Below are 142,885 nucleotides of genomic sequence, written 5' to 3'. Positions count from 1 at the left end.
AAGGGCGAAGGCTGGCTTGCAGGGGGTGGGTGGGTGGCATAGCTGTCAACTTTTCCCTTTTCTTGCAAGGAATCCTGTTCGGAATAAGGGAATTTCCCTTTAAAAAAGGGAAACGTTGACAGCTGTGGTGGGTGGGTGTTTGTGTGCATGTGTGTGTGCAGGACTGGCTGTGGGCTCTCCCTGCTTCTCAGAATCTGAGTGAAGGTCACATGCTGGGATGGGACCAGGGCAGAAACATGGAGCCGTAAGGGAAGGCTGTGAAGTGCGTGCCACTCTGTTGACACATGTGTCCTCCTCATACTTGATACGATACAATACGATAATCTTTATTGTCATTGTCCCATACAGAACAACAAAACTGAAAAAATCTACACCAGACATTCAAAAACCAACAAGCCTGCTATCCCAGCTATCCCAGCCTGGTTAACCCCCTAATAACTCTGATACCCCATAAATAAATACAATATACTCCCATAGAGACTACCTTAAATGTAAAGGGACCCCTGACCATGAGGTCCAGTCGTGGCCGACTCTGGGGATGCGGCGCTCATCTCGCTTTATCGGCCAAGGGAGCCGGCGTACAGCTTCCGGGTCATGTGGCCAGCATGACTAAGCCGCTTCTGGCGAACCAGAGCAGCTCACGGAAACGCCGTTTACCTTCCCACCAGAGCGGTACCTATTTATCTACTTGCACTTTGACGTGCTTTCGAACTGCTAGGTTGGCAGGAACCTTATACTGCATTTAAAACCAAAATGGCATTTCGATAGAAACTGTTTCTCAGGCGGCTAGTCCTAGTCTTTATAACCCTGTACCTTCTTCCAGAAGGCAGAAGCTGAAAGAGATCATTTCCGGGGTGCGCACTATCCTGCACTATCTCTGCAGCTTTCTTATGACACCTGGATACTTGATACTTGAGAAGCTCCTGGGAGAAAAGCCCATGAGGAGGAGGTCTGATTGGGATGACAGCAAGGCAGAGCCCCTTGGTAAAGAGCTAGCTTCCCTCAAATGACCAGTCGCTGGAAAAACCATAGCAGGGGAGAGGGCTCTTGCGCAAATCCCGCTTGCTGGTTTCCCAGAAGAGCATCTGGTTGGCCACTTGGGGACTAGGATGCTGGACCAGAAGGGCTTTTTTGGGCCTGATCCTGCAGGGCTCTTCTTAGGTTCTTGTGAGCAGCTTGACCCAACCCTTATGCCTTTCTAGGGGACCTCTGAGGGTTGTCCTATGTTTGAGAAACCACAAATGCGGCCTGCTGTGTGACCTGTCCTTCCAAGCATGCCCCTTGCCTGTCCTGCCGCAGAGAGTTGCACAGGTGAGCAGCGTATGGTTCTCGGCACAAACAGCGCAGCAGGCTGCCTCTGGGAGCTGTGCGGTGGCAGCGCTGGTTGCCTTTTTGCCAGCTGCCATTGCACCCTCCAAAGCAGCAGCGCAGTTTCCCTCCTGCTCCTGTGGCTGCAGCCCACCATGTCAGCCCCGGGGTGTCGCGTCACATTAAGAGTGTCTGCAAGCATGTGAAGACAAGTGTGAACAGCTAGCCTCCCCCCCCCCTTGCACTGCTCTGCTCCTCTCTCCCACTCCCTGCATCCTGCATGCCAGAGAGCGAGTGGTGGAAGTTCAGGTATATATACCTCCTTCCTTGGGGAAAGTGGGAAGGGGCCCCCCGCTGCAATCCTCTCCACTTCACTCCACAAGGGCTCCCGTTGCCACAGGGAAGGATAAGCAATGAAGCGCATGGGCAGCAGGAGAGTTGCGAGAGCGCCCACGGCCCTGGAGCAACGAGCCAACGCAACTGTGCAAGGGGGCCCCCAGACTCACTGCACCGGAAGATGAGTGCAGCTTCTGCCTCTCTGCTTGCCTGCTTGCCAGGGGCAATCAGGAATCCCATGCAGGGGAGGGAGCGGTTAGGGTTGCCATACGCCCAGAATTTCCCAGGCATAGCCAGCAATCGGCCGTCGGAAACTGTCCGGGCAGGAATCGCCGAAACATCTGGGGAAATTTGGACTACCCATGGCAACCCATGTCGGCAGTGTCACGGTTTCCTTTAAAAATAGCTCCGTTTTTAAAAGAGGATGAGATGAATTCACAGGGGAGAGGGCAGTCAATGGCTACAATCTGCCTCCCTGGCAAGAGGCAGCAATGCTTCTGAATACCAGTTGCTCGAAACCCCAGGAGGGGAGAGTTGCTCTTGTGCTCCTGTCCAGCTTGCAGATTTCCTGTAATGGGCATCTGGTCAGCCACTGCAAGAAAAGGATGCTGGACTAGATGGGCTGTTGGGGTGACTCTCCATCCTCCTTGGCCAGAATGGCTGGTTTCTGTGCCATCTTTGGGGTGGGGGGTGAGGTAATCTCTTCCTCCTCCACCAGCACAGACTCACAGCAGGCTGGCAAATGGGCAGGCAGTGCAGGGTGGCAGATCACGCAGCTTGGTAGGAGACAAGTCTCTTTACCAGCCTGCTAAGAGTCACACTAAGGTCATGGAGCAGAGGGGAGCCCCCTCCTTCCTCCAGGCCACTTGCATCTGTGACCCTATCTACAACACACCACCCTCACCACCACCACCACAGCAGTAGTAATAATAGTAATGATTTTCAGAGAACACTTGGAACGCTGCTTGGAACGTAATTATGTCGTTTCGAGTCACCAGCTGTTTTCCCTTTTCTTTTCTCAGCTGTCGAAGAAGTGTCTGCACCTCTTCCCAAAGGGTGTCCCTGCTTGCGGGTTCCAAAACTGGGTTTTTGCCTTAGTCAAATTAGCACCTCGTTGGGAGAGAACAAACTTCCCTGCACTAAGCAAAGGTTTCCATTTATTTGCTGAGCCTTCCTTTTCACCCCATGTGCTCCCTCTCCTTCCAAGGAATTGTCTGAGCACACATTTCGTATTTTAACCCCCCCCCCACAGACTGATTTCAAATCGACTAATCTCATTATTTTATATATTGACTTCCCACCCTCACTCCCCAGTGTTCTTGTGCAAACCCTTTTCTACTGCATTATATATCAGACTCTTACCTGTTACAAAAACCCCTCTGATACAATTACTACTTTATCATTTTTCTCCCGCTGCTCCTATCTTGAATCCTGCCCATGATTTCATCTGACTATGAGACTTTTTCAAATAGTCCCAAAAAAGGCCTCCATTCTTCTATAAACATTCTTAATGTCGTTGCCAGCTTCTGAGCACACAATTCAGAGGCGTCAGGCCAACCCAGCCCAAGGCCTGGAGGGACATAAGAACCCACTAGCAGCTTGCTGGATCAGGCCCACCTAATCCAGCATCCTGTTCTCACAGTGACCAGCCAGGCGCTTCAATGGGAAACCTGCAAGCAGGACTCAAACACAAGAGCCCTCTCCTCTCCTGCTGCTTCCAGCAACTTGCATTCAGAAGCACTGCTGAACAGTGGAGGCAGAGTGTAAGCCAGGGGTCAGCAAACTTTTCCAGCAGGGGGCCAGTCCACTGTCCCTCAGACCTTGGGGGGGGGGGGCAGACTATATTTTGGAGGGGGAAAATGAACGAATTCCTATGCCCCACAAATAAACCAGAGATGCATTTTCAATAAAAGGACACATTCTACTCATGTAAAAACATGCTGATTCCTGGACCATCCGTGGGCCAGATTTAGAAGGTGATTGGGCCGGATCCGGCCCCCGGCCCTTAGTTTGCCTACCCATGGCATAAGCCATTGTAGCCTTCAATAGCCCTCTCCTCCATGAGACGGGAGACAGAAAGTTAAATATCCCCAAGTAAATGATTCCAAATATGCAATTCCAAATATGCAAACGTGCAATGCTTCTTTGCTACACCTTGAGCAGATCCTCAGGCTCCCATTTTGCAGCTGTGGAACCAAGGCTGAAAGAAACAACCAATTTTGTGCACGTGTAAGGGGCAAGCTACAGACGTACATATGATCAGACTCTTTTCTCCTGCTGAGGAATAAATGTGGACATCGGAAGAGGCTAGATGCAGCTGGGTCAGGCCAAAGGGAAGCCATCTAGCTCAGCCTCCTCTTCTCACAGTGAATCATAGCACTGTGGAGTTGCAAGGGGCCACCAGTGTCATCTATTTCAACCCTCTGCCAAGCAGAAATCTCAGCTAAAGCATCCCTGACAGGTGGCCATCCAGCCCCTGCATAAAAAGCTCCAAAGATGGAGAATCCAGCACCTTCCAAAAGAAAGAAAACCTCAGAAAGTTCTTCCAAAGGTTTAGTCAGAATCTCCTCTCTCATCGCTTGAATCTGTCGCTTCGGGTCTTATATTATTAATATTATCATTAATTAAATGTGCACCCCACCCTTCATCAAGAGACCACAGGGCAGTCTTCCCCTCTGGAGCATCTTGAAGACAGCTATCTGTCCTTCGCTGATTTCCCCCGCTGCCTGTCTCCACAAGGCAATGCCCTTTCAAACCAATTACCGCAGCGCCCGGCATCCATCCCTGCCCTCCCCTCGGTGACCCCGTAGCACACTGATCTTGACCTGCTGTGTGTTTTCCAGCCGGCAGACCTGGGCACCGAGCGAGAGGCTCGCAGGAAGGAGGAGGGCAGGACCCTGGCCGCCGGCGCCTCGTGCCACCCTGTGCCCTGCGCAGGAAGCTCCCTCCCTGCACCGAAACACACAGCCCGGGGCCGGAGGAGGGCTGCGATAGCAACTCAGAGCGTTCCTGCAACCTGAGCAGCAGGAGCAGAGAGCGCCAGCAAAGCTCTCTCCACCCACAGCGCGCCAGCAGCTGGCCTGCAGCAGCCGCTGCTATTAATAAAGGCTTCCGTCATGCCCGGGCAGTGCTGGGACTGCCAGTGGCATCAGTGGAGCAAACAAGCTCACAGCAGCCTGGCAGAGGGAGGGAGAGGGAGAGAGGGAGGGGATGTGTTGGGCAGTGCCCCACAGCCTCAGCCCTGCCCCACTGCCCAAACTCGACAGGATGCCGCCGGTGGCCACTTGGGCACCTTTGAGCAGAAGGCGGAAGCGGACAAGGCGTTGGCATGATGTTTGCATATGCACAGGCACAGAGGCAAATGGAGAAATAATTGTTGTCGTTTGGACAGGAATCCAAGGCACCTCGCGGTAGCAAGGAAGGAGACCAGGTGGTCTGCATGCCCCTGCCTGCTCAGCCTGGGTTCCAAGGGCATCTTTGAGTCCTGCTGCTCCCCTGCCTGAGATATTATCTCAAAAATAGTCTTGGTCCATAGTACTGTGCTCTGCACTGTGAAGGAGGCATGGCCGCCCAGGAACTAGAATGAGTCTTAATTGCGATCATGTCTGTTCTGTGTAGTTCCCCAGTCCTAAACCACTAGGCACTACTTTCCCCCAGTGCTGGGGGGTGGGGTGGAATCCAGGCTCCCAGATCCTTGGCTATGATATCAGGGAGTCATCGCCTACCCCCTCTCTTTTATATGCCTGTTCTATGGCCTCAGCTTTGACCACATCAAGTCCTGCATTCAGTGGCGTAGCGTGGGGGTGCGGGGGGGGGGCTGGCCGCACCGGGCGCAACATCTGGGGGGGGCGCTCGCAGCTCGCAGCTCTCTGCCCCTACCGGGTTAGGGGGCGCAAATTACTTGCCTTGCCCCGGGTGCTGACAACCCACGCTACGCCACTGCCTGCACTGCGAGGACTGGACCCTTGTGATCCCTTCAAACTCTACAGTTCTGTGATTCAAAGTCATCTAATCCCCTGAGAAAGATCCAGGAGTCCTGCCTCCAAGAGCCTCCTCCCTCTCTGCCTAGATGCAGGGGGCAAAAACTCAGCTGAAGGATATGGTGGGATTGGAACCCAGCACTCCCAAAGCAGCCATAGTGGGTGGGCCAGAGGACCACAAGCAACCCCCCACCGTCCTGCTCTCTCATCTTCCCACCTTTCTTGCAGCCTGTCTGCTGCACAGCCTCACATTTAAGGAGTGAGGAAACTCAGACTCCTCCTGAGTCGAGTAGAGCATGACAGGTGGACCAGGTAGGGAGCAAGGGGAGGGGGGCTTAGCAAATCTTAAGTGCTTTAAAAATAATAAACCAAAATAAGTGTGTGGGGGGGGTTGTCCCTCTTTTATCTTAGGGCTGTGCACACGCGTACACACACACACAGAGAGAGAGAGAGAGAGGGAGAGAGAGAGATTTTGGCCCAAGACCATCCTGGCAAAATCTGCCCTCTGTCTCCCTGCCCCAGTCAACATATTAGATGGTCCTACAGGACAGGGGCCTATCTCTTAGTTTATGGTGCTCTATAAAGCCCTAGGCCGCCTCTGGCAAGTCGCAACGCATAAATAAGCAACACAAACAGCAGTTCTGTGTTATTATTTATTTACTGCATTTATTTCCATCCATTCCTCCAAAAAGCTTGAGGCAACATACATTATTCTCTACACACACACACACACACACACACACACTTTATCCTCACAACTAGCCTGCGAGGCAGGCCAAGCAGAGATTGTAATTGAACCAAGTGAGCTTTCTGGTTGCATGGGGATTTGAGCCATTTTTCCCACAACAACTCTGTGTAGCAGGTTATGCTGATTGGCTCAAAGGTCACCCAGGGCACATCATGGCTGGGTGGGAATTGGTAGCCATTTTATCCTCAGAAGAACCCTATGAGGTAGGCCAGGTTAAGAGAGAAAGAGAACAACGGGAGAAATGTCACCCAGTGAACTTCATGCCTGAATGGGGATTTGAATCTGAGACACACCATTGTGGTCCAACACATGAACCACGGCAGCCCCCACCCCGGCCCACCTAGAGATAAGACGATGTATTTAGCACTGGAACCAAAGAAAACTAAGCAGCACAGATGCACGCACGCGCACACACTTCATTTTTGACCTTGGAAATCTATTATCATCATGGCACCAGCTCTCCTCCTTGAACTGGAAACATTTTAAAAGGAAACAAAACAGCATCGTGCCCATTTTCCATTCTGGGTACCAGTTCCTGAGGAATAAGGTACTAATTCTGCCCAATTCCCACTGCAATCTTGTGCACGCTTGCCTAAGAAGGAACCTCGTTGAGATCATTAGGACTTACTTATGAGTAGACAACACGTATCACAGAATCAACTCTACAGGTTGGAAGGGACCCAGCCCCCTGCCATGCACCCTGTACAGAAGTGTGTGTGGCTATCGGGAGCAGAACCAGAGCTTGATTTGTGATAGCGGAAGTGCTGGAATCAAATCTCGCTGGGCACTGGGCTCCCCGACTGGCAGACTTTGTCCTCCAGTCATGGGCATGAACAGGACAGGAGGTGGGATTTTGCAATGGTCAGGCAAGAGGGATGATGCACCCCCACTGCACCCAGCATGCTCTGTCTGGGGCTGATGGGAAGTGTGGCCCCAAACATCTGGAGGGCCCCAGCCTGGGGAGAACTGGTGGCCCATGATCTGTAGGCAGGAGAAGTGCAAGGTCATGGATAAAAGCCAGAGAGCCGGTCCTGATATTGGCATGGGGGTGGGGGAGAAAAGAGAGCTCATTGCAACCTTTCTAGTACCTCTTCCTGTGGTTGGGATTAGAAGAAGTTTGCCAAGCTTTGCGCCAGGGTGCCTGGGTTCCTTCCAGGAGGCAGTGTGAACAAGTTGGAGGCTTCAGGCTTTTTAAAAATAATCAAATAATCTGATATTTCCCAGAAATTTAAAACATTTTTTTGTGTTCTCTTTCTCTCACTGTGTGTGTGTGTGTCTCGTTCCCCCGCCCAGCTTCAAAAAGCTGCAATCCAAGGCCGGGTGCAGAAACGGAGGAGGCCGACCCAGCAGCCACGAAGGGGACGTGACCACGATGGAAAGTGCAGAGACAGGAGCAAAAAATAACTCATTAATACAATAAACAAAGTGATTAGGCAGCCGCACAATCGATCGACGTGCTCATTACCGCCACCCTGACAGCTCCTTAAGGGCAGAGCTGAAGGTTAAGCAAAAAGAGGGGGGCGGCAACAGGACTCTGGAGACGGCCAAGGCGGCGGGGGGGGGGCGGAGAAGAAGAGAGGAAGAGAATCCCAGAATTGCAGAGCTGGACCAGGAGCAGGGGGTCCTGAAGGACATCTAGTCCAACCCCAGGGAATCCAGGGCCAGAGTGTGTCCAGCGGGTGGCACACTGCCCCTGCTTCTTGACACCCAACCAGGAGGAGAGTGTGACCCACCTCTCATGGTTTCCATTGTCCTCCTTTGTCTCTTAAACCCATGAGATCTAGTCTTGCCTTCCTAGGTGACAGCAGCAGAATTCAAGCCATAGTTCTCTTCTGCATGAGGAGGAGGGAGAGGAAGAGGAAGGGGAAGTGAGCCCCCTGGGATTTGTTTATTTCTTTGTTTAATTGCATTTATATCCCACTGTTTCTCCTCCAAGGAGCTCAAGGTGGTGTACATGTTTCTACCCCCCCTCGTTTAATCACCACCACAACAACCCTGCGAGGCGGGTTAGCCTAACAGGCAGTGACTGGCCCAAGGTCACCCCAGGAAACCTCTAGGCCAAGTGGGAATTTGAACCCTCACCCGCTGCATCCCACAACCTACAGCACCCCCTCTTTTACATCCAGGGGGTACGGCAGGGTAAGGGCTTGCCATTATTTTGGGGCCCATGGGCACGTTTGCAAATCAGGGGGACTATCGTGGGCACTACTTGTGGGCCACAACCTCCCCCTTCCCAGCTATAACCCCCTTGTTTTCTGCTGTTCCGGAGGGTTTGGACCCGAACCAATTAATTTAAAAGATGAGATTTGGACAAAACCTTAAGAACAACTTCCTGACAGTAAGAGCCGCATGACAGTGGAATAAAGTCCCTCAGAAGGTTTTGGACTTTGTAAAAAGCTGTTAGATGGCCATCTGTCAGGGATTCTTTAGCTGTGACTCCTGCATTGCAGGGGGTTGGACTAGATGGCCCTTGGGGTCCCTTCGAACTCTACAGTTCCATGATTCTATGACCTCTGCGCTTATGAAAAACGGTGGCTGCAATTAGCATTGAGTTCTGGAGCTAAATGTTTGAGGAAAGGGAGCAGGATGGAGGAGCGAAGACCTGCCCTTCTTAAATACAGTTGTGATTACGCTGTCCGTCTACATGGTACGTTTCAAAGAATGAGACAACAGGTCTCTGCCCCAATGAGCCTACAGTCTAGAAATAGACCGAAGGAAGGGGCAAGCAGTGCCGGTGGGGACTGAACCTGGGACATTCTGCGTGCAAAGCAGGGCTAGAATCCCCCACCCTGTGACCCCCCCCCCAGCCCTTGGCTTTGCATCCCCACAAAATGATCGCTATAGCCAGCGTTGCAGCTAAGCCTTCCAAGGATGCTCTGAAGAGCCTTTCTCCACGGAGGCTACAGCCACTCCCACCCCCTTACCCCCTCCTGATCTCCCACTCTTGAGCAAGAAGGTCTGGAGGGAGATTCTGAGCCGTTTGCTGTGTGACCCCAAACCCAAGGGCAGGCAGGAAGGGAAGCAGGTCTAAGCTGGGTACGTTTGCAAAGCCCTTCCACAGATTGAGGACAAGAACCCTTGAAGGGGACTCAGCTCTCATTGTCGTCTATAATGCAGCTTGATTACCATTTATAATACTCGGTTGCATTTTGATTTCTATCGGTATGTGATTGAAGAGATTGGTCTAAAAATGTTAAGGGGTATAGAAATCATCTCAACAAATAAGCACCCGGCTTCCATTCCTGCTGCTCGGCTGAGGCTCCCCTGGAGAGGAAGACAAGAGGAAAAGCCCAATGGGACGACGTCACCTCTGAGAAACCCCCAGAGCCTCCTTCGCCAAATCTGGGGCCCTCCAGGTGTTCTAGGCTAGGCTGGCGATGGAAGTTGTAGACTAATCCAACACATCTGGAGAGGCACAAGGCTGGCAGAGCCTGCCACTTAGGGCATCTCTGTACAGTAAACCAGGAGAACATCACCTGCACAGATGGGAGACCGAGGTTTCAAATGTTGCCTTGAGCAGTCACTCTGTGCCTTTCCTGCAACTACCTTCACCCTTCGTGCAAAGCTCAGGCACATACATGCCTACTTGGAAGTCAGCCTCACTGAGCTCAGTGGATCTGGGGACTGCAGCCTCCATTTTCAATTTTCTTCTTCTTTTTCTTTTCCTTCCTCTTCCTCCTCTTCTATGCACCAGAACCAATGCCTCGGTTGAGCCAAGGCTCGTGCACAGAGCTTGTTTTCCAGTACCGGAGGTGTGTGAAATTACTATGACGATCCAGAGAGTTCATCAAGGGTTCATTCCTCACTCATCTTCCCGGGTGAGATATAAACGCCACCACCTGCTCCGAGCCGGGCCTGACTTCCACTTTCCACGCAGGACAAACAGGCCTGAAGAATGAAGTGGACACCTTTCTGCCACCCAAGACGGTTGAAAAACCAGGGCTGGCGGGGGCGGGGGCAGTTTTCACCCTCCCAAGCCTCTCTGCAACTGACCTTAAGGTACCTACACTCAGGGGGGGGGGGGGAGGGAGAGAAAATCGAAAGTGAGATTGCAGTGTGATATGACTGAACTACAATTTGTCAAGAGTTTCAATTCTATGTTGGGAGGAGGGGTTAATAAGCTGACCCAAGCCAGGATGTTTGTGCTGTCACCAGCACTGTTTGGGTCACTGTTAATAACAAAGTTGTCAACATCCACAGACAGTGCCTTCCTCTCCCATTCCCTGTTTACAACCCCCCTACACACACTTTATTCCACGGACTCAGCTATTCAGCTGCAAACATAACGTTTTAAGTGTGTGTTAAGTGCATTATACAAATGTAACACTAGATGGCACTGCTGAGCTAATGGCAAATTCCATATATATTTTACGTTGGGTTTTTAAAAAGCATTTTCGCAGTGTCTTTTAATATCTGTGTAGATTCAGCCCATGTTTGCATGTATGTGCAAACACTCTGGTGTAGAAGCCTGTTAGCTTACTGTAATACCATCAACCTCTGTGGCGCTTTATATAACTAGAAAACTTTTCATTTTTATGGTTCTGATATATGTATTTTATTAGTATTTTATACCTTGCCCTTTGGGAGCCCTTTTGGGTAATGGGGAGCTTAGAAATGCAATAGATATCTAAATACATAAAATTATGCATAGCATGGTAAAAGTGAGCAGGTGTCATGTCTCTCTCTCTGTGTGTGTCGTAACACCAACTTGGGGACGTCCAATGAAACTGAATATCGGAAGATTCAGAAAGATAGATAAAAGAAAATACTTATTAATGCAGCGCATGGCTAAACTACAGAACTCATTCCCACACAAGGCAGTGATGGCCTTTATTATTTATACCCCACCCATCTGACTGGGTTGCCACAGCTACTCTGGGCAGCTTCCAACATATATAAAAACATAATAAAACATGAAACATTTTTTAAAAAGCTTCTCTACACAGGACTGCCTTCAGATGTCTTCTAATGGTTGTACAGTGGTACCTCGGGTTAAGTACTTAAGTCGTTCCGGAGGTTCATTCTTAACCTGAAACTGTTCTTAACCTGAAGCACCACTTTAGCTAATGGGGCCTTCCTCTGCTGCCATACCACCGGAGCATGATTTCTGTTCTCATCCTGAAGCAAAGTTCTTAACCCGAGGTAATACTTCTGGGTGAGCGGAAGCGTCTGTAACCCGAGGTACCACTGTAGAGTTACTTATCTCTTTGGCTTGGGGCTGGGGGTTTCACAGAACTCCATACCCTCCAACGTTTCTCAGATGAAAATAGGGAGGTCCAAAGGAAAAGCTGGACATTCCGGGATCAAATCAGAAACTGGAACAACTTCTGTAAATCCAGGGCTGCCCCTAGAAAACAGGGGCACAGGAGGGGATTTGTGCTCAAATCTTGCGCACCGATTTCTCATTGGGACATCTGTTTGTCCACTATGAGAACAGGATGCTGGACTTAGATGGGCCATTGGCCTGACCCAGTCGGCTTTTCTTAGGTTCTTACAGCAGCTCAGAGGACCAGCGTGGCATAGTGGTTCAGAGTGTCGGACTTGGGCCTGGGAGACCAGGGTTCAAGTCCCCACTCAGCAATGAAGCCCACTTGACTCTTAGCCTGGCCCATCTCCCCAAGGAAGACAAAATGGGCCAGGGGAAGACCTGTGTGTAGATCACCTTGTGCTCCTCACAGGAAAGGTGGGATATAAATTTAAGAATGATTGCATAACTAAAGCACTTCCTGCCTCTGGGGGAATGGTCTGTGGTCTGCGGAAGCTTCCGCCCTCCTCCATTTGCTCATCTTCAAGGCAGCACAAGGCTCTTTGCCTGTTTTCACTGCAAGAGACAAAGCTGGCTGATGCTGCTCCCCACCGTGGAAGCCGTCCAAATAGTGTGGAGATGTAGGCACGCACACAGAGAGAGAGAGAGACACCCTCTCTCTCAACACACACACATTTTCCCACTCCCCACGCACTGAGTTAGTTTGGGGATGCTCCAGCCCCTCCCTCTGTCATTAATCATCATTTCCCACTCTATGTCAGGCACTGCAGTGCAAAGGAGCTGAGCAGCGGGCAGCAGAGGAAAGAGGGAGGGAAGGAGGGAAAGAAAGCAAGGAGGGAGAGGAGAGGAGGAAATCGGGAAGGGGGGAAGAGAGACACAGACCCCCAGGTTGCATCGCCGATGGAGCAAAGGCCCTGTAGCAGAAAAGCTCCCCGTTTTTGTTTTGCTTTGGGTCTCCTGAAACGCAGCAGCAGATTCCCGCTAGGAAAATTGCTCCAGATTCCTAGGTGTGAAGCGTTGAGACAAAAAAGCCATGCTGTTTGGAAGAAAAGGTTTGATTTGAGCCCGGGGTGTTGCCGCCCAAAGGGGGACTTCAGGGCAGGCATCCAGGCATCCATTCTCTTGGGAGAATGCGGAGGAGGCTCCCTATGACAGCAGGGTGGCTGGCTGTGTTTGAAGGCCAACACAGGCACTGCCTGCCAAGGCCTCCCTGCGCCCTCACTCACCCACTGCAAGAAGGTCTGGACCAGGGGGCAGCAACCATTTTCAGCTGTGGACCGGTCCACCGTCCCTCAGAGCATGATGTGGGCCGGACTATATTTTTTGGGGGAAATGAACGAATTCCTATGCCCCACAAATAACCCAGAGATGCATTTTAAATAAAAGGACACATTCTACTCATGTAAAAACACACTGATTCCATGGGCCAGATTGAGAAGGCGATTGGGCCGCATCCGGCCCACGGGCCTTAGGTTGCCTACCCCTGGTCTGGACCCACTGAAGCACAATTGGGAGGAGAGAATGAGCTGGTGGAGGGGCAGAGACGGAGAGAAAGGGAAGCAGTGGGGGTCAACCGAAGAAGAGGAGGATGAGGATGAAGGCCATCAGACTCTTCTCCCCCTCCATTGGGATGTCATGGGAACCTTATTTATTTATTGCATCTTTATCCCACCTTTCCTCCAAGGAGCTCAAGGTGGTATATACCTAGTTCTCCCCCTCCCCATTTTATCCTCACAACAGGATAAGCAGCTGGGATAGCTTGGCTGGTAGAGCACAAGACTCTTAATCTCAGGGTTCTGGGTTCGAGCCCCACGTTGGGCAAAACGATTCCTGCATTGCAGGGGGTTGGACTAGATGACCGTCGGGGTCCCTTCAAACTCTGCAATTCTGTGATTCTATGATTCCAACAGCCCTGTGAGGTAGATGAGGCTGGGAGGCAGTGGCTGGCCCAAGGTCACCCAGTGAGCTTCGTGGCCAAGTAGAAGGGATTTGAACCCAGGTCTCCCTAGTTGGACACTCTAACCATTACACCACCACTGGCTCTCCAAACCTTATATGGGATGCCCTTCCCAACAGGCCCCCATGGGAGAGGGTGGAGTGGCTGGGGAGCAGCTCTGCAGATCTCCTTCTAGCCACTCATGTGGCTGAAGCACATCCCTCCTCACACGGAGGCATGTTCAGCTGATGATCACATTCTCAGCTGCCTTCATACCCTACCCATTTTAATTTGATAGTAGTGGTAGGGGTGGGGAGTGCCTTGTAAAAGCCCTAAAGCTCCATGCCTTGGTTCTATGTTTTTGTTCCATAGGGTGGGACCAAGCAAGTGCTGAATTTTTACAGTGTAATCCATGAATCTAAGGCACAAGTCTTCATGGGTTTCACAAGGCTTTCCTCACTCCCTACCAAGGCATTCCCCATCAGATTAAAGCTGACATGGTTTGTGCTGTAAGAATGATCACCTGCCCAGCATTTACCAGTGCCCCCACCCAACCGTGGCACAAAAACACGGGTCCTCGGGATTTCTGCAAGGCACAGCCTCCAAACCACTGTCAAATTAGAACTAACATCCGTGTCCAAGGATTACACTGCAAAAGCCACCTCCACAGCACTTAACTTGGACAGACCAACCACAAACATTAAGGAACAGAAGATAAGCATCAACAAAAACACCCGTAAGAAGAGAAAGAAGACTGGAGAAGAGAGGGAGAAGGGCACCAGGCAGAGGAGCTCAACTCTATTATATGTAGGGTGCCTTCTGACCCAACTGGCATGAGTGGCAGGGTTGCAGAGGCAGTGGTGCTCAGTCCTGCCCTGCTGCTGCCTCGCCTGGCCAGGGTTAGGATTGCTTCTGCCTGAAGGAGAGTGGATGGGCCATTCAATAGGGGAAGCCTCCATCCACTGAGAGCCTGCCAATCCATGCATCAGGAGGTCCCAGGGTCTGGTCAGTGCCTAGATGGGAGGTGGCCAATGGGAGCCCTCCCTCGAAAATCACTTTGGGTTCCATGATTGCAGAAAAGTGGCCTATAACACCAGAAGCATAAAATAAGACCAACAGCATGAGCAGAAGCATCAGTGTATTTTGAACTGTGGCAACGTATATATTCAGGCAATCACGATTTTCTAACAAATCTCCTATTGAAAGAACAAACACTGCCTTGGGTTGGAGAGATGGTGGGAGACAGATGATGGCAGAGGACACGGATGCCACGCTCAGCGGGCAAAAGTGGCGCTCTCAGCAATGCCCAAAGAACCCTCTTCTCCACTGGGAGCCTGCCTGTGTGTGAAGATGCAACAATGCAGAATTCTGGAGCCCTTGGGACCAAGACCAAACCCCTGCCATGCACCCCTGAGAAGGTGGGCACCCCTCTGCTGCTTCAATGCCTCCAGGGAGGAATGTGCCCTCCCTCCCAAGGGATTCTGTTCTGCAACTCTCAACCCTTAGAGCTTCTCCTCATGTTCAGCTGATATCTGCTTCTCTGCAGCTCCCACCCATTGGAGCACCAGAGACTGAGTCTGTTCTGTCTACTGTATGACGGACTGTCCTTCAGATATTTGAAGAACACAGCTGTCATAAGGAGAGGCTGCTGGATGAGGCCAACCAGATACCCCCCATGGGAAACTTGCAAGCAGGACCTGAACAGAAGAGCCCCAATAGTGTTCACCAGAGACATGGAGGATGCGGGTAGAAGATGTTCAGCTAGAAGTTCAGCAGAAGAAGCGACCGTTCCTGGACTGGTACATTTATAAACATTTAAAATTTCTTCATAGGAGCCGGTACAGGAATGTGTATGGATACTACGCAAAGATATATTTATTAGATATTATCCTTCCTTCCTCATGTTTTTGAATTCAGCAGAGTGCATCCCTTTGCAGTTTAAAAGCGAAGCTTAGATAGGCAGCTTAGCAGGTCTGCTTCCATGTCCAAAGACAAGAGCTTTGCAGGTCCCTCTGCCCATGGAAGCAACCACACAGCCTCCTCCTGGAATATTCTACAGTTCATATGTGCCTTTGCCCAAGTGTTGCCTGTTCTCACGAACACAAACTCCCCTTCCGTGGCACTGAGCTGCGACTACTTTATGCCCAACTCTTAAGATTGTCATCGTAAATTGACGCTCCAACAGAAAGTGATGTCCAGCTTTTTGCGCATCACAGTGGGCATCCCAGCTTGCGAGGACACCCCAGTCCCACTGGGCACTGGTGTTGGCTGGCCCCCTGGAATAGACTGGCTAGATTTGACCTCCAAGGGGAGAAGGAAAGAAAGGGGCCAAAGCTCAGTGGTGCAGCATCCGCTCTGCATGCAGAAGGTCTCAGGTTCAGCCCCTGTCAACATCTCTGGGTGGGGCTAGGAAGGACCTCATCTGAGACCCCAGAGAGCTGCTGCCACTGGGTTGCTGGTTCCGCTGTTAAATCGTTCTTACCCACAAGAGTTTTCTCCTGCTGTTCAGCTGAAATCTTCCCTCCTGTAACTCAAGCCCGCGAGGCCTCATCCTGCCTTCTGAAACAGCCTTGGCCCTTAGAAGCCCTCCATTGATCAGAAGAGGGCTATCATGTCCTTCCTCAGACTTCTCCAGTTCTTTCAACCTTTCCTTGGATGACTTCTTTTCCAGCCCTCTGAGTACCATCTTTGTGGTGCTCCTCTGAACCCCTTTCCAACCTGGCCTCCCTCGTAGGGAGATAGGATTGGGGAGAGGCTGTTGGGACCCAGGGGATACCAGTCAGCAAGGCAGCAGGACTGCAAACATCTCCCTACTGAACTGGATAGAGGCAGGTTCAGTTCAAGGCACCCAGGAGCAAGGAACATGCTTTAGCAATCTCCTGGAGTTTCCAGCTCTGGCCCTGCAGAGAGACGCTTTGGGGGCTCAAAAGAGGAATCTCTCGCCCCCGCCCCCACTTGGAGGTGGTGTTGTCACAGGGAGCTATTCTTGTCAGGACAAAGCCTCCACTGCGGGTTGGACATTCTCTCTGATAATTTGGTAGAAATGCTTAGGAAAGAGAATCGCGGTGCCCATTTCTTTCCCATGGTGCACTGCTTCCCTTGTTCCTAAGACTTTTAGATATTTCTGCTGCTGCCTGATTAAACTGAAGAGCTTCGCTAAGTGTCAAGGGGGGTGGAGAGATCCAATTTAAACAGACATCTTTAGTTAGACTCAGCTGCAACACTCACCTTTTCCTCTGCTAATAGTTTTCTCTTCCGTCTCTCTCTCTCTCTCTATCTCTCTCTCTCTCTCTCGCCTAAGTTTTTATATTTTAGGCAAACCACTTAGAGGTTTTGATGAGTCAGCGGTGTACAAATTCTGCTAAATAAATGTATTAATTAAATGAGCTGCAGCGGGGAGAGCTGCTGCCTCCCTGTCTGGCTTTGGGGCTTACTGGGGGCTGACTTGTGGGTGGCTGACTCTGGGGGGAAAGGTAGTGGGTTTGGTGGGCCTTTGGTCTGGTCCAGCAGAGCTTTGCTGTGTTCTTTAAAGGGCTACATCCACCCCACAATAGCCTCTGGCGACTGAGTGGGGACCAGAAGAGGGTGTGGGATTGGGACCAGGCTGGAGGGCTCTTGGTCTGAGGTGTGGGGTTCTGCCAGCCAGCTGCCAGGTCTGTCTGCCATCTTCATCTAAGTCAGTGGTTCCCAAACGTTTGGGGGCCACCGCCCCCTTGGTTCCACCAACTCATCCCCAGTGCTCTCTACCCTATAGAAAACATTCTTCATAACAGCAGTTTGCACAACCCACTAAGGAAGATAATAGCACAATAAAATTCAAAACAGTAACAATTAATGGCACATTTCCTCAAAATCCAATTAAAACCCTGTAGTTTAATAAATTAAATGAAACTGAGGCAAAATTGATGTCAGTTTCTCCAAGTCGGATAGTCATTCCCACCTCCAGCACCACCCCTCACCACCCACTTGCCTCTTCTAGGTAATTCCACTGCCCCCCCCCGGGGGGGGGTTGTACCACCCACTTTGGGAACCACTGCTCTAAGCCATTGTGGACTTTTATATTTTATGATATGCTGCTCCTGCTTTCACAGCCATAGAGCAAAAAGAGAAGCTGCACCAGGCTTGCTTCTCACTCCCACCCAGCTATTAAAGAGAAAAGGCACTCTGTGCATGCGCAAGGGAATTCTTCTCCTATATTGCTACTTCAGCTCTTGCTGGCAGTGTTCAAAATTAGCCAGGCACATTTTCCACCTGGCTATTGGCCACTTGCGACCAAGTGAAGATGCCTGGGCGCGAGGATGGTGTCTGACGTCTCCACCTTATGGAGGTGCACGCCTGGGGATCGTTGGATCTGGACTGTTTTCACACACTAATACCACATCCCGTAGAATTCTATCAGTTATACTTTATCTGCACAATCAGAATAATTTCCAGGAACCAAAATGCTTTTTCTGTGCAGCCTGAGCAGGAAGTAGTAGTGGTAGTAGTAGTAGTAATTATTTTATTAATTATACTCCACCCATCTGGCTGGGTTCCCCCCACCACTCTGAGCGGTTTACAGCATACAGTGGTACCTCAGGTTACATACGCTTCAGGTTACAGACTCCGCTAACCCAGAAATAGTGCTTCAGGTTAAGAACTTTGCTTCAGGATGAGAACAGAAATCGTGCTCCGGCGGCGCGGCGGCGCCGTTAGCTAAAGTGGTGCTTCAGGTTAAGAACAGTTTCAGGTTAAGTACGGACCTCCGGAACGAATTAAGTACTTAACCTGAGGTAGCACTGTATATAAAACATAGCAAAACATCAAACATTTAAAACTTCCAATAATAATAATTGTGAAGAATATTTTTACACTATGAACGGTCCATGTCACCATTACGAAAAAGAGGTCAGAATAGGCCAATACTGTCCCTAGATCAAGTGACTTTTATTCTTTAAGTTCTCAAAGCTCTTGACCTGTCATCTGAACTAGCCAGGTGTTTAGCTGATAACCAATCACAGCCCATCAATCCTTTGGAAAAATAAGTCTTTGGAGCCATCTTGCCCCAAAATGGCAGTTAGACGTTCTGTTTTGGTGACTCTAACCTTGGTTTAGGAGCTGTTTGGCACCTGGCTGATATACCTGAGTTTCTAACACTGATTTCAGGGCTGAGATCCCTTTGCAGGGCCTCCCCACAGCCTTTTGGCTCCCTCTTCCAAAATGTGTGGGCCACACAGGCGGGCGCTGGCCCATCTCCCTCCCTCCCTCTTTCCTACGCGAACACCCACCTCTCTTTCCCTTTGCTTTGCTGTGGTCTGTTCTCAATAATTCAAGCAGAAGTCTGTTCCGATTAGATCTGAGCTTGTCCTGACGGGATCGGGGATAAATAAAATATCGCCTGTTATTACCCGCCAACAGAAGCACGAGGGGGGGGGGGGGTTGGAGAGATAATAATAAGGAAAGGGAAGCAGTTTTAATAAAATGCTCCCGAGCTACGTGGGCAGCGGAAGTTGCTCCACACCCAAACAAGATTGCTGCGCTCCAAGGGACTGTCGCCTGCCAGCCTTGGACAGGAACTCTCCTGGGCCCTCCTTTGTTGAATCTGGCAGGGTGATAAGGAAAGCAAGGTGCAGAAGTCACAGCTTTGTCGTTGCACCCCTAATGCTGCCCCAGTCACAGCCAGAGAGAGTGGGGCTGGGGGGGAGGGAATGGTCAGCAGGCTTGGGGGGTTCTTGGGGGCTGCTCCAGAAGGAGGTTACTCCTTTCACCAGAGAGAAATGAAGGAGTCTAACGTGGACAGCCAGTGGTCCAAGAGAAATATGCCAGGGCTCTGCATGTAACCGTTAGGTAAGCCATCTGCACTCCATTTTATTAATTAAATTCATATCACACCCCTCCTCCGAAAGGAGTCCAGGCCAGCAAACAACAAGTGCTAAAGCAATAAATAGCTTGGTCAGAAAAGCATGAGACTCTTTACCTCAGGTTTGTGGGTTCGAGCCCCACGTTAGGCTAAAAGATTCCTGAATTGCAGGGGGTTGGACCAGGTGACGACTCTTCGTCCCTTTCAACTCTAGAATTCTATGATTCTATTCTATGCAAGAAACAAATCCCAGTACAGTGGTACCTTGGTTCTAGAGCGGCTTAGTTGTCGAATAGATCGGCTCCCGAACGCCGCAAACCCGGAAGTAAGTGTTCCAGTTTGTGAACGTTTTTTGGAAGCCAAACATCCAATGTGGCTTCCGCTTGAGTGCAGGAAGCTCCAGCAGCCAATTGGAAGCCGTGCCTTGGTTTTCGAACAGTTTCGGGAGTCAAACGGACTCCTGGAACTGATTGTTCAAGAACCAAGGTGCCATTGTACTGCTGCAGACTGGGACAAAGATTTCCACTCAAAAGGCTCACTGGAAGAGGAAGGTCTCCAGGAGGTGCCAAAAAGACAACAGAGACAGTGCTTGTTTAATATTCTAGGGGGGGGCACTCCAGAGGGCAGAGGGGCTACCACACTAAAGGCCCAATTCCTACATCATATGGAAAGGACGTCCTGATAAATTAATATCTGCAAGAGGGCCTCAGCCGCAGAGCATATAAGGGGTGGGATGATCTTTCAGATCTCCTGGTCCCAAGCTGGGTAGGGCTTCATATACCAGAACCAGAACCTTGACCTGAGCCCGGGTCCTCAACAGCTTCCACCTTTCTACTTATTTTGATTCCTTTATTTAGTTGTTAAATTCATTGTTCACACAATGCCAGAGTGAGGAACAACTTCAGACTATAAGCCATGTCCTAAGGACCGCGTCAGCCAAGGAAGAAACGCCACTTTCACCAAATGCTTCAGGGTGAAGATTCATGCTGGGAGCTGGAATTCTGCCCTCCCTGCTGTGGGTGCTGCTTTCTGCTGCCCCTGCGAGGTGGGAAGGGGGCCCTTTCAGAATTTGCGGGCCACGTGTGCAGGTTGAACCCTGCTGCATTGTTCTCAGAGTAGTCTCACTGACATCAGGGGAGCTATATCAGCCATGCCTACTAACTGCAACAGGTCTATAATAGAGTAGAATTGATGTTGACCAAACCCCCAAGTTTGGTGGATGAGTCAGTACCAAAATCAGCTAACATCCAAGTCGGCATAAAATATCAAAACAAATCAAAACCAGTGCTTTTTTCTATAAAAAAAGGTTTGGGGTACTCTCATTTTGACTCAAGAAAATCACCATTTTATAGCTCCAATCGGGGAAAATAAAAACAGTAAATACAACGAAACTGACCAATCACCGTACTAGATTCCAACTCCTACTTCACACATTAAATGCTCGCTTCCATCTGAGACTCAGGAAGCACCGTGACACGTAATGAGGCTACCATCGGGGGTAGAAATGGAAATGACAATTCACCATGTTAGAGTAGAAACTATTTTTTTAAAAAAATATATTAGTTTCTTCTCCCATTAGATTCACAAAATGTTTAGGGGTATGCGTACCCCTGCATCCCCCCAGAAAAAAAGCACTGATCAAAACTATCCTCACCTAGCAGAGTGGAGGGGTGTGTGGAAATGGACCTCCCACTGGAAAGAGCCACGTAAGTGAGGCACAGCTTCTCATATTCCTGAATTTGCTCGAGCAACATCCCAGAGGTTTCCTACAAGGACTCTGAAGGTCACGAGGCTACTCAACTGCTCCCAGGAAGTCCAGACTTCCCTTCATGCTCCCCGCAGAAAAACCTGCTTCTGCCGCCAACAGAGTTCTAGAGATCAGGGGGGTCTCTCCTTTGATTGACGCGGCTGCCTTTTTATCTGCGCAGGCTCAACAGGAGGGAGACCCTCCCCACCTCTCTCCCTCTTACTGCTGCTGCTGCCTCGGGGTGCAAAAGTGCAGGAAAACTCTCTGTGCCACAGACTGCCCACTTCCTAGGGCAGGGGTCAGCAACCTATGGCCCATGGGCCGGAAGTGGCCCGCAGAGGTCATTTGACTGGCCCACGAGCCGCTCCCAAACCGAGCCACCCACTCACATGCTGAGCTAAAGCAGTGCAGCGTGGCATGGGGACTTGCTTCTGCGGCACCGAAAATCACGTCTGCGCAGACGCCGAATATCACCGGTGCGCATGCGCAGACACTGAAAATTGCGCACACACCCGCAATCTGGCCCACAGAAGTATCTCCACGGGACCGATCCAGCCCAGGCAAGATTAACCTTGTCGACCCCTGTCCTAGGGCATGTTAGCATTTGGTCAGAGGCCATCTGTGGGATACACCCACTGGCAAACACCAGAAGCTCCCAAATCCTGCTTATCAACATTGGGACGCTCATTTTTTGGGGTCCTGCGCTTTTGCGAGAGCAAGCTGACTTCCACCAAAGAGCCAGAAAAAAAGGGCATTCTGGGATCCAGTCAGAGGCCCAAATGGCTTCTGTAATTCTGGGGTGTCCTGCTCAAATCAGGGGTGTGAAATCCGGCAGAGCAATCTTTCCCCCCTGCTGCCACCACCACCCCACTTGGCAGGGTATTATGGGTGGCAAAAAGCAGGGGAGCTGGGAAGCGAGTGCCTTCTCCCAGGCACCCTCCAATTGTCCAGGAAAAGCCAGGCTTGTCTACTCTGTCTGGCAGTTGCTCTCCTTCACCCGACAGAGAAGGCTCTTCCCCATCATCTGATCTCTAAACTGTAGACACCAGGAACTGAAGCCAATATTGTTTGCAAACAAAGCAGGCCCTCTACTAACTAAGCCAGCTGTGGAGAACCTTTGACCTTCTGGATGTGGCTGAACTACAACTTCTGCCATGAGCCCTGGCCATTGGCCACATTGCCGGGGTGCTGGGAGTTGTAGTTCCTCACGCCTGGAACTTCCTCCCTCCGTGCTCTTTCAGTGCTTGCATTGAGGAGGGCATTTTAAACTTTGCTCTTTCTCCTTAGGATCATAGACTTCCTTCTTTAGCCAGTCCTTTGAACATTAATGGCATTCGCTCTCTGCACCACCGTAGAAGCAGAGGCTCCACAGCACCATCCCTTCAGGGAAAGGGGAGCTGCACCCAGAAGGAATCAGGTGACCCAGGGAACCAATAAGGGCACTCCTGGCCTTATACAGTGGTACCTCAGGTTAAGTACTTAATTCGTTCCGGAGGTCTGTACTTAACCTGAAATGGTTCTTAACCTGAAGCACCACTTTAGCTAATGGGGCCTCCTGCTGCTGCCACACCGCCAGAGCATGATTTCTGTTCTCATCCTGAAGCTAAGTTCTTAACCCGAGGTAATATTTCTGGGTTAGCAGCGTCTGTAACCTGAAGCGTATGTAACCCGAGGTACCACTGTATAAGATACACACACTCTCTCTCTCAGGGCTCAGTTCCCTAGCCTGAGCTGCTCTTCTATGAGCAAATATCCTGTCTCGCCCAGCTCCTTTTGGCCTTTGGTTTGCTCCATGGACGTCTCCAGGCCCACGGCTTCCCCACAACTTTCTACCCTTGCCTCCTCTCTCGTAAGGGGAAGCAGCTCATTGAGAATCCGGGCACTGCTACTGCCCTGCACGGCTGCAATTGTGCCTCACTTGGCACTTTTGTCAGCCTCAAATTTATCTGCCATGTTACTGCTCAGCCGTTTCATTTGCTTGCTGAAACCCCCCCCTTCTTTTGGGAGGGTGGGGGCTGGCTCTTTGGCAGACTTTGCTACCTTGGATGGCTTTGCATCCTCGGCACATTTTGTACCCTCAGGCTGCATTCGTACGGAGCATTCTTATTTTTTTTAAGCAAGGAAATGTGGCAATTTTTTGCCATTAACTGTTTTGCTTCCATCTTCTCTGCATGTGTGTGTGTGTGTGTGTGTGTGTGTGTGTGTGGTTAATATAACAAGCTTGGCCAACCTGGTGTCCTCTACATGTGGTGGACCGCAATTCACATCTGCCCTTGCAGGCAGCATGTCCGTACAATGCTGGGTCTGGTGGAGAGAGCACCGCCATGTCAGATTAAGGAAACTTTTAAAAGTGACAAAAAGTTAGGATTCCAGGTGGAGAAATCGAAGTTGGAAACAGAACTGTTAGAACCTAAGACTAAGGTACTTTCAAGAATGTATAACTTGCTGTTGAAATGGAACACACAAGACGAAATGGTTAAGTCGGCTATGATAAAATGGGCACAGGATATTGGGCATAACATTATGTTTGAGGACTGGGAAAGGTTGTGGACCACTGGGTTGAACTTTACTGCATGTAACGCTTTGAAAGAAAATGTAATGAAAATGATATACAGATGGTACATGACCCCAGTTAAACTTGCCAAAATATACCATTCGTCTGATAACAAATGTTGGAAATGTAAAGAAAATGAAGGAACATTCTTCCACCTCTGGTGGACTTGCCCCAGAGTGAAGGCCTTCTGGGAAATGATATATAATGAGCTGAAAAAGGTATTTAAGTATACCTTTACCAAGAAACCAGAGGCCTTTCTTCTGGGCATTGTCGACCAGAAGGTGCTAAAGAAAGATAGAACATTTTTCATGTATGCAACAACAGCAGCAAGGATACTACTCGCTAAGAATTGGAAAACTCAAGATCTACCCACACTGGAAGAATGGCAGATGCAACTGATGGACTATATGCAACTGGCGGAGATGACTGGCAGAATCCGAGATCTGGGAGAAGAAAGGATTGAAGAAGATTGGAAGAAATTTAAGACTTATTTACAGAAATATTGTGATTTAGTGGAATGTTAAGAAGGATGCTTGGTTATAAATAATTGGCCATCACTAAAATAGATCAGGAATTGATGATAAGAGAGATTAAGAGAAACAAATTTGCAGGAGAATTATTTTATTGTATTTAAGTAAGTGGTTATAGACTTGGAAATAAGATGATAATTTGCTTGACAAAAATTTAATAATGATGTAAGTGGGAGCGGGAGACGTGAGGAAGTTCAAGGATATTATGAAATTTTGTTAAAACAAAGTAATAATGTTTATTATTATTGTATTCTTTTTTCTAAAAACTCTAATAAATATTTATATATATATATAAAAAAAGAGAGCACCGCCATGTTGGCTGCAAGGGCTGATGGGAGTTGCATCCCATAACATCTGGAGGGCACCAGGTGGAGGGAAGGAAGGGGGTGTGGCTGCCTGCGTGTGCATTGGGGGGCACATGCACAGTTCAGTACTGGATCTCACCTGCAGGTGTTTGCACCTGTTGTTGCAAGCAGCAAAAGTGTTTGGCTCACATTGGGAAAAGGTTCTTGTTTTCTTTCTCAAGGATCCCCTGCCTCTCCCATTTTGCACACTGCTGCCCCTGCTGCTTCCTGGGTTCCTCTTTGCTTTGCCTCCGGGCCTTCCCAGAAGCCTTTGCAACAGAGGAGGACAAAGGACACGGCTTTCCAGAAGGGTATTTTCTGGGCAACTCTCTGTCCCGGAAGATGGAAGGAGGCGCATCTCAAACTCAGAACCACCCTCACTATCCCAGGGGAGGGAGAGGCAGTGCAAAGCTCCCAGCACTAGTTCAGCACCCAAGCAAATCTAGCCTCAGTTCTGGCAGTGAACCAGTGGCACCTTGGCCTGAGACCAGGGTAGTTTTGTGCTGGCCCCCAAATCTCCTGCCAGATCTTGTGGCCTTGAAATCCCCCCTCTCCATTGCAGGCTTGTTTCAAGTGCAGAGGCTGCAGTGGAGGCTGGCTCCATTTGGACTGAAGACTCCACCTGATCTCCGCCTGCCCTAACCTGCCTGGCTCTGCCTGGCCTTGGCGCTGGCTCCATGGGCTGTTTGGGTTTCCTGCCTTCTGCCCTAGCAGTCCCAATGGGCCCCAGCTGCCCTGGAGGGGCTGGTCTGGGCAGGATTGCCAAGCATGTAAAATCCCCAGTGCTTTCCCCTGGCAGGATGCTAGGCAATTCTAGGCTGCATCAACAAAAGTCTAGTGTCTAGATGAAAGGAAGTCATAGCAACACACTATTCTGCCTCGGTGAGACCCCACCTGGAGTCCTGTGTCCAGTTCCGGACACCACAGTTTAAGAAGGATATTGGCAAGCTGGAAGGTATGCAGAGGAGGGAGACCAAGATGATAAAAGGTCTGGAAACCAAGCCTTACCAAGAACAGTTAAGGGAGTTGGGTATGTTTAACCTAGAGCAGACTGAGAGGTGACACAAAAGCCATCTTAAAATACGTGAAGGGCTGTCACATGAAAGATGGAGCTTGTTTTGTGCTGCCCCAGAGGGGAGGACCCAAACCAATGGATTCAAATTTCAAGAAAGGAGATTCTGACTAAACATAAGGAAGAACTTCCTGGTGGTAAGAGCTGCTCAGTTGTGAAAAAGACTCTCTCAGGAGGTGGCAGACTCTCCTTTGTTGCGGGTTATCAAGCACAGCTTGGACGGCCACCAGTCAGGGACTCTTTTGTTGAGATTCCTGCACTGCAAGGGGTTGGACTAGATGACCCTTGAGGGTCCCTGTCCAACTCTACAGTTCTATGATTCTAGGACTGTGAGGTGTGATTCAAGCACAGGGCCTGTGTGCCACTCACTTGCCTTCAGTTGCTCAGAGGAAACTACAACTAATCCAGAACGCGGCAGCTAGACTGCTGACAGGGAGCGGCCGCCGAGACCACATAACACCGGTCTTGAAAGATCTACATTGGCTCCCAGTACGTTTCCGAGCACAATTCAAAGTGTTGGTGCTGACCTTTAAAGCCCTAAATAGCCTCAGTCCAGTATACCTGAAGGAGTGTTTCCACCCCCATCGTTCTGCCCGGACACTGAGGTCCAGCACCAAGGGTCTTCTGGCGGTTCACTCGCTGCGAGAAGCCAAGTTACAGGGAACTAGGCAGAGGGCCTTCTTGGTAGTGGCACCCGCCCTGTGGAACGCCCTCCCACCAGATGTCAAAGAGAAAAACAACTACCAGACTTTTAGAAGACATCTGAAGGCAGCCCTGTTTAGGGAAGCTTTTAATGTTTAACAGACCACTGTATTTTAATACTTTGTTGGAAGCCGCCGAGGATGGCTGGGGAGACCCAGAAAGATGGGTGGGGTATAAATAATAAATTTATTATTATTATTATTATTATTATTATTATTATTATTATTATTAGCGCATGGCTGTTTTATTTACCTTTGTCCCATAGGCCCATTACCACCACCACCGCACAGTCTTCTGAGTGCCTAGTAATGCTGCTGCAATAAGCCAAACGATAGAAGGGAACATGCAAGGTGTGTAGGGGGAGGATGATGTCCTCACTTCCCCAGTGACTTAATGCCAATGTGCCCTCCTTTGAGGAGGCAGGAAGGCTGCAACCCTTCAGTCCTGCCTGTAGGGGCATGGGGTGGGATAGTGCTTTTCTGTCAAGTGGCCCACATGTCAGGCCCAAAGCAGGGGGCCATAGAGCCCCCCTGCCGTGTGCAGAACTGTGCAGAACAGAACAATTCTAATAACCCACTGAAGCATTAATGAATATTTAAGGGAAGTGCTTCTGAATTGCCTTCGCAAGGGGCCACAAGGCAATCGAAAGGCATCACAAACAGCAACGCCAATTTAGAAAACTCCAAGGAAAACAGAAGAAAACCAGAGAGGAGGATTTTAAAAACTGTCAAAAGCCAAATTGCCATTGTGAAGGCAGTTCCCTGCTCACTTGTGCAGCTTCTTCAAATAAAACATTTGAGACACACACACACACACACACACACACACACAGTGCATTTTTCTAAAAAAAATAAATAAATTTAGTACTCTATTTTTCCTACTCATATTGAAATACTGCCCCTCAATGAGGCCAAACTTAGATTCACAAAATGTTTAGGGGTGTGCATACCCCTGCATCCCCCCCAGAAAAAAAGCACTGTGCATACATATGTTATTATATTGTTATGCCACTTCAAAGAGCTTGGGGCTCACCCCCTTTTGTCTTCACAACACCCCTGTCAGGTAAGCTAGGAGGATTGGTAGCTCAGGCTCATGTCACCCGGGCTCTCCAGCCCTAGTCTGACACCCTCATCTTGATGCCTGGGGCACCTTTGGCCAGGGATGACAGGCCTCTTGGGCCAGGAGCCTCTGTGGAGCACACACACACACACACACACACACACACACACCCCGCCCCGCCACAATCAGTTCTCCAGGCCTGCCCTAGCCTGCTGCCTGCCCTGTCACACAAGCTCTGTGTTTTATCCGCTCACTTCCTATCATCATAAATGGGGCAGAGGAGAATCCACGCCGGCTGGCTGGCCAGGGAGGTGGGGTTGCGGGGCGGCGGCGGGGGGGGGGGCAAAGATTCTGCTGGGCTTCTCTGCAATTTGCGTACGGATCCCGCCCAACCTCGGTGACCAAACTGCTGTTTCATTTTATCAATTTGCTCCCGACGCTGCTCCTCCTGACATTATTTGAGACAGCTCTGCAGATTTATCAGCTGAAATTAATGGCTCGGGGGTGCGGGAGGGGGGCGAGGATGTGCGCGGTTGAAACTTCTCCTGCATGCTGTGCCCTTGAAGAAGCCATTGGACTCTTTTGCAGGTCAACGCACCCCCAAGGTTAGAAGAAGAAGAGGACGAAGACCCCAAGGGCAGAATCCACCCCCCCCGCCTAAAAAAAAACAACAGCCCCCACAGACACCCTCTATGGGGATCAAAACCCTGTAGGAATCAAATTCTCTGCTCACAGATTCAAATTCATGCCGACCTCTGCTGTCGAAATGGACATTTAGGCTGCAGTCAATGGCATGTCTCCCTGGAAGCAAGCCTCATTAAAGGCAGTGGGACTTACTCGTGAGCAAACATATACAGGATCCTTGCAGGGATGGCTTCTGTAAATCCGGGACTGTCCCTGGAAAATAGGGACCACTTGGAGGGTGTCTTGGAGGGGGGTATATTTTTGCACCTTGCTAGGATGCCCAGATGTTCCTTGCCTGAATCCCAGATGATGTTCCACGGAAGGAGGAAGAGGCAGATCAAAACGAAGTGGATTGGTTCGGATTCAACAGCCTTCCAGGCCAAAGGAAAGGGAGGAGGCTGGCCCTTCCTCCTCCATCGGGATGAAGCGATGTCCTTTGCCCTGGCTCTGGTGTGGGCCATTAAGGAGCCATCAAAAGCCAATGTGAAAAAGGGAGTTTAGAAATATCTCACCACCACCACCCAAAAAAAGGGAAGGGGGGTGGAGGTCATTCAAGCGCCTAATGGCCCAGCAATCTGGAGACCCCCTGGGTGGAGAAGCACAAAGCAGAAAGCTTTGCTATAATCTTTCCCGGAGCAAGTAAGTGCCTGAGGAAGCCTTTGAGTGCCTGAAAAGGCAGGGAGAGATTTGTGAAAGCTCTAAAGTTTGGAAGCTGCCGCCGCCGCCGCCTTCACAAGCCAGAGAGGCTCCGCTTTTGTTGCTGTGCTGGAGACACGACTGTCGTGATAACAAGGAGGAGAGCAAGGAAGAGAAGAAGCAGCAGCAGCAGCCGCCCACATCTCTCTGCCGTCTCTCTGCCTCTGCAATATATATTCTTGCTCCCTGTGCCCACCACTCCTGGATTTCTAAAGCTTTGTTTACTCCAGTGCGCGTTTGGAGTTGGCTTGAAAGGCTGGGGCTCTCCCTAAGGAACAGGAAATCAGAAGCCTTGCAGCTCCTTTCGAAACCAGGAAGCGTTTCTGGGGTTCAGGCCTGACTGCAAAGCACCCTCCTCTGGGACCCGGAAGCTGCTAGAAACCCTGATCCGGCTTCAGTCTGATACCCAGTGCTACGGAAATTACGGGGGGCAGCACATCTTTAAAGTTGTTAAATGTTACAAATATTATGCCTGAATGTATCCTTTCGACTTGACTGCTCAGGGAAGTTACCTAGCTTTAAAAATAATATAAAATCAACTCCTTTGCCAGTTTCCTCCATTCCAAAGCTATTTTGCCCTTGAGAAAAGGACTCCAGGAAGTGTCCAGAGGTGACAATTGCTGAGCTGGTTGTTGGCCAAGGAAAGCCTAATCCCGTCACCAGACTTGCCAAGGGGCCCAGACATGCAAAGGAAGTTCTATTGTACTTTGGGTGGTGGGACTTCAGAGGTGTTTGTCTGTGCTAATCTTATACCTGGGTCTTGAGCCCTGACATGTCTGCTTTTATGTTAATCTTGAACCAAGAACTTGTCTGGACATGTTAGTCAAGGTTGAACTAGTGTAACCCCTGTCTACCCCTCCCCTTTTGTGACATGTCGGTGATGTAAAGATGATGTATCAATGATGCTGTGGGAACTGTATCCTGGGATGTGGTGGGAAGTCTTAAAAGTTCTTGTCACTCCATTCTCAGGGTTCAAACTTTCTTCTTTGAACCTGTTGCACAATAAACTTTGGTCTACAGCTATTTGCTCCGGTTGGTGGCTGGACTCCTTCCTTTATTCCGCAGGGACCCGCGGGCGAGCTGGGTGAATGAGCAGCCTCGCACCTAGATTTTTCCGTAACACCAGACAGAGAGAGTGCGAGTGTAGATGGCAAGGGGGAAACGCTCAGCACTTTCTCAGGGACACTGTTATTTGCCTGCATAGCCCGGGACCATTTTTACGTACTGTGGCACTAACAAAAATGGCACATTTTTCTTGTAAACCGCTTTGCAGGTTGGTTGGTTTCTTGTTTTACAATCGAGCAGGCAGCGGCGTGCACGAGCCTGCAGGCGCCCGAGCCATCGCATCACTTCCAGGAGAGATGCATGCTTTTGGCTCCGGCACACTGCAGGCCCTGCAGTAAGTGCTGCCCCCAACAGTGTGGCACCTAGTGTGTCCCCGCCCCCCCTTAGCTACGCCTCTGCAAGCAGGATATAAATTACATGAAATGAATACGAAATAAATAAATACAGCGTGCATACCCTCCAACATTTCTCTGATGAAAATAGGGATGTCCTATTCCACAACAACAATAAAAAAAATTATTACTTATACCCAACCCATCCAGCTGGGTTGTCCCAGCCACTCTGGGTAGCTTCCAACATACATAAGAAACATATGAAAACTATACAGAGCTGCCTTTAGAAGTCTTCCAAAGGTTGTAAGGTTGCTTATCTCCTTGGCTCAGGAGGTCACATAATTCCATACCTTCCAATATTCCGCTGGTGAAAACCGGAATGTCCTAAGGAGCAGTGGCGTAGCGTGGGGGGTGCAGGGGGGCCCGGCCGCACCGGGCGCAACATCTGGGGTTAGGGCAAATCCACAGGTTAGGGGGCGCAAATCCACAGGTTAGGGGGGGCAAATCTACGGGTTAGGGGGCGCAAATTACTTGCCTTGCCCCGGGTGCTGACAACCCACGCTACGCCACTGCTAAGGAGAAGCAGGACATTTCAGCATCAAATCAGAAACTGGGACAGCTGTGAATCCAGGACTATCCCTGCAAAATAGGGACACTTGGGAGGGTCTGCAGTGGCTGCAATCAAAACAAAATGAGGCACCATGGTTCCTCATTGCTTCTCTTGCCAAGATCAAATTCGATGTCAATGTGTGTGGCTTTGGATCAACTGCATCCCTTCTTATTAAAAGCAAAAAAAGGCAGAAAAGTTACTAGTCCACATGACAGCAAACAAGGACTAAAAAAACATGAAGGCTAGTGTCCACTTCTGCAAATTATCCTGTCCTGAAAAGACCCCTCTGCAGAAAATGGGGAGGCTTGCCTAATGATAATTGGATTGATCAAAGCACCATGGAGTTTTACTCAAGATAGCCAAAGTTGTTTAATAAAGGGGGAGGGGAGTCATTACTAAATGTCATTATAAAACAAGCAGCACCCAGTATGAACAACAGTAATAAAACATAAAGCAGACTCAAACTTTCAGGCGCACCAGGAATTTAGATATGCAGAGCTCAGGTGAAATTCGAAGAACATCACATAAATTCCACTCAAGGCACTTTTCAAAGGTGGGGGTGGCAGCTTTGGAGCAATATTTGAGGAAGATAATCCTATCAGGACCAGGAGACTCTCCTCCAAGACAATCCTGCTGTGCCCATTCCCCTCACCTCCCTCTCTCTCCTGCTGGGTTGAGGGTGCTGATGCCTGAAACATGCGCTTAGAGGGACAACCAAAGCAAAGGTGCATCGCACAACCAAAGGGGCACCCTCAGGATCTTTTGCAATTGGGACGGCAGCCCAGACATATTTTAAATAAAGTAAATCAATCAATCAATCAATCAATCAATCAATCAATCTATGACAAGCTTGGGAGTCTTCGGTGAGGTATTGATCAAAACCTTTTTGAAAGTCTGAGTACACAATGTCAACCAGATCCCCTCTTTCTATAGGCTTGTTTACACTCTCAAAAAACTCTACTTGCTCTTGCAGAAGCCATGCTGGTTCTGCTTCAGCAAGGCTTGTTCTTCTACATGCTTGGTTATCTTAACTATGAGAACCCTTCCTGTCAATTTCTCATCAAGCTAATCTCCCCTGGATCCCTTTTTAAAAATTAGTACTATACTGGCTACTTTCCAGTCCTCGAGCACAGACGCTGACCTTAGGGACATTTTTGTTAGAAGATCAGCAAAGAGATCTGTCCTATCCCTTCTGCTGTGGTGCAAAGAGCCCAACCAACTTCTCTGCCATCTCTTCCTCCTCCTTTAGCACACCTTTGACTCCTTTGTCATCCAAAGGTCCAACTACCTCTCTAGCCAGTCTCCTGCTGCTACTACTAACAAATTTAAATAAAAAAGGTAAAGGACCCCTGACTGTTAGGTCCAGTTGCAAACGACTCTGGGTTGCGGAGCTCATCTCGCTTTACTGGCCGAGGGAGCCGGCATACAGTCATGTGGCCAGCATGACTAGGCCACTCAGCACACAAAAATGCCGTTTACCTTCCCACCGGAGCGGTACCTATTTATCTACTTGCACTTCATGCTTTCGAACTGCTGGGTTGGCAGGAGCAGGGACCGAGCAATGGGAGCAAGCCCTAGGCTCTGTGGTTTAACCCACAGCGCCACCCACACATTTAAATAGTTCTCCTCAAATTCTTTTTTAAAGTATCCAAGCCAAATTTGGCCAAGCCAAATACTTCAGAGGAAATAAAAGCCAAACATTGGGAGGTGGCTGGGGCAACCCAGTCAGATAAGCAGGGTACAAATAATAGAAGTGTTGTTGTTGTAATTCCACAAGAAGAACAGCCAGAAGGTCCACACCATACATTTAAAGTGACTCCCGCCCAAGTATCCTGTTGTTTTCCCATCCAATTCCCAGCACCCTTAACAAACTACAGTTCCCAGAATTCTTGGAGGGTGTCAGGCGCTTTGAATGTGTGTTAGGTGTTGATGTGGATGTGCAACTTCCGCTCGCTTCACACCTGTTCTCCACCAGCCTCAATTGCTCATCCACACCGGCTCATTCGCTACATTACTCTGCATTCCGCGCAAACTCAGCCACACTTCCAACCAGCTGATTGTCCCAGCCAGGCGCTGCTTGGCCGCAATTGGAGGGGTCTCTATGGGTGTCCAATAGGGACGCAGGTGGCGCTGTGGGTTAAACCACAGAGCCTAGGACTTGGCGATCAGAAGTTCGGCAGTTCGAATCCCCATGACGGAGTGAGCTCCCGTTGCTCGGTCCCTGCTCCTGCCAACCTAGCAGTTCAAAAGCATGTCAAAGTGCAAGTAGATAAGTAGGTACTGCTCTGGCGGGAAGGTAAACGGCGTTTCCGTGCCCTGTTCTGGTTCGCCAGAAGCGGCTTAGTCCTGCTGGCCACATGACCCGGAAGCTGTACGCCGGCTCCCTTGGCTGATAAAGCGAGATGAGCGCTGCAACCCCAGAGTCAGTCACGACTGGACCTAATGGTCAGGGGCCCCTTTACCTTTTACTATGGGTGTCCAGCTTTGCTCTCAAGCTCTTTGGAAGAGAAGTCCCACTTGCAGGCAAAGGCATCTCACCATCTTTGAATGCAAAGCTCCCGAGCTCTTTCATTGTGGAAGTCCTTTCAGAACACTTGGGGTTTTTACAAGGCTTTTTGGCCATCCAGCACAGTGGCTTTCAAAACTCCCCTGCCCCTGCCCAATGTCCACCGTGGGAGCCTCAGTGGACCACTTGATAAACTTTAAAATGTGCTGCCCCCCCCCCCATAGCACTATATGGATTATTGGTTTGGGGGTTGTGGGTGGGTTTTGTCTTTTCCCACTGCTTGAATTATGCTCTTTTATCTGCAGTCACCTGCTCTGGGACCTTCTGTTGAAAAGAGAGCCAGGAAGACAATAAATCACAATGGCGATAAGTGTACTGTCAAATGAGCATAATATTTTTTCCATACTGCATTAAATGAGAAGAAAAATAAAACAGCCTGCACGTCAAAGCCAGCACCGCATTGAGAAAATCACTTTCTTTAGTCCAGAGAAAAGGCCTTTTAGTGGGTAAGTTTTCAGAGGAGGAATTGTAGATTGTACCAAGGCTGTGTGATACAAAAGCCACAGGCTGAGGGCAGAACCTTCCCAACCTGTTTGATAATCCAACCCTGATGAAAACAGTCTCAGTTTCCATTGTTAGGAAAATAGATCAAACAAACACGAGGCCGAGCACGGATATTATCCAGTCTTCCACTGCCTTCCACCAGACCACATGAATGGAGCTCGGGGGCCACCGGTGGTCCATCATGCTTGGTGTTATAAGAATTTTAAGGTGTATATATATATATGGTATATATGGTCAAGGAAAATGGAAAAGCCTCCCCATTCTCTTTTTGTTAACAAATCCTGTCTTAAGTGTATGTCTGTGTATGAATAGGGTGAGTCTGTGACCTGGCTCAGGAACTAAGTATTTATCATTACAAAAGACTGGCCAGGCTCCCCAGGTAATCAAACCAAGTGACCATTAACAGGTGACCTGCCAGACAGGAGATAAACAATGCACTCAGATTTCTGTTGTAGACCACCTTTTCTATGATATAGGTATAATGTATCTGGGGTGTGGTCTTGGGCTACACCCCTTCTGAGATGTATGTATGATGTTTCTGGGGGTGGTCTTGGACTCCAGGGAGGGCTCTATACGGGCTCTTGGATTCCCCATAAGGGAAGAAGGGCAGATTTTGTTTACAACATTGGTCATAAGAGCAGAAAGAGACTTCTGGATCAGGCCAAAGGGGGCCCATCGAGGCCAGCATCCGATTCTCACAGTAGCCAACTGGATGCTCCAATGGGAAACTCGCATGCAGGATCCAAGCACAAGGGCATTCTCCCCTCCTGTGGCCTCCAGCAACTGGAATTCAGAAGCTGCCTCCAACTGTTTGAAAAATGTCTCTAGTCCACTCTGACTGAGAGCAGCTAGCCAGTGTCCTTCCTAATGGAAGATGACAGGGATCTTCTGCATGCACTCCATGCGCAAGAAGAGCATAGCTGCACTAGCTCTGTACTTAGGAGGCAGACCATAGCTCAGTGATAGAGCATCATACTCTCCAACATTTCTCTGATGCATATAAAGGTAAAGGGACCCCGACCATTAGGTCCAGTCGTGGCCGACTCTGGGGTCGCGGCGCTCATCTCGCTTTACTGGCCGAGGGAGCGGCGTACAGCTTCTGGGTCATGTGGCCAGCATGACTAAGCCGCTTCTGGTGAACCAGAGCAGCGCACGGAAACGCCGTTTACCTTCCCGCCGGAGCGGTACCTATTTATCTACTTGCACTTTGCTGTGCTTTCGAGCTGCTAGGTTGGCAGGAGCAGGGACTGAGCAATGGGAGCTCACCCTGTTGTGGGGATTCGAACCACTGACATTCTGATCGGCAAGTCCTAGGCTCTGTGGATAATAAAACAGTAAGCATTTAAAAACTTCCCTATAAAGGGCTACCTTCAGGTGTCTTCTAAGGGTTGTAGAGTTACTTATCTCCTTGCCTCAGGGGTTGCAAAACTCCACAGCCTCCAATATTTATCCAATGAAAATTCTAAGGAAAAGCAGGACGTTCTGGGATCAAATCAGAAACCAGGATGGTGTCTGTAAATCTGGGACTGTCCCTGGCACACTTGGAGAACCTGGAGCATCAACTCTGCATGCAGAAGGGTCAGTTCTTGGCACCTTCTCCAGGTAGGGCTGGGAGAGACCTCCCCACCTGAGACCCCCAGTCAGTGCAGACAATACTGAGGTCGATGGACCAAGGATTTGACAGCTTCCTATGCGCTGAGATCTGCCTCAGTCTGCTGCCCTGAAATGACATTCAAAATCTGCCCCTGAGGCTGCCACTCGACTTAATCAGGCAGCTGGCGGATTGGGGAGTTGTCTCAATCGAGAGCCTCTTCTTTTACAGTAAGAACTGGCCCCCACCAGTCTGTGCACACAGCAGCCAGTGCCGACAAAACCCAGATCCCTGTCTGTTCCCACACCCCACACACTGTAGAGAAGGACAGCAGAGCCTCTGCTCCTGGCAGGACTACAAGGTGGGTCAAAATTCAACAGGTATGGCCTTTTCAAGTAGGAAAACTCCATGGGGGTGGGAAGAAATGCCTCTTTGAATTTCTGCCTGTTAACATATATCATCTTAGAATCATAGAATTGTAGAGTTGGATGAGGCCACATAGTGTCATCTAGTCCAACCCCCTGCAATGCAGGAATCTTTTGCCCAACAGGAGACTCAAACCCACAATCCTGAGACTTAAGAGTCTCGCGTTCTACCGACTGATGATTTATTTCTCCAATTTGTAGACCACCCTTCACCCCATCAGTGTGATCCCAAGATATTATTGTTTCCAACAATAAGCACATATACAAAATTAATACATCAAATGTAACAGTTATTAATAACAGCCCAATTAATAAAAAAAAGCAATAGAATAACAGCATGAAATCAATAAAGCTGAAGTGGTTGCACATTTCCCCTTTTCAAACGCCTACTCATTGGAATTTGAGTGAGCCACAGAGTTTGAGCCCCACCGGCTCCTGTTTTTCAAAAAAGGAAGCCCTGATTTTGTTGGCTACATTGGCATCAGAGTAAAGCAAGCCAGGGATACGTACTTGGAACAACCTAGCAAGGGAGCTCCGCACCCAACCCTGCTCCATGTGCCAGAGGGGAGCCCCAGCTGAGGCAGCATCTCAGCCCCACTGATGGACACAGCAAGTGAGTTCAGCAGCCGAGTGAGTTCAGCAGCAGGGCCAGGAAGCCAGGACAGACTGCTCTTCCCTTCCCCTCTTTGATCTAACACGTAGGTAAACTAATTTGATGAATTACAGATAATAGATATGCAGGTAGATCGCCAACAGAGGTGGGGAGGGTTTCCAGTGTATTGCACAGAACACGTACAGCTATCTGCCTGCTGGACAGAATTTGTGGCTGGCTGGGTGTGCCCCAAGTTGCAATGAGCTATTGGCCCTTGGGGGATGTGTGTGTTTTTTGGGGGCCAAGGTGGCTGGCCTGGAGCAGCTGGGAGACAAGAGGTTGATGATGGGGACATGATCTATGTTTTCTGCTTCCCAGACGAGAGTGTGCTTGGTCAGGCTGCGGAAGAGGGAACTGCTCCCTTAGAAGGAATACAGTCCTTGGAGAATGAGCAGTTATCCTCCAGGTCACAGGGAAAATCTGGTGGTGGGTGATTCAATCATAGGGAAATAGATAAGACGGGTGTGTTATGGCCACAAGGTGCCTTGCTTGCTTGGTGCAAAAGTTACAGGTGTTGCCTGTCACCTAAGTAACCTGGAAGTTAGCGCTGGGGAGGAGTCAGTGGTTGTGGTGCATGTTGGCATCAGTGACAGGGGGAAATGTAGTTGCAAGGTTCTGGAAGCCAAAGTTAGGTAGGATGCTGAAAGCCAGGACCTCCTAGATGATTTTCTCTGAAATGCTGCCAGTTCCACATGCATGTCCAGGCAGGTAGATGCAGCTCTGTGGTCTCAATGCATGCATGAGGCCATGGTGTCAGGCAGAGGAGTTTGGATTTGTGAGGCACGAGGGAACATTCTGGGAAAAACTAGTCCTGTACAAAAGGGATGGGCTACACTTGAACTGGGATGGAACTAGACTGCTGGAGCTTAATATACAAAGGTGGCAGAGCAGCTTTCAAAACACGGGTAGGCAAACTAAGGCCTGGGGGCTGTATCCGGCCCATCACCTTCTCAATCTGGCCCGTGGATGGTCCAGGAATCAGTGTGTTTTCACATGAGTAGAATGTGTGCTTTTATTTAAAATGCATCTCTAGGATATTTGTGGGGCATAGGAATTCATTCATTATTATTTTTTCAAAATATAATCTGCCCCCCCAAGGTCTGAGGAACAGTGGACCGGCCCCCTGCTGAAAAAGTTTGCTGACCCTTGTTTTAAAATAATTGACAGGGGGAAGCCAACAGGAGATGAGGATGGTCCAGTTGGGAACAAATCTCCCCCGGTCCCTGCCTGGCTGGGAAAAAAATGATGAAAATTTAAGTGGTGAAATTTAAGCCTAGAGCTAGGCGTTGTGAGTGCAGGGGTTCAGAGTGGCAATTTAGAGAAGCCAAAACATTGCAGGCCAAAGCACAAGTGCCACTTGAAGAGAGAGATGGTAGCCAAGTGTTTATATGCTAAGGCTAGAGGCCTCCAGACCAAAGTGGGCGGAGTGCTTGAGGACAGCATCATTACAGTGGGCATGGTGGAAACCTGGTGGAATGGAGAGAACCAGTGGATCACAGCTATCTCTAGATATAAACTCTATATGAAGGACAGCGAGGACATGCCAGAGGTGGTATCACCCTGTACAAGAAAGCTGAGTCCAGCAAACTAGAAGTCCCGAAAGGGGCAGACTTCTCCACAGAATCAATACTGGGCCCCAAGAGTAATTTGGTACTGGGGTTGTTCTATTGTTCTCTGACCACAATGCCCAGTGTGATCTTGAGATGAAGAATGAAGGAAGCATCCAAGAGAGGAAATGTTGTAGTAGAGGGTGAATTCAATCACCCTCACATTGACTGGCTACCTAAGTGTCCCAATCATGACAAAGAGGTGAAATTTCATGATACCCCAAATGACTGTGCCCTAGAATGGCTAGTCATAGGGCAGAGGGGTAGCTGGGGGGTATGGCCCTGGAATTAAATTTAAGTGGCACCCAGAATCTGGTGTGAGATGCAAGTGATTGGGAACAGTGGCCACAGTGCCTAGAAAATGCAAAACATTCACATTTGACTTCAAAAGAGGAAGCTTCTCAAAAATGAAAGGATTGGTTAAAACAATGTTGAAGGGCAAATTCTGGAGGATCAAATGTTTCCACAACGCTTTGGGGGTTGTTCAAAACCACAATAACAGAAGCTCAGCTAGAATGTATAATGCATATCAAGGAAGGTACTGCCAAGGCCAAGAGGGTGTCAGAGGAGCAGAGTCAAAGAAGCTATTAGAGGCAAGAAGGCTCCTTCAGAAAATGGAAGTCTTGTTCAAATGAGGACAACGAAAAGGAACATGAACTTTGGCAAAGAAATGCAAGCAGACAATAAGGGTTGCTTACATCATGAATTTGATGAAAATATTGCTCAAAGCAGAAAGACAAGCAACGGCAAAAGATTAGCAGCAAGAGACTAGTTAGAGAGTCTTTGGACCTTTGGATGACAAGAGAGAACATGGAGTGCTAAAGGAAGACGAGGAGATTACACCTAGAAGCTGAATGAATGCTTTGCATCTGTCTTCCCTGTGGAAGATATAGGGCAAATTTCTGTGCCAGAGCTAACTTCCTAGGGAAGGAAGTTTGAGGGACTGGGGCAAATAATGGTGATGAGAGATGAAACTCTAGGCCTCATTGACAAATTAAAAACTGACAGATTAATCAAGTCTGGATGGCATCAACCTGAGAGTTCTTAACAAACTCAAATGTGGCACTGTTGATTTTTTCAGAAACATATGTAAGTTGTCCCTAGGATCAGCCTCTGTATCTGAGGACTGGAAGGTAGCCAATATAATAACATAAAAAAAAAAAGCCCCAGGAAGGATCCTGGAAATTACAGACTGGTAAGCTTAATGTCTGTTTTGGGGAAATTGATGCAAAGTACTGTTAAAGCTAGAATTACCTAGGTATAAAGAACACGTTTGGTGCAGTATGGCTTCTGCAAGTCTCCCTAACCTAATAAGGGTTCTTTGAGAGTGTTAAAACGTATATAGAGATGATCCAGTTGACATTGTGTACTCAGACTTTCCAAATGCTTTTCACAAAGTACCCCATGAAAGACTCTTGAATAAGAGGTGATGTTGTCTTTATAGAGCAGGAACTGGAAAAGTAACAGGAAGCAGAGAGTAGGAAAATTGGACAGTTCTCCCAAGGGAGGGCTGTAGAAAATGGAGTCCCCCAAATATTAGTATTTGGACCCGTGCTTTTTCACTTGTTCATGAACAACCTAGAGTTAGTGGGGAGTAGTGAGGGAACCAAATCCACTAATGATACCAGGATGGTTGAAACAAAACAAAAAAAGAGGTTCTGAGGAGCTCCAAAATTCTGCTCATTCTCTTCAGACTGCGTGGATGGGTAGTGAGATGGCAAATGCAATTCAATGCAAGCAATTGTAAAGTGATGCACAGTGGAGCAAAAACATTCCTAGCTTCCCATATGCGCTCATGGGGTCTGAGCTGGCAGTGACTGACCAGGAACAAGACCTTGGGGTCATAGTGGATAGCTGGATGGAGCTGTCAACCCAGTGTGCAGCAGCTGTGAAAAATGTGAATATCATCATGCTAGGGTTTAGGAAAAGGGATTGAAAATAAAGCTGCCAAGATCATGAGGTCATTATGCAGATCTATATGGTGCAACCACGTTTGGAATAAAGCATCCAGTTCTGGTTGCCTCACCTCAAAAAGGATATTGCAGAGCTGGGTATAGTTTAGTGAAAAGGTGACTAAGAGGGGACATAATAAGAGGGGCATAAAATTATTGATGGTGTGAAGAAAGTGGATAGAGAAACATTCTCTCTCTCTCTCTCTCTCTCTCTCTCTCTCTCTCTCTCTCTCTCATAATACTAGAACTTGGGAACATCTGATGAAATGGAACATTGAACAGACAAAGTACATTCTTCACACGGTGCATAGTTAAACTATGGAACTCCCTCCCACAAGAAGTTGTGAGGGCCACAAATTTAGATGGCTTTAAAAGAGGATTGGACAAATTTATGGAGGAAAAGGCTATTGGTGGCAACTTGCTATGATGACTATGTCCTACCTCCATTGGTGGAAGCAGTAGGCTCTTGTTATATGAATTCTAAGCTGTCATAAATGAAATGCACATGTGTAAGTGTGCAAGGTAAACAGACATATATATATATATATATATATATATATATATATATATATATGCATAAACCACATGTCTGAAATAGTAGAGAGCAATACAGCATCCATATTTAGCCCCTAGTCAAGCTCAGAGCCCCCCTAAAGTCACTATCAGCAAATTCTTGATAGGTCGCCCCTCTGCAAACCATTTGAGACGTGTACCGTATGTGTCAAATGGCCTAGCTGACCTGTCAAAAGAGCAGATATCTATGCAGGAATGAAAAAGGCCCTTGACAATGAATTCTGGAGTCTAGGTATTCACCATTTCAAAAGGATGCTTTAGACAAGCCAGGAGCAGCCATAATCAGGTGTTGTCAGGCATACAGATTGGCAGGCTCGTAAATAAATATGTTGGAGTAGCATGAACTCTGAGCATGATCTGATTCACATATGCAACCCATTTTGTGGGTTTGGGGGGGGTGTCTTTCCATTACAGAGGTGGCCACAATCTGAGGGTTTAAAAATTGTAACACACTTTTGTTCTCTGCTCCTCACCTCCTTTCAAGGGGAAGAAGGAGACTCTGTTGCAACAGAGGAATAAAGATCAAAAGCATCAGCTTGCCTTACTTCCTTGGAAATCTCTGTTTGCATCTCTGACTGATAGAGGACCTGAGAGACACAACATCTCTTAATGGGGAGTTGGGCTGTAAAAGCCAACCCCAATTTTCTTACACGCTCTGAATACCAGTTGCTTGGAAATGCACAAGGGGAGGGTGTAGCCGCTGTGCGGGTCCTGCTTCCAGGATTCCAACTGCGGCATCTGGTTGGCCACTGTGAGATCAGGATGGGTCCCCTTCATCCTGATTCAGCAGGGCTCTTCTAGTGTCCTTACTCCAAATGCTTTGGAGAATAGAATAGCTTTTAGTTGCCAGTGGAAAACCCATCAGGGTCTCTGCCATCTAAGCCTCTGGAGGAAGGGCATTCCACAGTTGGTGGGGCCACCACAGAGAAGGCCCTCTCACACTTCACCTCACAGCAGGCTAAGTCCACCCAGGGGATGGTGGGAAGGTCACAGCAGACCCAGAGAAAGAAAGAAAGAAATGATGGTGACCCAAGATCCAATTGGTAGGTCAGCAGACACCGGGTTGCACCAGGAATTATGGGGTGCATTGTGTGCCTTCAGGCAAGTAATTCTCTGCCAGCCTCAGTCCTTCTGTATGTGAGATGGGAATAGCTCTAAATGCTAGCAAGAAGATTCCTCAGAGGGATGTTCTGAGAATAGGCAAAGTAAAAGATATCAAGCTTCTCTCACATTAAAAATGCTATATACAAGGAATAAAGAGGATTGCTCTCTTAATAGATTTACAAGGCCCTTTCGCCTGGTGGACACAGAAATATAAATTTAATCTTTGAGGCTGCAGAAAGACCCTCAGCTCTGCTCTTGGCCTCTCTCTCTCTCTGTCTCTCTCTGTCTCTCTCTCTCTCTCCTCTCATGACAAGATCAGCTTTTAAAGCCAGTTTGCAAGATTAGGTTCAAATCCACACCAGCAAAACACACACCCCAACCCTCCTCCAGCACAAATCACATTTCAGGTACCCAGGAAAAAAAATTCAATTATAGCCAGCCGAAGGGCTTGTTTTGTGTATTTTCTTGCTGCAGGGAGAGAAATTATTCATGTAAAATTTATCTGGGCCAACACTTTAAACCATTCGGTAAGAGGACAAAGCAGCCTGAGCCCACAGAATGACATGCCTTGGGGGGGGGGGGTAGGTGGTGGTTGCCCCATCCTGAGGTATCCATTTGTCACACTGGAGGTTTTGTTTTATCATTGGGTGGGTGGGTAGGGAGAGAAGGGGCAAGGCAGGCTGTGAAGGAGGAAAAAGCAACATAGGGTGGGGAGTCCTTTTTTATATAGGAAAAACCAGCATCTGCACACACACACACACACACACACACAAAATCTGGAATGAATTAAAGGAAGTTGAACTCTAATGTGAACATTGCAAGTGGATGATAAGGAACTCCAGCAGAAAGAGGAATTCTCAAGAGCTTTGTGCTGCCGTTTCTTTTTTAAAAAAAAAACAAAAACCCTGAAGTGATAACGCCTTCCTCCAGCGAAATATTCCAAAGGGAAGCTCTGTAAACTATACAGCAGAAAAGTGTGTGTGCATATATATGTGTCTGTGTGTGTTTGGAGAGAGAGTAAGAGCACACAAGAAGGAACCTTTTCAGAGAGATAGCTCCTCTGCCTGAACCCAAATTTTGCAAGTGGAATTGGCACACATTCTCAGGCTGGCTTGGGACATCCTGGTGTGCAGGGACACAACCACCCATTCATTAACACGGGGCCTGATCCGTCACAAACGTCTTCTGCATGCACCTAAGTGAAGCCAAGCATGAACTTGTGGGGCTTCCATTTATTGCTAAGGGGGCTTTGCAAGAGAACTCCTCATGCTTGGTGCCTGTTTGACCACTCTTAAGAGAGCCCAGAACGTGCTGCCTGGCCTTGCCCACACCACAATAATCATTTCAGTCTGTTTCCCTCATTGGTGGGGAGATGAAGGGGCCTGCCTTGTAGTTCTATGCAGTCACCGCAAACAGGTGCTAACACCATTTCTTTAGCAGCTATTTAATGCCCACCATCTGTAATTGGAGGGACGCGGGTGGCGCTGTGGGTAAAAGCCTCAGCGCCTAGGGCTTGCCGATTGAAAGGTCGGCAGTTCGAATCCCCGCAGCGGGGTGCGCTCCTGTCGTTCGGTCCCAGCGCCTGCCAACCTAGCAGTTCGAAAGCACCTCCGGGTGCAAGTAGATAAATAGGGACCGCTTACCAGCGGGAAGGTAAACGGCGTTTCCGTGTGCGGCTCTGGCTCACCAGAGCAGCGATGTCACGCTGGCCACGTGACCCGGAAGTGTCTCCGGACAGCGCTGGCCCCCGGCCTCTTGAGTGAGATGGGCGCACAACCCTAGAGTCTGTCAAGACTGGCCCGTACGGGCAGGGGTACCTTTACCTTTTTATCTGTAATTGGAGTAACATGCAGAGTCCAGCCAGGGCTTTGGGGCAGAGGATCAGGGCTCCACTCAGCAGAAGGAGAATGACACCTCCATTCCATACAGCAGGGATGGCTGACCACATTTTGGAGAACTAACCTCACATTGCTATCTAAAGTGGAGGGATGTCAGGGCATTAAGTCCTGATTCAAAAATTACTTTGCTCGACCATTGCAATGGACTAGATGGGCCATTGGCCTGATCCAGTAGGCTCTTCTTATGTTCTTATGATTTCTGCATTGCAGGGGGAGCGGGTTGGACCAGAGACCCTTGGCGCCTCTTCCAACTCTGCAATTCTATCTCTTTGGAGGCAGGCCACTGACACTCCCTTTTTCCCATGGAAGAAACGAAGCAAACATGCCTAGGAGTTATATGAAAGTTCTTCTGATGGTCCAGGCTTGCGTGGAATAATCTCCTGGTCCAATTTCAGGTTGTCAAGAGCAGGCCCTGAGCAGTGACTCCACATCCCTGGCCAAATTAATGTTGAACTGACTCAGAGCAAGAAGGCCCAATCCTGGCATAAGACATGGGAAGATGCCTTTGGCCAAGTCAGACCAGTGGGCCATTGAGCTCATGAGGAGGCAGGTTTGTTGGACATCAACTCCCATCAGCTCCTGCAGCCAGCATGGCCAAGGGCAAGGGCTGATGGGAACTGTAGTCCAGTGACATCCAGAGGCCCAAGCCTCTGGATCAAGTTTAATACTCTCTACAGTCAGTGGCTGGCATTGACTCTTACGCAGGGGTATTTCCCAGCCCTGCGTGGAGATACCAAGGACTGAGGCTGGTCCCTTCTGCTTGCAGGACATGTGCCCCATCACAGGTCTCCTCACCCCCAGGCAGCTGAGGATACCTTTTCAGTGCACTCCTTGAGAGCAGGTACTGGGCCTGTAAATAACACATAAAGTGGACTGATTTGAGGCATTTGTGTCCTGCTGCCTCTCCGGGTGGAGCTGCAGAGAGAAACATGGTGGGCACCAAACTCCCTTTGGAAGGCAGGCAGGCAGGCAGGCAAGCAGGCAGTCACCATCCCATAGCAGGCTGACATTCAGAAATAGCTCTCCTCTTCCTAGTGCATGACAAATTCCAAGTGGCCCTTGAAGAACGTTGTTGGATGAACCTTCTGGCCACCTACAGAAGATCCCACCAAGCTTAACACCTACCTGATAGCAACTAACAGCGTCAGCTTGGCTGCCTTCTCCCACTCCATAATGCCCGCTGTGTGTCTTTGTGTGCTGCCCACACAAAAGCAGGTGGTATGCAGAGGGATATCTGTGCAAACCTCCAACAGGTTGCTGCCTCTCAGTTCCTCTGTTCCACAAAGTGGGGATAATAATCACTTCCTTCAAAAGCCCAGCAAATTCTAAATAACTGACCAGGAGCCAGTGGCTTGCATGCTTTCTGTAGGGCGGGAATGGGGTATATCAGAGACCTGGGCAGCCTTAAGCAAGTCCTTATCTCTGTCACTGAATAGTAGTGTGAGAAGGGACTCAAAGGGCCATCTAGTCCAACCCCCTCTCTCAGCCACCCTTATGAAGATACAAGAATATGGAGAGCACCCTGTTATGCCGAAAATATTATTTGGGATGTTAAAGGATATTACGGACTGATCTGACTGCTACTGGTGCTTGGCCGGCAGAGGGTCCCTTAGGCATGGTTGGCCCTAACAGGGTGCCCCGATTTCTCACAGCAACAGGAGACCCCCCTAAGCCAGGAGCAGTCCCCTCCCAATGTGAACAAAGCAAGCCTATCATACAGGAGGGAGGGAGCCCATCCTCTCTCTTCTCCAAGCCCAGTGGCATTGCACCCAGCAATGTATCCAAGGCTGTTCTCCCCCCCCCCTGAAAGACTCCTGTCCTGGAGTCCCCCCTCCACTGCTGCCCAGGCACCCCCTCCCCTTCCCGGTGCTTGAGCCTGGCCACCATCCCTGGGGCCAAAGCGCTGAGGCTGCAGCATCAGGTGTGCTCAAAGGAGAGCCCCACACCTGAGCCGCTGTAAGTACCTGCCCTCCGCCCTCCTCCTCCTCCTGGTTGTGTCATTTTTCTTCCTGGTGCTCCTCTGGAAAACATATTTGTCATGCTTCTCTCCTCTCCTCTCTGACTGGAAGCTGGTGCAGCTCAAAGATTTTTCTTGGGCTAACAAATATCCCTTTGGTTTCTTAATAAAAATTAATTAGCACCATTGAATATGATGGCTTTCCCCTTTGGAGGGAGCTGATTTTCCCAGAGAGAGAATCATGTGGCGGTTTTATTTATTTGCAAGGAGGGAGGTGGGGATTTCTGAGCTTCTCCTTCTTCTGTTAATCCTAAAGAAAAGACCCTTGTGAATAAAAGCAAATCGCCAGCAGATTTTTTTAAAAATTGTGTGTGTATGTGTGTGTGTGTGTGTGTGTGTTTATTCAAGGCAACTGTGACACTCTTTGCCAATCTCTCTCTCCCGAAATGTCCTCCCCCTTAAATTCGGACATGATATTGCCATTGATGTTGTGGTAGGATCTGATTGGGGGGCAGCAGCACACAAGAGAGAGGTAATCCACAATACCAAATTAATAATATAAATGTCTGCAACACGCCAAGGGAGAAGGACCAGCCAGACAATCCTCCTTTGGCGGGGGCTAAGGCAGGACCTGTTCTCAAAGCCCCCGCTTCTCTCCCAACCCCAGCCCTTCCCAAAGGAGCCAATGACACCCCCTTCTTTGCAAGCAGCCCCCTTTCCCTCAAAACCCCCCTCGCCATAAGAGAGGGAGGGAGCTTCACGCCGCATGACAAAGGCTTGTGCAGGGGCTGTTTTGCAAGGATCCATTTCTGTGTGTTGGGGGAAAGGATGGTTTCTGCACACAACGCCTCCTTTTAGCTTCCCACCCCACCGCCACGCAAGCCCCCCACCAACATTGCCTCGCACACACCCCGATAGAAGACCACTCCTGCAAAGCACAGATAGAGAGGGTGCCAGACATACGTGGAGGAGCTGGGAATGGGGGTGGAAAGAGGCTTGTAAGCAGAGCAATCTGAGGGTGTTGAGATCCTTCCACACACAACACAACCCAGCGCCTTGAAGCCGGGGGATACTTCGGCAAGCACCACGAGAAGACCATTTTTCATTGATCCTCGGAGCCTTCCCTACCCCCCCACCCGCTAGACAGCACATTACACTCGTTTAGCAAGGCTCCTCTGCACACACACAACACGGTGGTGTCAGAAAGGCAGCCTTGTCGCCCTGCAGGGGAAAAGCGCCCACAAAATGCCTCTCGGCATCCTTTCCAAGGCAAAAGAAACGCCAAGATGCCAGCAGCTCCCTCTGCCCCGGGGCGGGGGGCACAGCTGATTTTCAACACCAAATATTAATACTTGCTAACAAAGGCTCTCCAGGCTGAGACAGGCTCAGCTCACTGGCGGCGAGTAAATAATGAAGCAGAGCTAAACGGGGATTGCAGATTTGCTGCTGCCATCGAATAATGCCGCCGCCGCCGCTGCCCAGATCTCAGAATTCGGAGTTTCGGTGGGAGGAGGAGGAGGAGGCATGCTGACAGTGCCCAAACCAACCTCCAGGCATCCGAGATCTGAGATGATTTTATTTGCACCAACAGGATACAGCACCAGACTTTGGAAGTGGAAAACCCGAATATCTGGGTGGAATTGGGGCGGGGAGGGGGAGAGGAGCGGCTTGCAGAGGAAAGACCGTCCAAAGGGCATTATCACCATCATCATCATCATCACCAAACAACAACAACAACAACAAAAACCCCACCGGGGCATCTCAGATGTCAAGCCCCGCAAACTGGCGGCAGCCGACAGATAACCTCAACCTTGGGAGATAAGGAGGCGGCGTGATGGACAACAAGCACTCTTCCTCCCCACCTCCCAGCCCGCCGCCCTCCCCGGGGTTATCTATGGCGAGAGACGCGCGTCGAGGCGAGGTTTGGGGAAAGGGCGACACTTCACGACCAGCGCCCCCTCCCCGCGGCCGCCCCAATGTCCCCGGCTCGCCTCCTCTGCCCCTCCAACCCTCGTCTTAGCAAGATCACCCCCCGCGCGCGCACACACACGCAGCCCCACACCTCCAGTCCAAAGAGAAAGCTGGGCGAGGACCCCCCCCCCTATTGAGTTGGTACCGCAGCCCCACTCCCTTCCCCCAGACTTGGCACCAACGAGGTGTGTGCGGGGGGTATCCTGGACGCCGCCTTGGCCCCAGCCCACACCCTGTCCAAAGAGGGGGCCCCTCTCCCTTCCCACCCCACAGCGCCATAGGCTGCGAGGGAACCCCACCCCGCTTCTCCCTCCCTCCTCCCCCCACCGCAAGGGCGCAGCCTCGGGGTACCTGCTGGCGGGAGGGAGGGCGGGAGGCGATGCGGCGGCGGCGGCGGCCAAAGACAATGGCCGGGGCTGGTCCTGCCTTCGCCCGCCTCCTCCTGGGGCCGAGGGATGCGCAGGAGGAGATGCCCGAGGAGGATGGAGAAGATGCAGGAGAAGATGCGCGAGGCGGGGATGCAGGAGGGTCCGGGAGCGGCGGCGGCGGCAGCGGCAGCAGCAGCAGCGGAGGCTCCGCCACCTCCTCCCGCCTCCGCCTCCGCCTCCTCCAAGCGCCGCCCCGGCTCGGCCCCTCCCTCGCGCCCTCCCTCTCTGCCAACCAAGCGGGGGACCAGGCCGGGGCCCCGGGTCTCCTGCACCCCACCCGGGAGGGACACCCGCGCAATTCAGCCTCCTCCTCTTCCTCCCCCGCCCACAGGGCTCCGCCTTTCAGATGGGGGGGGGGGCGGGAGGCGAAGGTGAACAATGAATGCAGCAGCCACCAAGGCTGCTGCTCCTTGGAAGCGGGGGGGGGGGGGGGGCGGACGCTGGCTGGCTGGCTGAGAGCGAGACTGTTTTGGCTTCCCTGCCCAAGCTCTAGGGGTTCTCAAGTCCCGGCTGGGGGTCACGACCTTTCCCCCCCTAGAAGCCCCAGTGCGGGCGGGGGGACTCGACAGAAATAGGTCCATTTGTTTACTGAGTAGACTTTCGGACCCCTCCCTTTTCATCAGCCACAAAGCAGGTTCCAACATACCAATGCCATTATCGTCTGAAATTTAAAAGCATAAAGCACCACATCTGCTCAGAGGCATCCTTTGTTCGTTGTCAAAAACTCTCTTATTATTTATTTTGCCAATTTATTTATATACTGGTCACCTTGCTCCAAGGAGCAGCATGGGCAGCATACATGGTTTCTCCCCTCTCCCTGCCACACACGCACATATCGATTCATCTTCCCTAGAAGCCTGCAAGGTAGGCCAGAGATCTGGATTTGAGGAGTCCCTAGCTAGGCAGCGTGTCCTCGGTGGGGTCCCCTCCTCCCCTGGCTTGCTGATTCTGCTCCAAGTGATGCCACCCAGCTGATTCTCGCCTGATTGCCTAGAAGACACTGTAACTCGCCTCCAGTGACTAGGCCAAGCATAGGAAGTTGCTGTCTTTAGAGTCAAGGCATTGTTCTGCCTAGCTCAGTAGGGTGATGAGCAGGGGGCATTTTCTGTCCTTCCTGGAAGTGCCAGCAGGGATTGTACCTGGGGCAAGTGCTCCTCCACTGAGCAAGGGCTCTTCCTTTTTAAAGAGGGACTGGCCCAAGGTCACCCACGGCCACATGAACCTGGATCTCGCTGGTCCCAGCCCAACATGCTGACGAACACACTGCACTGACTTTCTTCCTGCCGTTTCCTTTTGGAACCGATCCCTTGGCACAGATTAAACATTGGCTTCTCCATTTCCAGCCTGACAAGCTTTCTTGCAGTGGGATTTCCACAGAACAGGAGATCTTCACAGGCGCAGCTCATGAATGTTTATTTGGCAGGACCAACCTCAGCCTGCCCTTAGCCATCCCCCACCTGCCTGCCTTCTTTCATACAACCAGCTCAAGGGGTGGGAAACCCAGCTAGCTGCTGCTGCTGCTGCTTCCTCCTCCTCCTCATCATAGAATCATAGAGTTGGAAGGGACTCCAAGGATCATCTAGTCCAACCCCTTGCAATGCAGGAAAATCAATGACACCATACATGACAAATGCTCATCCAACCTCTGCACAGTCTTAGTCTTGTCCTTGCAGAACTCAGCAAGGGAGGAGGAGGAGGACAAAACTATAATGAGCTGGATCTGTCTGTCATTGCCTCTGGCTCCTCCCACAGGAAGGAGCAAAGCATCCTTGGCTAATCCACACGAGTCAAAGCTGCAATGATAAAGCTGCTGATCACCCCAAAAGGGACAGGAGGACACCTCGATCAGGAAAGGAGGAAGCTGCCTTGGACAGATTCATGGAGGACTCCCAGCTATGATGGTTGTGCTCTGCCTGCATGGTTGGAGTCAGCAATGCTTCTGAAGACCACTTTCTGGAAGCCACAGGAGGGGAGAGAGCTCTTGTGCTCTGGTCCTGCCTGGGGGCTTCCCACTGAGACAACTGGTTGGCCACTGGAGAACAAGGAGATGGGCCATTGACCGGATCCATCAGGGCTCTCCTTGTGTCCACATCCTGGTCCCTTTAGTTCATTGCCTACAATGACGGTCTTTTTTTTCCCCAGGCAGGGGACGTTCTCAGCCATTCTTGGAGATTCCAGGGATTGAACCTGGGACCTTCTGCATGAGAAGCAGGTGTTCTGCCTCTGAGCAGCAGCCCCCTTCCCCAGGAATCAGTGCAGAATGTTGAGCTCTAGCTAGCCCCTTCACCAATACACAAGGTGGCCTTTGTCTCTTCTCTGATGGAAACTCAAGGGTGGTGGTGGCAGGGGTGGGGTGGGTTCTTTTCCATTTACACCACCTCTCTTCCTCCTCCTTCCTCCTAGGATAGACATCTCATAACCCCTTTTACTAGCTTCTGCCCCCTCCATTTCCTTACTTTTCCTGGTGCACCGCATAAATGGAGGGTGATTTTGAGCAAGCTTTGACCTGGGGAAACTTTGCCTGGTCCCTTCCAGAACAGAACCCTGGTCCCTGGGAGGATGAAGGAAATTTCGCTCTTATGTAAGTTCCTGCAACTGATTTCAAGTTCTATTTCAAGTGTGGGGATTAGTTAGACAATACCACTTTATCTTTCATTTCAAAGCAAACTCATATTTATCTCCTTCATTTTACTCTTGAGTTATTGAATAAATACCTCAAATTAGAAAGCTGGATTTGAGCACCAAAGCTTTAGCTGCCTGGTGGATCTCACCCATGCCAGCTGTTTAACAAAGCTGCTGGAAGGAGCCTTGGCTTAGGTTTGTCTCTTTCCCTTTTAAAACGTCCTAACTCTGAATGCCCATCATTGAATCATAGAGTTGGAAGGAACCCCAAAGGTCCTCTAGCCCAACCCCAGCAACGCAGGAATCTCAGCTAAAGCATCCCTGACAGATGGCCATCCAGCCTCTCCTTAAAAACCTATAAGGAAGGAGAATTCACTATCTTCCAAGGTCGTCTATTGCATTAAGGTATAAAAAAGTGGGCTGGGGTGTGCCATGGGGTGGGGGTGCATAAATAAAGGACACGTTTAAAAACACATTTAAAAAATACCTCTGGGAGGCAAAAGACAGAGTTTATTTATTCATTATGAGCCAGCATGGTGTACTGGTTAGAGCATGGGTAGGCAAACTAAGGCCTGGGGGCCGGATCCAGCCCAATCACCTTCTAAATCTGGCCCGTGCACGGTCCCAAGAATCAGCGTGTTTTTACATGAGTCAAATGTGTCCTTTTATTTAAAATGCATCTCTGGGTTATTTGTGGGCCATGGGAATTCATTCATTTTTTTCTCTTCAAAATATAGCACAGGCCCCCCACAAGGTCTGAGGGACAGTGGACTGGCCCCCTGCTGGAAAAGTTTGCTGACCCCTGGGTTAGAGTGTCAGACTAAACAAAGGGCCTCTTTTCATCTCCTCCAGTCTTGTGTTCATACCATAAGAAGCACTGTTCCCCAAGGCAAGTTCTTTCTGCCTCTGGCATATAACACACGACCCAAAACCTCAGAACCTAAGATGAGCCCAGATGAATCAGGCCACAGGAGGCCCCGTCTAGTCCAGCATCCTAGATGCATGCTCAACCTGAGCACGAGAGCAACTCTCCCATCTTGTAGCCTCCAACAACTGGGACTCAGAAGCATTGCTGTCTCTGACGGTGAAGGAAGAACCTCAGGAGAGCCTTAAAGCTGGATCAGACCAGTGGCTCATCTAGTCCAGCACCCTGTTCTCACAGGGCCAATCAGATGCCCCAGGGGGAAGCCTACACACAAGCAGGATACGCGCACAAGAGCCCTCTCCCCTGCAGTGGTTTCCAGCAAGTGGTATTCAGAAGCATAGGAGGCAGAGCATGGCCATCATAGCTACTAACCATAGATAGCCCTCTTCTCCACATTGCTCTTGCCTTGCTGCCTTGGTCCCCCCTCCCTAAAATCTCACCACAATCTGCCGCCTGCCTGGACAGGCTGACCAGCTCAGTTGTCATTTGCATGAATGCAGCATGGAGGGCTAATGCAATATTGATCCCTGGGAGCCCAGCCAACAGCTGACAGTGGCAGGAGATGATTGGAAAGGGGGGAGGGGGGAACCGGTACAGGAATGAAAGGGAAAGGACAATGGGAGCTGGAAGAAATTGCTTGTGTGTGCGCGCGTGTGTGTTTAGAAGCTTGCTCTGTGCCAGGCTGATATAGCTGCATCCTTGAAGCAAGGAGCTGTCCCAGACCTGTTAAGTTCTCCCATCCTGCCATGGCAGAATCAAGGTTTGAGTAGCTTCCCCAGGTGGCATATCTTAAAGACTCGCTGAGCCCCTTGTCCAAATGGCAGGGCTGGCCACCTGTCCATCAGCTGCTCATCGCACATCCTCAGCAAACAGGTGAGCCTCAGAATAGGGTCAGCAATATTGCAGGTGGCTCAAGGAAGTGAGCCAAGCCACTTGTTGCCAATGATGGTGTGGTGGGGTGATGGAGGGGTGGCTTTTGAGCTTTGAGTGTTGCGAGCCTGATGGCCAGCTAAACATCCCCACCCAAAAGGAAGCTTTACTGGGTGTCAGTCCACACCAGCAAATTTCCTGTCTCAAGCTGCAAGAACGTCCCATGACACCCCTCCAAATGGGTGAGAAGAAGAGACGTGGGTGTCATCTGGATGTTTTGGATTACAATTATCATCAGCCCGAGCCAGCACTTCCAGAACCTTAATAGAATAGAATAGAATAGAATAGAATAGAATAGAATAGAATGGTACCTCGCAAGACGAATGCCTCGCAAGACAAAAAAACTCGCTAGACGAAAGGGTTTTTTGTTTTTTGAGCTGCTTCGCAAGACGATTTTCCCTATGGGCTTGCTTCTTTCGCAAGGCGGAAACGTCTTGCAAGTTTGTTTCCTTTTTCTTAACACCGTTAATACAGTTGCGACTAGACTTCAAGGAGCAACTCATAGAACGCTGTGTGGTAGCCTTTTTTGAGGTTTTTAAAGACTTTGGTGATTTTTGAAGCTTTTCCAAAGCTTTCCCAACACCGTGCTTCGCAAGACGAAAAAAATCGCAAGACGACAAAACTCGCGGAACGAATTAATTTCGTCTTGCGAGGCACCACTGTAGAATAGAATATAGAATCATAGAGTTGGAAGGGACCCTGAAGTCCAACCCTTTGCAATGCAGAAGTATGCAGCTGTCCCTTATGGGAATTGAACCTGCAACCTTGGCATTCCCAGCACCATGCTCTAACCAACTGAGCTATCCAGCAAAGACTCTGTTGAGACCCTCAGCCACAGGATATCCTGCAACTTCATAGATGTATCCCCAATTCTGCCTTGAAATTGGGGTGAGGGGTCTTTGCTCTGGGCAATGTTTCTCAGAGTACAGCCACTAGTCCTATATCAAATGCTAGAATGGAGTTTTATTTCTTCCTAAGCCTGAACAGGATGGAGAGTGATATATGCGTATTAAAATGAGACTGGCAAAAGCCCAGTTGCTCAGTCATCCCAAGATCGAGAATACTCTCACGTTATCCCAAGAGTTCCTTGCACACCTCCCTGAGGCTGCTCCAATCAAACATGCTTCAGAATTGGGAATCTTAAATATTTAAACATTTCCTGGATTTGTATGATGGTGAGGGTGATGTCACAGTGAACCAACTATATGTCCAAAGCTTTCAGGACTTTCCTGCCAGAAAAATCCACCACATTTTCTGCTCCCCTGTCGCTGCAGGACTAGAAAGATCTCACCTAGAAGATGACATTTCACACCCAGACCAGGCACGAGGCCACCTGCACAATTAGCAATTGCAAAGATGGTGGTTGTTTTAAAAGTAAATGGCAGATTCAGAGCCCTCAATTTGGATCAAGTCCCTGACATGGGGTGAGTGGGGGCTTTAATCTTTGGCTTCTGCTGTTGATTCCTCAGTGTCTGTCATTTGCTTTGAGAGGAGAATTCCTGTTGAGGGCAAAGGAAGATTTCCTTCTAATGCAAGTGAGAAGCATGATGGGAATTCAGATTGGAGCCATAGCAGGAGCCATCTCTGCCACCCTAGCTATGGTCCTGATCCCCTTGCTCCACCTATTTACTTTTTAGAAATCCATTTTCGCTCAGTGGCTAATTGTTTAAGCTACCCCCTGAACTGCACACACCTCAACAGACCATGCAAGCAAACCATCCATTCTCCCCAAGGCAATCTTTATCTAATTAAAATCTTTTATTTTGTTTATTTCCATTTTTTTATCATCTGGTTTTCAGGAGCAGAAAAACAGTTCTCAGAGCAGAAAACAATAAAATGATGATAAAAAACCAAACCACCCTAAACACAATAAACAGGAAGGACACACAATTTATCCTGTAATCCAATCTGGACAGGAGCAGAAATGAGATATGTAATCCAGAGACTCTTCAAATGATTAAAGATCAAAGGCTCGACTAACCCAAAGGTTTGCCCTCCCCCACATCATTGAATCATAGAACTGAAGAGTTGGAAGGGACCACAAGGGTCATTCAATTCAACCCCCTGCGGTGCAGGAATCACAGTTCGAGAATTGCTGACAGATCGCCATCTAACCTCTGCTTTACAACTTTCAATGGAGAAGAGTTCACCACCTTCCGATGGAGTCTGTTCCAGCCTTGAACAACTCTTACCACCAGATGTTTAGTTACAATCCCCTTGCTTGATATTTGAATCTATTGGATCGAGTCCTACCCTCTGGAGCAGAAGAAAACAAGCTTGCTCCATCTTCCATGTGTCAGCCCTTTAGATACTAGAAGATGGCTATCATATCTCCTTTCAGTCTCCTTACCAGGCTGAACATCCCCAACGCCTCAACCATTCCTCATAAGGCTTGGTTTCCAGACCCGTGATCATCTTGGTCACCCCCTTCTGCACACCTCCCAGCTTGTCATTATCCTCCTTAAACTGCTGCACCCAGATCTGGACACAGGACTCCAGGTGGGGTCTGAGCAAGGCAGAATAGAGCAGCGCTGTGACTTCATTTGATCTGGACAGCAGACGTCTCTTGATGCAGTCCAGAATTGCATGAGCTTTTCTTGGACCAAGCTTCCATCCTCTTCCGTTCTCTTTGCCTCCTTCAGGCCCCTTTGGGCGGTTTTCCTGGAGGGGTCGAGCTGGCCAGTTCTGAAAACGGGTGACTGTGGCGCTAGGAGGGCACCGCTGGGTCCAACTCCAGCAAGGCTCTGGTGCTCATAGGACAGTTCCGTGGAGAGCAGAGGGTAGATCCTACTCGGCATGCCCCAGGCAAGGAGTTATCAGGAAAGGCAAGATATAAATATATGTACAACCATAAAGTGGGCTGTTGATATTCAAAACCATGATGGTGGGGGACAGAATAGATCCCTGCAGGGCTCAGCTCCGCAGCACCACCACCGCCAGGGAGGAGCAGCAGGGATCCAGCGGCACCGTCCGTAGCTGTCCAGGGTCCTGACCCGACCGCAAGCCAAGGCACAATGGTGGGTGTCTGAGCGCGGCTGAATCAGTCCGTTGGCAGAAAGACCGCTCAGGCTGGAGTTACAGGACCCTGGAGAGCGCCAGAGGCGACTCGCTCCCAGCAAGGTTTGCAGTGTCTCTCCGGACGGGCTTCCACTGCCGGGGTCCGGGTTCTTTCGAAGAAGGAGGAGCCTGAAATAAAAGAGGTAGACTTTCCGCTCTTGTATTTCAGTTGCTGGTTCTAAATGTAACCTGCATTTTAAATCTTGTTTTTTAACAAGCTCGTTTTTACCTCCTTCGTATTTTATAATGTTGTTTTTAAATGCGGCAAGACGTCTTCAATCCCAAAGGTGGTATATAGTACATCATCATCACCATTATTCTGTGCGGCAATTTGTGCCCAGCAAAAAAAGTGAATAGAAGTTTTTTGTTTTTATCCTGTCTGTTCCCCAAACGGGGAATCAAGGCGGCACACAGAAATGGAAAGAAACATGAATAAAACCCAGAAAGCTAAAAAAAAAAAAAGAACACAAAAGACAATACTTAAAAAGTAAACTATAAAGCAATATTAAAAACAAATCTAGTAAAACGAAGGTAGTAAAAACATTGCAGCAATATTAAGCGCCAGATGGGCCTGGGAGGGTGGCATTCAGGGAGTGAAATTCTAAGAATGTTTGGGAAGGCAAACGAAATCTTACCCACCCCAAAAAATTCACTTCAAGCAGCTGCTTTACCACTTCTGTTCTGTGGGACCAATTCCCAATGAAGAAGTGGGAGCACATTTCTAATTTTGCCTTTCCAGATTCTGCTTTTTTTTTTAATTTGGCACCTTTCCCTGCCACCCAGCAAAGCAGGAAAAAAAGGGGGGTGCCAAGTTTGACAATGGTGCATAATCCAAACTGGCAAGGAAGCACCAGGAGCCCCCTCAGAGTGCTCTGGTGTAGAGTCGAATCACCTGGTGGCAGATGGCTGGCAGGTGGGTGGTCCTACAAACCTGCCAAAGTGAACCTTGGAGGACAGGTCAGTTCTGGACCCCAGCCTGGTCCAGCTGCAAGGCTCTGCCATGAAACGATTGTCTTTTTCTGAAGACAGGGAGGGATAGGCACAGTTTTCCATTGCAAGGGCCACATCCCCTCATCATGCACAATGCTAGGGGCCACAGGTGTGGCAAAAATATGTGTGATCAGGCACACAGACCCCTTCTCCATCCTCCATCCATCACCAAAGTTCAAGGACACATCCTGGTCAGGTAAAACAGCACAGGAGGAGGAGGAAGAAGAAGAACAGGGCCAAGGAACGACCTAGCCCTTGCCAGATTCCACCAGGGTCCAGGGAAAGAGACCTGGAGGGCCACCTGAGGTTCTTCTAAGACCAGCTGCTGTGGGGTGTGCAAAAGTGGCTTTGCTGCTTTTAGCACCGCACCCCAAAATGAGGAGCTCTTCTGGGGGGGGGGTGAGGCTTTCCCCAACCTGCCTACAAGGTGTCCTTTCTTGGCTCAGAGGTGGTGTCTCTTTCTGTCATGAGTGTGTGCCCTGAAGGGTGCTGTCGTTCTCAGGGTTTTCTTTTGGGGTCGCAAAGAGTGCTGTGTGCGTCCCATCTAGATGAAAGTGGGGCTTTTACTTAGACATTTTAGCTGTGTTCATATAGAGTGGCTTGTGTGGAGTTTGGCTGGAGAGTGCAGCCAGGAGGAGCTCAGTTTGTGCTGTGAGACTGCTGTGGGCAAAAGCTGTGTTGTGGCGGGGTCCCTTAACTTGGGCTGCAAAATGGATGGCTCCACGTGGGTGTAATGTGGGCGTGATGGGCACTGGATATTGTTGGCTGACCTCTTGGCATGTTTCATGCTCACTGAAGCTTCTGATGCACTTTCAATGAATTGAGATGGTTGAAATGTCAATAGCAGATTATTGCAGTTCATTATACTTATCCATAATGGCTGCTCTGCTTCAGCTGTCTGTCCTGTGAACCGCTTTGAGCACAGTACTACAAACAATGTAAAGCAACTTACAGTCATAAAATATAAGGTGAGTCCTAAAAAGACACACCTTGTGTCAAAAGCTCAGGTAAAGAGGTATGGCTTCAGAATTTTCTGGATCTTGTATAATGAAGGTGCTAGATGCTATATATATATATACACACACTGTATATATATATATACTGTGTATATATATATATATATATATATATGCAGGTTTTGGTGTCCTCGGGTGTCTTCCCGTGTAAAAGTTTTACTTTTACACGGGAAGACACCCGAGGACACCAAAACCTGCATTCCTGTACCCGTGAAAATCTACGAAAGCAAATATATATATATATATATATATATATATATATATATATATATATACACTGTGTATATATATACTGTGTGTGTGTGTGTGTGTGTGTGTGTGTGTGTGTGTGTGTATATATATATATATATATTTGCTTTCGTAGATTTTCACGGGTACAGGAATGCAGGTTTTGGTGTCCTCGGGTATCTTCCCGTGTAAAAGTTGGGGTGTCTAGGCGACGTTTCGACGAGGTCTCACTCGTCATCTTCAGGCTGGTGCTTTCGGCTTCTTGTTACTGGAACAGTGCAGGATCTCAGTGTTTGAGTTCCTATAAATACTGTTGAGGAGGTTCTGGGCAGAGAGGAAGTTCCCAGGCTAGTGTGCCTTTTCTTCTTTTGTTCCTTAATTGCTTGAGGGATATCTTGAGTGATTTCTTGAGTGATATCCTGAGTACCACTTAGGTGGGTCATTAGGTGTGGATTAGTTGCTAAAGCCTTTGTGTCTTGACCTCTTGAACTTTGTGAAGAGTTTTTCTGAGAAGATGGGTGTACTACATTTAGTTGTGCTCTGGCTTGGCTTCGTGTATAGGGGCGAGCTGTGGTTTTGTGGCCTGTGCCAGCCAGATCTGTGTAGGGATTGCAGGGGGGTGCAGCATCCGGAGGTGCCACCATGGTTTGGCTACTGGATGGTGTCTGTAATTTATCTGTGGAGAGGGTCTGGGTTTGGGTCTGGTGTGGTTGATTGGTGATGGCGTTCTGTGTGCCTCTGGATCTGGTGTCAGTTTTTGTGGGGAGGGCTAATTTCCAGATGTCTGGCAAGCGGGATGTGTCGTCACGCTTGTTCATGTTGTGAGGGTGTTTCTCTATCTCGATGGCTTCCATGATTATTCTCTTGTGGTGATGTTCCATGTTAGAGAGCAATTTGGAATCTGCAAAATTAATTTCGTGTCCTGTTTCTTTCATGTGTTGGAAGAGAGAGGAAGTTTTTTCTTCTTTTTTGACGGCATTCTTGTGTTCTGCGATACGTGCATTTATTCGTCTGTTTGTTTGTCCAATGTACGTGGCTGGGCAGACTTTGCAGGGTATTTCATAGACCCCTTGGTTTTCCAACTGGATTTTATCCTTGGGGTTTCTGAGGATATTGGCTATTTTTTGGTTGGCGCAAAAGGCTGTTTTGATATTGTGTTTATGGAGGATTTTGCTAATTTTATCTGTAGTGCCCTTGATATAAGGAAGGAGGGCCATGCCATTGTTTTCTTCTGTGTCTTGGTTTTTGGGGGGTGTTTCTTTTTGGATTAGCTTCGTAACCCTGTTTTGCTGGTATCCATTGGCAATTAACACATTTGAGAGATTCTGTAACTCAGTTGTCAAGTGGTCTTTGTCAGCCAGGCGTTTGGTTCTGGAGATGAGAGTCTTGGCTACGGAGTTTATTTGTGCAGGGTGGTGGTGTGATTGTGCATGTAAGTAGCGGTTGGTGTGTGTTTTTTTCCGGTAGATAGTGTGTCCTAGGGAGCCATCAGGTTTTTTGTAGATTAGGACGTCAAGAAAGGGAAGTTGGTTGTTGGCTTCTATTTCCATAGTGAATTGTATTTTGGGGTGTAGGCTGTTGAGATGTGTGAGGAAGCTGTCCAGTTTTTCCTTCCCGTGTGGCCAAATTACAAAGGTGTCGTCAACATATCTGAGCCAAAGTTTGGGTTTGTGTTCTGACTTGTCTAAAGCATTGGTTTCAAAGTGTTCCATGTACAGGTTTGCGATGACCGGTGAGAGGGGTGATCCCATAGGTGCTCCTTCTATCTGTTTGTATCTTTGTCCATTGTGGATGAAGTACGTGTTGGTTAGGCAGTGGTTGGTCAGGTCCAAGATGTATTCGGGGGGATTGTATTTGTTTTGAATGGCTGTCAAGGCTTCATTAATGGGCACTTGTGTGAAGAGAGATGCAACATCGAAGCTCACAAGTAGGTCATTGGGATGTAGGTTTTGCTTCTTTATTGTTTCTATGAACTGGAAGGAGTTTGGAACGTGTGAAGAGATGGATTCTGCATAGGGCTGGAGTTGCTTGGCGAGAAATTTAGCGAGATTTTGTAGAGGTGAGCCTATGGAGCTGACTATTGGTCTGAGTGGTGTTCCTTCTTTGTGTATCTTGGGGAGGCCGTAGAGTTTGGGGCATCTGGATGATTTTTCTCTGGGGATGATTCTTAGCTGGATTTCTTCACTAATAGGAGAGGCTTTTATTTTGGATTTGGTGGTTTTTTCCAGGTAGGTGGTGGGATCTGTTTTTATAGGTTGGTAGGTAGGGTCTTGGAGTAGATTTGATAGTTTTGCTTGGTAGTCCGATGTGTTCATCACAACAGTGGCATTACCTTTGTCTGCTGGGAGAATGATTATGTTGTTGTCTTTCCTCAGGTTGGTGAGTGCTTTCTGTTCTTCTTTGTGTAAATTGCTTCTGGGTGGTTTGCTGGAGCAGAGGATGTTGGTGACTTCAAGTCTGATTTTATTGGCTTCATCTGGGTTGATTTTGGTTAGGCTAGCTTCGACTCCGCATATGATGTTTTCCGTGGGGATGCGTCTCGGGGCGACTGCAAAGTTGAAACCTTTGGAGAGTACTTTGGTTTCAGTTGAGGTGAGGATCCTGTCTGATATGTTATGTACTGTTTGTTTCATGGGTTGTTGTGGAGGGTGGCTGGGCTTCTGGCGTTTCTCTAGTTTGTGGAGTTTGTTGGTATGTGTGTCTGTCTTATGTGAGGTCTCCGTTTCAGCTCTCCAGACGGCTAGTTGTTTGCATTTGTCCCAGAGTGCAGGGTGGATTTTGTTACAGAGTTTGAGGTGAAGAGTGAGCAGATCTTTGTTGGTTTGGTTTAGTAGGTATCTTTTCTTGTGTAGTTCGTTTCTGATTAGGGATAGTTCAGTTCGTTTCAGGATCCTTTCGGTAGCTGGGGTTTTAGAGTGGAATTTAAGTTGGAAGCTTGTGGGAATTAAGTTGTTGTCTCGGCAGTTGCGTAGGAACAAGAGATCACATAAGATGGTGGCTCTTCGGATTTCTAGTTTCTCGTAGGTTCTTGTCAGCTGGAAGGTTTCCTCCCCGTAGAGGTGAGATATTTGCTTTCGTAGATTTTCACGGGTACAGGAATGCAGGTTTTGGTGTCCTCGGGTATCTTCCCGTGTAAAAGTTGGGGTGTCTAGGCGACGTTTCGACGAGGTCTCACTCGTCATCTTCAGGCTGGTGCTTTCGGCTTCTTGTTACTGGAACAGAGCAGGATCTCAGTGTTTGAGTTCCTATAAATACTGTTGAGGAGGTTCTGGGCAGAGAGGAAGTTCCCAGGCTAGTGTGCCTTTTCTTCTTTTGTTCCTTAATTGCTTGAGGGATATCTTGAGTGATTTCTTGAGTGATATCCTGAGTACCACTTAGGTGGGTCATTAGGTGTGGATTAGTTGCTAAAGCCTTTGTGTCTTGACCTCTTGAACTTTGTGAAGAGTTTTTCTGAGAAGATGGGTGTACTACATTTAGTTGTGTTCTGGCTTGGCTTCGTGTATAGGGGCGAGCTGTGGTTTTGTGGCCTGTGCCAGCCAGATCTGTGTAGGGATTGCAGGGGGGTGCAGCATCCGGAGGTGCCACCATGGTTTGGCTACTGGATGGTGTCTGTAATTTATCTGTGGAGAGGGTCTGGGTTTGGGTCTGGTGTGGTTGATTGGTGATGGCGTTCTGTGTGCCTCTGGATCTGGTGTCAGTTTTTGTGGGGAGGGCTAATTTCCAGATGTCTGGCAAGCGGGATGTGTCGTCACGCTTGTTCATGTTGTGAGGGTGTTTCTCTATCTCGATGGCTTCCATGATTATTCTCTTGTGGTGATGTTCCATGTTAGAGGAACACACTAGCCTGGGAACTTCCTCTCTGCCCAGAACCTCCTCAACAGTATTTATAGGAACTCAAACACTGAGATCCTGCTCTGTTCCAGTAACAAGAAGCCGAAAGCACCAGCCTGAAGATGACGAGTGAGACCTCGTCGAAACGTCGCCTAGACACCCCAACTTTTACACGGGAAGATACCCGAGGACACCAAAACCTGCATATATATATATATATATATATATATATATATATATATATATATACACTGTATATATATTACACATACATACAACAAACAATTCAAAATCCAAATACTGAGATTACTCTGAATCTTCTGACTTCCCCCATCCCTTCCATGCATCCTAATGAAAATAATTACAACTGCATATCAATATTTATCCAAATATTTATCCTTCTGAATTGTCCATAGTTTCCGTTACATTACAAGTGTGATTAAAATCCTGCCAATGTTTTAACCTGCTTGCAGTGGTCCCGTATATAAATTGTAAACTTTCCCCATTCTTTTCTTCTTGGTTTCTGAGCTTCCCAGTTAATTTTGCCATTTCAGCATAGTCCATCATCTTGATTTGCCATTCTTCTCTGGTTGGGGTTGACTCTTCCTTCCATCTCTGGGCCGTGAGAATCCGTGTGGCTGTTGTCGCTTACATAAATAATCTCAGCACCCAAACCTGTTGGTTCCATCAGGCTGATGCCACAGGTCCTCTTATCTTCTTGGGACAACTGAAGGGGTTGGGAACAGGTGTGCACCCTTTGGCAGGAGTCCCACTGGATGTCTTGACCCTGATCCTGAATTGCCAGGATGTGAGCTTCTGACGTGGAAGGTACAGGAACTGGCGGGATCTGGAGGGCCAACAGTGCAAGCCAGGGAGGTGCTGGACTCAGACCCAGGCCCAGTAACTGAGCTAGACCCAAATTCATTAAGGCAGGTCTCCTTTGTGTTAACTCAGAGACCGCCAAACTAGAGGACCCCAGAGGCAGCATCCCTTGAACCAGCTTTCCCAAGGAACCAACCTATCATATCCTGGGAGGCTCGCACACTCCACACAAAAGTTGCACGCAGACACAGCCTCGGGGAGAAACCCTGGAGAGGAGGAGACATAGGCAGGGGAGGCAGGGACCTTCAATCTCAGCTTCATGGGGGCAAGACCTACCAGAAATGAGCTGCTGTGCTCGCTAGGCCTGACACTCTGCCGAGTCTGTGCAGATTGTGTGTTTGCTAATAAAGGGTTAACGCCAACTTGCACGGTGTGATTTACTGCTGGCTCACTCCTGACATGGTAACACAGAGGTGGGCTTTTTCACTGGCAGGGCCAGTGCTGTGGAATGCCCTCCCTGCTGAAATACCAGCGGCCCCATCAAAGGCATTCTGACACCAGTTCCTGAAGAAACGCTCCTCCAGGCAAGCATTCCTCTGAACTGGTGGTCTTATTGCTTCAGCTGCTTTTGAACTGTTTTAATTGCTGTGCTTTGTAACTGTTTGCTTTCTTGTATATTTTCATTAAGGATGTTTTAACGTTATTGTGTATTTTAATTATGGATTGATGTTATCATTTTAAACCACTTAGCAGCTGTTTTGGCACATAAGCAGTATATAAGTTAAAATAGTAATAATAACACAGCGTCGTGGTCCAAGTTAGGACGCTGGCTAGAGATTCCCCACTACTAATATCGGCAGTCAGATGCACTGCTAGGCATCGTAGCCTCTGCGTTCTGCACTCGCTGCAGCTTCCAAACAAACCTTAACAGCACATTGCAGTAATCCAGTAAGGAGATATTTTTTCCCTTAAAAGCACTTTTAAAATGTTTATTAAAATGCATTTAGGGATTGCCTTTCTGCCCATAGAAAGAATTAAGAACAAATTGTTAATTATAGAAAACACCAATTAATAACAGACTAGAACCATTAATAACAGAATAAAACCAGGACAGCAGGCAGGGGAGACAGAGAAGTGGGGCAAGCTTAACTGCCCCTAGGAAGAGTTTGCTCTTGCAGGGAGGCGAGGCTGGAGGGCAACCAGGGGAGATTTCCTGCCAACGCACCCTGGTCATTCTTAGATAGAAAACCAGGACCAACCAAGGAGACATGCCATAGAAGACACAGTAAGTCTGTGGTAGAGACACCTCTTTGAACCAGGTCACCTTTCCATCCACATCATAGATCCAATTTCCCCCATTCAGGATAGAGAGCGCCCCCTGGTGAGCTGTGGGGTGGATGTTGCGTATTTACTTTTAGCAAACTGCCCTGGCAGCTACCTTGATAAAGGGTGGCATATAGCGATAGGGCAAATAAACGAAATAAACATATAGCTTTCTCCTGCCGCCCAAACACAATTATCTCTTCTTTTTCTACTGATGCCCCAAGTCAGACACATTCCTCCGTATACCCTCACTTTGTAATATTTCCACACCAACACGCAGCCTTAAAAACCTGAGTTTCAGTTTCAAAAGCAGCCGAGGGCTTTTGAGCCGGCGAGTTCATAAATAAAAAGGCACAGGAAATGCATTACCCAGCTGCAGCCCAGAGGGACAGAACAGGGTCCTGAGTCTGAAACCTGAGCAGTAACCCTGCTCTCCACGTCTGGGACAGAAGCAAGACGCAAACATATCTCTCTGGCTGCTCTCACTCAGGCCTGGGGGTGGTCACCTTTCTCCAGTCTTCAGCTCCTCACATTTCTGCATCTGTATTTTATTTTAAGCTCCCGTGAATTTATTTATTTTAAAAAAAACACCATGAAAAATTATCTGCATTTTGTGTGCATTTTCCTTAAGATACACACATTTGCGTGCAATTCCCCCTCAGTCCGAATGCATTTGCAAATGTCATTTCCAGCATTCTATGCATTTTCATAGACATTGGTTTGGTGAACTGCACTCCAACATTTGGAGAAGTGCAGATTTTGAAAGGATAGCTATTTCAATCCTTGGGGAAGTTAAGATGCAAACCAAACAAAGCCCCTTTGAGTGGACTCTCCTGTAGCCATGAGGTGCCAGCCCTGACTGTATAGGGCTGTATAGGGGAACAGTGTGTGTGTGTGTGTGTGTGTGTGTGTGTGTGTGTTTCTTTGTTTTTGTTTTTTATTAAAGATTTTCTTGTTTTACAAAAGTATGTGTAATGTCTCTCGTATTTTTTCCATGTAACATTTTTACAAATCAGTTTCATTTGTTGAGACATTGGGGGGGGGGGCAAGGGGTGGAGGGGGGGAAGATGGGTAGAGGTGGGGTGGGGTGGGGTGGGGTGGCGATGTTTCTATTTTGCTTAATGTATGTAGGGTTTGGTGTCAGCGTTGCCCATGCAAGTTCTCTGCTGTTCATTTGTGTTTCTTTAGTGGTGAGAGAGGTTGGGGTTGGCCTAGGGTGTGGTTGTTTGTTTGTGATTGGCTGTGGTGATCTTTGTTTTCGTGTGTGAGTGGGGTGGGTGGGTGTTTTGGATCAGGTTAGCCATATTGATTTGTATGCTGTTGGTGGATTATTGTCATTGTCTTGTTGGGCTGTATATGTGATAAAGGGGAGCCATACCGGGGTAAAAGCGTCTTCTTCTGTTTGTCCCCGTGTCAGTTTCAGTTTATTGATTAATTTTTCTAGTAGGGCTGTTTCCCATACTATTTGGGAACCATTGGTCCATGCTTACTCCTGACAGGTCTCTCCAGTGTCTGGTTATGGTGTTTCTGGCTGCTGAATGTAGGTGTGTGTGTGTGTGTGTGTGTGTGTGTGTGTGTGTGTGTGTGTGTGTTTGATGCTTAAAACTGAACCCCTTAACAGAGAAGGTCAAGGCTCCCCATTTCAGTCTCTGGTGGGGTTGCCAATCAAGACAGGTCTACTCTGGCACAAGAAGAAGAAAAAGTATTTTTACACATGAACTGAAGATCACTTTAATTTAGGACTTGGAGCCTCATCACCCCTCACCCCCATGCTTTTATTGCACCAGCAGAAGTTCCCTCACCACACTTTAAGGCTGATGCACAACCCATGGCTCAGATACCTTAGCTCAGGTGGTAGAGCTTGAGGTTCTTAACCTCAGGGTTGTGGGTTCAAGCCCCACATTGGGCACAAGATTCCTGCATTGCAGCAGGTCAGACCAGATGACCCTCGTGGTCCCTTTCCAACTCTACATTTCTATGAGTCTGTGATTCTATGAACCCTTTTGTTTCTGCCTCCCCTCCTCCCTGTGCAACTCGGCTCTGCCGGTTTCTAAACTGGCATGAGCAGACATCTCTTTGCCTGCCCTACCTTGCAGGATAATAATCAATAATAATTCATCCTACAGTGTCTGCATCTGAGCACTCGACTAATAAAGAAGAAGAAGGAGAAGCCCCCAAGTTTACAAATCCAGATCCGGCCTGCAGGCCAATAATTTGGAAGGAGCAAAACAGGCTTTTTCTGTCTAAGCCCATTGGCCACTTTTGCATCCCCCAGAAATCCATTTGAGAGCATAAGAAGAGTCTCATACCTGGATCAGCTCAATGCCCATTTAGTCCAACATCCTGTTCTCACAGTGGTCAACCGGAGCCTCAAAGAGAAACCCGCAAACAGGATCCAAGCACCAGAGCCTTCTCCTGTCCGGTGACTTCCAGCAACTGCTGTCCAGCATTTGTCCCATTTCAGTATAACTAAATGACTGTTAAAAGAATCAGTTGACACAAAAATTCACCTCTAAGCATGTATGTTTGTGAGGAGGTCCCAGGGAAGTCAGTATAGGCCATTTATCCTCCTAAGAGTCATCCAGCCCAGCCTCAAAGGGAGACTCAGCCCCCTTGTTGGACAGCTCCCGGCTCAAGAGCATCTCCTGAACTCTGACTCACTGGACAGCTCCTGGAGAAGCCAGAATGAAGCAAGAGAATCCAATAATAATAATAATAATAATAATAATAATAATAATAATAATAATAATAAAAAATATTTTTATTTATACCCCATCCTCCACGGCCAGAGCCAGGCTCAGGGCGGCTAACAACAGTAAAATTACAGTAAAAACATAAAAAGAAAGAAAAAAACCAATTTAAAATACAGGTTAAAATGCAATTTAAAATGCAGCCTCATCAAAACCATAAGGGGAGGGAAACATAAGGGTCAGACTGAGTCTGAGCCAAAGGCCAGGCAGAACAGCTCTGTCTTGCAGGCCCTGCGGAAAGATGTCAAGTCCCACAAGGCCCTAGTCTCTTGTGACAGAGCATTCCACCAAGTCAGGGCCAGTACTGAAAAGGCCCTGGCCCTAGTTGAGACCAATCTAACCACCTTGCGACCTGGGACCTCCAAAATGTTGTCATTTGTGGACCTTAAGGTCCTCCGTGGGGCATACCAGGAGAGGTGGTGCTGTAGATAACGTGGGTCCTAGGTCACATAGGGCTTTAAAGGTCAAAATTTATTGCTTGCTGCTTATTATTTTCCTTCTTGGAGCTGGAGGTTTTTTAAAATAAAAATAAGTTGTGAAGGGAGTGTCCTCCTCTGAGCCACTGCCCCTCATTTAGGCCAGAAAGAGTGCAGTTCTGTGGTAACCATGGGCTCCTGAGACTCCTTGGTCCCTCAGGTGACTCTGAACAGGTGTGAGAACCAATCTCGGTGTCCTGGTGAGAGAGTGTCAGACTAAAGATGGAGGGGCCTTGGTCCTCTTCAGCTATGAAGCTCACTTTGTGTCGGTCACTCCCTCTCAGTCTAACCTACTCCACAGAGTACGGTAAAATGGATACAGGCTGCCCCAAAGGGAAACCGGCCAACAGGATTTGAGTACAAGAGCCCTCTCCCCTCCCGCGGTTTCCATCAGCTGGTATCTGGAAGCATTTCTGCCTCCATCTGTGGTGTCAGAGCATAAACATCCTGGCTAGCAGCCATCAATAGCCTTTCCTCCATGAATTTGCCTAACCCCCTTTTCCAGCCATCTAGACTGGTGGCCATTACTGCGTCCTGTGGCAGGCAGTTCCATAGTGTAACTATGTGCTCTGTGAATAAGTCCTTTCTTTTATTTTCCAGCCAGGGGCGTCTTATCCATAGAGGCTAGTGGCGCAGGGCGCCAGGGAAGAGGCGGAGGATGGACGCAGCGCCTCCCGGCATCAGCACCGCCCTCACCCGCCTCTGCCATGCCGCACTGAAGCAGCCCTGTGCCTGGAGCCTCCACTGGCCATGGCCACCATGGAACGAAGCGGCCAGCTGAGCCAGGAGCCGCCGCCTCCAGCCTCCACCTCTTCCCCGCCGGAAGAGCTGCCCTCCAGCCGCTGCCCGCCTCCTCCAGCCCCGCAAAGCCCATCGCCAGCAGTGCCGTCCTCCCTAAAAATAGTTGGCAAATCTGGGAAACCGGGGGGGGTGTGTGTGTGTGGTGCCAGAGGGATCTTTGTACCACGGTGCCGGATATGCGCAGGACGGCCCTGCTTCCAGGGTTCAGCTTCATAGAATGTCCAAGTGTTCTAGTGCTATGAGAGAGAGGGGAAAGACTTTTCTCTCCGCAGGCCATGAATAATTTTATAAAATTATAGCGTGTCGCTTTTTACTCGCCTCAGGGAGGAAACAGGAGGGGGGAGGAACCAAGCAAGGGCAGCAATCAGCTTGGAGAAATGAGCATCGATGGGGTCCTGCTCTTAAGACCCTCTGCATATGCCCAGAGGGGCTCTTCTTTATTACTTGCTTCCTTCCCGTGTTCTCAGCCTGAACGCTCTCGCATCCTGGCAGAGGCGCCGGCATAGTCATGAGGTGGGACGTTGCCAACTGCAGGCCTCTGAAGGGAAATCCATAACATGATCTATAAAGGTCAGGCTGACCGTGGGGCCAGGATGCTTCTCCCTCCTCCCAGAGGCTGCCACTGCTGCAAAGGACTTCCGGCCACAGCGAAACCCTCCGTGGGCCTCTTTGGCAGGCAAACCACGCACTGGTGGGGGCAGGTGTGACGGGGAGGAAAAGGCAAAGATACCCACCTTCAGGCAATCCTCTGGAGCTCAGCCACTTCTCAACTTGGAGAGATCGCCCTGACCCAGATGAGATGTGCACTTTGGACCACTTTGGCCTGCAGGCATTGCCTTTTTACAAGGTCCATATCATTTGCAGGGAGTCATTGAGACACGTCGAAAGAGCTCAGCCACAGCTGGATCAAGCCCCAGGAGCCCATCTGGTCAACCAGATTATTCATTATTGCTTATGGCCTTGGTCCACTATACCTGAAGGAGCGTCTCCACCCCCATTGTTCTACCCGGACACTGAGGTCCAGCACCGAGGGCCTTCTGGCGGTGCCCTCACTGCGAGAAGCCAAGTTACAGGGAACCAGGCAGAGGGCCTTCTCGGTAGTGGCGCCCGCCCTGTGGAACTCCCTCCCACCAGATGTCAAAGAGAACAGCAACTACCAGACTTTTAGAAGACATCTGAAGGTAGCCCTGTTTAGGGAAGCTTTTAATGTTTAATGTATTACAGTATTTTAATATTTTTTTGGAAGCCGCCCAGAGTGGCTGGGGAAGCCCAGCCAGATGGGTGGGGTATAAGTAAGAAATTATTATTATTATTATTATTATTATTATTATTATTATTATTACTGCATTCATAGCCCACCTTCTTCCTCCAAGGAGCTCAAGGTGGCATACATGGGTCTCCAGCCTCCTCATTTAATGCCCACAACAATCCTGCAAGGTAGCTTAGACTGAGAGGTAGTGACTGGCCCAAAGTCACCCATCAAGGTTCATAGCAGTGAGTGTGGGAATGTTCAGGGAGGCAGGAGAGGATATATTGTTTAATAATATCCTTCCTAACTTCACCTTTTAAACGCACAGCGGGTAGCTGGTTGCAACCTTGTTTAAGCTTCTCAATATAGATTCCTGGTAAGATCCCTTTTCCCCCCTCTTAAAATAATAAACATGTCACAATCTTGTGTAAGGTATATAAAAGTAGTTTACTCGCATTCTGTTCACAGTTGGATCCCAGAAGGTAGATTTAGTTACAAAGATAGTCACTGCAGTTCACACAACGAAAGGAAGATGGAGAAGAGAAGAAAGAGAGAGATGGCTGCATGCCTTGTCCTTTTGTTACCTGGACAGGTAAGGTCACACCCAGCTCTAGTCACATGCAAGAGGAAGGATGCTCCAGCCCAGGAGAAAACAGAAGTTTACGACTGGCTGGAACAAACATCCCCTTTGCATGTCCACTCTAGGCAAACTAGGAATATTTTACTTGACTGCTACTTGCGTATCACAACCCACAGTGAGGGGGTGGGGATTGAACCCTGGTCTCTCCCAGGTCCTAGTCCAACACTCTAACCACTACACCACACTGAGTGCAGCAGCAGCAAGAGCAGCAGAACTCTCTCTGATTGAGATTCCCAACAACTGGCAATCTTTTATGCTGCGACAATATGCTTCAGGCCTAGGGGGTCAATACTGGGGGGGGGGGGCATCTGCTTTGCATGCAGAAGATCCCCCCACCCCAGGGCTCCATCCCTGGGATCTTCAACTAAGGGGATCCAGTGGGGCAGGTGGTGATGATGGGAGCCTCTTTCAGCTGGAGATCACAGAAAACCATGGCCAGTCCAAATAAATAATAGTGAGATGTGGACAAACCTGCCAAACATTTGTGTGTATTTAAGTTCATAAGTGTGTAATTTCACTATATGCATTTGTCGGTTAAAAAAAAAAGCCCTCTTGATTTCATCTATATTATGATAATTTTTATTATGTCTACTGTAAAGGTCTGGCTTTATTTCTATTCTTAATTAATATTTTATGCCATTTTATGTAAACCACTTAAGAGTATTTTATTATTACTATTAAGCCATATAAAAATTTTGCTCAGGAAATTCAGAAAATAGACAGATAGTCTCCCCCCCCCCACTTTCTCTCTCTCATATATATATATATATATGTATATGTGTGTGTGTGTGTGTGTGTGTGTGTATATATATACGAAATCTACGAAAGCATATATATATATATATATATATATATATATATATATATATATATATGAAGAAACACATGCAATATAGATAAAATTAAAAAAAATGTAGAGTGCACAAAATACATGTCACAGCTGGGCTGTTTTTGTCTGCTGGGAGAAGTTCCAAACAGTCTCTCCACAATGCATTCTCCAGGGCCAGGCAAAATGGACGCTTTTAGCAACATAAAGGATAAAGGAACATTGCCTGACCTGGTCCACGGCCGCTTCCTAATAGCTCAGTGGGGGGAGAGACCGTTTGCCTGCAGAAGGTCTTGTGGCGCTCAGTTCCAAGCAACCTCCAACGTCCCTCTGGAAAACAACCTAGAAAAAGGAAAAGCTCTCAACCTTATTTTCTCAGAAAAATGCCTCAAAACCAATAGTTATGGACCCCCAAATTGCCTTACTCTCAGTCTTTGCAGAAGAAGCACCGGGGACTTTAAAGATAAAGACCCAATAGTTCATCTGTTAACTGCAGCATGCCTGATGTTAGAGATCTTTGGATGTAAATCTACTTGGAACCTAATTTTGATGGGGAAATGGACTCACAAAAAGTGCAAAGGAAGACAACTAAAAAAACTCCAACAGCTTTAACAACACCTGGTTTGCCTTTATCCTCATGCCTTACAAAAAAGAACATGTATACAGACCACCTAAGACTCGTGGGACTCTACAGAACAATGTTTCTATGGGATTTGGAAGTGACCATTGCTTTTTACATGTTCAAAACCTTGGACGTTGTTCGGGGATGGGGAGGGAGAGTACCAAAATGTTAATGTTTGTTTGATATATATAAAAGCAACAAACACATTTTTTTAAAAAATAAAAACGTCTCCTGAGAAAGTTCTGGTCAGAACTAGCATTGATCTGGTCTCGCTAGAATTCAAGCAGAAATCACTGTGGCCTCATCTGCTTTGTCCAAGAGTGGGTGAAGCTACCTCACCACCTAAGAGGGGCAGAAGTTCTCTGGGCCTTGACTACAGAACTGGACCCAGGAGGAGCACCCCTACCAGACTGCAAACTTGAGGCTGCAATGGAGGTGTAAATGCAATCCTACCAGGCTGTGGGAAGCCGTTCGGAGCGATATGCAACTTGCTGGGAACTGGGAGCGAGGAACAATGAGCAACCTAGCACAGAGCATGAGACTGGAGAACAAGCCGCAAAAAGCAATCTCCGGTAGACTGTGCTGCTCAAGGGAGGTTCCACTGAGACAGAAGGCCCTCTGGTACTCCTTGCTGCCCAGGATCAGCCAGACTGGGTGGAGTCAGTCAGGGAGGTTCTGCGCTGAGAAGCTGTAGAGACATTGCTTGCTGCATTGGACAGTGGTCATAGTCCCAGACCAGTTGGCTTCTTTTTTCTCCAGTGATATGGATGCCTGTCACCCCTGAAACTGTTGGGGAAATATTGGGGTACAATACTCAATACCCTGTGGGTTCAACGTGGATGGCCAATAAAATCCAGTCTTCAATTGCAAGGCCAGTGGGGCACAACCTCAACCAGCAAATAGTTGAGAGGAAAACAGCACAAGCAATTAATATGGGCCTAGGATATGGTTCAGGGACATGGGTGGTGCTGTGGGTTAAACCACAGAGCCTAGGACTTGCCGATCAGAAGGTCGGCGGTTCGAATCCCCGCGACGGGGTGAGCTCCCGTTGCTCGGTCCCAGCTCCTGCCAACCTCGCAGTTCGAAACCACATCAAAGTGCAAGTAGATAAATAGGTACCGCTCTGGCGGGAAGGTAAACGTGCACTGCTCTGGTTCACCAGAAGCGGCTTAATCATGCTGGCCACATGACCCGGAAGCTGTATGGCGGCTCCCTCGGCCAATAAAGCGAGATGAGCGCCACAACCCCAGAGTCAGTCACGACTGGACCTAATGGTCAGGGGTCCCTTTACCTTTACCTTAGGATATGGTTATGAGGATATGGTTATATTTAGTAGTGTTAGACTTTCAGCCTACATATCAGGAAATGGAGAGATCAAGAACAAGCAAAGGGGCAGTTATGTCCCTATATAGCAGTACTTCCTTCTACAGGTTCCCACTGGTTTAATCAAGAGGCACCGCAACTTTCTTATCTTTTTCTCCTTAGCAGTTGTAACAACAGTTTCTGCCCTTCTCCCATGGTTCTCTTGCAAGCGCAATTCATCCTTCATGTGCTCAGTCCTTCTCACACCCATTTCAACTTTTAGTTTTTTTATGACCATAATCACTGTAACAAAACTGCCAGTTCTCAATTGTTAATTGAACAGTGCGGAAGTCCATTGAATGCTGTTGTGCAGCTGGTTCCTTGGGCTGACAGCAGGTGGGGATGGTGCTTTACTTGACTCTGGAGGGCTGGAGGCTGAGGCCTGAGGAATCCAGGGCTGGTATTTATTACATCCAGCCCCCAGGAGGGAGCTAACAGCGCCTTCTTCCAGGAACAAGAGGTCTGTTAATTGGCAGTGACTTTTACCAGGCAAGCTACAAAAATCCCTCTGAAGCCAATAGGCTCACAGGAACACTCAGGAGTGGCCATCCCTGCCCTGCCATTGAGGTCACAGTTTCTATTAGCAGATTTTCCGCTCCTTTACCTTTATTGATAAGCTCTCCCATAATACTCTCAATATCCAATTAGAGAGAGTTCGCCTGAGGGTGGGGCTAGTGTCAAAAGTTGGGGAACAGCAGCCTAGGGGCAAATGGCTCCACAAAGAATACCCCCCCCCCCAAATACCTGCCCTACAAGTGAATATTTCCCTCTGTTTTTGACACCCAGGGTGGGCATGCTGCTCCACACATCTGGGCCCAAGAGGGAAGAACAACCAGGCTCAGAGAAGCCTCGTCTTGCAGAAGTTTGTTGTTTTGTTGTTGTTGTTGTTGCTGCTGCTGCTGCTGTTGCTGTTTTAAAGCAGGGTGGGAGAGAACTTAAGCCAGCCTCTGCCAACCTGGTGCCCTCCAGTTTAAGAAGGATATTGGCAGGCTGGAAGGTGTGCAAAGGAGGGCAACCAAGATGACCAAGGGTCTGGAAACCAAGCCTTGTGAGGAATGGTTGAAAGAACTGGGTATAGACAGCCTGGAGAAGAGGAGACTGAGAAATGATACAATAGCCATCTTCGAATATCTGAAGGGTCGTCACATACATGGAAGATGGAGCAAGTTTGTTTTGTTCTGCTCCAGAGGGGAGGACCCAAACCAATGTATTCAAATGACAAGAAGGGAGATTCTGACTAAACATGAGGAAGAACTTCCTGAGGTTAGGAGAGGCTCCCATGGAAGGTGGTGGATTCTCCTGCATTGGAGGCTTTTAAACAGAGGCTGGATGGCCACCTGTCAGGGATTCTGTGGCTGGGATTCCTGCAGTGCCATGGGTTAGACTTGATGACCCCAGGGGTCCCTCCCAGAGTTTGAGAGTTTGGATTTGATATCCCGCTTTATCACTACCTGAAGAAGTCTCAAAGCAGCTAACATTCTCCTTTCCCTTCCTCCCCCACAACAAACACTCTGTGAGGTGAGTGAGGCTGAGAGACTTCAGAGAAGTGTGACTAGCTCAAGGTCACCCAGCAGCTGCATGTGGAGGAGCAGGGAAGCGAACCCGGTTCACCAGATTACGAGTCCACCGCTCTTAACCACTACACCACACAGCTCTAAAATGCTATGATTCTATGATCCTCCAGATGTTTTGGACTACAAGTCCGATCAGCCCCTGGCAACAAAGCAAAATCGAAAAGACCTGGAAGGCGACACATAGGCAGAGGCTGTTCAAAATTTATTTATCAAAATTTATTTATCAAAACAGACCACTTTTTATTTTAAACCACCAGGTTGCTTACAGCATAAAATCAACACAAAAGACAACATCCCGCAAATGCTCCAGCTATTCAAAATTTCTAATAGACTCAATATTTTTAAAAAACCAGTGCTCACAATCCATCCTTGGCAAATAGCCATTGCTTTAACCAGCTGGCAGGAAACCATTAACAGCAGGTGTCCACTGGATCTCTAAGGAAAGATTTGACAAGGGGAGGGGGTCACTGAGGAGAAGCCCCCACCCAAATTGCCACTGGACTGGAAGGGCTAGTGAGACCAGCTTTGGGCTTGGGGGCTCCAGACGCATTGGGGTCAATCCTTCTGAGCAGTGGGGCAGTGAAGATGGATGTGAGACTGAGTGGGGCCAGCTCAGAGGGCACCACCCATCTTCTCTCCCTCTCATTCCAAGCCTAGCCTACCTCACAGGGTCGCTCCCAGACTACCCCTGTACCTTTAACCTCTATGCTGACCTCCCTGTGCTTTGAAGTTTAGACTGACAGGTTGCATCCTGTTTGCAGCTCCCTTCTCCTCACGTTTCCCCCTCTCCAACCTCGAGATGGGAGGTCATATTTAACCACTCAAGGAGCCAACAGAGCTGCCTTGGTCTTCTCTAGGCTAGTTAGGCGAGAGCTAGAAAATTGTCTATTCGAGTAATATATTTCCTGCAACAAACAACTTTTATTATTTGCTTACTTACAAGCATCTCTCTGCAAGTGTGACTGCAAACAGGAAAAGTCTTCTCTCTAACCAAGATGCTCTGGCTAAACCTTGCTCACTCTGCATACCAAAAAGCGGAAACTGAGCCTTGCTGGATCAAGCCCATGGCCCCTCTAGTCCAGCATCCTGTTGTCACAGTGACCGACTGGGTGCCCCAGGGAGAAGCCAATAATAATAATAATAATGATAATAATAATAATGATATTATTATTATTATTATTATTATTATTATTATTATTATTATTACTACTACTACTATTATTATTAACACCCCACACATCTGATGCCCACTCTGGGCGGCTTTCAACAAAATATTAAAATACAGCAATGCATCAAACATTAAAAGCTTCCCTAAACAGGGCTGCCTTAAGATGTCTTCTGAATGTCAGGTAATTATTTATCTCTTTGACATCTGGTGGGAGGGCGTTCCACAGGGCGGGTGCCACTACCGAGAAGACCCTCTGCCTGGTTCCCTGTAACCTGGTTCCACAAGCAGGGTCTGAGCACGTTCCTGCCTCCATCCATAGAAGCATTGCAGTGGGGTTGGACTAGATGACCCTTGGTGTCCCTTCCAACTCTACAATTCTAGGATAAGCACAACATAGCCATTGTGGCTGGTAGCCATCAATAGCCCTCTCCTCCATTAACTTATCCAATCCTCCTGAAGCCAACTAGCTGGGTGGCCATCACTGCAGGAGGGAGTTCCATAGTTTAACTTATGCGATGATGCCCTGTCAGGTCTGGAGGTTGGCAGCAGCCTCCAAGGTGCCTCTCAACCCCCCCGCCCCAAGTTCCGGGGTTGAAAGGTGAATGGGTCCCCTCGTGTCTCCCACATGACACAAATCTGGGGGGCAGGAGGGGGGCCTGATAACCCCTAGGGTGTCTTGCCCTCCTCAGGAAAGCTTGCTCATGCCAGGTCCGGTACCCCAGAGCCCCCAACTCTGGGCCGGCAGCGCAAGGTCAGTTTGGGACCCTCTTTTGGACTCTACCATCGAGGGCGAGGAGCCAGGGCTGCCGGCCTGGGATGCCCTGCCCCGAGCTACGTTCCAACTTCTCCGGAAGCAGCCAAACGAGGGCTAGATGGAGGCAATCCAGAGGAAGGTGGCAGCTGGCCCGCTGCACTGCCCAGAGGGGCACACGAAGGGGGGCATCCCTGGAAGGAGCGGAGGAGAAGGGGCACCACTCTTGTGTGAGCTCAGAGAGAGCAGGGGAAGAGAGGGGCTGTTGCCTGGGCTTCGAGGGCGTCCCTGCTCCCCACACCCCAGCTCTTTCACACACGCCATGCAGTGGTGGTGGACGGGGCACAGCCGTGCCAGCCTCGCCCGCCCCCCCCTCCGCGTTGCCTAGCAGCCTGGAAGCTGCCAGGGGAGCCCCCGCGGAGCAGGCAACGACCTTTCCTGCCCTTGACTGGCAGAAGCAATTAAAGTCAAGCACGGCGGGGAGAGGGGGGTGCAAGCAGCGCTGCAAGGAGGCCAGCGGTGGGCAATGGGGGGGGGGAGGTTTAGCAGGGAGGGGGGAAGCAGGACTCGAGGGGGGAGAGACTGACCAGGCACATGAAGGGGAGGGCGGAGGCCAGCAGAGACCCCGCCCAACCTCGTGCCAAGTCCTGAGGAGGGAGGGAGGCAGGAGATGGACTAGCTGTAGCCCTCCCTCCCGGGCAGAGACGCGTGGGGTCGGGATCTGCCGGAGCCCCCGAGGCTCCCCATTGCTTCGACCCACGGAATTAGGCTACAAGATGCCAGCCCTGCATTGAGAGAGGGTCTTCCTCGTGCGAGTGGGCTTCTACAGGGCCTGAGGGTGGCTGCCGTCGAAGCCCAGAGCCCCCGCCCTCTCTATCCCTAACCCCCGTCCGGCCTCGAGGGCCGCCCCCCGGGGCTGGCTTGACCGCAGTCTGGAGCCCAGGACGAGCAGAGTGTCGTGCCTTTGACAAAGGTGCGTCTCTGAGAATGTGCAGAAGATTTTCTCCTTCAGAACTGGGATGGAGTCGCAACCTCTTCTGTGGGAGAGGGGGGAACGGTGGGTTCCTTGTCCCTCAACATCCCCCACCCCCGGGGGGCAAGCAAGACCCCCCCCGCTCCGTCGCACCTGCAGTTCCCCTCATTCTATGGGAGGGAGTCTCTCGCAAGTCATGCCAGTGGAACAGCGCCCCCCGTGGGCTAGCTGTATAGGGGGCGGACAGGCCCTCCCTCCCGCGGAACAGGGTGGGGGACATCTCCTCTCCGGATGACGGATGGCCTGCCCTGGCTGGCCGCCTCCTTCACCGGCCCGAGGCTGAGCCCAGCAGGGCGACGTGGCTGGCCCTGGCAGGGCCATTTATCACTAGAAAAGGTTGCGTCGTGCTGCTTGATCACAGAATGGTAGAGTTGGAAGGGACTTTCAAGGGCCATCTAGTCCAGCCCCCTGCAATGCAGGAATCACAGCTAAAGCTCCCGGAGGGAGGAGACCCTCTCGTCGTGTGCTTATGCCAACCTGGTGCCCTTCAGAGGCCTCCTCTGTCCCAGCCAGCTGCACCAGCTCTTTTGGAGGACTATGCTACTGGGGACTAAGCTTGGAAGGACCACTGGGGGGGGGCTCCTCCACCAGAGGAGGAAATGCGGCCCCCTCCCAAAAGCAGGGCAGACTCTTCATCCAGCTAGCCAGACTGGGCTCTTATCCTTTGCCTAGGAAGTTCTGCAGGGGCTCCCCACTGAAGTGGATGAGCAGGACTCACTGGGGTCCCTTAATTTTCATGGGTCTACCCTGAGTAGAATTTGGCTGGCAGTGTGGCGCAGTAGTTAGAGCATTGGACCTGGGAGACCAGGGTTCAGTTCTCCATTCAGCCATGAAGCTGACTGGGTGGCCTTGGCCCAGGCACAGTCTCTCGGCCTCACCTGTTGTGAGAATGAAAGGGGGAGAGCTATGTACACCACCTTGAGAGAGAAAAGGGTGGGATATAAATGCAACAAACAAACAAACAGCCTTCCCTACTATGGGTTATAGCATATTTCTGCTTAAATCATGGCAATGACTTGAGCATCTCTACATGTGCAAATCTGCCTCCTCCTTGGGCCTCTCTTGTGGCAGGGAGTCTTGAGCATCAGGCCCTTTTGCAGAGAAGAAGCTCCATACGCCATTTCCTTTGCCCCACAAAAGACCCCAGATCCATTTGTTCTCCTGCTGCATACAATCCATGCAGCCCAAATGGCAAGCAGGAGGAGGCAGGCTGGGCTGTTGTTTGCTTGTGTGCAGAGACCCCTCACGCTACCTGCCAGCGAGGTCAGGGAGGTCACCGAGAAGACCTCGTTAGGAATCCAAACCCAGGCACTGCGGGGAGAGACCCTGGCCTGACCTTGCCCACTGCCTCCCCAGACATGGGAAGGAGAGAGAGAGAAGGGAAGAACTGGAATGGGGGACGACGCCCCACAACACACACCAAGGCCAGAGGGAGCCCCTGCACAAGACAGTCTGTGTGTGTGTGTGTGTGTGTGTGTGTGTGTGTGTGTGTACGCGCACGCACGCACGCACGCGCACACACACACACACACACATTTCAGGACACCTCGGTGGGAGACAAACCACTCCAACTCATAGCCAGGGTCCAATCCACCAGCAAATTACCCCCTGCAAAAGCTTCCTTCATTTCAACAAGGCTTGTGCAACAAAATCCCTGCTGGCTGGACTCAGGCCCTGAGTGGGGTGGGGGTGGAGAAGCATCGTCTGGGTTTTCTGCCACTGGCTGCCTACACACAATGCAATGAAAGCACATAACTCCCCCCCCCCCACACACACACAGAGAGAATCCTGGGAATGGCCGTTTCCCCATCACAGCACTACAATTCCCAGCACCCTTAGCAAACTTCAGTTCCCAGGTTTCTTTGAGGGAGGCCATGTGCTTTCCATAGTGCGCATGCAGCCCAAGAAGCATATATATATAATTTTTATATTGCTCTTCATAACAATGTCCCAGGACGGTTCACAAAATGAAATTCGAAATATCGCAGAACTGGACACAACATAACCAAATCATCAAAACCAACAGTGCCACGGAAATAGCTCTGATAGACAAGAGTTCATTCTCTCAGAGTCTTTACATCCTCCCAAGGTCCCCAAATGCCCAAGTGGACCCCTACAGGGCTTCTGAATGCAAATCTAAGAAAACGAACTAAGCACAAATATGAGGTATAAGAACATATAAGAAGAGCCTGCTGGATCTGGCCAATGGGGAGCCTTCTATCCCATCATCCTGTTCTCCCAGTGGCCATCCAGTTGCCTCAATGGGAAACTCACAAGTAAGACTGGTGCGCAAGAGCCCTCTCTCTTCCTGCAGTTCCCAGCAAGTGAGATTCAGAAGCCTTGCTGCCTCTGACTATGGAGGCAGAACATAAGCCATCCAGGCTAGTAGCCATCAATAGCTTTCTCCTCTATGAATTTGTATGAATTTTTGCCTTGAATGTTTTCCTGCTTGACATTTTTTGGGGGGGGGGGAGGGGAAAGGAACTGAAAAATCTTATGCCTCGAGAACATTCATACATGATATTATCTCTGCTGTCACACGGCATATGCAGAAGCCATTAGATCTCCTCGCTCTTGTTGCGAGGAAACAAGATCTTAACAGCAAGATTAGGTGGGTGGGGAGGTGAATTCAAATTCAGACGGGAGACCAAGAGACCAAGCAGGTGAGAAGCCTTTTTCCTGATTCAGAGGAGGCAGAGATCCCATGGTCCTATACACCATTCTAGACATATCTACTCAGAAGCAACCCTCTATCCTTTCAGTGGGGCTTACCTCCAGGTAAGTGCTGGCCGGACAACATTATGAGAACTTGGTACAGTGGTACCTCAGGTTACAGGCGCTTCAGGTTACAGACTCCGCTAACCCAGAAATAGTACCTTGGGTTAAGAACTTTGCTTCAGGATGAGAACAGAAATAACATGGCGGTGGCGCAGCGGCAGCAGGAGGCCCCATTAGCTAAAGTGGTACTTCAGGTTAAGAACAGTTTCAGGTTAAGAACAGACCTCCAGAATGAATTAAGTTCTTAATCCAAGGTACCACTGTATGCCCAAGAATTTGCACCCCTTTTGCTCCTCTTGTTCTCCCGCTGGCCTAACCCTGTCGCAGCATCAGGTCAGGAGGACTAAAGGAAAGGCTCTCCCAAGACAGCTGTGCCATCAGCATCGGGCCCTGCCAGCTTCCCAAGGATGCCAGCTGCTGCTCTGACGGGGACTGATTAGTTGGTCTCTCAGGAGGGGAGAAAAAACGAGTTTTTAATGAGGAATTAAAAGCTGTGCTGGTGAGCAGCAGGCCAGGCCTGGGGTGTGGGCAGGCCAGAACAGAGCCGTGGGCAAGGGGTGGGCAAGGGCTCAGGGTCTTTTCCAGCTACAGGGGGGCAGATCTCCCCCTTTCCACTTTTCCCCTCCCAAATGCATAAAGAAAACCTCCTCTTAGTGGCTGGGTGCCTTGCAAAGTGGTGAGACCCCAGCTAACAACAGAGCCTAAGAAGAGCCCACTGGATCAGGCCAATGGTTCATCTAGTCCAGCATCCTGTTCTCACAGTCCAAGAAGATGCCCCAAGGGAAACCCACAAGCAGGATCTGACCGTAAGAGCCCCCTTCCATCCTGCGGTTTTCAGCAGCTGGAGTTCAGAAGCATTGTTAGGCAGAGCAGAGCCATCTTGGCCAACAGCCATCAATAGCTCTTTCCTCCATGCCCCCTGCCTTCATTTCTCAGAGGCTTCCACACACAAAAAGTATCCCGTGCCATGGGGTGTTCTCTTTTTCCTCGGCTGCTCCTGTTCAGTCTGGGGACAAGGGCCTGGGCTTGGCCCCCTGAATGGCACCCTCAGTGCTGCCCCCTCTGCCTGCCTGCTTGCATACCCTCCAACTCCCCCCCCCCCCGATGGAAATAGGGCCGTTCTAAGGAAAAGTGGGACATCCTGGGATCAAAACAGAAACCGGGATGGCTTCTGTAAATCTGGGACTTCCTTGGACAATCGGGACACTTGGAGGGTCTATGCCTGGCAACCACAACACACTCCCTCTCCTGCTTCTAAACCTTTTGCATGGGGCCAGAAGAAAGAAGGAGAAAGGAGGGCCTGTAAGGTCGTCATACGTCTGGGGTTTTCCTGACATGTCCTCTTTACAATGGCCAATATCTCCATCTGGGTGGATTTTTACAGTTTACAAGAATTGTCCAGGGTTTTGGGGGGGGGGCATGTGTGCACTTGGGAGGCTCCCAAACCTCAGCTGAGCCAGCCATGTGTGTGTCCCCTATTTTCTGCTCTTCCAAATATGGCAGCCCTAAGGGCCTTCATTTCACAGGGATCAGTGGACTTGGTTGGGCTCTTTGCCCACCTAGCTGGGTACCTGCCCTGGTTGGCAGCAGCAGCAGGGGTTGCAGGCAAATGTCAGAAGGAGCTCTTCCTCCCATGCCAACTTGCCTTCATGTGAAGACCTTCATGTGAGGACCTTCTCCAAGGACTGTCCATTGGTGTCTCATGTATGCATAAGGGAAAGGGTCTTTGGTGCCTACCTGCCCCCCCTTGACTTTGGAATACCCTAAGGAAGTTTGATGGGTGCCAGCATTCCACCATTTCCATCAGCACCAGGTCAAAATGTTTTTATCTGCTTATCATCATCTTAAACACATCTGATGGCCTGTCTCCATCTCTCTCTCTCTCTCTCTGCTTTTCAGTATTATAAATCGTCCCCTCTCGGTCTTGCTTGAAGAATGTTGTTGTTGCCTTATTGCAGACTGACCTGGAATCCGTCAAGAGGAATATATACTGTATTTAGAGCGCGCTGTAATATAAATAATTGCAGGGTTCTTGGCGCACAACAACACTGAAATAACAGCAAACCACGAAAACAATAAATTAATGCAACACTGGAAACTCCAACAGCAGAGAGTAAGATCGACAGGGCCAAGCCTTTCAAACAGCACAGAAGAAATACATCTGACTGGGATCTCATTCAGAAGACTAGGAGCTTAAACGTTTGAGCAGTTTTAAGTGGTTTTGAAAGGCCCAGGGGAAATATAAAGGTCTTCATCAAACACCGGAAAGGTGGCAACAGGTGAGCCTCTCTGGGGAGAGCAGTTCATAAATTTGGGGCACCACCCCCAAACATGCCCTCTCCCCAGTGGCCACCCATCACCCCACCCTCAGCAGGGGGCTCTCTTGAGTTGGGTCTCCCATGAGGATTTTCCAAGCCGTGAAAGATCAAAAGCAGCCGTTTGAATTGGGCTCAGAAGCCAACTGGAAACCCATGCAGACAGCAAAGCAATGGAGGAACAGGATCAAAATGATTCAGTCCTGATTAACAATAATAATCCAGCCGCATTTTGGACTAACGGAAGTTTCTGCTGGAAGTGCTGAGATGCAGCTCAGCTTGTACTGAAGATTTGAGGGGGAGCCTCCATGCTCCCTAGACTGTCTTTGACTTAACCTGGGCTGACCTTCCCTCACTTGACAGACTGATACACTTTGCATTGACCTTATTTCCTACTCCCTTCTCCATCCTTACCTTGAGAGAGGAGACATTGTGTGTGTGTCCTGTGTGGGAATGTTGAGGGTGGCAGGAGAGGATATATTGTTTATTGATATCCTTCCTAACTTGTGCTAGCAAGTTCCTTTACTTAGCAGAGTGCATTCCCCCTTTACACAGCAGAAAACTAGTTGCAAACTTGTGTGAGTTTCTTAAGACAATAAGCAATTCAATCTGGCTTGTGCACATTGAAATCCATCCTTGAATCCATCCTAAAAAAATAAAGACATCACAGTCTTATTCATAAGCAATAAATGTAAAGTTTACTCATGATCAGGCAGAGCACAGTGTGATCCCTGAAGGCAGGCTTTAGGCTTAAAGTTACAAACATATACAAACAGGTTTACCCCATAAGGGAGATGACCTGGGGGACTGCTTGGCTGGCAGCCAGCAGTTCAGTCCAGGAAGTTCGCAGGATGAAAGGAAGATGGAAAAAGGAAGAGAGTGGCAGCATGCCTTGGCCTTTTACCAGGTCTGGAAAGGTCACGCCCAACCACTAATCACATGCAAGGAAGGATGCTCCAGGCCAGGAGGAACAGGAAGTTCGACTGGCTGGACCAACATCCCCTTGCATGTCCACTCTAGGAAAACAAGGAATGTTGTCTTTGACTGCTCCCAGTGGATTACATCCCACATCCTCAGAGATGAAAGGGGCCTCTCCACCTTAGTTAGACAGAGCCAGTATCTTTCCTCTCAAGCATAGTTAAACTATGAAGCTCACTTCCAAAGAGGCAGTGATGGCCGCCAACTTGGATGGCTTTAAAAGAGGGTTGAACAAACTCGTGTTCTGATATTCTTCATCAACATATAGCTTTCTTCCTTTCCTGACTCAGAGTCATGGTTGTGGTGACATCCATGTGCTCCTCCAACGGCGATTCAGTGCTCAGCTCAACTTCCAAGCTGTTGTGCCACCTCCTAGCACCCAGCAGCTTCTGAACCATTTTCAGATGCTGCCCACCTCAGCTACTACTCAGCATCCTTCTAGCTCAGCTTTCACCAATCTGGTGCCCTCCAGATGTTTTGAACTTTGATGGGAGTCCAAAACAGTTGTGGAAGTTGGAGTTTCAAGTATCAGGAGGCTGCCAGAATGGCAAAAGCTCGGGACCTTTCACAGGCACAGTAGGCCATTCTCCTGAGTGCTGAAGCCAGTGTGGCGTAGTGGTTAGGAGCAGTAGACTTGTAATCTGGTGAACCGGGTTCACTTCCCCGCTCCTCCACATGCAGCTGCTGGGTGACCTTGGGCTAGTCACACTTCTCTGAAGTCTCTCAGCCCCACTCACCTCACAGAGTGTTTGTTATGGAGGAGGAAGGGAAAGGAGAATGTTAGCTGCTTTGAGACTCCTTTGGGTAGCGATAAAGCAGGATATCAAATCCAAACTCTCCTTCTTCTCCCCTGAACCCCCAGAAGCTGCTTTTGACCAGGTCATCCCATTGTCCCATCCAGCTTGGTATCATCCCCCCTGACTGGCAAGAGTCCCCTAGGGGGGTGGGGATTGAACCTGGGCCCCTTCTGTTTGCAAAGCTTGAGCTATCTCTGCCCTCCTCCTCCTCCTGCCCCCAGTTTCATTCCATGTGGCCCTCTAGAGAAAGAGATTGCTGCTGTCCTTTGCAAACTATTCCTGGTTAGACCCTGCTGGACTCCACCATCATACCCCAGACCAGGGGTCTGCAACCTTTAAGACAAAAAGAGCCACTTGGACCGAAGAAAAAAAACTGGGAGCCGCAAAACCATTGCGACATTTAAAACAGCGGGGAGTGTTGTGGCACACAATGCGCCTCCTCCCCTCGCTAGTATCCGCCCCGGAGCCGCGGCAAAGGTGTAAAAGAGCCACATGTGGCTCCGGAGCCGCGGGTTGCTGACCCCTGCCCCAGACCAAGATGCAATGGGCACAGGTTGGGGGTCTGCATTTCTGAAGTGGCCCTACTCAGGTGGAAACTAAGGGGCAGCAGCAAGCCCAGTCCCAAGAGCCAGCCACGCCACTGCGGCTGGAGACGGATTCTCAAACGGAAAACCCAAGACACTGTAAAAACAGCATGCCACCCCTCACCCCTGGCTGCCGCCAAAGTATCAGGAGAGGCACCAACCAATTCCCCATTAGCCACCCCAAGACCTCCGTCTTAATGGGCCCGAGAGCCTCCGAGAGGCCGTCAAATCACTCCAGGAACGAAGCCACAGAGCACTCTCAGGCAGCCGCAGAAAAACCACTAATTAGACGCAGCCTCTGATGGCATCAGGAGGACTGAGCTGAGCTCTCTTTTCAGGGGCATTGGGGTGGGGAGGGGGCTCAGGCTTGGCCGTCTGCTTCTTACAGCCTTGCCATCAGGGCAGGACTTAGGGGCACAAGTCCAGCCCCCCTGCCCTCAGTGGGGTTGGCTGACCACATTTCCAAGGAATCCTCCACAAGCTGACTTGGGAATAGGCTTCGTTTGGTTTTGTGGAAATTACATCTGAGTAGACGCACCTCAGATGATTGCGCTCTAGGTGAACTGAGGGCAAATATGGCATGTCATTGATGCACCTGTGCCTTTAATAGGTGGGGAGTGACATAAATTGCCCAGGATAGGGAGCCTGGTCCAGGTCAGGAGGGGGGGAGGGGGCTTTAACTTTTTTGCCTCTCACTACGCTTCTCATCAGGACCACCACAGATTTGTGGTGGGTCTACACCAGCCTCACTTGTTTCACCATTATATAAGAGTATAAAACCGGGCTGGAATGGAGGAGGAGGAGGAGGGGTCTGTCTAGGCAGGCAAAGCAGACTTTCTACACCAGAGCAGACCAGCTCCTTGCATTTGATTTCAATTCCTCTCTCCTTGACAAAGATGCAGCTTCATTAAGCCCGATTAGCAGCACGACATGGTGTCAGAAGTGCTGAACGGATGAGGAAGGCTTTCAGCAGAAAATGTGCACCCACCTCCAAGAGCCATGGAGCCAGCCAGTGTGTGCAGTCAAAGTGGAGGAGAGCTCCCAAGGATCACTGCTTGGGGGAGAGCAGGGGTAGACCACAGACCCCAACCTAGCCTGAAGGATGCTGCAAAAATAAATAAATAAATCTGGCACGTTTAGGCAAAGTTTTGCCTCCTATTGATGGGTTCTTCAATCTATACACAGCTACCTTGATTGTGCTGTGCAGGAGAAGGAGGGAAAGTGGAAGAATTAGAATTGTTATTTTGTTCCTTGTGGGTGTTTATTACATTTCACGCCACCTTTTATTCCAAGGGTTTCAAGGTGGCATACGTGGTTCTCTCCCCTGCCCCCATTTCATCCTCACAACAGCCCTGTGAGGTAGGTTAGGCTGAGAGGCGGTGGTCACCCAGTGAGCTTCATGGCTGAGCAGGGATTCGAAGCCTGGTCTCCCAGTTCATAACCGAATACTCTAACCGCTACACCACACTGCCAACTAAGTTTCACTCAAGAGTAGACCCATGGAAGTTAAAGGGCCCAGGGGCATCTGGTTGGCCACTGTGAGGACAAGAGACTGGGCTAGATCCAACAGGCTCTTCTCATGTTCCTATATAATGGTTTTTGCAGTTTAAAAACGTGCCCCAATGATTGAGCCCTGTATTCCTTGATCAGCCCAGGGTGGGGAGGAGGACAAAGTGCCAAATTACAAAACATAATCCCCGGTTTTGCTGACACGTAGATTGTGCAGATTTAAAGAAGCGCCTGGTTTCTGTTCCACTTCCAGTAACTTCATATTTTCTCCAGGTTAACAGGAAACCTTGCTATAGATACCAGGCATGGCGCCAGCACAGCAGGCATCCGTAAGCAGCTGCCTGGGTGCCAACAGGGCTCCCTGCCGCTGCCTTGCTCTGAGCCACCCCAGTAATTGGCATAATGGTTAGAAGCAGTAGTGGTTGTGGTATTTATTAAATTTGTTCGTTGTTTTGTCTTGTCCAGGCAGTGGCGTAGCGTGGGGGGTGCAGGGGGGGCCGGCCGCACCGGGCGCAACATCTGGGGTTAGGGCAAATCCACGGATTAGGGGGCGCAAATCCATGGGTTAGGGGGCGCAAATTACTTGCCTTGCCCCGGGTGCTGACAACCCACGCTACGCCACTGTGTCCAGGGCAATCCAAAGCAGCTTGCATCTAGTCTGTCCAGGGCATTGTCTTGTGTGAGGAGCCCCTTGGCTATGTTACCGTGGTGCCTCGGGTTACATACGCTTCAGGTTACATACACTTCAGGTTACAGACTCCGCTAACCTAGAAATAGTGCTTCAGGTTAAGAACTTTGCTTCAGGATGAGAACAGAAATTGTGCTCCGGCGGCGCAGCAGCAGCAGGAGGCCCCATTAGCTAAAGTGGTGCTTCAGGTTAAGAACAGTTTCAGGTTAAGTACAGACCTCCGAAATGAATTAAGTACTTAACCCGAGGTACCACTGTACTTTAATCGGTTGCAGAACCTGGTCAAATAAAGAAACCCAACAGGTGCAGCTGCAAACCTACACATGAGGAGAGACCTGCTGAATCTTTGCTTGCTGCTGAATCGGAGCCATAAGAACAGCAGCGTTTGCTGGAAAGGGTCACGATCCGGTCACCCTCTGGCCAGGCCTCGTTAATGCCACCTTTCGGCGAGGCTTAATTGCCAATCAAAGGCTCTTTGCCATCCCCCGAGGCCACGTGCAACAAGGTGGACTAGGAAGCCTATAAATAAGTAACTATGATCTGTATGTGATTTGATATTTTATTTATTTCGGTAGTTGAGGAAGGAAAAACAGTAATTCTGGATTGAGGTAGTTCCTGCATGATCGTTTGTAATTAGGAGGGAGGAAGCCGACAGGAACTCAAGAAGAATGTGAAATGAGATGGATTTTATTGTCTTGCGTTGGGTATTTTTTTTATCTCCTGCTTGTTTTACTGGTAGGCTCTAATTATTTTAATTTGGTTACTGTCGACGTTTATGCCGTGTTATGCTTGTTTTTGGAAACTTGTGTTTAAAATGTTAGAGAATGGTTTGCAAACAAACAGTTTACAAGTCCTGTAACTAGATCAGGGGCCTGTCAAATCCAACATCCTGTTCTCAGAGTAAGCAAATGCCCCTGAGGATCTAGGAATCCAGATAGAGTGCCTCTGGACCTGGAGGATCCACAAGAACCTATTAGCTCTCACCTTCTGTATGAATTTGTCCAATCCTCTTTTAAAGCCATCCAAGTGGCAGGGAGTTCCATACTTAACTAGCTTCGCTGGGGAAAAGGTTTTAAGAAACAAGACCGCTAAGCTGGAAAGTAAGATGCAAACATTATTCCTCCTTCTCCTCCTCTCTCCTACGTTCCCAAACTCACTCATTTCCTTATATTATTCTAGCATTTGTTCAGTTTTAGACACCAATTGAAAATGTATCTTTTCCGCCCGGCTTTTTAGTATAAGTGATGCTTGGACTATAGAAATTTGATATACTAGTATGATGTCTGGATTGGTGTTTTTTTTATTTTAGATTGGTTTTAATATTTTATTGTTGGCTTTTTTGGTACACTTTATTGCTGTAACCTGCCCTGAGAGGGGATAGAAGTTTTAAAAATAAACCGTTAAGTGAACAACAAGCTCTTGCACATGAAAAATTGGGGGTGGGGAGAGGTTATACATACATAACCCTCTTTAAAGAGAAGTCATCCACCTCCCTGTTCTTTGTTTTGTCACTACAGTGAGAACATTGAAGTGCCTTCCGGTTAAAAGAGAAGTTTTGCAAGAAGCCTTAGTTTTCCCCATCTGTGAAAAAGGCATAGCCGTCCTGTGCTCTGTCCCCTGAGCTATTCAAAGCAGATGAGCAAGGGCAGCAGAGAGCTAGTGTCGTGTAGTGGTTAGAATGCTGCATTAGGACTTGGGAGAGACCAGGGTTCAAATCCTCCATCCCTCCCTCTCGGCCTAACCTACCTCACAGGGTTGTTCTGCTGCTCAGATGAGGATGAGGACCTGGGAGACTAAGGTTTGAATCCCCACTTGGACGCAAAGGACTCAGCTACACTAGCCAATTTACGACGCTAAAACTGCGTTATAAACATGTGACACCAGGTGGTGCTGTAGAGCATAAAACTTTGTCTATGTGATTTTACATATAGCTTTTTTTTCCTTTTGTTATAACGATTAGTTTGTGACTTATTTATAGCGTCCCAAGTGGCCTTGGGCATAGCTGTCAACTGTTCCCTTTTTTAAAGGGAAATCCCCTTATTCCAAATAGGATTTCTCGCAAGAGGGAAAAGTTGACAGCTATGGCCTTAGACCAATCCCTGCATCTCAGGTTAACCTACCTCTCAGGGTTGTTGTGGGAATTCAATGAGGAGGGCTAGAACCATGTGTGCCACAGTTTGAGCTCCTTGGAGAAAAGGTTTGGAGATGGATGCAATAAAGAAATAACTCGTGGGAGTTTTTCAGCCACACACCAGTTGAGAGGGCAGGGTTGAGAGGGCAGACTCCACCATCATTTGCAATATCACAAAGGGCGTTGGGGGGTCACACGAGACACAACCTGCACAGGTTGCACAGCAGCCAAATGCCTCAGACTGGAACAGCCTGACGGACTCTGTTGAGAGTGCCACAAACCCAGACTGCAGTGCAACGCAGGTGCTTACACTGGAGTAAACCTCCCTGGGAGGACAGGCTTAAGATGCCTACCAGATTAGTGGCTTATTGAACAAGGTGCAGCAAAAACCACTTAAGGTTGCATTTAAATGATTAGCAGGAACTGTGGCAGTGACTTTTCTCTGGATGCCTTACTGAGGGTGGAGGGTAAGAGGGGGCCAGGAATTGCCCCCCCCCCGAGCCTTCCCTCCTATGCCCCTCTGTTCAAAGTGCCACAGCACCTCAAATGCCACCCATCGCCTGCAACCATGCAACCCGTCACCTAATGCACATGTTGTAGCCGATGGTTAAACCCTTATTTATTAATGCATAATTAATTTGCCACAAATGAATTATTCAGCGTAACCCTTCGTCCTTTTTCTTTTCATTTCCACCCATCTCGTGGCATTTTGTGGGAGTGAAAACGCCAGCGATGCCAGGCCAGATGGGGGCAAACCTCCCATCTGCTCAGAAAGGTACAAAGTCAGACTCTCTCTCTCTCTCTCTCTCTCTCTCTCTCTCTCTCACACACACACACACACACACACACACACACACACAACATGCCAATACAGTGGTATCTTGGGTTACATATGCCTCAGGTTACAGACACTTCAGGTTACAGACTCTGCTAACCCAGAAATAGTACCTCGGGTTAAGAACTTTGCTTCAGGATGAGAACAGAAATCGTGCTCCGGCGGCAGCAGCAGGAGGTCCCATTAGCTAAAGTGGTGCTTCAGGTTAAGAACAGTTTCAGGTTAAGAACGGACCTCTGGAACGAATTAAGTACTTAACCCGAGGTACCACTGTAGTAGCCTTGAGGAAGAGTCTCCTATGAATGCACCCTTTAGATTGATTCCAGGGCTCAGGTCATTGGGGAGGGGGGAAGGCAACCCCTTAATTCAACTGGCATGACTGCCGGTGCCAAATCATACCTGTTCCACGTCATTTGGCAGCACCTGCACTTTGGAACTCCCTGCTTATTGATGTCAAGAAGGCGCTTTCTCTGTATCCATTTCCTTGCCTGCTCAAAGCATTCTCGCTTAGACAAGCCTACCAGATGCATAGCAAGTCGACATGAATTTCAATCTGTTTTAGATTTTCATTGCTGTATTATTTTTCCCCTTGATTTTCTTGTTTGGCCTTATTGTAAACCGCTTTGGGCTTTTCATTTAGAACCAAGCAGTGTCTAGAATTTATTCAATAAACAAACAAATAAATTCACAACTGCTACAGGAGGAAGTCTGCTGGAACCATCAAGGGGACACCAAATTTCCCACCTCCTTTACCCCCCCCACCCCGCCTGTGGGGGGGGGCAGCATATTGATTTTGCTGCTATTTGGATCTCTCATATTGCTGGGCATTGTTTCTGACTTTATTAACCTGAGATGTTTATTTGTCCTGTCAATATTAGGGTGACTTTTAGTTTAAACTGTGTTGTTTCTGATCTCGAAATGTTGTTCTGTTTTATTCTGTACGTTGTTGTGAGTCACTTTGAGCGTGGTTCCAAGGAAAAATAAAAATAAAAAATCATGAGGAGGAGGAGGAGGAACTTCCACACCCTGAACCCACCCCACTCCTCTCCAAATCCTGCCTCTACCTGTTGCCTTCTAGAAACAGAGGCCGAGGGAGCCATCTCAAAAGAGACCATGCTGAGTCCCAACCCCGAACGGTATAGTTGCATCTGATGCTGTTGATCCTGCAATGCTTCTGAATACCAGGTGCAGGAAACCGGGGGTGGGGGGCACAGGGCTCTTGCGCTCAGGTGCTGCTTGTGGGCCCCCCCTTTGGGGGACCTGGCTGGCCGCTGTGAAGTAAGTCACGATGCTGGACTAGATTGTGTTACCGTATTTTTCGCTCTATAGGACGCACCGGACTATAGGAGGGGGAGAACAGGGAAAAAAATTCTCCCCCTCTCTGCTCAGCGCCCCTTAAGCGAAGCGGCAGGAGAAACGGAGCCCCTTCCATTTCTCCTCCTGCTTCGCTGAAGGGGCGCTGCGCAGAGAGGGAAAACTGTGCAGCGCCTCTCCAGCGAAGCCTGGAGAGCAAGAGGGATCGGTGTGCACCGACCGCTCTCGCTCTCCATGCTTCAGGCGGCTATCCGCAAGCCTTTAGAGTGCAGCGGGAACTCCTGCTGCCCTCCGAAGGCTTGCGGGTAGCTGCCTGAAGTCTCCGGAGTGCAGCAGAAGTTCCCACTGCACTCCGGGGGCTTCAGCGGGCTTCAGCTAAAGCAACATGAAGCCTCCAGAGCCTGTGGGGAGCTCTCCCTCTGTGCTTCAGAGGCTTCGCGTTGCTATTGATGAATCCAAGGAGCCTGCATTCGCTCCATAAGACGCACACATATTTCCCCTTAATTTTTGAAGGGGAAAAAGTGCGTCTTATAGAGCGAAAAATACAGTAGTTTCTGTTTGCCACTGAGCAGTGCTTTGGAGTCACAAGACTCTGTTTACATTCCAGACTGTTGGAAGTCTCGCGGGAGAGGAGACGAATGTGACGTTACTGGTTTCCTGTTCCTTTGTTCCTTTGTTCCAGTTGCTCTCTGCTTTCATAGAGAGAGGATGTCTTTTTCTTTGCTGTCTGCGTAGAAGATACTAAAACTCTTTAGCCATGTAGCTCATACTATCTCATCCTTCCGCATGCTGCTGGAAACTCTGCTTAATGGGAATGTGCCTGAGGCCTCATCAAAGGCTCAGGTCGTTAATTATTTGTCGGGAGGGCGATTCCGGAGGAAGATGAGCTTTATCAGCTTGGCTGAGCAGAGATCCCGACATTTTTTACCATTGGCCTCATCTAGTAGGGTTCTCCATATGGACGTCTACTGTGATAGCCATGCCTCCATGGCCAGGGGCAGTCTAGCTGTGCATTCCAGATGTTGAGGAGCAAAGCTCTCATGTCCTAGGCCTCCCATCTCACTGGCTGGGCCCTGTGAGAGACTTAAGTGGGCTAGCAAATCTCTCCACGTGGATGTCTATTGTGATAGCAGAGCTCCTCTGGGCCCGCCCTCAAATGTCCTGCAATGTCCCAGGGCATTGTGGGGAATGGCAGCTCATTGCCAGCTGCCCAGCACAAAGGCCCAAAGTGACCAAGGCAAGCCGAGGGCATTTGGGGGGCGCGGCTAGGACATGGCAGCTCCCCAAGGGTGCCCAGTTGCCATACCAAAGTCTATGATGCCTGCATTGCAGGGGGTGGGAATAATGGCCTTTGGCGTTCCTCTTTCAGTTTGACAATTCTATGCCTACCAGTACAATCCTGACCCCTTGCTAGTCTGAGGTGGCCACAGAAGCAAAGGGGAGGAGTCCAAGCGCTAACAGGGGACCCCCCCCAACAATGCACAAAATTGTCTCCAAGTCCCTCCCTGCTCCCTTTGCTTGGGAAACAGCGACTTGCCTTAGGCTTGGGAGGGGGGCAAATCTTGAGGCACTCCAGCTGTTTTGGCTCAGAGCCGAGGTGCTGGGGGGGCGCGCGCAAAGTTGCTGTCAGCAGAGGAGGTTCTTTCCTGAAAAGGTCACGTCTCCCCCTCCCCTTTAATCCGCTTAGCCAGAGGGGAGCTGAGAGCCAGGCCATGTTTACCGGCCCGCTTAAGGCTGCCTGGAGCTTATCGCTCCTGCCATCCATGCACCAATCAATACTTTTCATAATTCATTTCCCACCCCCCCCCCACCCCGCTCTCCTGCTTAACTCTGAAAGGGGAGCAGAGCTCCTTCCCCTCCCCAAAGAATCTGTCTCTCTTCCAGACAATCAGAAGCCTTGGAGGGATGCTGCCAGCCAGTGTGGGCAAAGCTGAATGTACTCATGGTCGGACTTAGTTTAAGGCAGGAGCCTCTGTTCCTAAGAGTGTTCCCTGCCGGACAAGAACAAAGGAGATCTGTGCAGCTCCACCTCTGCTTCCCCACACTGGGCAGCCACAAGCCACCAAATCATAGACTTGTGCAGGTAGAAGGGACCCAAATCCAGGAATCACTGACAAAAGGGAGCCCCCTCCACTCCTGCTGTTTCCCCCAGCAACTGGTGTTCAGAGGTAGAGTGCCTCTGCAGGGTGAAGTTCCATCTCCTCTATCCCAGCTCCTTGTCTTCTTAGACTTTCTCCTCTTGTAATTTGCCTTTGGGAAAGAAGAGCCCAGGTTTCTTTCCAAAAGCAGGCTTGACCATTGGAACACGTGAAGTGATGACAGTGCCCTTAAGCATTGACAGAGTGCCTTTTGCTTGCCACGGAAGGGAAATGCAACCTGCCTCCCCCACTCAGTATTTATACAGTAGTGTAGAATATTTATTTTCAGCAGCCCCAAAGAAGTGAAAAGGGGGGGGCTCTTGAGAAAGAAGGCTGTGTGTGTGCGTGTGCGCGCGTGCTGTTAGGGGCCCCTTAACCCTGTGTGTGAGCTTGTGGGGCAGAGGGAAATGTTGCTATATGGGGCAAGAGGCAGATTTGTGCAGTGTGTTAACACCTTGCCAGAAATTCCAGGCCCCTGCAAAGGCAGTGTTGACATGAGCCATATGGAATGATAAACAGAAGCTGTCACCCCAGAGGAGACGCACGAGGGAGGGGGCGGATAGGAATCAATACTGGGTTTTTTATTTTATTTTTTCTCTCTTTTCTTCCCCTGTCCGATTTGACAAGAAATGAAGGGGGAGATCATATCGATATTCATCCAATCAACTGTGCTCCCCTCCCCAGGACTGTTCTACATAGAAGATGCCAGGGCCCCCACCCTGGGCCCCCACCCTACCGCCGCCACCGCCCCCAACCTCCCCAAAAGGCAGCTGCATGGCAATTCCTGCCCAGCATTGCTGTGGGTTGGATTTCGGAGAATTTGCACCCACTCTGCGCATGCAAAGGTGGCAGTTTGCAACTGATTCTAAATAGGTTAGGCAATATGGAGGTACAGAGGTGGTAGGACAGCTTCACCTGTTGGATTTCCACCTGCTGCTGAAGCACTGGGAGGCGGCCTGGTCAAAGGAAAGAAAAAGGAAGTGGGGCTTAGTGGGACCTGGAGGGGAATCCAGCCAAACACAGGAGAGTGGGGAGTCTCAAAGAAAGAGAAAAAGAGAGAGGGGAAGAGAGAGACCCTCCTCAGGTCAACCTCGCAGGAGTAGGGCTGGGTGATATATCAATATATCATCCAATGGTTTGAAATCCATATTGTGATAACAGTTTCATACTTTTTGACCTGCAATACATTGTGAATCATGGCGTGTGTGTGTGTGTGTGTGTGTGTTGTGCAAAATCACAATGTGAGGAAAACCGTGAAGCCAGCCAATATATAGCTCCATCCTTATTTCAGACATTGTGATATGTCGATATATCGCAATGTTTAACTGGTGATATATCGCGATGTTGAAAACCATGTATCGCCCGGCCCTACCCAGGGGGCATTTTGAGAACGGAAGAGATGGACAGGCAGGAAGTGTCAAATTTATTATAATAATTATTACATCTTTGAGTCCAGTTCTTGATACAAATATACACACGTTTCGGGAAGGCCTGCGATCGGAGGAAGAGGCCCCAGCACCCCCCAGAAGGCGTGTCCAAGGAGAAGGAGGGGCTCCGGACGAAACCTCAGTGGACCGCCTCTCTTCATATCTCAAGCCCACCCCATGAAAACACACAGAAGCCCACATGAGCTGGGGGGAGGTCACTGGAAGGCCACGGCTGAGGACTTGGTGGGGGGGGTGTCCACGGAGGAGATGGTTCTGCAAAGACAAATACAAAGACATGGGTTGGAGGCAAATCGGCAGACCAATCCATCCATCCATTTCACCCGTGTTCGTTCATGAGATGGTGCCAACTGCTTTCGGCTTTCATTTGTGCACAAATTTGCATTTCGTCTTGGCTCAGGCACTTCGAAAGACACTGCTTTTTGGTGCATTTTGTTTTACAGTGGTACCTTGGTTCTCAAACACCTTGGTACTCAAACAACTTGGAACCCAAATACTGCAAACCCAGAAGTAAGTGCTCCAGTTTGCGAACTTTTTATGGAAGCTGAACATGCTCCATTTTGAGTGCCACACTTATGTTTTGAGTTTGTTTTTTGCGGTTCTTTTTGTTTTGTTTTTGTGACTGTGTGGAACCCAGTTCAGCTACTGACTGATTGATTGTGTGGCTGCAGTACATTGTTTAGTGCTTTCATTTTATGGATCAATGGTCTTGTTAGATAGTAAAATTCATGTTAAATTGCTGATTTAGGGGTTGTTTTTAAAAGTCTGGAACAAATTAATCCATTTTGCATTACTTTCTATGGGAAAGCATGCCTTGGTTTTGGAAAGCTTTGGTTTTGGAACGGACTTCTGGAACAGATTAAGTTCGAGAACCAAGGTACCACTGTACTTATTTAAAGAGTTTTCTGTGTGTGTGTTTTTGCAAACATCAAGCATGCCATTGCCCCTGCCTCGCTTCTACGTTGCCCCACTCCGAGGAGGGGAGAGACTGCCTTTGCTATTGGAGTGATGCCCAACTCCTTCCACAACCTTTTGGCCCCCGGTTCTCATCAGCACCAACTAGGATGGCCGATGCTGAAGGATCGTGCAAGCTGTATTGTCCAGAAATAGCTGGAAAGGAGGGTGCATGGTCCACATTCCTGGGCTCCACTCCCAAAGGCCTGGGCTCCACTCCCAAAGGATGCTCTCTATGCAATAGCCACAGCTCAGAGCGAGGAAGAGCCAGGGCAAAGCACTGCGGGGCCCTTTTCCTCCTTAGCAGCCCCATCCACCACCCCTTTCACCCCCAGGACCAGAATGGGAAACCAGGAACCCTCAGCCATCCTCACCTGACACGCCAGCCCCACAGGCTGCCCCCTCTGGCATCGGCCTCATAGGTGGACGTCAAAGACCCCGTCCTCCACCGCTTGCGTGTCCTCTTCCTGGATTTCTGAAAGGAGACCCGAAGGAGGATGGGGGTTGAACTGAAAGGCACTTTCGCTGGGTTCCTTGAATTACACCCCCCAGCAATGTATGAAATTCATTATTTCGGTCACATACCAGTTCCAGCCCACATACAATATCAAGGAAGTCATAAAACACAATAGGGATACATTTGAATTTGCCTTCAATTTAATATCACAAGATAGGCTTTGGGGAAAACTAAGCGCCTCAAACATAAACAGACGTCTACTGTGTGTCATCCACAGTTTATATGAAAACACTCGGGTCCGGGTTAGGTGTGACCAACAGGGCCGTTTATCCAAGGAAATCTAAACCTACCATGGTGTTAAACAAGGCTGCGTCCTTGTGCCTACTTTATTCAACTTCTATATTAACTCCTTAGGAGGAAACATGGAGAAAGAAAATGCCCAACCCCCTAAATTGGCTGGTACACCCCTCCCGGTGTAGCCCTAGGAAAACTTCTAATATCTCTCACTGTTTACAGTCATACCTCGGGTTGAAGTAGCTTCGGGATGAATATTTTCGGGTTGCGTTCCATGGCGACCCGGAAGTAACAGAGCACGTTACTTCCGGGTTTCGCCGCTCGCACATGCGCAAATGCTCAAAATGACATCACACACATGTGCAGAAGCGGCGAAACGTGACCCGCACATGCGCAGATGCCAGTCACATGTTACGTTCGCTTCAGGATGCAAACAGGGATCCGGAACGGATCCCATTCGCATCCAGAGGTACCACTGTATTGTCATGCCAAACAATTAACAATTAACTATAGCAAATCCAAAGTTATGGTGTTCTCTAAAAAAAGAATGAGACACAAATGGAGAATTGACAATTGACCTATTGAACAGGTATCATCTTTTAAATACCTGGGTATAACCTTCCAGGAAAAGGGCTCGGGGCATTATCAGGTTAAAAATACTATTGCAAATGCCCAAAGATCTACTATTATAAGGTTTTTCTATGGAAAAGGGGGCCAATATATTGCAGCAGCCTCCCAGGTCTTTGCTGCAAAAATATTAACCCCCCCCCCCCCCAGCAATAGACCCACTTGACTGCTTTAGTTTGCAGAACTGGCTCTATGACAGGTGCCACATAATATGCGTTCTGCATTTGCAGAGCTTTTAATGTGGCAGCAGCACCCACACACTGGAACTCCCTGCTGTCGTGGTTTGGCTGGATGCCGAGGAGCGCTGGGAGGCGCCTGCTGGGGAACCCCCAGGGGAAGAAGGCTCAGAGCCTGGGGAGTGGTGGTGGGACCATGATGAGTGGTCAGAGGGGGAAGGCTGGGGGGAGGAGGGGGCGGAAGCTGGAGGCAACAGGGTTTGGTGAGCAGGAAGACTAGAAGCAGAGGCAGGAGAGACGAGGCTGGCAGCTGAAGAATCTAGGGAGTCTCCCCCTCCTGCTGTGACAGCTCCCCTCCCCACAGAACCTGCAGAGGTATGAAGAGGGCAGAGCAATGAGAGACAAGACAAAGGAGTCTGAGGCTGCTGGCGGAGGAACTGGGGGAGGAGTCTTAGAGAAGCGGCAGGAAGGCAGGGACCTTCAGTCCTCGCAGCGGCCTCATTGGGGCAAGAGCTACTCGGAAGAGTCGCTGTGATCACTAGGCCTGCACCGCTTCGGTTTGACTAAAGAGTTAACTTCACTGGCATCTTGTGAGCTATTGCTGACTTTCTCCCGTCTCATAGAATCATAGAGTTGGAATAGACCACAAGGGCCATCGAGTCCAATCCCCTGCCAAGCAGGAAACAGCCTTGACACCTGCCTATTGATATCCCCATACTCTTTTGAGTGCCAGCTAGAAACACTTTTCTTTAGACAAGCCCATCCAGATATTTAGAAAACCGATGCAAGTTTTAATCTGTTTTTAGTCTACTGTTGCTTTAACTTTCCAAAAGTCTCAACTTTTTAATTTTTCCTTTAGATAACTTAAGCAATTTTATTTTATTTTATGTAAACTGATTCAATGACTTAAATATATATATATATCAAGGGGTATATATTCATTGGTCATGAATTCAGCAGCTGCAGGAAGGGAAAGCCACCTTCCTCTTTTCCTTCTCCCCCTGGATCAATGCAGAGCAGCCATTGCCAAACTCCTCTCAAACTCCTGGGTTGCGAAGCAGGCAGAGGACGCCAGGGGGAGATGCTCCTCCACAATCCAGCCACTGCAAGGGGCTACAGGGAGAAGCAGCTGATGTTTTGCAGGGTGGAAGGCGGTGATGGTGAGAGGAACAACGACATGCAGAGAGGGGCTTCACACTCAGATATTGCAAAGGGGCTTTTTAACCCAACTCATGCAATTAACATATTTCCTTTATTTTATTTCTCACAATTCACATGCTGCTCAATGGTAATAAAACCCCGGAAGTGGTTTACAAAAATGTTTGCACTGTGGTTCCTCCCTGCCACTGTCACTCCACCCGAGAAATGCTGCATTTTGCCACATCACACTGCTCCTATTTTCTACAGAAGTAGAAAATAGCAGCCCAGAGAACTGAAATCTCTCCCGCACTGCACCGCACCCCAACCCACAGGGACGTAGGAAGCAGCTGTCTTGTACTGTAGCCAGGTCCATCTATCTCAGTACTGTCTACACTGACTGGCAGCTCCAGGGTCTCAGGTGAGAGCCTTTTCCCAGCCCTGGCTGGAGATGCTGCCACTGAGATCTTCCATGCACAAAGTGAGTGCTTTGCTACTGAGCCACAAAGTCCCCCGAACAAAGCCCTGACCTACAAAAGAAAGTCCTCCTTCATTCAGCGTGTAGCTAAACTATGGAACTCACTGCCACAGGAGGCAGTGATTACCACTAACATAAGACACCTTTAAAAGAGGATTAGGCAAACTGATGGGAGGACAAGGCTATCAATGACTACCGGCCATGACGGCTATGCCCTTTCTCCATGGTCGGAGGAAGCAATGCTTCTGAATACCAGTTGGAATAACAGAATCATAGAGTTGGAAGGGATCCCAAAGGCCATCCAGTCCAACCTTCTGCAATAGAGGTGTGATGGCCTGGGACTCAGAACCAGAGGAGACTCAGTCTGCACCGGATCCTTTGCCTCAGGCATCATCTGAACCAAGTCTGGGGCCTGATCCTGAAGAGTCCCTGCAACAAACACCAGCTGGGCCGAGTAAGGTGCCTGAGCCTGCCCTGGCTCCAGATGCGGGGATTACCTTGTTGCCTTCAGCTGGGCCATCACTTCCAGCTGCTCCACTACCAGTTGGGTCAGGGGAGGCTGAGTCGGCCCCTGGGTCTAGTAACCCACCAACATCTCCCGAGCTGCAGAGACTAAGGTCTGAGAGAAGGAGAGACCTGAGTACTCGCAGGAGGAGTGCTCGCTTTCAGGTGAAATAGGACGGTGAGCCACCGGGGATCAGGACCGGCCGCTACCCTGACAAAGACAAAAGGCTGCTGGACTCCACCCCAGGTTGCAGGAGCAACATTGCTGTATGCTAGATCCTGCCTGAGATCCTGCACCTGTCCTTGCCTGGTTTCCTGCCTCGTGTCCTGCCTTGACCCTGTCGGACTGACTCCCAGCAGAAGCTGCAGATTCTGGACTGGTCCTGGACCGCGTTTCACGGGTTACCCCCGGGCTCAGCACAAGAGGAATAAGTTGCTGGAAACCACAGGAGGGAGTAAGGCTCTTGTACAGGGGTCCTGCTTATTGGTTTCCCGTTGGGGCACCTGGTTCTCACCTCTCTTGAGAACAGGGTGCTGGACTCAATGGGCCATTGGCTTGGCCCAGAAGGCTGCCCTTACGGTCTCACAATGATGGCCTCTTCCCAAAGTGAAAACACACAGAGTGAGCGAGGGGTGGATGTGACCCAGGCAGGAAGCCCGTCCGAGAGTTATTGTCAGCCAGAAGCGAACATGGCAGGAAGCCAGGCTGGGCTGAACCGTTATCAGAGAGGGAAGTGGGTTTCCGGTCCAGGGCGAGGCTCAGCGGGTGGGGAAGGAAGGAGGGGCAAGTGGGGTTGCGAGAAAAAGAACGAGGGATGCAAAGATAAAGAGAAAAATAAGAGGAGCTGGGGACAACAATAGATGCATGTTTCTGGGAGAGGAAGGAGGAAGGGCAAGCAGGTCCATCTAATGTGCTGACAATTGGAAACAAGCAGATTCAAGCCACAAACCCCGAATAATAATAATAATAATAATAATAATAATAATAATAATAATAATAATAATAATTTGCGCCCATCTGGCTGGGTTTCCCTAGCCACTCTGGGCAGCTCCCAACAGAATATTAAGAACATGATAAAACATCAAACATTAAAAACTTCCCTAAACAAGACTGCTTTCAGGTGTCTTCTAAAAGTCAGATAGTTGTTTATTTCCTTGTCATCAGATAGGAGGGTGTTCCACAGGGCGGGTGCCACTACCGAGAAGGCCCTCTGCCTGGTTCCCTGTAGTCTCACTTCTCGCAGTGAGGGAACTGCCAGAAAGCCCTCGGAGCTGGACCTCAATGTCCAGGCTGAACAATGGGGGTGGAGACACTCCTTCAGGTATACTGTCTAGCAAATGACTGCTCTGCATTTTAAGCTGCTGCCAGCCAGTGCGGAAACTATACTGAGCTACATGGACCAGGTGTCTGACTTGGTGGTCTGCAACATCCCAAGCCCTTCTAGCTCAAAACAGTTGGCAGCCCACACTGGCCAGCAGCATCTCTCCTCCATCTCAGACGGGCGTCTTTCCCAGCCTGGCTTAGAGGTGACAGAGACTGAAGCCAGCTTGGACCTTCTGAAAGCAAAGCAGTCCCTCTGCTGCCGAGCTAGAGCCTCTCTATGTCTCTCCTCTGCGTCAGCCATTGCAGCCAAAGGAGCCTCCATGCTTCAAGAGAGTCTACCCTGTGTGCCGGATGTTGGAGACAGGCCTCTGTTTTCTAAACACATGAGCTTTCTCTGGGCAAGACGGACCCCGCCCGATCCAATTTACACCATGGCACAGCAAGAGGGTCTCCAAAAAGGAGGGTGGAAGGGCAATGTTCATTCGTAGCTGCCGCCACCCCAACTGTGGGAGGGGGGAGAGAGAAAGACTGTGCGTAAGGGGCTCCCCCCTTAGGGACGCAGGTGGCACTGTGGGTTAAACCACAGAGCCTAGGACTTGCTGATCGGAAAGTCCGCGGTTCGAATCCCCACGACGGGGTGAGCTCCTGTTGCTTGGTCCCTGCTCCTGCCAACCTAGCAGTTCGAAAGCACGTCAAAGTGCAAGTAGATAAATAGGTACCACTCCAGCGGGAAGGAAAATGGCGTTTCCGTGCGCTGCTCTGGTTTACCAGAAGCGGAAGCTGTATGCCGGCTCCCTTGGCTAATAAAGCGAGACGAGCGCCACAACCCCAGAGTCGGTCACGACTGGACCTAATGGCCAGGGCTCCCTTTACCTTTACTAGGCAAGACTGTAGCTCAGTGACAAAGGAGCTGCTTTGCATGTCACAGGGGCTAAATTCAATCCCAGCATCTCCAGGTAGGGCTAGGAGAAAACCCTGCCTGGGGTCCCTTTACCTTTACCTAGGGGGCTCTCCATACCTGTATGCCGCAGAGATGCTGCCCGCCCGGGCCGGGGCAAGGAGAAGCTGAAGGAGCGGGCAGGTAGAGAGGCAGGGCCGTCCAGGCTGACGCTTTTGGTGCGTTTGCGGCACTCGACGGAGAGAAGGTCTCGACACTGCTTGTGGCAGCTCACCCCGCAGGCTGGAGGGCACACAAGGGAAGCCAGAGTGAGGGCACAAACCCCTCTTGCAGGGCAAGGATGGCAGCTGCCTCTCCTCCACAGACATCAATGGTCAGTGCTTGCAGCCCTGTCCAGATTACGGACATGCAAGGACTGGATTTCTGCAAAACAAGCTCTCCAGGTGGAGGCGAAGGGGAGTGGCCCATTCCCTTGGAGAAGTGGGCAGGGCCAAGGGGGGAAGTGGGTGGGGCACCCCTTCTCTCCACCCCTTCTTCCATCCAGCAACACACACCTCTGGCTCTTCCCTTCATGCAAACGCTACTTTACCTTCATTCATTCCTCACTGCCTTTCACTCATTCATGCCCCATCCATCCAATTCCTCTGTCTCGCCTGGGGATGGTGACACACCTGGGGAGGCGAAGGGCCGCTTGTGCCCCCCCCAAAAAGGCCACTGGTTGCTCACCTGTCCTGCAAAGGTTCAGGTGACTAGAAAATATATTCTCAGGCAGGGAAGCTCTGGCTCTGATCTAGTAGAGAGCACTCTGTGCATGCTCAGAGGAAGACCATCTTTTCCTACCTGCCATCAAAAACAAGCTCTAGTGCTAAGCCTTGATTGAAATTCGGCCCTGCTTCACAAAGGTCTAGGGAAACTCCCCCCCCCCCCCCAGGATAGCCATGAAGTCTGTTAGCCCCCCCCCCAACACTTTTCACCCATCTCTGAATGTCTCCTGATGCAACTTACCCCGACATTTTAGTCCTTGCTTGTAGAGTCCAAGGATCTGGAGAGGGAGGAAGGAGGAAAAAATGTCCCGTTCAGGTCACTTAAGGTTCAGGTGGCCCAAAAGAAACCACACACACTGTCCTCCAATTCATTCCTCCTCTCGCCTTTCAATTCCTTAGAAGACAGATTAAACTGAGTGGCTGGCCCTAAGGAAAGGAAATTAGACCCAAAGTGGTTCCTAGGGACTTTGCTTAGGGTGCAAATGGTATTGGTAAAGGAGTGCCGCAAGTTTCAGACTACACAGGTCACTTGGGCAGCAGTTCAAGAGGTCTGTCAACACGCACGACTGGGGGGAAAGAGAGAGAAGAAAACCCTGAAAGGTAGATGAAGGGCAGCAGAGCTTTTTGAACCCCAAGTCGCTTCTTCTTCAGCCCTCAAACTAAAATATGCAGCCCGTTTTACAAATCTGCATCAAGATGATGATAAAATCCTATCTCAGAACCTCAGATGCCTCAGAACAAGGCAATCACAGTAATAAAATGGCCACAACCTTTACAATGGGGAAGACTTAAAAACTGCCATGGCATGATAAGCAAATCCTGTTTCGCTTTGAGAGAGCCAGTGGTGTAGTGGTTAGAGTGTCTGCCACAGACCTGAGAGAGACGAAGGTTCAAATCCCCACTTGGCCATGAGATTCACTCGGTGATTTTGGCCTAACCTCCCTTGCAGGGGGTTGTTGCTTGGGAGTGGGGGGGGGGTTAAATGAGGAAGGGGAGAAGCACGGGCACCACCTTGAGCTCCGTGGAGGATTCTTCAGCTGCAATTCCTGCACTGCAGGGGGCTGGACTAGACAACCTTTGGGGGTCCCTTTCTCATGCAGAATCCTATGATTAGCTCACCAGGCCTTTGCAGTGGCGACATGCCACGGGGCGCAGGAACGTGGTCTCGTGGAAGCTGTGGATGAAGCCCATCTTGCCGTTGAGATCTGTGCTGGACTTCATGAAGTAGGAGATCATCTCTTCCCGACTGATGCAGCCGTCCCTGTTGGAAGAGAAGAAAGCGCATTTGATTGGGGCCAAGGCTCGTTTGCAGGATCCAAGCCTTAGACCAAGAACGTCTGCGTGACCCCAGCCCTTGACCCCAGCCCTAGACCGAGAGGCGTCTCTGTGCTGGGGGGCGGGGGTGATGTTGCAGGAATTTATGTATAGGTTGGGGGGGGGTTTCCCCTCCAGCAGATATCATGCACATGCAGCCCACTACCAAAACCAGCACAATCGCTTTTGTGACTTTTGTGATTCGTCCCCACAAAACACTTCATCACAGTTTCTTCCTATCTACTCAAAGGGCCTTTGCTGCATGATACCAAATGTAACAATTCACTGATAAATGTCTCTATGTACTGGCTCACTGGGGAAACTTCAGAAATTCATATAGACATGTGAGCTCAGCTACTCAGCAGCCCCTCTGCCTGAGTGATAGTCCCTGGCCTCCTGATACCTGAGGAAGACAAAAGGGTGTGGTTAACTTGGCTGGGAAACAGGGAAATGTAAATATCTCTTTTGTTACACTTGATGGGTGTTTGGTGGAGGGCAAGGAGAACCATGGGGCAGGGTCCAAGATGCTCAGATTACTGCCACCAGACCTCCCCTTCCATGATGTAACCATGATGTATTAGTGATGTAGGTTGGGGGGTGTAACATTGGGATTAGCAGCTAATAAAAGTTTGGGGGCTCTTTTGTTCGGGGCTTCCATCTTGTTCCACCTTGTGGCAGGTGGGAGTCCTGTCGCGACAGTCTTCAATAAAGACCACGCCTACTGGCTGCTGTTTTGCTCTGGTATTCCTGGCTGGTGTCCTTGTTTTTTGTCCAAGGGAGCCCTCAGATTTCTCCGTTAACAGTGAGATGCTACAAGCCGGCCAGCCGGCCCACTTCCATCACACCTGATCCAGCAGACTCTTCTTACATGATTTATTTTATTTCATAAAATCTATAAATGCCTCGATTGGTTTTAAACACCTCAAAATCAAGGGGTGCGCCTGGATTCCTAATTATTCACAAGAATCTCAAATGAGTCCTGTAGCCAAGATGGCTGTTCCTGGACGGGGACAGCCTGGCTTCACTTGCCAGAGAGAGAGAAGGCGTAGGGCAGGACAAAAGGTGGGAGGGCCCTAGGCACTTTGTAGTCTAGACCCCCACCCACCCCCACATACAAATTATTGTTGAGGGGTTGCAGCCTTCAACAGAAAAGAGGAGATCTCCACACCCTTAGATTAGGGTTCATCAACAATTCTGTTTGCCCCATCCCATTGCTCCAGAGAAGCGGACACGGAGCAATGGATCCAAACTACATGAAAGAAGATTCCACCTAAACATTAGGAAGAACTTCCTGATGGTAAGAGCTGTTCGACAGTGGAATTTGCTGCCAAGGAGTGTGGTGGAGTCTCCTTCTTTGGAGGTCTTTAAGCAGAGGCTTGACAACCATATGTCAGGAGTGCTCTGATGGTGTTTCCTGCTTGGCAGGGGGTTGGACTCGATGGCCCTTGTGGTCTATTCCAACTCTATGATTCTATGATCATTTCCCCAGGAAAACCTGTGCTTTAGTGCTGAATTGGAACAAAGGGGTTTTCCACGGATTGCTGCTTGTTCCGATTTAGCACTAAAGAGCAAGTTTTTCATGGGGGAAAGTGGGCCAAAGGCAAAAATGCTCAGACCCTTGCTTGGAAAGCACCTTAGAAAGCAGGGTTAGAACTAGGAGGGAGGACCAAAGTTCAATTCCCCATTCCAGCCAGCGATTCACCTAGCGGCCCATAGAAGCCAGTCACATTCTTTCAGCCTCGCCTACCTCGTAGGGTTGTTGTGAGGACAAAAGGGAAGGGCGGGAGAGACCCACGCGCTTTGTTTTGAAAGGGAGGCCACTAAGGCAGCAAGCAGACAAATAAATGACCAAAGCATTGCCCCGATTTAGCTCAGCTCTGTCACCGCCAGACCACCCTTAAACTACAGTGGTACCTCGGGTTAAGAACTTAATTCGTTCTGGAAGTCCGTTCTTAACCTGAAACTGTTCTTAACCTGAGGTAACACTTTAGCTAATGGGGCCTTGCGCTGCCGCCGCACGATTTCTGTTCTTATCCTGGGGCAAAGTTCTTAATCTGAGGTACTATTTCTGGGTTAGCGGAGTTGGTAACCTGAAGCATCTGTAACCCAAGGTACCACTGTGTTGCTTGTCTTAGCACAGGGAATGGGGGGAGAGATATTTTCCCTCCCCAACCCTGAGAGCAGCCACAGATCAGACCCACACCCCAGAAAGGGGGTGCCCCTCTCTGTTTGGTAAATAAGCCCCAGCTGCACAAGGGAGTGGGGTGGGTTCACAGGTGGGGAAGTAGGGGAGGGCCATGTCTTTAGGTGTCCCTAAGGGCAAATATGGGGCAGCCTTTGAACACAATGTTTTGTGAAGAGGCAGCCACTATCCCTGCCACGCCTCGCCCCTCCCAGTTCCCACACACCGAGAGGCAGGGTGGAGGCAGCCCCGGAAACCACAGAGATTCAGAGAATGAGTGAGGAAAGGTCCCCCACGTCACCCGCTCCTCTGCACATGCACACACACACACACACAGAGAGAGAGAGAGAGAGAGTTTTGGGGTGGAGGTGGCTGTAGTGAAGTAGAGCAGGCAAGAGAGGCAGGTCACCAAATAAGGAGCGATGTTGGTGTTTGGGGCCTGTAAGGAGGACTCTGCGGCTGTCATAGTTTTGCGTCGCTCAGTCCCAGAGGAAGCTCGCAGGGTGGGCTGAGAGCCAGGGTGCCTTGGTCCTCTCCCAAGGAAGAGAAGCAAACTCCAACTCTGCCAGAAGGAACATGCAATTCACCCCCATGTCTCTCTCTTCACTCCCCGATCCGCAACACACACACACAAAATTCAAGTGGTATCAAGATTCGTTTTGCAAAGTCGAATCTGTTCACAAAGCAGAAAAGTGTGTGTGTGTGTGGGGGGGAGAGAGAGAGAGAGAGAGAGAGAGAGAGAGAGAGAGAGAGGTGTAAGAACAAACTTCAGGGGGGAAAAACAGCTCAAGCTTTCAAGCAGCCCTCCTGCTTCTTCAAAACAATTTTGCAAGGATGAACTTCTGTGTTCATCCAAGACAGCAAAAACAAGAAAGAGGTTTGTGCAAAAGGCAAACAGGTTTATTTTGACAACCAGCGGGTTCCCAGTTCCTTATTTGCACAAAAGTTCAAGGCGCAACTTGGGTCAGAAAACCTTTTTTTATTTTTTAAAGAGAGCTAAAAGTTTATCTGCCCCTGAAACCTCAAAACTGGCTTCCTTCTATCCCTCTCACTCTCTGTGACGGGGGGGGGGGGGGGGGGAGAGAGACAATCTCCTGCAAGATCTACAGTCATTTTCTCCAATCAAAACTGTCACCTTTGCACAACTTGGAGAAAGGCGTGACCCAAACAGCAAGACCAAACCAGGAGTTTGAGATGTGCGCCCCATAAGCAGCTTGGAGCCACCCCAATGATACACTGCACAGGGTTGGACTAAATGATCCTTGGTTTCCCTTTCAGCTGTACGATTCTACTAAACACCCTCACTCAAAAGCAGGTCTGGGTCAGGTGCCTTTTTACATAGGACACAAACCACAATAATTACGGCTACAAGCATATCTGATGGTGGTCCAACCGTCTGCCGCAGGCAACCTGTTAATCTTTAAAGGTGACACACAAGCCTCTTAACTTGGCTGCGTTCATCTCTCACTCAAGACTTCAGAGTGGCTCCTTCTCAAACTCCACAGGCAGGAAAGTGGCAGGACAAGGAAATAAAACCACGACTTGAAATCACGGGAGAAACAGAAATGTGGGTGGACCATTGGAGGCCTGCATCCATTTTTGAAAACTATTGTTTCTCAAACTGAACTCAGCAACTCAGATGCCCAAGTACTGAGTTTCAGTGGTAACGCCACGGTTAAGCTTTTGTGTTTTTGATGCAAGCCACTTTGGGTGCTTCTAAACGGAAACAAAAAGATGAGGTGAATAATAATTAAGAATAAGGTGATTTATTTATTTAGTAACCTAGTAATTTCCTGCCAACCTAGCAGTTCGAAAGCACGTCAAAGTGCAAGTAGATAAATAGGTACCACTCGGGCGGGAAGGTAAACGGCGTTTCCGTGCGCTGCTCTGGTTCACCAGAAGTGGCTTAGTCATGCTGGCCACATGACCCGGAAGCTGTATGCCCACTCCCTCGGCCAATAAAGCAAGATGAGTGCCGCAACCCCAGAGTCGGCCACGACTGGACCTAATGGTCAGAGGTCCCTTTACCTTAATTAATATATAAGAAACAAACAAACAGGGCAGGTAGGGATGACATTTGGGGCGGGATGGAAGTTGTTCGAGCCTCAGGCTAGTTTGAACCTCCCTGAGGGGCAACTCACTGATTCTCATCCAGGTCTCCGAATTTGCACAGGTACGGGAAGTTATTCCGGATGATCTTGAACTCTTCTTGGGAAATGTGCCCGTCTCCATCCACATCGAAGTTCCTGAAGACGGACTGAAAGAAAGATGGGGGTAAGTTGGAAGCAAGACATCACTGAAGTGTAGCCAATATAATCACCCACACTGCCCCCTGTAAATCCCTGGCTATGTTTCTGCACCTCACCCTTGGATGACAAGGGAGTCTAAGGAGCGCTAAAGGAGGATAAGGAGTTTGCAGAGAAGCCAAATGAATTATTTGCATCTGTCTTCACAATGGAAGATAAGAGGGCAAATCCCTGTGCCCAAAATTGAATTGAATTTTATTATTTCGGCCACAGACCAGTTCTAGCCCACATACAATATCAAGGAAGTCATAAAACATGATAGGGATACATTTGAATTTGCAATTAGGTATAGGAAGGACAATACAGATACAGCAATAGTTAAAAAATATATAAATTAAAACTTAGTCACTAACATATAACCTAAAACCTTAATCATTATGATAGCACAGCTTGTTCCCTAAGTTTTATGTCCAAAATGATTTTCACTGGAAGGGAATGTGAAGAACAGAGGCAAATAACAATGGCATGAGACAAAGTGTGAGGCCTTGGGGACAAGATAAATAAAAATCACCAGATCTAGGTAGCATCCCCACACGAGTCCTCAAAGAACTCAAGTGTGAAATCGCTCAACTTTTAACAAAAAAAGTCACTTGTCCCTACGATGAGCCTCCAGACCTGAGGAGCCTCTAATGTATTATCTAGGACACAGCAAACAAAACGTTTTAAGTGTGCTATAAAGGGCATTATACACATATGACACTAGGTGGCGATGGTGAGCTATGGCAAATTCAATATCTTTTTTCAAACTGTTTTTTTTAAAAAAGCATTTTCACAATGCTTTTTTTATATGTGTCTAGATTCCTCCTGGATTTAACCATCACCGGGATCTTCCTCTGCACACCCTTCCCTCCCTCTGCTACTCCCCACCCACCCCAAGTCCTACCTCAACCATCTTCTCAATGTGCTTCCGCACAATCGCCTGGTCCGGTTTGGGTTTGGGCACTGATGCCCACTCCTCAATGACCACGGGCTGGGGTGGGGGGGTGGAGGACGTGGGGCTGGAAGGCTGCGGGAGAAGGAGAAAGTGAAACTATTCATTCATTCATTCAAAATATTTCTCTGCTTCCTTTTATTCCCCTAAGATAGCTTACATACTTAATAAACAAAACAAAAAACCACCCTACAATATCCCATTCTCCAGAAATTTAGCCATTTTAAAAATAGCAGTTTCACAATCCAGAAACACACTTGTACAGAAGGAGTTTAAAAACAGGAGAGAAATGCCATTTGGGGAAAAAACAGCAGCAAGGAGATAAACCACGAAAACTCAGGAATGCAGCTCAGCACAAAAAGCAGAACAAAATAAAAAGAGCCCCGTGGCTGGATCAGGTCAGTGCCCGTCTCAGCCCAACATCCTGTTCTCATAGTGGCCAACCAGATGCCTCTTCTGGGAAACCCACTAGCAGGATCTGCGCACAAGGGCCCTCTGCCCTACTGGGGTTCAGAAGCACTGCTGCCTCCCACTGCGGCAGCAAAAGAATAGCCATCAAGGCTAGTAGCTGCAGATAGCCTCCTCGTCATCCACAAATCTGCCCAATCCTCTTTTAAAGCCAACCAAGTTGGTGGTCATCACTGCTTCCTGTGGCAGTGAGTTCCGCAGTTTAACTGTGTGCTCTGTGAAGAAGTCCTTTCTTTTCTCTCTCTCCCAAACCTTCTAATATTCAGCTTCATTGGAAGCCCACGAGTTCTAGTATTACGCGACAGGGAGAAATAACTTCTCTCTATCCACTTTCTCCCTGCCATGCACGATTTTATAAACTTCTATTGTGCCCACCTCTTACCTGCCTTTTCACTAAACTAAAATCTGCAGGGGCCACATGTGCTGCATTAAGAGGCGGCTGGCGCTGGGGTGGAGCGCAGAAGGGACACGACTCCCCCATGTTTGCCTTCATTATATTTCCTTCAAGGAGTTCAGAGAGAGAAACCTGATTTTATCCTCATTACACACCTGGAAGAAGGTGAGATGGAGAGATGGAGGATGCTCATCCAACCACCCTCGGCCCACTTCAAGGAGCAGCCCTTGAACCCAGGTTCCCCACACCCTTCAGCAACGGCCCCACCCTGGCACCCCTGCTGGCCACCCAGCTCCTTAGGTCCTAGTGCTCTGGCCAAGCGACACCCCCCTTTGGGCAGCCCCCTGACCACCCCTTCTAGGCAGCACCCCTGGGGCTGCCCCACCACCAATAGGGCAGTTAGGGGGAGGGAGGGACAGAGCAATCTGTTTCTGGCCTGTGACAATTTCTCACATGCTCATTCGTAACTCCTCTTGTTTTCTGCTTCTGCAGCATTCCGTGATTTTTAGGGCACAAACTTTTGTACTAGCGTCATTTTTTCACATAATACACATTTTTTTGGCATTTCTCCCCCAAAATATTAACCATCTCCTGAAAGACCATAATTTGGATGAACTATAATATGCAGTTGATTAAGATATTTAAAGGATCCACGGAGAGGAGGATGGAAGTCCTAAGATTTGGAAGAATCTTGTTTCATTTCAAAATTTAACTGTGTTAATTGTGTGGTTTACTTTGTAAAACAATAAAAATTATTTCCAAAAAAACACACAAAAAAACCCCCTTTCTCCTGCATTTTACTCTAAAATGCAGCACTTTGTCTTCATATTCTGAGCAAGAGCTATATTGCTCAATTTGGAGAAGTGCGGAAAAGCAAAGGGATAAACGGGTTCAGATCTGCATGTCAGTCCGCAGGAAGTGCAAAGCCAGGTTTGGTTTGCTTAAAAGTGCAGATGGGACAATTTTTTTCAAGAGCTGTCGGTGGGAGTGGGGGGAGGTGGGGGCAGAAGGAGAAGCAGCAGCAGAGCTTGATCGCAAACATACAGTTGTATCCGGTGGCTTCTGTTCCCTGACCACAGGAAACGGGTCCCCAAGGGAGGAAGCCTGGGATAGGCTGGGAAGGATGGTTAAATTCAGGCCCCAACACCATCCCGGCATTCATGCACACTCATATACACGTACACAAACACACACAGGAGGCAGAGGTGGCCCCCATAGAACTGCAGAGTTGGAAGGGACCACAAGAGCCCATCTAGTCCAACCCCTGCAATGCAGGAATATTTTACCCAACATGGGGCTCAAACTCACAACCCTGAGCTTAAGAGTCTCGTGCTCTACCAACTGAGCTATCCCAGTTGCACTTGGATGGCTTTAAAAACAGGATTAGATAAATTCATGGAAAGAGTTATTGATAGCTGCTAGCCATGATGGCTCTGCGTTGCCTTCAATAGTTGGAGGCAGTGATGCCAATTGCTGGAAATGGCAGGAGGGGAGAGGGCTCTTGTGCTCAAGTCCTGCTTTGCCAGTTTCCCATTAGGGCATCTGGCTGGCTGCTGGGAGAACAGGCTGCTGGACTACGTGGGCCACTGGCCTCATCCAGCAGCACTCTTCTGATGTCCTGATGTTCTTACACTGCTCAGAACTGATCCTTATGGCCACTGGGTGGCCGTGTGTGTGTGTGTGTGTGTGTGTGTGTGTGTGTGTGTGTGTGTGGCATAAAGGTAAAGGGACCCCTGACCATTAGGTCCAGTCGTGGCCGACTCTGGGGTTGCGGCGCTCATCTCGCTTTATTGGCCGAGGGAGCCGGTGTACAGCTTCATGTGGCCAGCATGACTAAGCCGTTTACCTTCTCGCTGGAGCGGTACCTATTCATCTACTTGCACTTTGACATGCTTTCAAACTGCTAGGTTGGCAGGAGCAGGGACTGAGCAACAGGAGCTCACCCCGTCGTGGGGATTCAAACCGCTGACCTTCTGCTCGGCAAGTCCTAGGCTCTGTGGTTTAACCCACAGCGCCACCCGCGTCCCTGTGTGTGTGGCATATCTGTGGCTAAAAAGCTGCCCAGGATGAGCACCAACAATCTGAACATTATAAAGAGGGTAGAGGAACTCCTTCTGGGTTGCTATTGAGAAAGTGATGAAGGACCCTGTGCGAGAGGCAGGGAAGGGAACATCTCCCAGGATGGGAGGCTGGAAGAAGAAAGGGAAGCTGCCAGGTGAGCGCTGAGGGAGTCCACCCCTTTTTGCGTGAGACAAGAGTTAAGACTGGCCTGAAAACACCAAGGTTAGATGATCCTCAAGACCCCTTCCAACTCTATGGTTCTATGACTTTGCATTTTCTTTTCTCTTTTTTTCTCATTTAGATCAGTTTGGTTTTTTATCATACTGTATTATGACAAAGCTTCAGTTTTTAAAAAAAATGGAAAAAAGAGAGGGTAGAAGAATTCCTTTTGGGGTGGGTGGGGGGACAGAAGGACAAAGTGGAAACCCAGGTTTTGAACCAGGGCTCAGTGACCCCAAACTTGCTTTCCAGGTCAAGGTGACATCTCTGAGCATGTGCAGAGTCTGGCAACAGCCCTTGAGCCCCCAACCCCTCGCCACCCCAGCAGCAATCCTTTGCAAGACATTACCCGCCAGAGAAAGGAGGGCACAGATAGGATAGGGCAGTCGCAAAAGCTTTACCTGAACAGTGGCTGATCAGAGTTGGGCTTTGGGGAGAAGTAATTCTAACAAGGCTGGAATGTTCAGCTGAGGTCTCTTAAGGGAAATTAAAGAGAAGGAATCTTGTGCAAAGTTAATTGTCTGAATGTGCTTAACATGCACAGGGTTTTGGTTTTTTAGGGGGCTGGATATGCAAATAGCAGCCTTGGGATCGAGGAGCTTAACTCTCTGAAGGTGTTAGTTGCATCTCAAGGGAAGATTCCCTGGGAGTTGCTGCAGCCTTGTTGGAAATGCAAAGGCAAGCTTTGGAGAGGCAGCTCTTGGCAAGGAGAGAACATGGCACCCACCCACCCCCGCAGCAGGGCTGCTCAGGCTTTCTTTTGCTTTTACACAGTAAAAAAGAAAAGAAAAGCAAAAAAGCAGGCACCTGAATTTTAATTAACATCGCCCTAGTTGGGCCCTCCTAGAGTTTGGAAGGTGACTCCCTCCGCCCCTTCCCTGACCTTAGCAGGTAAAGAAGGTTGGGAGGAATTAAAGGCGGCCTTTTCTGCAGGGGGCAAGCAGAAAGACAGAAGCAGACCACCTAGCTCAGGCCTCCCCAACCTTTGGGGTTTTCCAGCTGTTTTGGACTACAACTCTCATCAACCCTCCAGACAGCATGTTGTCTGGGGGGGGCTGGGGGGACTTGTAGTCCAAAACATCTGGAAAGCCCCAGGTTGGGGAAGACTGGAAGTTTGATTGACAGCTGCTCAGCAGAGAACCCTCCTTTTTTGGGCTGCCTATCAGATCCCGATAATAAACAAGTGCCTTGTTGGATGCAAGAGAGCTGATGTGGGCAGGGGGGTGGATCAATCACCTCCGAGAAGTGCTTAGTCATAATAATAATAATAATTTATTATTTATACTCCGCCCATCTGGCTGGGTTTCCCCAGACACTCTGGGCAGCTCCCAACCGAATATTAAAAACATGTTACAGCATTAAACATTAAAAACTTCCCTAAACAGGGCTGCCTTCAGATGTCTTCTAAAAGTAAGATACTAGCTTATTTCCTTGCCATCTGATGGGAGGGCGTTCCACAGGGCGGGAGCCACTACCAAGAGGGCCCTCTGCCTGCTTAGGCCGTTTGTCTCCCCTTGCCTCTTTGTACGCAAAGTATTGCAAAAGTGCCCAGACTCTCCAGGTAAAAGGTAAAGGGACCCCGAACCGTTAAGTCCAGTCGCAAACAACTCTGGGGTTGCAACGCTCATCTCACTGGCTGAGGGAGCCAGCGTACAGCTTCCGGGTCAGGTGGCCAGCATGACTAAGCCGCTTCTGGCAAACCAGAGCAGTGCACAGAAACGCCGTTTACCTTCCTGCCAGAGCGGTACCTAGTTATCTACTTGCACTTTGATGTGCTTTCGAACTGCTAGATGGGCAGGAGCAGGGACCGAGCAACGTCGTGGGGATTCGAACCACAACCTTCTGATCGGCAAGCCCTAGGCTCTGTGGTTTAAACCACAGCACCACCCGCTTCCCTTGACTCTCCAGGTACCCCTCCTCAAAAAGAAAGCAGAACCCAACAAGCAGAACTGACCCTGGACCTTCTTGCCGCACAGCAGGGGCGTTGTTAGAGGTTGGACCTGGAGTTCTTGCAGCGAGCCCCTGATCTCCTCACCCACCCACCCTTTTCAGAACTTCAAAAACTATTATTTGCTCATAGGAGACTGCAAAGCACAGTGTGGATGTGATGCTGCCCACTTCAGGGCCTCCACCCGGATCATTTCTCAGTGGGTAGAGCATGTTAATCTCAGGGTCATAGGTTCATGCCCCAAGTGGAGCAAAAGATCCCTGCATTGCAGGGGTTGGACTAGATGACCCTCGTTGCCCCTTCCAACTCTACAGTTCTATGATTCTATATAAATTAAACATAGGCACACTTGTGCCTGAGAGGGGATACGGTAGCAGGCTTGAAATATCTGAAGAGCTGTCACTGGGAAGACAGAGCAAGCTTGTTTTCTGCTGCTCCAGAGGGAAAGACCCCAACCAACGGATTCAAATAACAAGAAAATAAATTCCAACTAAATATCAGGAATAGTTTTTTTGGGGCAAGAGCTGTTTGACAGTGGAATGGACAACCTGGGAAGGGGGTGGACTCTCCTTCATTGGCGGTTTTTAAGCAGCAGTCAGATGGGCATCTGTTAAGGAATCCTTAGCTGTGATTCCTGAATTGCAGGGGGTTGGACTAGTCAGGGTCAGCAAACCTTTTCAGCAGGGGGCCGGTCCACTGTCCCTCAGACCTTGTAAGGGGCCGGACTATATTTTTTTGGGGGGGGGGGGAGAACGAATTCCTATGCCCCACAAATAACCTAGAGATGCATTTTAAGTAGAAGGACACATTCTACTCATGTAAAAACACACTGATTCCCGGACCATCCGTGGGCTGGATTGAGAAGGCGATTGGGCTGGATTCGGCCCCCAGGCCTTAGTTTGCCTGCCCATGGACTAGATGACTTTCGTGGTCCCGTCCAACTCTGCGATTCTATGATCCTGTGCCTTTAAGTGCTTTGTAACTCTCTCGCTGCCCCTGTCGCAGCAGTTTCTGCTCTTCCCCCTTCCTCTCTCCAGATGTCAAATCCATTTGCGATGCTCATGTCATGCTCGCCTCCCAAGGAGGCCAGAGGGGGTCACTCAGGGTCACGCCAGGGATAGAAGGCGCTGCCTTGTCCTGAGCCATCGACCAATGACCTGCCCAGCCCAGCAATGACTCCCCTGCTCTTCCTCTTTTTCCGAACAGTCTTTATTTATGCATTCTCAGTAGTAAATACAGACTGATGGTCTAATTCAAAACAGCTCCCTCTTCCCCTCTGCCTCCTCCCCCATTCATTCCATATATACAGTGCTTTTTTCCGGGGAGACGCAGGGGTATGCATAGCCCTAAACATTTTGTGAATCTAAGTTTGGCCTCATTGAGGGGCAGTAATTCAATATGAGTATGAAAAATGAGAGTACCTCTAAACATTTTTGAAGAAAAAAGGCACTGTGCGCATGCATATATATATATATATATATATATATAAGTTCCAGTAACAAGAAGCCGAAAGCACCAGCCTGAAGATGACGAGTGAGACCTCGTCGAAACGTCGCCTAGACACCCCAACTTTTACACGGGAAGACACCCGAGGACACCAAAACCTGCATACCTATACCCGTGAAAATCTACGAAAGCATATATATATAAATATATACGCGCACACACATAATACACCACAATGGTCTGCTGCTCTGATCAGCTGGGCTTCTGAGACCGAGGAGGCTCCTCCCAAGAATTTCTTCCCTGATCCTGAAATTGAGATCCTGGGGATTGAACCTGCGGCCGCCTGAATGCAATGGCAGGGGCTCCGCCATGGAGATATGAGGCCAAGGCCACAAGCGGCAGGCAAGGGCCCAAAAAAGACCCAAAAGACCCAAAAAAGGAAAGATTGTGGGGTTTCACAGGTTCTCGCCTGGGCACGATCCACACCTCTCTCTCCCTCTCTCTCACTCACACACACACACACACACACACACGTCCTTGATTGATTGATTGATTGATTGATTGATTGATTGCAGTTATATACCACACCCTTTTCTCCAGACAGCTGAAGGTAGCAGCATACATGGTTCTCCCCCTCTCCTCATTTAATCCCCCAAACAACAACCCTGTGAGGTAGGGTTAGGCCAAGATGCAGGGACTGGCCCCCAAGCTCACCCAGTGAGCCTCATGGCTGAGTGGGGGATTTGAACCGTGGTCTCCCAGGTCCTGGTCTGACACTCTAACCACTGCACTGCAGTGTCTCTCAGCTGGCAGTTACAAGGTGGCAAGGGGGTGAGGAAAACACACACGCACACACTCCTCTTCCGCTGCCATTTCCCCCACACACTAGGGCTGCTTTGATTTGGGCCCCGTCTCAATCCTGCCAGTATCATCAAGGGCTTACCGTGGATTTGTTCCTGGGCTCCCGCTGCAGAGAGAGCTGGTAGATCTCCTCTTCTGTCTGGTACTGATCCAGGGAGACCTGAGACACACACAAAGCAAAGTCAGAGCTTGAGACTTGCTGTTTCCAATATTAGAGTTGTCCCCGTTTTGTATAGAAAATGTTCTGCTTGCCGGCTGACCTCAGTTCAGTCCACAACTAGCCTTTCTGCTTCTCTCTTTCCTGCTATATCCGTTGTAATCTTTCTCCAAAAACGTCTGCAAGGATGGGATTCCCACTGCTCAATGCAGGGCCCCACCTCACTAAATGGATATTTAAGTCCAGGGTGCTTCAGGGGCTGCCTGAGTCCTTATATCCCAGCTCAGTCACTAAGATCATCTGCAGGAGTGTAATTGATCGTTTCCTGAGTTAGTGAGGCTCATCAGACAACAACGAGAAAAAGAGCCTTTTGTACCACCAGCCCAGACCAGTGGAACTCTCTGCCACTGGAGATTCAGCAGGTTCCTTCTGTTTCAACCTTTTAAATGCCAGCAGAAAACTTTTCTGGGCTTTTCTGGCCAGGTCCATGCAGGTAAGTAAGAACATATTCTCCCACAATGGCTAACTGAAGTCTCTCTTTAACTTTCTTACGGTTTTATTGTATGGTCATCTAGCCCAACCCCCTGAAATGCAGGAATCTTTCACTCAACATGGGACTCGAACCCGTGACTCTCAGAGTCTCATGCTCTACCAACTGAGCTAAAATAAATAAATAAACAAACTTTGTCGAGGAAGTTTTGTAGGCCCCCATCCTGTTGCCTCAAATGCAACTGGGCTGCGTTGCAAAGGGAGACCCAGAGGTCACCGCAAGCAATCTACATCCCTCCAAACTTGTGGGATGTAATATCACAAAAGCAGTCAAATACAACATTTCCTGTTTGCCCAGAGTGGACACACAGGGGAATGTTGCTGCAGCCAGGTGGACTTCCTGTCACACCTGGTCTGGAGCATCCTCCCCCTGTGTGACCAAATAGATGACCATGACCCTGGGAGACCCCATAAAAGGGCTGGTCACGCAGCCATCTTCCCTTCTCTCCTGATGCTCTCACTTTCTTGACTACCTTGATGCTGTGTGCCTGTTTCTCAGCCAGCAGCACATGGGCTCATTCCTCACAAGAGGATGAATCCACACCTTTCTCTGTAGCTGTAACTAAAAGCTAAAGCCTGCCTTCAGGATCATTCTGTGAACTGAATGTATTGTAAGTAAACCTTATCATTACTTTTAAAGACTGTTGTGTCATTATTATTTTTAAGAGGGGACTAAAGGGGATTTTAGGGATGCGGGTGGCGCTGTGGGTTAAACCATGGAGCCTAGGGCTTGCCGATCAGAAGGTCAGCGGTTCGAATCCCTCCAACGGAGTGAGCTCCCATTGCTCAGTCCCTGCTCCTGCCAACCTAGCAGTTCGAAAGCACGTCAAAGTGCAAGTAGATAAATAAGTATCACTTCGGTGGGAAGGTAAACGGTGTTTCCATGCACTGCTCTGGTTCTCCAGAAGCGGCTTAGTCATGCTGGCCACATGACCCGGAAGCTGTACGCCGGCTCCCTCAACCAATAAAGCGAGATGAGCGCCGCAACCCCAGAGTCGGCCACGACTTGACCTAATGGTCAGGGGTCCCTTTACCTTTACCTTAAAGGAGATTTACCAGGAACAATCCAATCTGGACAAGCCAGGCTGGATTGCTTAACTCAAGAGATTCAAACGAATCTACCAACTGGCTTCCTGCTATGTACAAGAGAATGTGCCCTGCTACTAGCTCACTAGCATGAGTGAGGAAGGATAATATTTAATCAACATATCCTCTCCTACGATCCTCAACACAAAAATGACCAAGTGTCTTGAAATCTGAAGTGGGGCAGGGAAGAGATTGATGGGAAGGAGCAACCTCTGAGCACGGGCATTCCAGGACCCCTCCAGGACTGGAAACTGGGGGGGACACCCAAGCGCACGGGGGAAGAAGCAGAGCTTACCATGAGGAGGTTGAGGAGGTCAGGGTTGGCCTCGAAGGGCGGGCGGATGCTCTGGACCATGGCCAGCTCACTGAGGATGCTGAACAGCTGCTGCATCTTATTCCCGTTGAGGCACTTGTGCGCCCGGTCCAGCCAGTCGGGGAGGGCCACGTGGACAGCCACCAGGTCCTTGAGGTGGACTCCCAGGATGGGGAACTTAAAGCCCACGCACTCGGCAAAGCGCCGCCGGTAGCGGCTGTAGTTCCCCACGGACGTCAGCAGTTCCGTCAGTGACTCCCAGACCTGAGCAGGACAGGGGAAAGCAAAGTCAACAACAACAGCCCCTTGAAGGAAGGGGTGAAGGATGAGGAGGGGGCAGCCCTGTCTCCAGAGAGCCCAGCTCTTCCCATGAGGGCTAGCCACTTGCTTCTTCCAAATGGTTGCTACTCAACCAACATAGGGGCAAATGCAGATAAGGCAAGTCAGAGGAAATGCCAGCGGTGTGGAGCTCTGAGGTTGTACTAGGGCAGGATCAGGTCCAACTTTTCCTACCAAGCGGACTGCAAGAGTACTTCAACATGGAACCCACACACTGTGGGGGTGGAGTGAGGCCAAAATTTGATTCTCCACCCCCAGCACAAGGCTCTGGCAGGGTCCTAGAGCCTTTCTACCTCCTCCTGAAAACTGGGAAAGCACTAACTAGGTTTTGGGAAGGAGACAGGAGGACTCTAGGACTCTGCCAGAGCCCTCATGCCTCCTTCCCAAAGGCCAGCAGCTGGCTGACCCAGCCCCACAAATGAAAGATAAGGGTGTCTTTGCACCAGAGGGGTGGGAGACTGAGTGGCAGGTCTTTAGGCAGCCCCACCCACAGAGGATCTAAAACCCGAAGCATCAATCTGCTCCACACACCCTCTCATCTCCCTTTAAGGATGGGGGGCGCAGACCCAGCCCAAGGAGGGGGGCGGGCAAGAGAATAAGCAGCAACAAGAGAGGCAAGCGTGGAGCCTGCTGAGAGCCTCTGGCCAACAGATTCTGCAGCCCCTGTGAGCTCCTTCCACAGCCTGCCTCTCCCCTCAACGCAAAAAGGACCCCCCACCACTACCACCTACCTTGGTGGTCTCCTGGCTCACGAAACTGTGGGTCTCCTTGAGGCGGGAGATGGAGCTGTGGCTGAGCCCCCCCACCACGGCCATCAGGGTGTTGAAATTCTGCAGCTGGAGGAGCCTCTGAAAGCAGAAGGAGAGGAGAAGTGGGGGGGGGGTTGAAGGACAAGGCAGGAGAGGAAGAAATACAGTGGTACCTCAGGTTACAGACGCTTCAGGTTACAGACTCCTCTAACCCAGAAATAGTACCTCAGGTTAAGAACTTTGCTTCAGGATGAGAACAGAAATCGTGCTCCGGCGGCGCAGCAGCAGCAGGAGGCCCCACTAGCTAAAGTGGTGCTTCAGGTTAAGAACAGTTTCAGGTTAAGAACGGACCTCCGGAATGAATTAAGTTCTTAACCTGAGGTACCACTGTAGTGGGAAGCAGAGGGAGGAGCAGAGTCAACCCTCACCTCACAGTTTCAGTGGATGCAATGTGAAGAAAGACTTAACATTTCTAATCAAGGTTCTTCTTCTCAACAGCTTCCATTTCTCTTTTTGAAAAGAACAAACAAAGCAGGAGCTGCAACACAATGTCGCAGCGTGGAGGAACTCCCTCGTCCGGCTTCCAGCCACTCCATTCCACCCACCCAGGTTTTCATTCCAGCTTCAGAAGCCAGCCAACATTCCACACCCACTGAGCATGTTCATCTTCCTCATCAGGTCTGTTGATTTGGGGGGGGCAGTCTCCCTAATTCTTTTGTGCATGTGCTTCTGCAGAACTTGGGGCTCTCCAGAGCCTGCCGACCCCTCACTCATGTGTGCATTGTGTGGCATGGGGGGGGCACTGCTGTTTGGGCCACATGTTACTTGGGAGGATAGACATTGCTATTAGGAAGGAAAAAATGTTAAAAACAACAAACATTTCTTGTTTCTTGACAAACAAGAAATACACACATAGCCCACAGAGGCAAATTCCCCTTTTAACAGAAGTAACTGGATAGGTCAATGGGATGCGGGTGGCGCTGTGGGTTAAACCACAGAACCTAGGACTTGCCGATCCGCAACCCCAGAGTAAGTCACGGCTGGACCTAATGGTCAGGGGTCCCTTTACCTTTACCCTAACTGGATAGGTCACAGTGGGGGATATTTTTGGGGAGGAGGGAGGTTCCCAGGAAAGGTTGGGAGAGCAGGACTCCCAGTCAGTTAGAGCAATTCAGATCTTTTAGCTGGGGAACCTCATTTTTATTTAATCATCACTATTTTATTATATTTTATTTTTACTATTGATAGAAACAGCCCTTGGAGGGGGTGGGGAGTGATACGGAAGGAACAGGGGGGGGTACCCATCCTTCCCTACCGCTCCCTGAAGGGGTCCGAGGCGATGGCCCCTGCAGTGCCCAGCCGGCCTCGAACCCTCAGCCCCCGCACCATTGCATAGGCACCACACTGTACCCCTGCCTTGTAAATAAAAGGCTCTCTTTCCTGTCTTCACGCGGGCGGAATAAGCCCCATCTTTCCTATGCCTTTCTCTCGCCCTATTCCTAACGTGAGTCTGGAAAGCATTGAAACCTTTAGAAATTGATATAAAATCAACCACAACTCCGATTTTCTCCATCCTGGTGACATTCAACTCAGTTGCCTCTAGACTCCATGTTGCTACCCCTACCTCCATAATCTTCAAGACGACAAGTCACGTACACAGGAACTTCTTAATCCTGTCAGATCATCCTGCCTAACCCTTCCTCCGGGCAATACCAGGTGGCAGACGATGCATATCACTGTCCCATTGTCCTGCCACCACCGGTACTCAAGAAATGTTTATTTATGTATATCCCTCACTCTGCACATTCCCCCCTCCCTTGTCTTAAATGTTAATCAGTGTAACACCACCTCTCTGTAAACATATTCATGACGTGTGTAATATATTCACGATGCAATCCGTGAAACCCAACCTTCTCATTATATATTCATGACGTTTCTTGCACTGTAATCTGGGACTTGGAGGGAACTTTTAAAAGTTTATGTCGCCCCATTCTCGGGGTTCAATCTTGTCTTGAACCTGTTGCGCAATAAACTTGGATCTCCTGCAGTTTGCTCCTGTCCGGCTGAGTTCATTTTCTTCCGCAGGGACCCGCGGACTTACTTAGTCCGACGAGCTGGGTGACAGAATAGCCCTGCACCCAGATTTTTCCGTAACAGGGAGCAATGTTTTAAAATAACATCCCCCATGCCACAATTTGGATTTCAAACAGCCCCTGCCCCTGTTGCTGCCCCTGATTTGAAAAATAAAAAATAAAAGATCTGCAGGTGATACCTTCAGGCATTCAGAATTGTGCAAAGTAATCATGTCACTCTTTCCATTATTATTATTATTATTATTATTATTATTATTATTATTATTATTATATCATCATCTGCATTTATATCCCAACCTCTCCTCCAAGGAACTCATGCTGGTTTACACAGTGATTCTCCTCCTCCTCATTTAACCCCCACAACAACCCTGCGAGGTGGGTTGGGCTGAGAGGCAGAGACTGGCCCAAGTGGGGCATTTGAACCCTGGTCTCCCAGGTCCCAGCCTAACACTAACCACTACACCCTGCTGCCTCTCTTCTGGAGTGGGGCGTCCCTGCTTCACCCCTAGCAGAGGAACCTGATTTCCCAGCGTCCTAAGACATGCAGGAAGTCTCCCCCTCCCAGCCCTCCCTAATCTCCTTGGGCCCAGACCCCCCAAATCAGGGGGAGTCCATGTGCAAATTGCAGTAGCCCAAAGGCCGCTTGTGGGGGGCCCTAGGCCCCTGGGTCCTCTTTGATGCCGGCTATAATCTGGAGCAGGCGGTTTTGTGCTGCTCCTGAATCACCTCCCGCCCCCTTCTCAAACTCTGAATGTATAAATAGATATTTAGAGAGTCTCCCGTGTGTGCGCTTTCTCTCTCTCTCTCTCTCCTCTTCAAAGAAAAACGACCTAGAAAAAAGGTTGCTCTGAACTTCACACTGTCCAGCAGGGAGAGGAAAAGGGCCAGCAGGTTTGATTAATTTAGCTGCCACCCCCACTAATTGAGGCTCCGGGCTCCAGGCGCTCACGCTTAGGAACCTTTGGGGAGGTTGCCGGGAGGCAAGCAAGCTGACAGGGCACTGCAGGAAAAACAGGGCAAGACCTGAATCACAGAACTGTAGAGCTGTAGAGTCCAGTCCAACCCCTCGCAATGGAGGAATCACAGCTGGGCTGATGTCTGTCTGTTTAAGGGGGAGCTCGGATTTGGAATTGGAAGAAACTTGGGTGGTAAATGCACCAGATCGCGTTTGGTGTATAAAAATCAAGACGTCTGTCCTAATCTGGACTTGTTTGCAAAGTTCACAGTTTGGGTCCCCGCTGGGTTATAGGGCTTTAGGAGTCAGGGTTATAAAATACAGGATCCGGGCTCTAGAACCTCTTACATAGGATACTCAGTGATAGCGCAACACCTCAAGAAAAAGAAGAGTTTGGATTTGATATCCCGCTTTATCACTACCCGAAGGAGTCTCAAAGCGGCTAACATTCTCCTTTCCCTTCCTCCCCCACAACAAACACTCTGTGAGGTGAGTGGGGCTGAGAGACTTCAGAGAAGTGTGACTGGCCCAAGGTCACCCAGCAGCTGCATGTGGAGGAGCGGGGAATCGAACCCAGCTCCCCAGATTACAAGTCCACCGCTCTTAACCACTACACCAAGGACTGCCTCTCACCAAATAAAACATCCTGGACCCTGAGATGGTCCCCTGAAGCCCTTCTTTGTGTGCTTCCTCCATGTGAGGTCCAGAGGGTGGCAACACGAGAATGGCAGTCGGCTACGTTCAGGAGTTTGTTTGTTTGTTTGTTTGTTTGTTTGTTTGATTTGAGAGGCTCAAAATCAAAAGTAGGTGACAATCTCAAGAGGGTTGCAGAAGGCAAGGACGTTCCGGGCGCTGCTCTTTCTCACCTGGGCCACCATGACGAAGCGAGTGATGACCTGGGCTCGCTGCTGGGCGGTGGGCTTGCTGAGCACCATGAGCTGCACCCACTGGGAGACGCTGTTGAAGAGGGTGATGAAGCGCTCCAGGATGGGGTTGTCCACCGTGCAGCCATGCATGACGAAACTGTGGTAGTCTTGGAACTGGGGAGGTGGGTTTGAGAGGGGAAAGCAGATCAGTTGAGGCCGAGGGAGGCCAGCCAGCCATTTGAATGGTGCCCAGATAGGGCCCAGAAAACAGCACATCTCTTTTAAAAACACCACACGAACCCAGTGAGGCAACTAAGATTTTGTACCTGAGCCTGCATATTTCCTCCTCCCTCCCCAATCCATTTTCCTTTCATGTCGTGTCTTTTTATATATATATATATATATATAGGGACTCTATTGTTTATACTGATTTGTAAGCTGCCCTAATGGGCTTTTATTTTCTGAACAGCACAATAAAAAATATTTTCATTTAAATAATAAACACACGGTGATGCCTGGAATGATGGCACTTAGAGGATAAGGCTCTCAGCGGCTACTAGCACTAATGGCCGTGATCCGCCTCCACTCCTGGAGGCAGGAAGCTTCTGTGGAGAGTTGCTGCTGTTGATTCTCAGGTCCCTCTCTAGGGCATTTGGTTGGCCATTCTGAAAAAAGGGCTGGTCCTGCTCCCAGGGTCTGATGGGTGGGGGGGGGGTAAGGACACTCCTGGCTCTGTGGAAAAGCCAAGCCTGGTCTCAGAGACCTGAATGGTCGTTCCAGGGAAAGGGAGGTGGGTTGAGAAGCAGAACACAGCCAGGAGGCCGTGGTGGTCCCCAGCCTCAATGGCAATATAAGAAGATGAGACAGATTCATGGAGGAGAGGGCTATCAGAACTTCTAGCACAATGGTTGCCATTGATTTGATTGGAATTAATTTTATAATGAAATGATTTTACAATGTTTTATAATTTTACTGTTGTTAGCCACTTTGAGCCCAGGTTCGGCTGCGGAGAGCGGGATGTTTATTATTATTATTATTATTATTATTATTATTATTATTATTATTATTATTATTGAAGGCTACTTGCCAGAGAACCTATGCTTTGCCTCCATGGTCAGAGGCAGCAATGCTTGCGATTGTCAGTTGCCAGAAACCAGACAAGGAGAAAGGGCCCTTGTCATTGCCATTCTAAGAGGTGTTTGTGGTGAGTTCCGGCACCTCTTTTTCTAGAAAAATAGCACTGGGTTTGGGTTGTTTTAAGAGTGCTCATAGGGACACGGCTGGCGCCGTGGGTTAAACCACAGAGCCTTGGACTTGCCGATCAGAAGGTCGGCGGTTCAAATCCCCGCAACAGAGTGAGCTCCCGTTGTTCAGTCCCTGCTCCTGCCAACCTAGCAGCTCGAAAGCACGTCAAAGTGCAAGTAGATAAATAGGTACCGCTCCGGTGGGAAGGTAAACGGTGTTTCCGTGCGCCGCTCTGGTTTGCCAGAAGCGGCTTAGTCATGCTGGCCACATGACCCGGAAGCTGTATGCCAGCTCCCTCGGCCAATAAAATGAGATGAGCGCTACAACCCCAGAGTCGGCTACGACTGGACCTAATGGTCAGGGGTCCCTTTACCCTTTAAGAGTGCTCATATTGTGGTTGGTGATGTTTGTGTGCCACTTTCTCTCCTCTGGTTGTGAATGGGATCCATTCCAGAGGCCTGTTCACAACATGAGCAGAACGCAACCCGCGTTTGCGCGTTTGCAGGTCGCGATTCGCTGCTTCTGCGCATGCGCATGACATCATTTTGTGTGTCTGCACATGCATGAGCGGCGAAACCCGGAAGTAACCCTTTCCCGTCTGCAGGACGCAACCTGAAAACACGCAACCTGAAGCAAACGTAACATGAGGTATGACTGTACCCGTGGCCCCACCCAGTAACACCCACACGCGGGAGGCGGGGGGCGGGAAGGGACTCAGCCACCTTCATGGATCTTACCAGGATCTTGCTGAAGGAGTGGTACTCGAGGTGGGTGAGGTGTTCGGCCAGCTCCCCTGACTCCAAGTGGTCAAAGAGAAGGGACGTCTTGCGCTTCTTCTGGGCCACCGGCTGGCGCTGTGTGACTTGCCTCTTCCACTTGTAGGTGGGGCTGGAAGGGGGACGCAAGAGTTCAGCCTCTACCTGGGATGTGCAAAAGCAGAGGTGGGGACCAGCTGGCTCTTAAAGGGTACTAAGGACCCGCCTGCCAGCCTGGCCCCAAATCCCTGGCACTTGGGGAGCTGCATGCCGCTGACAAGTTTTTCAGATCTCAGCCTTCAAGTCCCACCATGAGGCCAGTCCTGCAGCTTGCAGAAGGTTGGCGCACAACAGAGCTAAATGCAAGGTGAGGTTTTCCTCGGCTTCCATGAATTCCATTCCAAACCCCACAGAGGGAGCCACCACCAAGGAGGCCCTGCACTTACTCCCAACTTGCTGAGCTCAGGGTTCTGGGGCAGAACTCGGTGGATGCCGCACACCAGGAATGCAAGGCTCACAGCCTGAGGTTCGCACACTAGAATCAGATGCAACCTGCCAGAACTTAAGCCAGGAAGGACCGGGGGCGGGGACTGTTGTGGGGGGCCCCACGCTGTTTACCTACACGCTCTCTATGTCAATGAGGCTGCTGTGACGTTGGTTCCCTTCCCGGCCCAGAAGCTCCTTCAGTTCCTTGATCTGCTCGGCCAGCTCTGGGTTTAGGTCGAATTCCGCTGGGAATGCCGAGATCCAGTATCTGCCAGAACCAGGAGTGACATGGTCAGTGGCAAAGTCAGAAGGGGGCAGCAGGTGATTTGCAGCCACCTCTCCACCACCCTGCCCCACACCCAGGCAGCCCCCAAAGTCCAGAAGTACTGCAGTGTCACATAAGTTTCACTGTGAACACCTTGCTTTGGGATGGGCCCAGAGTGGCTAGGGAAACCCAGCCAGATGGGCAGGGTATAAATATATTATTATTATTATTATTATTATTATTATTATTATTATTATTCCCACAGAACACCCATCCCGTGGGAACCACAACAGTATTGATAGGTTTTATTCATAAGGGAATGGAAAAGAAGAAGTAAATTTCAAAGTAAGTTTGTTGGCGAGTGCACTGTTTGGGTGCAATGTCATTTGCAGTGTGAATGGTTATTTTCTCAGTTACGCTTCAACTGTGAGGAACTTTCAAAACAGGAAGTCTCCGGCCTGACGTCTAAACTAAGAATCCTTCCTGCCGGGTCCCAGGCCCACCAACGGCTTCCTAAACTGAAAAACCCCAAATGTTACTTCCCCAACCTCCCACTCCCCAAGCTGTCCAGACTATCCCCTCATTTTCTCTCCATAGCAGCCTTCCCACAAACCACTCCACCTTCCCTGCTCCAGCACCTACCGGACCAAGTGGCAAGTCTTGACTTGCAGGGAGCTGTTTTCTGACCCGCGAGACTCCTGGTAAGTTCAGGGCAGAGTTAAGGAGCAAAAGAGAAAGAGGGAGGAACTGTGTGCGTGTTGTGGGGTATTTTTTTTTGGGGGGGGGGGAATGGGGATGTTTTAAACTGCAAACTATCCAATAGGTAAAGTAGAGCAAAGGTTTTGCGCTGCAGCTGCATCCAAGCTATTAAAATTATGATCGCCAAAAAAAAGAAAAAATTCACTTCCTGCATGAAACTTGTACTTCATGTGAGGTTTCAGCCTTCATGCATGGAACTCGGTTTTGTCAGCAACCAGGCCCCAGGCTCTATTAAAACGAGGTCTCCCATCCCGCCACTGTTGTGGTTTATAAGTGTGAAGAAGAAAGCACAAAAAATAATACGAAGAAAAGGATCCAAGACATAAAGAGAACAACTATGCACAAAAGGAAGAAAAGGTGGTGCAACAAGGGCCTGGCAATGGGTAACTCTGGAGAGATTCGGGTAAGGCTGTTAAGGGTGCTGGGAATTGTAGTTCTGTGAGAGGAAAACTACAACTCCCAGAATTCTTCGCTGGGAATCTAAAGGCGCTTTAGACGTATGGTATGTACACAGTCCCAGTTCCACTGCGGAGAGCGCAACTAACTTCTTTTTTCATCCTTGGGAGGGTAGGGTCCAAAAGGCAAGTGCCCACTCATCCCACATTCCCCTTGTCCCCTTCACCACCCAGCTTGAAGATATGGTGGAAAATAACAACCTGGCTGTTATTTTCCAAGGAGCAGATATTGGCAGCTTCCAGAGAGGAGGCGCCAAACGCCCATAAATCATTCCTCTTCCACTGTGAGCTGCAAATGGAAGTGACTCTTCAAGCTTCAGGGGGCTGGTCACTTTTTCTGGGTGGTCCTCATCCCACAATGTTGCATCCACAACAGGGCAGTGGGAAGAGAGGGAGGAAAGGTCCAGTACCCTCAAGCTGCCTGGGGTTTTTTTGGCGGTGGAGATTCTGAGTGATCCATATATCTTAAGTCCTTTGCTGCCCCTGCACTAAGTGTCTTCTAGACATTATGGAACTGCAGCACCCATCACCCCCCAGGAAGCAGGGCTATGCTGCCTGGAGCAGACAGGAGCTGCAGTTCAAAACACCTGGCAGGCACCAGGATGAGAAAACCTAGCGCAAGACATTTGCAGAAGGAAAAGATGCTGCTGGCTGGGTGTGGGGATTGTGCCCGGCGGGCTAAGGAAGGATATATCTGAAGCAACTTGGCGGCCAGCTCTGAGGAAGGGATGTACCAGGGGTGCATCATGAGGAACATGCGGACCAGCTGGGGGTCTCGAACTTTGCCCTCATCGTCTGCAAAAAGAAAAAGAAATGCAAGTCAGAGCAAGTCCCTCCTGGGAATTTAACAACAGCAACATCCTTCATTGGAGGTTTTTAAGCATTGGTCGGATGGCTATCCAGTGGCGTAGCGTGGGTTGTCAGCACCCGGGGCAAGGCAAGTAATTTGCGCCCCCTAACCCGTGGATTTGCGCCCCCTAACCCGTGGATTTGTGCCCCCTAACCTGTGGATTTGCCCTAACCCCAGATGTTGCGCCCGGTGCGGCCGGGCCCCCCTGCACCCCCCACGCTACGCCACTGTGGCCATCTGTTGGGGATTCTTTAGCTGTGACTGCTGGGGGGGGTTGGACTGGATGACCTTGGCGGGTCCCTTCCAACTCTACAATTCTACGATTCTGTGATTTCCCACTCTGCCTCTTGCTCCACAGGGCCCACAGCCACAAAGCCCGCCCACCCCACTCTTCCCTCCCTCCATCACACCCTGCACACTGTAAGGATGGCCAACATGGCGACCTCCAAATCTTTTGGACTTCCAACTCCCAGCATCCCCAACCAGTATGGCTGATGGTTGGCGTTGATGGGAGTTGTGGTCCAAAGTGTAAGAACTTAGGATGAGGCTGCTGGAGCTGGGCATTGGCTCATCTAGTCCAGTTTCCTCATCTCAGAGTGGCCAACCAGGACCCCACCCCCCACCCCTGTGGGAAATCCACAAGCAGGAACGAGGCACAACAACCACTGGCAAAGGCAATGCCTTTGGGGTACTTTGTGGAACATTCCTCTGTTAAATGAGGTTTGCGCCCCCCCCCCCCGCCACACTGCTGCTTTAAGGTTTCATGAGAAAAGTGAAAAGGCCTTTGCCTAAATATATATTCCCCTGCTCCATTTGAAAGCTTTTACTGCTGTCCCCCACCCCGAAGTAATTTTGTTAATGTGTTGGCCTTTTTAGGAGTGTTTTTATCTTTTGTTGGTGATGTTTGCTGCCTTGGGTCCCTTTTGGAACAAAGGCAGCTTCTAGTAATGTTTACAGTCCTAGATAAACACACACCCTTCAGTTCAGACCACTCAGGAGCTCAGAAGTGGGATCAAAGACCATCCAAAGAGCCCTGGAGCAGCAGCAGCAGCAGCAGCTGCATCAGGTCAAAGGAGGTCGTCTGGTCCAGCATCCTCTTTCCCAGGAAGTGGGGAGGACATGATGAGCACAGTTGCCCTTTCCTGCTCATCCTCTTCTGAGGCTCTGGTGCTGGAGGGCTTGTGCAGCACAATCACATCTTACGCGCATGTAACTTGAGCGGTTCCAACCACACGCGTTGAGGGCTGGCCGGTTGAAACTACACAAATCAAATGCATGCACAGCAGAGAGCTTCAAAGCTCCTTTTTTGTGTACCAGGTTTTCCCAGCATGGAAAGTGCTTTTCATTTTCCAATACAATTTTTACCGAATTTCCAGATTTTTACAAATTAACTTCAAATCCAATAGTTGCATCGTTTCATGCATTGACTTCCCACCCCCACCCTCCACAGTGTTTTTACTCAAACTCCTTTATACTGCATTCTCAAATTCTCTTCTATTACCAAAACCCCTGTAATATTTTATCTTTTTTCTTCTGCCGCTCCTATCTCGTATCCTGCCCGCGATTTCATTTGTTGGCAGTGCTTGTCCAAATAGGCCAAAAAAGGGCCTCCACTCTTCTATAGAAAGCTTGTCGTTTTGATCTCTTAATATTGATGCCAGCTTTGCCATTTACGCATAGTCCGTAAGTTTTAAAAGCCATTCCTCTTTTTTCAACTCTGCCCTGCTTACCTGGCAAGGCCCACTCAGCACAGGGGCTCTGGGATACCCTCACAAGATCTCACGGGGCCGTCCGAGTTCCCGCGAGATCTCACGGGGCCATCCCCATACTTCTAGAGTCAGTACACCAATGCAATGCAGGACAGGAGCAGGTGCTTTAGAGCATCGCCAGGCCAAGAAAACCACTGCCCCACCTCCTGAGACCTCAGCCATTTGTCCCTTCCCTGCCTCTCCTGCTCCTCCTCACCAAAGGCCTCAATGCAGCCCTGCAGAAGCTCGTCCACTGTGCAGCCCTTTTCCAGGTCCAGAGTCTCAGACATTGTGGCTCCCGGATCCCCTTCGCTTGCGAAAGACGCCACACAGCCACCAGCGGGTCGCTATCCCCAGGGAGCAGGGCAAAAACCTGAAAAGAGAGAAGGAAAGAGGTTTCAGACATCTCTGAGGTTACAAAGGAGTGTGTGCTCTCCCTCCCTCGGGGCTCGGCCAGGGGGAAGTGGGTGCAGGAGCCCAGAGGGGGTTTCCCCCCAGATTAATAGCATGCCGGGTTACTGGGTCACTATTAGCACATCAGCCAAGCGGCTTGAGATCAGCTTGCCTGATGGGCAGCCTGCCCAAGGCTTACAACAGGCCGCAAGGAAGAGGAGGAGGCCCTGCTCCCAGGTCTGACATAAAGACCCAGCAGACTGGCAGACATGATAAAGGTAAAGGTAAAGGGACCCCTGACCATTAGATCCAGTCGTGACCGACTCTGGGGTTGCGGCTCTCATCTCACTTTATTGGCCAAGGGAGCCGGCGTACAGCTTACGGGTCATGTGGGCAGCATGACTAAGCCACTTCTGAGCAGTGCACGGAAACGCCGTTAACCTTCTCGCCGGAGTGGTACCTATTTATCTACTTGCACTTTGACGTGCTTTTGAACTGCTAGGTTGGCAGGAGCAGGGATCGAGCAACGGGAGCTCACCCCATCATGGGGATTCGAACTGCCGACCTTCTGATCGGCAAGTCCTAGGCTCTGTGGTTTAACCCACAGCGCCACCCTGGCAGACATGATAGGCAGGGCCTTTCTAGTTCTGGCCCTGTACGTAGAACCCTCTCCCCCAAGAAGTGCTAGGTTAGGTTTTGAACAAACCCTTAAAATGTTACTTTCTTCCAACTGCATTCTATTAAAAGGTGGCATTTTAAACTGCCTTCGTCTCCAGCTCTTTCGGGGTCTGTTTGTTCGTTTTTGTAACCGAATTGCTTTATTTGTATTTTAATTTTCGTTTTATGGTTTCCGTTCTCCTTTGCCACCTGCTTTGAGTACACTTTGCCCTGAAAGGTGGGATCACTGTACTTTCAAATTGACCAATGAATCAATAAAATGGCAGGCCAGCCGGTGTGATAAGAAGCTGGAGGGTGCAAAAGAGGCAGTGGTCACCATCGTGGTTTGGTTGTGGGAATGTCAGCCGGCTGGGAATGGCACTTTCTGCCTTCGCTCTGGGATGCCAACATTTCCTTAGCTCCCAACCTACATTGTGTCTCCTAGTCATGGCATCTCTCTCTCTTTCTCCCCACCACCCAAATGCCGTGAGGACAGGCTTACTGGATCAAACCATGCACACCTACCCCAGCATACTGCCTCCAACAGTGGAAAGCCTATTGCTCCAGAAAGCTCTGCAAGTCGGGCCCTGAAGGCAACACGGACCCCCCTGAAGCATTCAAAACAGCCTCCTGAGGACTAGCTGCTTTGGGGACACCCCCCCCCCAGGAAGTGCTCAGCGTCATCTCAGAACAGCAACACGGGAGAGGAAGCAGCGTTTGAGGGCAGGCAAGAGGATGGAGAAAGCCACTGGGTTGAGTCTCTTCCACCCACAGAAGATGTCAGAATCATACTCCACGACTTTTAAGTGGGGGCTGCTCTTGCTGGGGCAGATTATATAATTGTTTCTTTGAAGAAGGGAACTGGGTGACTTGTCATTTGCTTCATTCTCATCCTTAACGATACAGTGAACTCAAATGCTATCTCCGGCATGTTGCAGTGGCTCGCTGCTGAACTTCCCTAGCCTCGGGGTACATATTTGGTTCTGCAACAGGGTTGGGGACTGGTCTCCAGCTTTTGTGGTACTAGAACTCCTATCGCCCTATGCTGGCTTAAGCAAAATAAGCATGTGCTTAAGGTGGGCACGGCAGAGAGTTTCCATTGCCAAACTTGCTACGGACCATATGGTGCAGCTGAGCAAAAATAAACATTATTTCTACAAATATAGAAAAATAAACATTATTTTCCATCTTACGGTAGGTTCCATTTCATTTTGAAAAATGAAATTTCATTTGATGGTTTATTCTTGTTTAAAATTCGAATCAGCTATATATGGGGGCACCAAAATCTTTTAGGGGCTTCGGACAGTGTTTCCCAAACTTGGGTCTCCAGTTGTTTTTGGACTACAATTCCCATCATCCCTGACCACTGGTTCTGCTAGCTAGGGATGATGGGAGTTGTAGTCAAGAAACAGCTGGAGACCCAGGTTTGGGAAACCCTGACTTAGGGCCTCTAAAGGTCTTAGAATCTGGTCCTGACGATGGGAGTTGGAGGCTGGAAGCATCGGGATGATGGCAGGTTTCTCATCTTTGTTCTAGGGAGGATCTCCACTTGACAGACCACAAGCAATAAATTTGGGATTTAAACATTCCCCCTATGATGCTCTTCTTATTGCACATTCATTTGTGCTCGCAATGCTATCGGGGCAGTCACATACCGCCCCACTTTTGACATTTTGGGACGTGGGTGGTACTGTGGTCTAAACCACTGAGCCTTTTGGGCTTGCCGATCAGAAGGTCAGCGGTTCAAATCCCCACGATGGGGTGAGCTCCCACTGCTCTGTCCCAGCTCCTGCTAACCTAGCAGTTCAAAAGCACACCAGCGCAAGTAGATAAATAGGTACCGCTATGGCGGGAAGGTAAACGGCGTTTCCGTGTGCTCTGGTTTCCGTCACGGTGTTCCGTTGCACCAGAAGCAGTTTAGTCATGCTGGCCACATGACTCAGAAAGCTGTCTGTGGACAAATGCCTGCTCCCTCAGCCTGAAAGCGAGATGAGCGCCGCAACCCCATAGTCGCCTTAGACTGGATTCAACTGTCCAGGGGTCCTATACCCTTTTTTTACCTTTTACTTCTTGCACCTGCAAAGCTTTTGGGGTGGTCACACTGCCTCACTTCCAGGTGGTGCACACCCCAAACCTTCCTGCTGAAAGACTGTAACTTTTTACAACACAAATTGTTCTGCTTTATTTTTGTCCTACTTGTGTTGTGCTACACACACACACATCTCCAACTCCAAGAGCAGAGAAAAAGATCCAGCACTCCTGGCTCTAAGCAGGGCCTCTCTGCCTCCTTTTGGACATCTGAACCCAAGCCAAGCAATCTTCAGTCCCCTGGAGAAATGTTGGACCACAATCCCCTCTTGCTGCCGCCTCCCTATTCAGGAGGAAACAGGGCGACGCACAGCTGGGCTGGGGAATTCATTTCCTCAGCCCTCCTCTTCCTCCTGCTGCTGCAAATGGGCAGGAGCAGAAGAGGACGGGGTCTCCTTGGGGGACGATGGCGCAAAGTCACTACTGCCCCCCTCCCCAAGCAGATTCTCTCGCCTGTCCATCCTGCCACCCTCCTCCTCCTCTTCCAAAGCAAGGGAAAGAAGCAAGGAATGTTGGAAAGGCACACTGGGCTCCAGAGCTTCTGCCAAGGGATGACTCAGGGCTGGCAGCTGATTTTAGACAGGCCCCTCCGCTGCCTGGGAATTCCAACTGGCCTCTCTCAGCGGCTCTTGTCCCTGGAAACGCCAGGCCTAAACAGAGAGCCTGCAGCTCATGGCCGCCCAGAGAAAAGAGCTCAGTTGTAGGCTGCGAAACTTAAGAACCTAAAAAGAGCCTGATGGATCGGCCCAGCGGCCTCTCTAACCCAGCCTCCTGTTTTGACAGTGGACCACTATATGCCTGTAGGGAGTCCGCAGGCACCAAACCACTCTCCCGCCCTGTGTTTTGCAGCAACTGGCAAACAGAAGCATCGCTGCCTCCAACTGCAAAGGGAGTGCATAGCCATTGACAGGCTGTCCCTCCAAGAACTTGCCCAGTCCTCTTTTAAAGCCAAGTTGGTGCCCATCACTGCCTCTGGTGGCAGGGAGTTCCATTGTCTAAGAAGCTTCACCTGCCGCAGGCAACAGACCTTCACACCAGCACATCCAAACACAACACACTCATCCCTCTCAATGTGGTGTGGTGGTCAGAGTGTCCGGCTAAGGGCCCGGGAGACCAGGGTTCAAAGCCTCACTCGGCCATGAAATTCACAGGGTGACCTAAGGCCAATCTCTATCTCCTACCCTAACCTATCTTGCAGGGCTGATTATAGAGGATAAAATGGAGAGGGGGAGAACCATGCACATTGCCTGGAATTCCTTAAAGGAAAATAAGGAGAGGTGGGGATGTAATGAATAGATAAACATGGTTAATACAAGAAAAAAAGAGACTTTTAAGTCTTTAAAACAGAGCCTGGATAGCTCAGCTGGTTAGAGTGTGGTGCTGATAATTAATGCCAAGGTTGCGGGGAGCTGACACAGCTGTACACACACACCCCAAGACAAGAACTAGGAAACTTCCCTCGCTGTCTTAGCTCAGTTCTGTATCTATACGGACCGGCAGCAGCTTAGACAAGGAGTCTCTCCCAGCCCTGCCTGAAGATGCCGGGACTTGAACCTGGGACCTTCCGCACGCAGAGCAGGTGCACAACCACTGAGCTACAGCCTGACTTTGGCTGCATTCTGAAAACACATGCTGCTCCCTTTCTCTTGCTAATCTATTGAGCTGTATCACTAAGGCCTTAGGAACTCAGAAAGTTGCCCTATACTGAATCAGACCCCCCGCTATACGTCTAGCTCAATATGGTCCACACTGGCTGGCAGGAGCTCTCCAAGGTTTCAGGCAGATGCCTGCAGATGCCAGCAGAGACTGAACTCTGGCCACAGGGATTTGCTGTTTTGAGTACCAGAACTGAAGTGTGCTCACACAAAATGTGCTCTCATTTCCACAAGTGATCTTCATTTCGGCAGGATAATTGAGGGCGGCATCGTTTTACTGTTGCTTTGTTTAAACCACTGGGAGTCAGAAATACTTGCAAATCACAGAGAGCAGGCAACAGATCCAATAGATCTTTCTCCTTCTGACAACCCCTGGTGCAGAGTGTTTGGAAAGGGTGGAAGCCTGTTTAGCCTGGGTAAAAGAGGTCTTTGGGGTGGGCGAGGGGACGCACAGAAGCCCCCTACAAACCCCAGAAGGGCTTTCCTCATCCTCACCATGCAGAAGAGGGGGCTCCCAACAAAATATTTTTAAAAAAAACAGTAAAACATCACCCATTAAAAACTTCCCTTAAGAGGTCTGCCTTCTAAAAGTCAAATAGTTGTTTATCTGTTTGACATCTGATGGGAGGGTATTCCACAGGGTGGGTGCCACTGCCAAGAAGGCCCTCTAGATTTCTGTTGAATGTTAGGGGACAGCGGCGTAGCGTGGGTTGTCAGCACCCGGGGCAAGGCAAGTAATTTGCGCCCCCTAACCCGTGGATTTGCGCCCCCTAACCTGTGGGTTTGCGCCCCCTAACCCGTGGATTTGCCCTAACCCCAGATGTTGCGCCCGGTGCGGCCGGCCCCCCCTGCACCCCCCACGCTACGCCACTGTTAGGGGACACTTCTCAGTGGGAAAAAGCAGTTCGGCAGTGGAACTAACAACCTTGGTGCAGAAAGAGGGATGGAAGGCGAGCTCTCCCTCCCTGAGGATTTCAAGCTGTGTCTGCACAACCACCTGTCAGGGATGCTCAGACTCTGGATTACCTCCATGGACCAGCCAGAGGCAACTCTCTGCTTGCACGATGCTGTGAAACCCAGTTTCAAATCGCCACTCAGCCATGTCCCTCTCTGGGCTAGTCATTCTCTTCCGGCCCAGCCTACCCCGCAGGGTTGTTGTGCGTGGGGAAGAGGCCCCCAGGCCTGCGAGCTGGAAGGTGCTCAAGCAGAGAGGCGGGCAAGCATCTGCTTCGCCTTCCCCCAGCAGGGAGTTCTCCAGCGCTGCGCCCAGAATCCCGGCGTGGAGTAAGGAATGTCTTTATGTCGTAGAAGGAGATTATTATTAATCTTTTGAGACAGGCCTTTGTGCTCGGAAATGGTGGGTTGGCGTTTTTTGCTGGCGGAGTTATTTTTAGGCAAGTTTTGCTCAAAAGCCAGCCAGGAGCGCCAGGAGCTGAGAGATGGCAGGCCAGGTCGGTTGGCTACAGGAGAGGCGCCGCTTCCAGAGAGGCACAGCCCTTCAGACCCCACATCTCAGGGTCTCCCGTCCCCTCCTGATTCCTGCAAACTGATTTCATTTTCTCTTCCCATCCCGCGCCCCCCCCCCCAATCCGTTCACCGCACCTCCAACGCAACGCATACCCAAAGGCCTCCTTGCAAAATTACATGTTGCAAAATGCCATTTCCCAACAGCCGCCCTCGAGAGCAGGGTAAATATATTGACAGCAGATTGTCTGAGTGGCACAAACATTTATCAACACGCGCAGCTGCTGCTGTTGCTGATTTTGCACACACACACAAAAGGCGAATGGGGAGAGATAGACAGCGCAAGCCCCGGTGCTGCAGAGGGGGCGCGCACAAAGGCAAGCCCCCCCCCCCCCGGGCGCGCTCTACAATCCAAAGCCTCCGCGCAGGGCGGGGGTGGGAGGTGGGGGGGTGAAATGCAAGTTTGCCCTCTGCCCACAACCTGCGCATCACCTCCCACAGGGCTCCTGCCACCGCAAACCCGCACACACAAAGACACACATACACACACACACGCTGCCGAGACGCACAGGCGAGGCGCCACCGTTTCGCTGCTGCTTGGCATGCACGGCGGGCGCCCACGGCAGGTGCAGCCCCGCTGCCACGCAAGGGCCACGCACCAGGCGACACCCCCCCCCCCAAATCGTGATGCACCGCGGGGCCACGGCGCCCATCCCCAAGCCCCGCTGAGCCCAAAGCACTGGTGGATCCACATGTCCGGTCTTCTGCCCTCCTCCCCGTGGAAGGCTGAAGCGGGCTGCGACAGCTGCCCTGCAAGAGCAGGGGAAATGCTGCGCGGTGTCGGGGGGGGGGGGCGTGCGGGGAGCGCAGAGCTGCACTTTGCATGGCTCTCAAATCGAGCAAAGGCACCCAGGCGGCGGAATGGGCGCTGCAAGGGAGGTGATCTCCCTCTTTCATTTGGGCAACGGGGTAGGGGGAGGTGACCCCAAACCTCTCCCCTCCCACCCCCCACTTCCATGCGGCAAGGGGGTCAGAGAGGCTTAACTTCTTTCTAAAACCTGCCTACCTGGACACCGCCCCTTCTGGGAAGCGCAGGTGCTGCGGATGGGCTGCCAAGGGAAAGGCACTCTGCACGCAGCCAGAGGCACTCTCTCCGCCTGGGCAGGTGCCTCCTCGGGGCTCTCGCGTCCCACCCTTCCCAAGAATAGCGCTGGGGCAAAAGCAATGCCTTCCCCCGCCACCTTCCAGGAGGCGCGCACTCGGTACATGCCCAGAGGTGCTCTCGCCGCGGGGCTGCAACGAAGGGTGCGCGCTGACCTCTAGCAGAACGGCCCAGGGAACGACTCCCTCGGCGGGAGCGACTCTCGCGCTCTCCCGGCCAGACTGGCGGCGGCGGCACTCACCGTGGCTTCGGGGCGGCTCCAGCCCGCTGGCGCTGCGCTCCGACGGCCGCTCGGTCCGGCTGCGGCGGCGCTGCCTTTGCCTTTGCCTCGGCGTACGCAAAACGCAGCCGCGTCTCGCCACCGGAGGGAGGGCGGGGACGGAAGGAGGGAGGGAGGGGAGAGCGAGGCAGCGGGGAGGGGACCAGCCCAGCGCCCTCCCGCCTCGGACGCCCCCTCGCCCCGCTTGCCTCTCCGACCCAGAGCGCACGGAGGAAGGGGTCAGGGCTGCTCCGACAGAGACGGAGGAAAAGGGGGGCGAGGAAGAGGACCCCCCGCAAGCTCCGCGCGCGCCCCCGCCCGGTGGTCGTCGTGGCTTCTTGGACCCCCAATCTGCTTCTCACCTGCCCGGCCTTCGTCCCAGGGTGCCTCTGAGAATGTGCAGAGTCTCTTTCCTCTTCGGGATGGCCCGCCTGAGAGAAGGTGAGGGGGCCGGCCTCTTTCAGCGCCAGAACTCGCCCCCAACCCTCAATCCAACAACGCACCGAGAGCAATCGGAAAGAACAGGGTGTCCCGGAGCACGTGCAGAGTGTGTTTCCCGAAACACACAGAGGCAAAGTAAGTAAAAGTGCCCCAGTGTTTCCGAATCAGTGAAAGGAAAAATGACAGAAGCATGTGTAGAGAACAGCTCTCAAAACATCGGAGAGCAAATAAGAGGACGCCGCAGAGCATGTGCAGAGTGCGTGCCCCCCGAATAACAGAGGACATGAGCAGAGTCTTCTTTATAGGAGAGTGTATGTGAGAGAGGGGGAGGGAGGGGCGCCGTCAGAGCTGATCCCGACTGATGGGTTAACTCCTGTAGTTCTGCAAAGAAGCGAGATTTGCTCAAAGCTTCGTGTTTTAAAAAAAATAAATTATTCTGCTTCTGCTGCAGAGCAGCAAATAAAAGTAGCACACTGAAAACGCAAAACAATGTCATTAACAAAGCAATTACTAATTGGGGAAGGGGTAGCTTTTCCCCTCCCAACAGACACTAAGTCGTGCCCCCGCCCAACCTTCCCAAGAATTTACACAGGATAACTCCCCCCCCCCCCCGGATTCTGCTCTATTTCAATATGTGGGGAATAAATTAAGAACCTTCCCACTGGGGGTGGGGGGGGAGAGACTGTATTGAGGAGGGCGTTGTATCATGAATGAAGTGTGTGCTTGTGTGTGTGTGTAGGCGCTCCCCAGAAAGTCCTGCCGCTACTGGGGTGCCTTTTGGGGTGTCGCGGAGGCAGGGGGTGCAAAGAGGAGGCCTGAAGCGCCACTGCAGCCCTCCAGGGGTCCAGAGATTGCCTGCATTTTGGCAGCGCAGCATCCCCCGGTTGCCATAGCAACTGGCTCTGCAGGGCTCTGATTGAAGAGGGCTGGAGGGCCTGGCACTACTCGACTCCCCCTCCCCAGTCCACCTCCCCCCCCCCCAACCAGGTTGAGTGCACATGAGAAGCTGACTCAAGGAGGCATTGGCCTTTGTCTCCGCCTTGCCATATCCTGATGAGCAGTCAGCCCTCTGCACATGCCAGGAGGCACCCTTTCATTTCTTACAATAGACGCGGGTGGATTTTCTCAGAGGCATGCGCTCTTCTCCCTGCACAAAGCTTGGCCCCTGACCATGAGCAACTGGTGCTCCCTCCGAGATGAAGAAGCAAAAGAATGCCTCTGAGCACATACAGAGTTCCTTCCCCACACAGCTGCAAAAAAGGGGCTTTTGAGAACGAGGTTGTGGCTTCGAACAGGTTCAGATCCGAGAGCCTTTCCTCTTGAGATATTAAGCACCGTTGCTGACCAGATCTGGTTTTAGCTTTACCTGTGCACAGGCCACCCACCCCCGAACATGAGTTGATGGTGGCCCTGGAAGCATTTAAAGAGTTGTAACAATTTTAATTTGTTTCAGTCTGATTTATTGCCGTTTTAATCTTCGGCATGTTTAAATCACGGCTGTAAGAAAGTTAGTGACAATTTTATTGTTTTATCATTTTTATAAAACTGCTTTGCATTTTTTCCTACAATCAAGCAGTATATAAATGTTATGAAATAAATAAGGGAAATAACAGAGGGTTGGTGTTTCACCCCTCGGCTGTAAACCATTCCTTCTTCTTACCTGAGAGGCTTTGGGAAGCGGGGGGGGGGGGGGCGCAGGAGGCATGGCTTTTGGACTATCCTGAGAGGAGGTCCTCCTCTCCCACCTCCTGCCCAGCCAGGCTGAATGCAACCATAGAATCAGGTCTGTAGAGTTGAAAGGGACCCCCAGAGTCATCTAGTCCAACCCCCTGTGGGGCAAGAATGACAGCTTAAGCATCCCTGACAGATGGCTGCCCAACCCGTGCTGCTGGAAGTGGTCCCTGCAGCTGAGCCTTTATGCCAGGAGCTTTCCCAGGTGGGAGTTTCCCACTGCAGCTGCCCTCCGCACATGGCTTAGGATGCCACATGGAGCACAGCAGAACTGGCTTCCAAATTCCAAGTAAACCCAGTCAGAATCATGACTGTAAAACTCACGAGAGCCTAAGAACATGGGTAGGCAAACGAAGGCCCGGGGGCCAGATCCAGCACAATCACCTTTTTTATTATTATTAGAAATTTTATTTACAACATAACATAACCCCCCCACCCCCAATACAGAAATCCACCCTCATTAAACGTGAACATAACATACAATAAGCATAACATACGACAATACAAACAACCAAATAAAAGACTTCCTTTATCCTGTATCTGGCCTCCTTATTTACTTGTTATAAGCTGTTTCCTTTATGAATGATTATTAAGATTTTTCTAATTATAACTTGTTGTTGTTGTTGTTGTTTAGTCGTTTAGTCGTGTCTGACTCTTCGTGACCCCATGGACCAGAGCACGCCAGGCACCTCTGTCCTCCACTACCACCCGCAGTTTGGTCAAACTCATGCTGGTAACCTCGAAAACACTGTCCAACCATCTCGTCCTCTGTCGCCCCCTTCTCCTTGTGCCCTCCATCTTTCCCAACATCAGGGTCTTTTCCAGGGAGTCTTCTCTTCTCATGAGGTGGCCAAAGTACTGGAGCCTCAGCTTCAGGCTCTGCCCTTCCAGTGAGCACTCAGGTCTGATTTCCTCAAGAATGGATGCGTTTGATCTTCTTGCTATCCATGGGACTCTCAAGAGTCTTCTCCAGCACCATAATTCAAAAGCATCAATTCTTTGGCGATCAGCCTTCTTTATGGTCCAGCTCTCACTTCCATAATTATAACTTAAATATCCACAAAGTCTCCTGCAGACATTAATCAAAACAAGTCCAGATATGTATTTTAGGGCACTGTTTTGTGAAGTATTCTCTGCTTTTCCCCCATGCGTTTTGAAACTCTTATCTAGTGTGATCTCTAATTGCCTCTGTTAATCTAGCCAGTTCAATATAACAGTGCCACAGAAGTGGCAAGGATCCTAATTGCTAAAAACTGGAAAAAAGAAATTGTTCCAACAAAAAAAAGGAATGGCCCAATCGCCTTCTAAATCTGGCCCGCAGACGGTCCAGGAATCAGCGTGTTTTTGCATGAGTAGAATGTGCCGTTTTATTTAAAATGCATCTCTGGGTTATTTGTGGGGCATAGGAATTCGTTCTCCCCCCAAAAAAAACAATAAAGTCCGGCCCCCCACAAGGTCTGAGGGACAGTGGACCGGCCCCCTGCTGAAAAAGTTTGCTGACCCCTGGCCTAAGAAGCACCTGCAGGGTCAGGCCAACCTGTTCTCACAGTGGCCAGCCTAAGGAAAACCTACAGCAGGATTCAAGCACAAGAGCCCTTTCCCCTCCTGTGGTTTCGAGTAACTGATATTTCCTGCCTCCAACTGTGGAAACAGAACAGAGCCAACATGGCCAGTAGGCACTGATAGTCTTCTCTTCCAGAGGTTTGTCCCCCCTCTTTTAAAGCCGTGCAGATTGGTAGCCACCCCCTGCCTCCTGTGGCAGTGAGTTCCATAGTTTAACTATGTGCTGCGTCAATAAAGAACTTCCTTTTATGTGTCCTGTATCTTCCAAATCTTGCAGGGGAAACCTTCAGGGAGTCCGAGGTCAGGCCCACCCGGCTCACCCATCCAGGTCTCAGCAATACAGGCCGAGGCAGCTCCTTCATCCCTGTTCAGTTCCACCACCTACAGCACCCTCTTTTCAGGATCAGGCAGTCTAAGGTCCCCCATCCACCCACTGGACAGCAGAGTGAGGACGCAGTGGAAGAACAACAGCCAGGTGCTTCTCTTTCAATCACTGTTTTTCCAACCTGAGCTTTTGGGGAAGCCCAGAGTGGGAAGAACTGAGAGTTCAGGGCCAATTCATAGAGGGCCTAAGTTCCAGAACTCAGCACCGAGGCTAAAACCTGGAATACGCCTAGGACAGTACGAAAGAAAACACCTTTGAGCATGTACAGACTGCTCCTTTCCTCGCCCCCTTGAGACGTATCTTGGGTCCCACCCAACTGAGATTCAGCAGGCAGACCTAAAGAGCCAAGCGGTTTCCTTTGGGTCTCATGGTGATTTTTAGCTGCGTTTTCATACTCGGCCACGAAGCTCTCACCTTGGGTGCCACCCAGGTTTGTAGGCACAGATCATCCTCTAGAATAAAATAGCTTACTAGGGAAATGCTGGAGTCGCCTTTTGGGGCGCCTCCAGGTCAATTTTTTATGGTAGCCCAAATCTCAGGTGTATGGGTGTATGTATATATCTCAATTTTAACTCATGAGCTATTGCTGCAATCTGCTCCAATTGTTATGTTATGTGAGCTGGTCTTTGACCGTAATAAATTATCCATCTATCTACCTTGGGTGCCATTCACCGCCTCTCGACCTAACCTACCTCTCAGGGTTGCTGTGGGGATTGAACGAGGAGTGGGGGGGGGGGACTATGTGAGTAACCTTGAGCTCCTTGGAGGCAACAGTGAGATGTAAATGCAAAACAATGAATGCAATTTTATATATATATATAAAAGGGTGATGTTTTGCTTCATTATGGTTGCTGGCTCTCAATTGTTTAATGAATTGCAACCGTGGTTGGACAGACCTTAGTTGATTCCTTTTGCTGCCTTGAGAGGATTTCACCCTTAAAGGTGGCTTTAAATGTTTTTAATAACACAAAGTGAAGAGCGGGAGGTACAGATTGTGGATCAGATTACTCAGATTGGCCAGGAAAAGGAGAGCTACTACATGAGGTTGCAGACCCTCCAAGGGTCCCTATTTTCCAAGGACGGTCTCAGATTTACAGAAGCCATCCCAGTTTCTGATTTGATCCTGGAAC

At 49.7% G+C, this 142,885-nt stretch overlaps 2 protein-coding genes across 36 annotated transcripts in view; both read right to left on the bottom strand.

Moving 5' to 3' along the window:
- NRXN2 (neurexin 2) overlaps nucleotides 1-48,329 on the bottom strand; it is a 346,059-nt gene extending 297,730 nt beyond the window's left edge. For 8 of the 34 annotated variants that reach the window (XM_077920411.1, XM_077920413.1, XM_077920425.1 and 5 more), the window contains exon 1: nucleotides 47,960-48,316. The gene's annotated coding sequence lies outside the window, so the exon portion shown is untranslated. Of the gene's footprint in view, nucleotides 1-28,258; nucleotides 28,533-47,959 lie in introns of those variants that run through there. The other 26 variants (XM_077920418.1, XM_077920429.1, XM_077920426.1 and 23 more) reach the window with 11 other exon arrangements.
- Nucleotides 48,330-94,505: 46,176 nt separating this feature from the next.
- RASGRP2 (RAS guanyl releasing protein 2) lies at nucleotides 94,506-138,012 on the bottom strand. 2 transcript variants are annotated; one of them, XM_028710246.2, is made up of 17 exons: nucleotides 137,998-138,012; nucleotides 130,175-130,330; nucleotides 128,052-128,154; nucleotides 126,788-126,850; nucleotides 126,017-126,148; nucleotides 125,377-125,527; nucleotides 123,395-123,568; nucleotides 119,463-119,579; nucleotides 118,375-118,656; nucleotides 116,370-116,447; nucleotides 108,843-108,965; nucleotides 107,795-107,910; nucleotides 103,277-103,418; nucleotides 102,399-102,435; nucleotides 101,514-101,675; nucleotides 95,873-95,973; nucleotides 94,506-94,799 (listed from the first exon to the last, which is right to left on the bottom strand). In XM_028710246.2, the coding sequence occupies exons 2-16, from the start codon at nucleotides 130,245-130,247 to the stop codon at nucleotides 95,915-95,917; spliced, it is 1,812 nt and encodes a 603-aa protein (XP_028566079.1). In that variant the 5' UTR covers nucleotides 130,248-130,330; nucleotides 137,998-138,012; the 3' UTR covers nucleotides 94,506-94,799; nucleotides 95,873-95,914. The 2 variants fall into 2 exon arrangements, with proteins under 2 accessions (XP_028566079.1, XP_028566078.1); XM_028710245.2 differs by lacking the exon at nucleotides 137,998-138,012 and adding an exon at nucleotides 137,618-137,821.
- Nucleotides 138,013-142,885: the final 4,873 nt, after the last annotated feature.

Source organism: Podarcis muralis, chromosome 16 (genome assembly GCF_964188315.1).
Source record: "Podarcis muralis chromosome 16, rPodMur119.hap1.1, whole genome shotgun sequence".
Lineage (NCBI taxonomy): Eukaryota > Metazoa > Chordata > Lepidosauria > Squamata > Lacertidae > Podarcis > Podarcis muralis.
This window is presented reverse-complemented; position numbering and strand designations above follow the sequence as displayed.

Bases quoted from the DNA above. Each gene is read 5' to 3' on its own strand.
- RASGRP2 (XM_028710246.2), bottom strand. From the start codon at position 130,247: ATGTCTGAGACTCTGGACCTGGAAAAGGGCTGCACAGTGGACGAGCTT. The intron at 108,966-116,369 runs GTAAGCCCTTGA...CTTCTCCCGCAG, and splicing joins AGCCCAGGAACAAATCCACG to CCTTCCAGCCCCACGTCCTC. The intron at 107,911-108,842 runs GTAGGACTTGGG...TCTTTCTTTCAG, and splicing joins ACATTGAGAAGATGGTTGAG to TCCGTCTTCAGGAACTTCGA.